General features: G+C 43.9%; 7 protein-coding genes, 1 long non-coding RNA gene and 1 other non-coding gene across 18 annotated transcripts; 2 read left to right on the top strand and 7 right to left on the bottom strand.

The window, feature by feature from the left end:
• Positions 1 to 34125: 34125 nt before the first annotated feature.
• On the bottom strand, positions 34126 to 71584 carry LOC139573909 (forkhead box protein O6-like). Its single transcript, XM_071397878.1, has 2 exons — positions 69967 to 71584; positions 34126 to 37288 (listed from the first exon to the last, which is right to left on the bottom strand). Exons 1-2 carry the CDS (start codon positions 70465 to 70467, stop codon positions 35621 to 35623), a joined length of 2169 nt encoding a protein of 722 aa, XP_071253979.1. The 5' UTR covers positions 70468 to 71584; the 3' UTR covers positions 34126 to 35620.
• Positions 71585 to 78892: 7308 nt separating this feature from the next.
• On the bottom strand, positions 78893 to 85355 carry LOC139573906 (mediator of RNA polymerase II transcription subunit 18-like). 5 transcript variants are annotated; one of them, XM_071397874.1, is made up of 4 exons: positions 84952 to 85235; positions 84553 to 84659; positions 82179 to 82724; positions 78893 to 80484 (listed from the first exon to the last, which is right to left on the bottom strand). In XM_071397874.1, the coding sequence occupies exons 2-4, from the start codon at positions 84627 to 84629 to the stop codon at positions 80457 to 80459; spliced, it is 651 nt and encodes a 216-aa protein (XP_071253975.1). In that variant the 5' UTR covers positions 84630 to 84659; positions 84952 to 85235; the 3' UTR covers positions 78893 to 80456. The 5 variants fall into 5 exon arrangements, with proteins under 5 accessions (XP_071253975.1, XP_071253973.1, XP_071253974.1 ...); XM_071397872.1 differs by lacking the exon at positions 78893 to 80484 and adding an exon at positions 80498 to 81724 and having other exon boundaries at positions 84952 to 85236; XM_071397873.1 differs by lacking the exon at positions 78893 to 80484 and adding an exon at positions 80498 to 81706 and having other exon boundaries at positions 84952 to 85236.
• Positions 85356 to 85377: 22 nt separating this feature from the next.
• Positions 85378 to 87655, bottom strand: LOC139573908 (uncharacterized). Of its 2 annotated transcripts, XR_011674672.1 has the most exons (6): positions 87411 to 87655; positions 86597 to 86914; positions 86370 to 86498; positions 86089 to 86229; positions 85907 to 85950; positions 85378 to 85786 (listed from the first exon to the last, which is right to left on the bottom strand). It is a non-coding gene; the product is annotated as an uncharacterized lncRNA (long non-coding RNA). The 2 variants fall into 2 exon arrangements; XR_011674673.1 differs by lacking the exon at positions 86370 to 86498 and having other exon boundaries at positions 85379 to 85786.
• A 734-nt stretch (positions 87656 to 88389) lies between these two features.
• Positions 88390 to 96315, top strand: LOC139573904 (cytochrome P450 4B1-like). The gene is made up of 12 exons (XM_071397870.1): positions 88390 to 88680; positions 88822 to 88966; positions 89088 to 89132; positions 90395 to 90522; positions 90904 to 91040; positions 91343 to 91497; positions 91937 to 92043; positions 92495 to 92685; positions 93562 to 93695; positions 94545 to 94609; positions 95078 to 95160; positions 95716 to 96315. Exons 1-12 carry the CDS (start codon positions 88489 to 88491, stop codon positions 95891 to 95893), a joined length of 1560 nt encoding a protein of 519 aa, XP_071253971.1. The 5' UTR covers positions 88390 to 88488; the 3' UTR covers positions 95894 to 96315.
• Positions 96316 to 98958: 2643 nt separating this feature from the next.
• Positions 98959 to 107677, bottom strand: LOC139573905 (nuclear inhibitor of protein phosphatase 1-like). The gene is made up of 7 exons (XM_071397871.1): positions 107512 to 107677; positions 107249 to 107309; positions 106322 to 106475; positions 105888 to 106114; positions 105499 to 105643; positions 101616 to 101680; positions 98959 to 101421 (listed from the first exon to the last, which is right to left on the bottom strand). The coding sequence occupies exons 1-7, from the start codon at positions 107562 to 107564 to the stop codon at positions 101068 to 101070; spliced, it is 1059 nt and encodes a 352-aa protein (XP_071253972.1). The 5' UTR covers positions 107565 to 107677; the 3' UTR covers positions 98959 to 101067.
• LOC139574896 (small Cajal body-specific RNA 1) lies at positions 106726 to 106879 on the bottom strand. Its single transcript, XR_011674853.1, has one exon. It is a non-coding gene; the product is annotated as a small Cajal body-specific RNA 1 (non-coding RNA).
• Positions 107678 to 108469: 792 nt separating the features above from the next.
• On the top strand, positions 108470 to 118726 carry LOC139573902 (protein THEMIS2-like). Of its 2 annotated transcripts, none has more exons than XM_071397867.1 (6): positions 108470 to 108625; positions 113820 to 113960; positions 114199 to 114627; positions 114917 to 116145; positions 117989 to 118106; positions 118337 to 118726. In XM_071397867.1, the coding sequence occupies exons 1-6, from the start codon at positions 108520 to 108522 to the stop codon at positions 118435 to 118437; spliced, it is 2124 nt and encodes a 707-aa protein (XP_071253968.1). In that variant the 5' UTR covers positions 108470 to 108519; the 3' UTR covers positions 118438 to 118726. The 2 variants fall into 2 exon arrangements, with proteins under 2 accessions (XP_071253968.1, XP_071253967.1); XM_071397866.1 differs by having other exon boundaries at positions 118334 to 118726.
• LOC139573903 (replication protein A 32 kDa subunit-like) lies at positions 118402 to 127241 on the bottom strand. Of its 2 annotated transcripts, none has more exons than XM_071397869.1 (9): positions 126746 to 127241; positions 126133 to 126230; positions 125842 to 125943; positions 125549 to 125662; positions 125284 to 125358; positions 121658 to 121777; positions 120399 to 120530; positions 119941 to 120035; positions 118402 to 119615 (listed from the first exon to the last, which is right to left on the bottom strand). In XM_071397869.1, exons 1-9 carry the CDS (start codon positions 126756 to 126758, stop codon positions 119528 to 119530), a joined length of 837 nt encoding a protein of 278 aa, XP_071253970.1. In that variant the 5' UTR covers positions 126759 to 127241; the 3' UTR covers positions 118402 to 119527. The 2 variants fall into 2 exon arrangements, with proteins under 2 accessions (XP_071253970.1, XP_071253969.1); XM_071397868.1 differs by having other exon boundaries at positions 119024 to 119615; positions 127007 to 127125.
• A 7662-nt stretch (positions 127242 to 134903) lies between these two features.
• On the bottom strand, positions 134904 to 142348 carry mecr (mitochondrial trans-2-enoyl-CoA reductase). 3 transcript variants are annotated; one of them, XM_071397862.1, is made up of 10 exons: positions 142047 to 142348; positions 141799 to 141896; positions 141510 to 141641; positions 138940 to 139083; positions 138510 to 138612; positions 137886 to 137988; positions 137725 to 137798; positions 137548 to 137608; positions 137292 to 137364; positions 134904 to 137002 (listed from the first exon to the last, which is right to left on the bottom strand). In XM_071397862.1, the coding sequence occupies exons 1-10, from the start codon at positions 142295 to 142297 to the stop codon at positions 136839 to 136841; spliced, it is 1203 nt and encodes a 400-aa protein (XP_071253963.1). In that variant the 5' UTR covers positions 142298 to 142348; the 3' UTR covers positions 134904 to 136838. The 3 variants fall into 3 exon arrangements, with proteins under 3 accessions (XP_071253963.1, XP_071253965.1, XP_071253964.1); XM_071397864.1 differs by having other exon boundaries at positions 142214 to 142302; XM_071397863.1 differs by having other exon boundaries at positions 142129 to 142264.
• Between the last annotated feature and the right edge of the window lie 1831 nt (positions 142349 to 144179).

Genomic DNA, 144179 nt, shown 5'->3' with positions numbered 1-144179 from the left:
TAATGTAAAATAAATGTATAGATAGAGATGCTACTCATGCATCCTATATATTTCAGTGATTTGTTTCTGTTTCTGCCTAGTGTTCTCTCCCCATCACACTCCCTCTCTTCCTCTGCTTTCCTCTCTCTATCTCCCGCCCATCCTTTACTTCTCTCTCTCTATGTCCCTTTTTCTCCCTCCCATCCCCTTGTGTTTCCCAATTAAATGTACTCAGTTAATTGCAGTAGCGCACTACTCTGCAGATTGCAGAAATTTGACGAGCAGACTTGTTGGAAAGGTGACATCCTATGATGGTGCCACGTTGAAAGTAACTGAGCTCTTCAGTAATGCCATTCTACTGGAAATGTTTGTCTATGGAGATTGCATGGCTGTGTGCTCGATATTTTTTTTTACACCTGTCAGCAATGTGTGTGGCTGGAATAGCCGAATTGCCTAATTTGAAGGGGTGTCCACATACTTTTGTATATATAGTGTATCTTGATCAGCATGGGGGGACCCTATTTATTATAACACCACACACACTTAGTAAGTCTCTGTTATGCAGCCTATATCCCATTCAAATTACATATCATGCAGCAGACAATGTGGGTGGTACTCTGACTTGACATCTGCTTGTTAAGTCTCGCATTGATGCCAATTAATGATTTACACGAAAGTCTGAGTTGTGTTTATTTCAACTCTGAATCATGGCCATTATGTTATTACTGTCACTGTGCTAAAGCTCAGTCTGAAAATGTCCGTCCATGCTTAGCCTACTGTATAGTATGTCCAGTTTATGTCTCATTATGGCATTAATGGCTCAAGCAGTGGAGTCTAATCCAAAATTAAGTAATTACGTTCTTAGCTAACCATCCATTTACAGCAATACTAGTCAAGAAAAAAAGTGTACAGCACCGTATATGAATGTTTACACTGTAACCACTGCCAAGGGTCTCTTCTAGTGCAGCTATGAATGCTTTATGTGGTACTCCACTGTGGTGATACTTGGTAGTGATTTTGTGAATCAAATCGGAGAGGGATAAAGAGGGGGAAATGAGGAGGTGGGTTGAATGGGGGGATGGAGAGAGCAATGAAGTAGAGGGGGATGAGGAGGGAAATGAAGTAGAGAGGTGGATGAGGTCTTCAGTAGTCCTAAGGGGTTTACCGGGCTGGCTAAGGGGTTTACCGGAAGCTCTCTGATAGTCCGATAGGTAGCTTCAGTTGTCTTTGATTGGATCATACTGATGCTTCCAGTGGAGACTGGTGGAGGGAGAAATCAGAAGATGAGCTCAATGGGAATAAATGGAAAGGTACCAACCATTAATTCCATTCCAACCATTACAATGAGCCTGTCCTCTGATTTCAAGTGACACCAGCCTACACTGGACGACTTACTCAGCCACCTGCCACCGCCATCACACATTACCCAGCATGTCCCTCTCCCAGGGCTCTAAAGTGTCGACCATTTTGGTGGCATATGCTCCCTAATATTTTGCTGTGCGAACTGGATTTTGGGAGCACCCAGATAATCATTTTTGTAATGATAAGGCTTCGCTTTGCCTCAGCCTCCAAGTGCCATAGAGTCCTCTTTCTCCATCCGCGGCTGCTTGCTTACAGTTCCCGGGCCACACACACCAAGACCTGCCCTCTGTCACTCAAGCAGGCAGCACACAGTTCCTCCATGCTGTTTATTCTCTCAGCATGCTGCCAATTCATGCACTCAACACAGATTCTTACAAAACAAGAACAATTCTGCTTTCCACGTCGCTTCTAAATATGAATCCAGAGGTTTTCTCTACTATACTATCAGTTTCTGTATCTCGCTCTCTCTGCAAAACCCAAGTTAGTTAGGAAGCTTAATGCACTAGCTATGACAAAGCAAACGTTAGCTCTAATATATACAGTTGAAGTCGGAAGTTTTTTTAAAATTTATTTTATTTCACCAGGTAAGCTAGTTGAGAACAAGTTCTAATTTACAACTGCGACCTGGCTAAAATAAAGCAAAGCAGTGCGACACAAACAACAACACAGAGTTACACATGGAATAAACAAGCGTACAGTCAATAACACAATATAAAAAAGGAAAGTCTATTTTCAGTCTGTGCAAATGGCGTGAGGAGGTAGGCAATAAATAGGCCATATTAGCAAAGTAATTACAATTTAGCAGATTAACACTGGAGTGATAAATGAGCAGATGATGATGTGCAAGTAGAGATACTGGTGTGAAAAATTGCAGAAAAGTAAATAAAAACAAAATGCGGATGAGGTAGGTAGATTGGGTGGGCTATTTACAGACGGACTATGTACAAGCTGCAGCGATCGGTTAGCTGCTCAGACAGCTGATGTTTAAAGTTAGTGAGGAAAATTTAAGTCTCCAGCTTCAGCAATTTTTGCAATTCGTTCCCGTCATTGGCAGCAGAGAAAAGGAAAGGGAAAGGCGGCCAAAAGAGGTGTTGGCTTTGGGGATGACCAGTGAGATATACCTGCTGGAGCGCGTGCTACGGGTGGGTGTTGTTATCGTGACCAGTGAGCTGAGATAAGGCAGAGCTTTACCTAGCATAGACTTATAGATGACCTGGAGCCAGTGTGTCTGGCAACGAATATGTAGCGAGGGCCAGCCGACTAGAGCATACAGGTTGCAGTGGTGGGTGGTATAAGGGGCTTTGGTAACAAAACGGATGGCACTGTGATAGACTGCATCCAGTTTGCTGAGTAGAGTATTGGAAGCTATTTTGTAGATGACATTGCCGAAGTCGAGGATCGGTAGGATAGTCAGTTTTACTAGGGTAAGTTTGGCGGCGTGAGTGAAGGAGGCTTTGTTGCGAAATAGAAAGCCGATTCTAGATTTAATTTTAGATTGGAGATGTTAAATATGAGTCTGGAAGGAGAGTTTACAGTCTAGCCAGACATCTAGGTATTTGTAGTTGTCCATATATTCTAGGTCAGAACCGTCCAGGGTAGTGATGCTAGTCGGGCGGGCGGGTGCGGGCAGCGAACGGTTGAAAAGCATGCATTTAGTTTTACTAGCATTTAAGAGTAGTTGGAGACCACGGAAGGAGTGTTGTATGGCATTGAAGCTCATTTGGAGGTTAGTTAACACAGTGTCCAAAGAAGGGCCAGATGTATACAGAATGGTGTCGTCTGCGTAGAGGTGGATCAGAGAATCACCCGCAGAAAGAGCAACATCATTGATATACGTATACAGAGAAAAGAGTTGGCCCGAGAATTTAACCCTGTGGTACCCCCATAGAGACTGCCAGAGGTCCAGACAACAGGCCCTCCGATTTTACACACTGAACTCTGTCTGCGAAGTAGTTGGTGAACCAGGCGAGGCAGTCATTTGAGAAACCAAGGCTATTGAGTCTGCCGATAAGAACACGGTGATTGACAGAGTCGAAAGCCTTGGCCAGGTCGATGAAGACTGCTGCACAGTACTGTCTTTTATTGATGGCGTTTATGATATCGTTTTGTACCTTGAGTGTGGCTGAGGTGCACCCGTGACCAGCTCGGAAACCGGATTGCACAGCGGAGAAGGTACGGTGGGATTCGAAATGGTCGGTGATCTGTTTATTAACTTGGATATAGGTCTATAACAGTTTGGGTCTAGAGCGTCACACCCTTTGAAGAGGGGGATGACCACGGCAGCTTTCCAATCTTTAGGGATCTCGGACGATACGAAAGAGAGGTTGAACAGACTGGTAATAGGGTTGCAACAATGGAGGCGGAAAGTTTTAGAAAGAGAGGGTCCAGATTGTCTAGCCCAGCTGATTTGTATGGGTCCAGGTTTTGCAGCTCTTTCATAACATCTGCTATCTGGATTTGGGTGAAGGAGAAGCTGGGGTTGGAGTCATTAAAACTTGTTTTTCAACCACTCCACACATTTCTTGTTCACAAAACTATAGTTTTGGCAAGTCGGTTAGGACATCTACTTTGTGCATGACACAAGTAATTTTTCCAACAATTGTTTACAGACAGATTATTTAGATTATAATTCACTATATTACAATTCCAGTGGGTCAGAAGTTTACATACGCTAAGTTGACTGTGCCTTTAAACAGCTTGGAAAATTGCAGAAAATTATGTCATGGCTTTAGAAGCTTCTGAAGGTACCAAGTTCATCTGTACAAACAATAGTACGCAAGTATAAACACCATGGGACCACGCAGCCGTCATATCGCTCAGGAAGGAAACGCGTTCTGTCTCCTAGAGATTAACGTACTTTGGTGCGAAAAGTGCAAATCAATCTCATAACAACAGCAAAGGACCTTGTGAAGATGCTGGAGGAGACAGGTACAAAAGTATCTTTATCCACAGTAAAACGAGTTCTATATCGACATAACCTGAAAGGCCACTCAGCAAGGAAGAAGCCACCGCTCCAAAACCGCCATAAAAAGCCAGACTACGGTTTGCAACTGCACATGGGAACAAAGATTGTACTTTTTGGAGAAATGTCCTCTGGTCTGATGAAACAAATCTAGAACTGTTTGGCCATAATGACCATTGTTATTTTTGGAGGAAAAAGGGGGAACACCATCCCAACCGTGAAGCACGGGGGGGGCATCATCATGTTGTGGGGGTGCTTTGCTGCGGGAGGGACTGGTGCACTTCACAAAATAGATGGCATCATGAGGTAGGAAAACTATGTGTATATATTGAAGCAACATCTCAAGACATCAGTCAGGAAGTTAAAGCTTGGTCGCAAATGGGTCTTCCAAATGGACAATGACCCCAAGCATACTTCCAAAGTTGTGGCAAAATGGCTTAAGGACAACACAGTCAAGGTATTGGAGTGGCCATCACAAAGCCCTGACCTCAATCCTATAGACATTTGTGGGCAGAACTGAAATAGTGTGTTCGAGCAAGGAGGCCTACAAACCTGACTCAGTTACACAAGCTCTGTCGGGAGGCATGGGCCAAAATTCACCCAATTTATTGTGGGAAGCTTGTGGAAGGCTACCCGAAATATTTGACCCAAGTTAAACAATTTAAAGGCAATGCTACCAAATACTAATTGAGTGTATGTAAACTTCTGACCCACTGGGAATGTGATGAACGAAATAAAAGCTGAAATAAATCATTCTCTTTACTATTATTCTGACATTTAACATTCTTAAAATAAAGTGGTGATCCTAACTGACCTAAGACGGGGAATTTTTTACTAGGATTAAATGTCAGGAACTGTGAAAAACTGAGTTTAAATGTATTGGGCTGAGGTCTATGTAAACTTCCGACTTCAACTGTATACATGTATGCTACCAGTGATGGTATAGATCAGCATGTTGTTTGTGCAACTGCATGTTCTGAATCACATAGCCTACTCCAAAACTTTGTTTCAAGCCCTCCTACCTGGCTTTTTTATTTGTTGTCATACCAAACAACACCAACCATAAAATGAGAGTAATTATTATATTTATATGACTACAACAGTTCACCCAAGTGTTTTGATCTTTATCTATAAGTAAAATCTCAATATTTGGTTGAAAAATCACAATTACCAATGAAAACAGTTAATTTAGAGCCCTGCCCATCTCATGAGTCACTCTGATCTGTCAGATCAGACGTCATGTTGTATGTCATAACGATTTTAATATCCTTGCTTTATGGTGATACTTTTATTGCCTTTTACAGTCGACTCCCCATGCTTTTTGACTAAATACACTACTATAAAATGATGCAAGTTGAAGAATTTAATGTAAAAGCAATGCATTTTACAATTTCCCATTCTCTATTTGAGTGTTTTCTCTCTCTCCTTCATTTTGTGTATACCAGTACTGTACCTCTCTCCTGCGTTCTGTCAATATCTTTCATTCTCTCATACCAATTATATGCATGTGTGTGTGTCACATTGGTTCCATCTGTACTCTCCCGTGTGTGTGTGTGTGTGTTATATATGCCTCATTTTCTGCCTCTCTGTTTCCCCTCCGGATCTCATGTATAATTAATGTTGTCTCTCATGAATATGCTAATTTGGCAATGTGCAGGGAGAGGTGAGAGGGCTTCCCCTGTTCTATTCTTACCTCCGTCTGATGAGAGAGAATGAGAGGAAGGAAACGAGATGGAGGGAAACTGGAGAGTGAGAGAAAGAAGAGAAGGCAGAGAGGGAAATGGTGGATGGAGTGTGGAGATGTGTTTGTGAAATTCCCTAGCATTCAACAAATGAGCATTGTGTAAGTGTGACACACAGACACAGAACAGATAAGTATAAGATGGAGGTGGAGAACATGGTTGCCATTGTTATAGAATCTAGAGACGAACTGAGTCACCCATGCTGTGGGACAGAGAGAGGTGAGATTGAAACAGGTGAGTGAGAAAGACAGAGAGAAGGAGGAGGATAATTATTGTTTTGCTCTTTCACACAAGATTCAAGAATAGGCAGGCATATTCATTGTTGAATACTCGTTTCTGATTGGCTAGAAGGGCATGATAGACTGGACATTAAAACCAGATAACGGGACAGTTGGAAAAGATATCGGGACACCTTGCAATCAGTCATTTTACCTCTACCTACATGTACATATTACCTCAATTACCTCGACTAACCAGTGCCCCCGCACATTGACTCTGTACCAGTACCCCCTGTATATAGCCTCGCTACTGTTATTTTACTGTTATTCTCCTTAATTATTTTTTATTATATTTTGGATATTTTTTACTGCAGTTTATTTTATTAAATACTTTCTTAACACTTTTATTTCTTAAAACTGCATTGTTGGTTAAGGGCTTGTAAGTAAGCATTTCACTGTAAGGTCTACTACACCTGTTGTATTCGGCGCATGTGACAAATACAATTTGATTTGATTTGCTACTAAGTTACTGAAAGCTAAACCAACAACCACACAAACCTAAATCGTAAACACAGGCCCAATGAAGAAAAACTTAGCTAGCCAGCATTGATTTGTTTTTGCAGAGACATCTTTTTTTGGAGCAGCTGATGACCTAACGTGATGAGTGATGAACATGAATTTCTCTGGTCCCTACTGTTGCAGTGCAGTCATGACTCAGGTGGCGCTATGCTGTCAAATCCTCCAATGTTTCTAGATTGACCAGTTGTTTTCAGCAATTGATGTTTTTGAATTCAGTTGTCATATTGGCACGTTTGCTAGCAACAAACTATTTCGCTCGCTTTTAGCCTAGTGTTTGATATGCAATGTGATCAGAATAAACTTTGCTGTTATTCTGGCTGCAGAGTTCGTGGCTGTGTAGCTGTCGCTAGTTGGCTAGGTAGCAGCAAGCAAGGGATAAGAACGTTGCCACTGAGCATGGCAAAGGAACATGAAGAAAGAATGACTGCGTCGCTTCCATAAATATCGAACTAATTGAACAAATGACTGGGCCGTGCCTCTAGCAACCAAAAGATGAGAAAGTATGAGTTTGCTGATAAAAATGTAAAGTATTTATACTGGTAAATGTCTGCCTTCGTATTGTTTTCTTTGGCAAATCAAATCATATTGGTCGCATACACATATTTAGCAGATGTTATTGCGGGTGTAGCGAAATGCTTGTGTTCCTAGCTCCAACAGTGCAGTAGTATTCACAACATCACGCACAAATCTAAAAGTAAAATAATGGAATTAAGAAATATGTAAATATTAGATAGAGCAATGGTGGAGTGACATTGACTAATAAAAGGCATGAGCCGGTGCACACCCAGAGACAATTATTTAGTGTAGAGGTGCTGACTAATGGAGAATAAACTGTAAGCTATAAAAACAAAGAGAGTCGCACACTCCATATGCATAACCTTCTTGAATTTATTGTGTTAAAAGCCACCAACGTTTCGGCATCACTAGTGATGGCTATTTAACAGTCTGATGGCCTTGAGATGGAAGCTGTTTTTCAGTCTCTCGGTCCCAGCAGCTTTGATGCACCTGTACTGTCCTTGCCTTCTGGATGATAACGGCGTGAACAGGCTGTGGCTCGGGTGGTTGATGACCTTGATGATCTTTTTGGCATTCCTGTGACATCGGGTGCTCTAGGTGTCCTGGAGAGCAGGTAGTTTGCCCCCGGTGATGCGTTGGGCAGACTGCACCACTCTCTGGAGAGCTCTGCAGTTGCTGGCGGTGCAGTTGCTGTACCAGGCGGTGATACAGCCTGACAGGATGCTCTTAATTGTGCATCTGTAAAAGTTTGTGAGGGTTTTAGGGGCCAAGCCAAATTTCTTCAGTCTCCTGAGGTTGAAGAGGCGCAGTTGCGCCTTCTTCAACACACTGTCTGCGTGGGTGGACCATTTAAAATCGTCAGTGATGTGTATGCTGAGGAACTTGAAGCTTTCCACCTCCTCACTGTGGTCCCGTCGATGTAGATAGGGGCATGCTCCCTCTGCTGTTTCCTGAAGTCCACGATCAGCTCCTTTGTTTTGTTGACGTTGAATGAGAGGTTATTTTCCTGGCACCACTCTCCCAGGGCCCTCACCTCCTCCCTGTAGGCTGTCTCGTCATTTTTGGTAATCAGTCGTCTGCAAACTTGATGATTGCGTTGGAGTCGTGTGTGGCCACACAGTCATGGGTAAACAGGGAGTACAGGAGGGGGCTGAGCACGTACCCTTGTGGGGCCCCTGTGTTGAGGATCAGTGAAGTGGAGGTGTTGTTTCCTACCTTCACCACCTGGGGGCGGCTCGTCAGGAAGTCCAGGACCCAGTTGCACAGGGCGGGGTTCTGACCCAGGGCCCCGAGCCTAATGATGAGCTTGGATGGTACTATGGTGTTGAATGCTGAGCTATAGTCAATGAACAGCATTCTTACATAGGTATTCCTCTTGTCCAGATGGGATAGGGCAGTGTGCAGTGCGATGGCGATTGCATCGTCTGTGGATCTATTGGGGCGGTAAGCAAATTGAAGTGGGTCTAGGGTGTAAGGTAAGGTAAGGTAGAGGTGATATGATCCATAACTAGCCTCTCAAAGCACTTCATGATGACAGAAGTGAGTGCCACTGGGCGATATTTAGTTCAGTTACCTTTGCTTTCTTGGTTACAGGAACAATGGTGGACATCTTGAAACAAGAGGGGACAGCAGACTGTGATAGGGAGAGACTGAATATGTCCGTAAACACTCCAGCCAGCTGGCCTGCGCATGCTCTGAGGATGCGCCTAGGCCGTCTGGGTCTGCAGCCTTGCAACGGTTAACACGCTTAAATGTCTTACTCACGTCGGCCACGGAGAAGGAGAGCCCACAGTCCTTGGTAGCGGGCCGTGTCAGTGGCACTGTGTTATCCTCAAAGCTGGCGAAGAAAGTGTTTAGCTTGTCCGGAAGCAAGACGTCGGTGTCCGCGACGTGGATGGTTTTCCCTTTGTAGTCCGTGATTGTCTGTAAACCCTGCCACATACGTCTCGTGTCTGAGCCATTGAATTGTGACTCCACTTTGTCTCTATACTGACTTTTTGCCGGGTTTGATTGCCTTACGGAGGGAATAACTACACTGTTCGGCCATATTCCCAGTCACCTTGCCATGGTTAAATGCGGTGGTTCGCACTTTCAGTTTTGCACGAATGCTGCCATCTATCCACGGTTTCTGGTTTGGGTAGGTTATAATAGTCACTGTGGGTACAACATCTCCTATACACTTCCTGATGAACTCAGTCACCGTATCCGTGTATTCGTCAATGTTATTCTCAGAGGCTACCCGGAACATATCCCAGTCCGCGTGATCAAAACAATCTCGAAGCATGGATTACGATTTGTCAGACCAGCGTTGAATAGACCTTAGCACGGGTACTCCCTGTTTGAGTTTCTGCCTATAGGAGAGGGAGGAGCAAAATGGAGTCGTGATCAGATTGGGGGTAGGTGGCTAGCTATCCACAGTAGGTGTCTAGCTAAAGCCAACGTCATATCATTGCTTGGTGGCTAGTATTACAGACAAACAACAAAAACATTATTGTTTTATTTATTCATCAAGAAGGAATCAATAGGCTACATAGCATGATAACATCTATTTACAAACATACCTCCTGCAAATCAAATCAAACCCTTGTGGGCACTATGGGCATGACACCTCTGTTAGTTGTTATAATTATTTCCGTAACAGTTAACATTATTATTAGGGGTTACCATTATTTTAGTATTAATTGTCACCATTATTTTGGTCTTGTTACCATTACTTCAGAATGAGTTGTTACTCCTCTAAGAGATGATAGGTGCCAGGCCTTCAAGTTGACCATAAAACCTTTTGAATACCATTTTAGACAAAAGTATGAGCAGCGTGATTCAAACACAAACCTCCAAGTAGATCAAACGAGAAGGGAAAAGGCGAGAGCAAATTAATTCAACTGACGCTAACGAACTAGCTAACACACTTCAAAAGCAATTCATCTTCATAGTTGAGGAACATGAAAACCCCTTTTTTCACCACATCAAAACCCACCAGACAGCTGAGCGATCTGTCTCTCCCCCTCTCCCTCCCTTTCTCTCGCTTTTCATGGAAACACATTAAATAGGCTTCATCCATCTCCCTTCTCACTACAGTTCCATCGTGGAGCATGTGTGTGTGTGTCTGGGCTAACGTGAATTAGTTCATGGTGTGTGTTTGTGTGTTAGTGTGTGTGCGGGTGTGCATGCATGCGTGTGTGTTTGTGTAGGGGGGTAGAGGCAGGCAGTCTCCTCCTGGCACCCTCTGGGCAGAGAGAATGCCAAGGGGCAGCTGATGATTCAGCATCTGTCTGTGGTTATGTAACACTGAAGAACAGGCTGGCTGGGGCTGGGATAAAGGGAGGAGAGAGCGAAAGAGGGAGGAGAGGAGAGAGAAGAAGCGAGAGAGGGAGAGAGAGGAGCTGGGCATAGTTCATTACTGCATACTCACCGAGGGAGAGAAGAGAGAGAGGAGACCAACAGAGGCACTCAGACATGAAGAAAATTGTACAGATTGACACAGACAGACAGACAGACAGACAGACGCACACACACATACTGTACCCCTGCTGGCCTCCTCCACACAGCCTGTGCTACAGCACAGGGAGCTTGTCCACTATTGTTTCTCCAGATGAAGGTTGTCAGTGGCCTGGGGCAGTGGTCACTGAGACACTCGGGCACTGGGGACAATGAGAGAGAGAGGTAGAGGTAGAGAGATGGGTAGAGAGAGAGAAGGCACATGCACAGATAGGGTTCTATCTGTGCAGAGCAAAAGCCCCTTTGCCCTTTAAGTCTCCAAAGTGCCCTATTGGGTGGTGGTATAATTTCCCCCTCAAATATATTTTTTGTATACATTTTTTGTCATTGTTGTTGGGAACCCACTGCAAGTCATTGCCATCTGTTGGTTACGCCTGTTGATCTTCCCTGTATCGAGTGTGTGCTCCCGGTATTCAAACATGCATGACTGGAGAGATGGGGTCACCGGCCGAGTGTGTGTAGCTACCTAGTTGAAATATCAGCAGTACTTCCACAGCAGCATAATATTCGATAAACACTTGATTTAACTGTATCTATACATCATTAATATTCGGTCTGGTTGGCTGATATGCGCAGCAGATAGTAAACAGCTAACTAGCAGATTTAAATCAACCATCAACGATCACCTGATAACCCACCCTCTTTTCCCAATGTCAATCATGTCTTTAGGAGGCACCGTAACTCGTTTGCTTACAATTTGTGATGATAAGTGAGTGTGTCGTTGCAGAAATAAATAGGCTTATGCTCTGCTCGCTACAGAGGCATTTGGCATTTTATGAATTTCGAGATATGAATTATGAAAGTTTGTAAAAAAGCAGGGGGAGGGGTGGCCTTTTTTTTCTCATTTTGAGCACATGCCCCCTGAAAGGTCTGTTCACGGCCCTGAGAGAAAGAGAGAGACCAGGAAGATGGCAGAATGACCTTCAGCAGTGGGCAGCTGAAGGGAGTATCAACCTCGAGGAGACATGTGAGTCTTGGCAAAGTCACTCTCAGACAGCATGAGCACACACACAAACACTGACGCACCGTTGTGGACACATACACATGCCCTCTACACTACACATTTCAAATCAAACCACATCAGAACTGAGGGCTGTACAGTATGTCGCCAGCAGGAGTGACATCACACCCTGTGTGATGTGTCTAAGGTCAAATGTCACCTCCATATATCTACTGTATCTATACAGCAGCTACAGTATCAGCATGATAGGGTCTCAGCTCCAATTCACACAAGTCTTAATTTAGTGGTTAGGGCAACGAGGGGGGAGGAGGGCATTAATGGAGGAGTGTGAAGGGGAGACGGCGAGAGAGAAATGTGTCTCTTCGTCTTGCTGATCCCCATGCTAAGAGGGATTTGCATACGTGTTTAATCAAAGCAAATTAGATTATAGCCAAATGAAATCCCACTTCCTGCACTCCCTTCCTGCTCCATCCACCCACCTATTCCTCGCCGTTAAATCAAAGACTCTAATAGATCATAAGCACGCAGAAAAAGATGACATTGACGTGTGTGAAGATATGTTTTTATAGTCTGAGAACAATGTCGTTGTGACATCTCAAGGAAATGCTGGATGGGTTTGAGACAAATTGAAAAGTGAAAAGGCATTTACTTTATGATGTAGATTGACAGCCACCTTGACATATATTGCAAACATGTACAAGTATGGGGATGCGCCATCATTATTTATAGACAGACGGACGGACGGACGGACAGACAGACTCCACCATACACCTTATATTGCTTTACATATTGATATCAACCTTATAGCTTGCGTTCCCCATGACTACTCACTCTTAGGCCTACAGGCATATCATACCAGTCCCACACATAGTCCCCTTCCTCACCTGTATATTCTCAACCCTTCACACCCCCACACATGCACAACCCCACATCTTCCAACAAATACACACCATGACATCCCCATGCCACACACACACACACACACACACACACACACACACACACACACACACACACACACACACACACACACACACACACACACACACACACACACACACACACACACACACACACACACACACACACACACACACACACACACACAGAGAGAGACACAAAGTCGCCTGTAGGCTTATTTGAGATGCAGACTCCTGTGTCACAGTAAATGATATTAAAAGTCATCTCATGAATAAATCAACAGACGGGGTCCTGATGTCTCCTTCATGACACATCCACACATAGCAGCGGGGGAATCAACAGAGAGACAGGGACACAGAAAGAGAGAGAGAGACAGAGAGAGGGGGGAGGAGAGAGAGAGAGAAAGACAGAGAGGGGGGGGAGGAGAGAGAGAGGGGGGGGAGTGGGAGAGAGAGAAAGACAGAGAGAGGAGGGGGGAGATGGGAGAAAGAGAAAGACAGAGAGAGATAGAGAGAGAGAGAGGGGAGAGCTTTAGACCTTCAGCATGGATGTTTGTTGCACACACGTAGAAATGGACGGACTGAGACCAAAAATCGGCCCTGGCATTTCAAACACACAGGCCCATTTTTTTCCTTCAGGCCACCACACCGGCCCATTTTATATTTTTTTCATTTTTTTAATCATTTTTTTTTCCATTTTTTTTGTCATTTGAGGCCCCCATTTTTAGCCAGTTAATTAAAATCTTCCTAGAAGCGGAAGGTCTATATTAAAGAGATACTTATGGATTTTGGCAATGAGGCCCTTAATTTTCTTCCCCAGAGTCAGATGAATTTGTGGATACCATTTTATGTCTCTGTGTCCATCATAAATCACCTCATTGCCTAAATCCTGAAGTATCCCTTTAACTTCTTATGGCTACAGGGGCAGTATTGAGTAGCTTGGATGAAAGGTGCACAGAGGTGCCCATAGTAAACTGCCTGCTCCTCAGTCCCAGTTGCTAATATATGCATATTATTATTCGTATTGGATAGAAAACACCCAGATCACACCCTGACCAAACCAAAATAGAGACATAAAAAGCTCTCTATGGTCAGGGTGTGACAACTATTGGGTGGTGGTATAATTTCCCCCAAAATATATTTTTTGTCACACCCTGATCTGTTTCACCTGTCCTTGTGCTTGTCTCCACCTCCTCCAGTTATCCCCTGTGTATTTATACCTGTGTTCTCTGTCTGTTTGTTGCCAGTTCGTCTTGTTCGTTCACGCTTACCAGCGGTTTTCCTGTCAGCGCCTATCGGTTCCCATCCTCGCTTTCCTCGGCCTCCTGGTTTTTGACCTTTGCCTGTCCGGACCCTGTACCCGCCCGCCTGACCTCTCTGCCTGAGCCTGCCTGCCGTCCTGTACCTTTGCTCCACCTCTGAATTACTGAACACTGCCTGCCCCTGACCTTGAGTCCGCCTGCCGTCCTGTACCGTTGCCTTACCCTGGATTTTCGACCCCTGCCTGCCTTGACCTGTCTTTGCCTGACCTTGTTGCCACAATAAACATTGTTACTTCGACAGTCTGCATCTGGGTCTTACCTTGATCCCTGATATTTTTATACATGTTTTGTTCGGAACCCACTGCCTGCAGGTCATTGCCATCTGTTGATTACGCCTGTTGATCTTCCCTGTATCGAGTGTGTGCTCCCGGTATTCAAACATGCATGACTGGAGAGATGGGGTCACCGGCCGAGTGTGTGTAGCTACCTAGTTTAAATATCAACAGTACTGCCACAGCAGCATAAATACTTAATTCAAAACTTTCTCCAAGTTTCACCATAATTGTAAAGCCCTAGATATTTTGTTGCAATGTTGTGTAATAATCCTCAGTTATTTCTGAGGATTATTTTTTCATGTGATAAGTGATTCATTTACGTCTGTCCCTCGTTTTAAGGTCAACCCTGTTACATGAACTGAACTCTAGTTTTAAAATGGTGAAACTGCTCTTTTTTGAATATTCTTTTCAAAAGAAACATTGAACATCTAATAGTCAAATCATAGAGTTAAACCAGGTGAGCTGGTTCTACTCTTTTGGACACTTTTCTGGTGTTTTGTGGTGGAAAACTAAGAAGGTTGAGCATAACATGTTAACCCTGTTACCCAAAGATAGACATGCTAGAAATGTTTTAGCAATTATCATTATTTTAGCTTGCATTCAATTGCCACTCCCTGTTGAACACAACACGATTCCATTCCCCCTGTCACAAGGGGATTTATGTCTGATTTAAGATGAAATTGTCAACCCTGCAGCATTTTCACATTTGGATGAAAAGCATGCCCAGAGTAAACTGCCTGCTACTCTGTCCCAGTTGCTAATATATGCATATGATTAGTAGATTTTGATAGAAAACACTCTGAAGTTTCTAAAACTGTTTGAATGATGTCTGTGAGTATAACAGAACTCATATGGCAAGCAAAAACCTGAGAAAAACCAGGAAGTGGGAAATCTGAGGTTGGTCGTTTTTCAACTCATTCCCTATTGAAGATACAGTGGGATATGGGTCATGTTGCACTTCCTAAGGTGTTGCACTTCCAACAGTCTTTAGAACCTTGTCTGATGCTTCTACTGTGAAGTGGGGCCGAATGAGAGGGGAACGAGTCAGAGGTCTGGCAGAATGCTTTGAGCTCGTGACGCACGTTCACGTGAGAACGGGCTCTGTTCCATTTGCTTTTCTGAAGACAAAAGAATTCTCTGGTTGGAACATTATTGAAGATTTATGTTAAAAACATCCTAAAGATTGATTCTATACTTCGTTTGACATGTTTCTACGACCTGTAATATAACTTTTTGGACTTTTCGTCCGTACTTTCCGCTGGACTCGCACGCACGTGAGTTTGGATTTGTTTACCAAACGCGCTAACAAAAGGAGGTATTTGGACATAAATTCTGAACTTTATGGAACAAATCAAATATTTATTGTGGAACTGGGATTCCTGGGAGTGCATTCTGACGAAGATCATCATGCTATTTCTGACTTATGTTGACTCCAACATAGCGGATATCTTCTTGGGTTGTGTTAGTCTCTGAGCGCCATACTCAGATTATTGCATAGTTTGCTTTTTCCGTTAAGTTTTTTTGAAATCTGACACAGCGGTTGCATTAAGGAGAAGCATATCTTTAAATCTGTGAATAACACTTGTATCTTTTATCAATGTTTATTATGAGTATTTCTGTGATTTGATGTGGCTCTGTGCAAATTCACGGGATGTTTTGGAGGCAAAGCCAAATGTAAACTGAGGTTTTTGGATATAAATATGAACTTGATCGAACAAAACATACATGTATTGTGTAACATGTTGTCCCGGGATTGTCATCTGATGAAGAATATCAAAGGTTAGTGATTCATTTGATCAATATTTCAGCTTTTTGTGACTCCTCTCTTTGGTTGGAAAATCGCTGTATGCTTTCTGTGACTAGTTGCTGACCTAACATAATGATATGTTCTGCTTTCGCCGAAAAGTTTTTTTTGAAATCGGACACTGTGGTTGGATTAACGAGAATTTTATCGTTAAAATGGTGTCTAATACTTGTATGTTTGAGAAAATTTAATTATGAGATTTCTGTTGATTGAATTTGGCGCCCTGCAATTTCATTGGCTGTTGGCGAGGGGTTCCGCTAGCGGAACGGGGTTAATAGGCACTATAGTCTTTCTCTTGAGATGGGAAGTTGAACATGTGCACTTTATGACAATGTTAAAATTAGGTGAAATCAGAAGTTTTTTTTGACCAAGTTAGACTTCTCAAAAGGCACGGAATTGGTGGAACGACCCAAAGTATTCCTTGTGCCTTATGGTAATGGGATTCCTTGTTTATGGTCTGTTGCATTCCTTGAGTATTGCACTACTGTTCCTATTGCGCTAAAGAGCTATGGCCAATTGACGGTCATCAAGGTAATTCTGGTTGTCTCTTGCATATGTTTTACTGTATGCTGTTGCAGTATCTCGGTGACTTTACTGTACAGAGAGTCTTCCATTGGACAGACAGAGTGCTGTTTGGCAAAATAGAGAGAGAGTGAGGGAGGGAGAGAGAGAGAAAGAAAGAGAAAGGGAGAGACTGTGTGTGTGTGCGTGCGTGCGTGTGTGTGTGTGTGAGAGAGAGAGAGAGCTGGCTGATGGGCAAAGGCATGCTCAGCCTGCAGGTTAAATCTGCCCGTGAGCCACGCATCAAACTTTCACAACCCTGCCTTCAATTATTCACTGGGCTATGCTGTCAGGAGTTAGCACGACACAGTGGCAGACGACAACCAGGAGGGAGGGAGGGTGAGAGGGGGGAGTGTGTGTGTGCGACAGAGAGCGAAAAAGACAGAGAGACAGGGGAGAGGGAGGAGAAGGAGGTGAGGGGGGTAGGGGAGCAATAACAGATAACGGCTACTCAGACTGTACATTCACAGTACATGCAGGTCAGTGGCGGTCGGTGCCGTTATAGATTAGGGAGGACGATATTTTTTATGAGCATGGCGTTAATGAGCATGACTTATTTCTACTACACCATATTGGATGACTGTCATTCATTTTCCATTCACTCAATGTAACATAATTTGTAAATCGGGAGGTGCCGGAACAAAAAGTGAGTGCGAGAGGAGGGTGACCTGGGGAGCTCTGAGGTACCAGAAGGCATGAGGGGAAAAAGTCACTGTTAAAATAAAGCATTGCATATCACTGCGTTTGCCTGGTGGCACAGAGCAGTAGAGCAGAGACACTTACAGAAGTTGCACACATGGAGAAAATTTTTAGTAGCCTTAGGGTCTGGGGAAAATGTGGCCTTTTATAAACGCATTTCATGCAACTCTACGTCAGGAGAATTCACAAAAAAGCAACTTGAATGAACTTTGATCTCTTTTATTCAAATGTACGTGTAGAATCAATATATTAGCTGCATTAACTAAGTAAGTGAAAGGTAAACAAACAAAAAGGAGGACAGATTTAAAAAAAAAAAAAAATGTTTCACAATTGTTATTTTTATGAAATTCACTGAGTAGGATGGTCCTCCCCTTCCTCGGAGGAGGAGCCTCCACTGATGTAGCTCTACACAATGCATACAGGCATACAAAAATACTATTTTCTATGACTAGTAAGGGGGAGAGACAGAGAGAGTGCGAGAGAGAAGGACATGTGAGTGTAACACCAGCCACTTAGACTTGTACGTTCACACTACATGCACATATACACAAATGCATGGGCGCACAAATAACTCATTTTCTCCTCTGACTCCCTTATCTTTCTCTCTTTCTCTGTATAGCCTCACTAGTCATCTCAAGAAAAGTACAAAAGAGTTGAGTGGAGAAGTACACTCCTGGATTTTTGTCCATGTGACATTTGCGAGACAGTGTATTAATAGACAGTTGCTACAGCTACTACGATTCAAAATGTCTATATAAAAAATACAATGGACTAACAGTAATAGGCTCTAGCTTTTTGGGGGGGTCACTCTTTTATAAACTATTAATTTATCCTCTTGAAAAGGACGAAGAATCAATGGATGACCTTTCAAAGTACAGGAAATAAAAACACCAACCGTCTGGGCCTCAATTTGAGCCGTGCAAAACTCTCAATTCTACTGTAGACACACAAGTACACCCTCACACACACTTGTGATTTCCCACTTGAGTGCGATCCAATGGAGAAAACAAGGAAACAAGTGACAGCCAAGCCAAATTGCTGAAGGTAAAGACATCTAGAAAGACATGAAGGAGAGAGGGAGGGAGAGAGATAGAGGGGGGTGAGAGAGGGTGAAGGGTGATGGAGATGGAGACAGAGAGAGAGAGAAATATTCCCCAGAGACATAGTGATGGTAATATGCCTCTGAAGACACATGCCCCTAGCTATGCCACGAGGCTGCTTTGCTAGCACTGACTGGATTATGTTCTGGGACACCGCCAATAGCATCGACGAGCTAACCACCTTTTATGCACGCTTCGACAAAAACAACACAGAGCCGTGCACGAGGACCCTCGTTGACCAAGGGGACTGGGGGATCTCGCTCTCCGAGGCTGGCGCGAGGAAGGTTTATAATCAGGTCAACACTCGTAAGGCCGCGGAGCCTGGCAGTATTCCAGGGCGCATTCTCAGAGCATGCACAGAAAAGCTGGCTGGCATATTCACAGTCATTTTCAACCTTTCAGTATGTAATCCCCACATTTCTCAAGCTGACCACCATCATTCCTGTTCCCAAGAACTCCAAGGCTACCTGCCACAATGACTACCGCCTTGTAGCACTCACATCTCAAACCATGAAGTCTGCTTATGGCACACATCAACTCTATCAGCCCAGACACCCTAGACCCACTCCAATTTGCATACCACCCAAACAGATCCATAGATGACGCAATCTCAATTGCACTCCAAACTGCCTTCAACCACCAAAGAGGAATAGCTATGTGAGAATGCTGTTCATTGACTCCCCCCCCCCCCCCCCCCAAGCTCGTCACCAAGCTTGGTACCCTGGGACTGAACACCTCCCTCTGCAACTGGATCCTGGACTTCCTGACGGCTGACCCCAGGTGGTGAGGGTAGGCAGCATGACCTCCTCCACGCTGACCCTCGACATGGGGTCCTCTCCTGTACTCCCTGTTCACCAACGACTGCATGACTAAAACACCTTCATCATGTTTTCTGACGACATGATGGTAGTAGGCCTAATCACCAGCAATGATGAGCCTACAGGGAGGAAGTCAGTGACCTGGCAGTTGTGCCGGGACAACAACCTCTCCCCCAACGTCAGTAAGACCAAGGAGTTGATTGTGGACTACAGGAAATGGGGGGGGGGGGGTGAACGAGCCCCCATCCACATCGACGGGGCTGCAGGGAAGCGGGTCGAAAGCGTCATGTTCCTCGTGTCCAAATCACTAAAGACTTAAAACGGTCCACGCATACGCAAACAGTTGTGAAGGCGGCGCGACAGAACAGATTTGGCATGGGCACTCAAATACTCAAAAGGTTCTACAGCTGCACCATTGAGAGCATTTTGACTTGCTGCATCACTGCTTGGTATGGCAACTGCACCACCCCTGATCACATGACGCTACAGAGGGTGGTGCGTCACTGGGGCCAAGCTCCCTAACACCCAGTACCTCTCTCTATATCAGGTGGTGTGAAAGGAACCACCACCCAAGCCATAGACTGTTCTTTCTGCTTCCACACGGCAAGCGCTACTGGAGCATCAAGTCTGACACCAACAGACTCATGAACAGCTTCCATCCTCAAGCCATAAGACTGATAAATAGCTGACAAAATGGCCACATGGGCTATCTGCATTGACCCTTCAATTTTATTTTTGCACCGTCTCTATGCACACTCACACAATCACTCCATGCACATTCTACACACTCACTCACACACACTCAAACTGACACTCCAACACACACACACACACACACACACACACACACACACACACACACACACACACACACACACACACACACACACACACACACACACACACACACACACACACACACACACACACACACACACACACACACACACACACACACATACAATCATCATACACGCTACTGCTACTCTGTTTATCGTGTGCCTAGTCACCTTACCCCTATACATATCTAACCCTACCACTCCAGTATCCCTGCACATTGTAAATTTGGTATTGGCACTGACCCTAGAACTGATCCTGTATATAGCTTACTTACTTTCTCTGGTTCTCATTTCTATTTCGGCTGTACTTTTGTTTTACTTGACATTTTAAGTAATGTTTTATAGTACTACTGCATTGTTGGGAAAGAGCAAGCAACTTGAAACCCTTACTTTGTACTCTCTCCTTGACTCTCTCTCTCCCTTGCTCTCTCTCTCTCTCTCTCTCTCTCCAGCTACACCCCCCCCCCACCCCCCCCCCCCCACCCCCCCACCCCCCACCCCCGGCCCTCAAACATCTCTGCCTGACCCTCTCTGATACCCATAACCCCCAACTGGAGGTCCATAGTGCACTGGAGCATACATGTGCATGCCAACGCTGTGTCTGCCGTCTGATCGAGTCAATGAAGCAGGCAGAGTAAGGGAGGGAGCAAGAGAGGGATGTAATAGTGTAAGAAGGAGAGCGAGGGAGAGGGAGAGATAGAGAGAGCACTGCATGGGCCACCACAGAATTCATCTATAATTCATGGCACCTCAATTAGTGTCAGTGTTCGCAAGGGGCTGAGGGGAAGGCTGGCTGGCTGGCTTGGACTGGCTGTCTCCTCCTGGGCTGGGCTCAACCCACACAACCCCCCTTGGTCCTCACAGGCTCACACTGGGTCCCTCCTGGTCCCACAAGAACCAGGGACCCAAGCCTGGATGGCCTCCAAAAGCCACCCACCTCAACCACCGACAACTTTAACCCTGTTACCAGATCAGTTGGTGCTGTGTAGCCAACTCCAATGGTAGTTGTCATGCTTGGCATGACAATGAACCAGGAGGAACAAGGAGATGGCGAGACAGCATAAACAGATCTGGGATCAGGCTTCCTCGTGGTAGATGTTGTCATTAACCACTTATCTAGGGTAAGATTACCTCTAGCCTTAACCAATACGTGGTCGGTGGATGAACAAATATCTTACCCTGTATCAGTCAGTGGTTAGGGGCCGTCTTCTACTTACTCCATACTTTCCACCCCTGCCTTGACTACAGATCTAGGAATCAGATTTCCTCTAATCTTAACCATTAGGTGGTCTGTGGATGTAGACATATCTGACCCTGTATCAGTAGTTAGGGTGCTGGTACACTACTGTACATCCCCAGGAGGTGCGCTGTCTCCAGTTCCAACTGGACAGATGGTGGTTAGGCACCTAAGGAGAGAGCCTCCCAGCTGGGAAACACAGTTACTCAGGTATGGGCCTGCCTCTCCCTGGAGGCTCGTTTGGGAAGGAGAAGAGAGACTCCTCTGTACTGTATGAGAGAGAGAGAGAGAAAGAGAGAGAGAGAAAGAGAGAGAGAGAAAGGGAGGGAAGGAGAGAGCGAATGAGGGATGGAGGGAGAAGGGGGGGGGGTGTATGGAGAAGAGACGAGCTGTGGGCTACAGCACTAATGAGTGAGAAATTGATTAAGAGTGAAACAGTGGAGAGAGAGAGAAACAGTCGCTCAATCATTACCGGTAGTCCCAACAAGGAGATGCATTGTATTCACACCCCTTGACTTTTTCCACATTTTGTTGAGTTACAACCTGAATTTAAAATGGATTCAATTGAGATTTGTCTCTGGCCTACACACAATACCCCCTAATGTCAAAGTGGAACTATGTTATTATTTTATTTATTTTTTACATACAGTTGAAGTCGGAAGTTTACATACACTTAGGTTGGAGTCATTAAAACTTGTTTTTCAACCACTCCACACATTTCTTGTTCACAAAACTATAGTTTTGGCAAGTCGGTTAGGACATCTACTTTGTGCATGACACAAAGTAGTAATTTTTCCAACAATTGTTTACAGACAGATTATTTCACTTATAATTCACTGTATCACAATTCCAGTGGGTCAGAAGTTTACATACACTAAGTTGACTGTGCCATTAAACAGCTTGGGAAATTCCAGCTTCTGATAGGCTAATTGACATAATTTGAGTCAATTGGAGGTGTACCTGTGAAAATATTTCAAGGCCTACCTTCAAACTCAGTGCCTCTTTGCATGACATCATGGGAAAATCAAAAGAAATCAGCCAAGACCTCAGAAAAAAATTGTAGACCTCCACAAGTCTGGTTCATCCTTGGGAGCAATTTCCAAATCTCTGAAGGTACCAAGTTCATCTGTACAAACAATAGTATGCAAGTATAAACACCATGGGACCACGCAGCCGTCATACCGCTCAGGAAGGAGACGCGTTCTGTCTCCTAGAGATGAACGTACTTTGGTGCGAAAAGTGCAAATCAATCCCAGAACAACAGCAAAGGACCCTGTGAAGATGCTGGAGGAAACAGGTACAAAAGTATCTATATCCACAGTAAAACGAGTCCTATTTAGACATAACCTGAAAGGCCGCTCAGCAAGGAAGAAGCCACTGCTCCAAAACCGGCATAAAAAAGCCAGACTACGGTTTGCAACTGCACATGGGAACAAAGATTGTACTTTTTGGATTGTACATTTTTTACAAATGTCCTCTGGTCTGATGAAACAAAAATAGAACTGTTTGGCCATAATGACCATCATTATGTTTGGAGGAAAAAGGGGGAGGCTTGCAAGCCGAAGAACACCATCCCAACCGTGAAGCACGGGGGTGGCAGCATCATGTTGTGGGGGTGCTTTGCTGCAGGAGGGACTGGTGCACTTCACAAAATAGATGGCAGCACGAGGGTCGAAAATTATGTGGATATATTGAAGCAACATCTCAAGACATCAGTCAGGAAGTTAAAGCTTGGTCGTAAATGGGTCTTCCAAATGGACAATGACCCCATGCATGCTTCCAAAGTTGTGGCAAAATGGCTTAAGGATAACACAGTCAAGGTATTGGAGTGGCCATCACAAAGCCCTGACCTCAATCCTATAGAAAATTTGTGGGCAGAACTGAAAAAGCGTGTTCGAGCAAGGAGGCCTACAAACCTGACTCAGTTATACCAGCTCTGTCAGGAGGAATGGAACAAAATTGACCCAACTTATTGTGGGAAGCTTGTGGAAGGCTACCCAAAATGTTTGACCCAAGTTAAGCAATTTAAAGGCAATGGTACAGAATACTAATTGAGTGTATGTAAACTTCTGACCCACTTGGAATGTGATGAACGAAATAAAAGCTTGTCACGCCCTGACCAAAAGAGAGCCTTTCTATTCTCTATCTTGGTTAGGAACACCTCCCTAGTCACACCCCGACCTATCTAAGTGTTTTTGTTTTCTATGTTGGCCTGGTATGGTTCCCAATCAGAGGCAGCTGTTTATCGTTGTCTCTGATTGGGGATCATATTTAGGCAGCCTTTTCCCACTGGGTTTTTGTGGGATCTTGTTTTTGTGTAGTACCTGTGAGAGCACTGCATTTGCTTCACGTTTCGTTACTCTTTATTGTTTTTTTGTGAGTTTCATCTAATAAACATGTGGAACTCTACGCACGCTGCGCCTTGGTCCATTTATTCCAACGATCGTGACAAAGCTGAAAAAAATACGTCTCTACTATTATTCTGACATTTCACATTCTTAAAATAAAGTGGTGATCCTAACTGACCTAAGACATGGAATTTTTACTAGGATTAAATGTCAGGAATTGTGAAAAACTGTATTAACCCCCTAGAGTCAATTGACTCACCGCTGCGTCAATCTAAGCAACATCAAAATCCGTCAGTTTAAGCTAGAGATATCTATTTTTGCATGGGCTGGGTCTCAATCCACCGCATCAACCTATGTCGCCCATCCACATCTGCGGTGGAAAGTGGCAGAGCTACAGTGCTGTTTGACAGAATTGGAGACATCCCGAAAATCTGTCTGCTCGCGAAAACATCTGTAGCAGATGACCACTCTGTAGAAGGGAGAGACTCTCACAAACATGATGGTGTATTCCATTTTGCTCTACGACCCCCACAGGTGTGGGACTCGTCCAAATGTAACCCATACAAATTGATGGAAGATTGGAGTTAGTTCTGTGCCAACAAAAATAAGGTGTTACATATGTGTTAAAAAAAATATATATACACAACCGATCAAAAGTTTGGACACACCTACCCATTCAAGGGTTTTTCTTTATTTTACTATTTTCTACGTTGTAGAATAATAGTGAAGACATCAAAACTATGAAATAACACATATGGAATCATGTAGTAGCCAAAAAACTCTTAAACAAATCAAAATGTCTTTTATATTTGAGATTCTTCAAATAGCCACCCTTTGCCTTGGTGACAGCTTTGCACACTCTTGGCATTCTCTCAACCAGCTTCATGAGGTCGTCACCTGAAATGCATTTCAATTAACAGGTGTGCCTTCTTAAAAGTACATTTGTGGAATTTCTTTCATTCTTAATGCGTTTGAGCCAATCAGTTGCGTTGTGACGAGGGGGGGGTATACAGCAGATAGCCCTATTTGGTAAAAGAACAAGTCCATATTATGGCAAGAATAACTCAAATAAGCCAAGAGAAACGACAGTTCATCATTACTTTAAAACATGAAGGTCAGTCAATACAGAACATTTCAAGAACTTTGAAAGTTTCTTGTAGTGCAGTCGGAAAAACCAAGTGCTATGATGAATGGATCTGGATCTCATGAGGACCGCAAATTAACTCTGCTGCAGAGGACAAGTTCATTAGAGTTACCAGCCTCAGAAATTGAAGCTCAAATAAATGTTTTACAGAGTTCAAGTAACAGACACATCTCAACATCAACAAGTTCAGAGGAGACTGTGTGAATAAGGCCTTCATGGTCAAATTGCTGAAACCACTACTCAAAGACATCAATAAGAAGAAGAGACTTGCTTGGACCAAGAAACACGAGCAATGGACATTAGACCGGTGGAAATGTGTCCTTTGGTCTGGAGTCCAAATTTCAGATTTTTGGTTCCAACCACCGTGTCTTTGTGAGATGCGTTTTTCCTAGCCGCCGTGCTTCTACACCTGCATTGCTTGCTGTTTGGGGCACTTCGAGATATTAGCTGATGTACGAAGGGCTATATAAAATAAACTTGATTTGATGCGGTGTGGGCGAACGGATGATCTCCGCATGTGAATTTCCCACAGTAAAGCATGGAGGAGGAGAAGTGATGGTGTGGGGGTGCTTTGCTGGTGACAGTGTCTGTGATTTATTTAGAATTCAAGGCACACTTAACCAGCATGGCTACCACAGCATACTGCAGCGATATGCCATCCCATCTGGTTTGGGCTTAGTGGGACTATCATTTGTTTTTCAACAGGACAATGACCCAACACACCTCCAGGCTGTGTAAGGGCTATTTTACCAAGACGGAGAGTGATGGAGTGCTGCATCAGATGACCAGGCCTCCACAATCCCCCGACCTCAACCAAATTGAGATGGTTTGGGATGAGTCGGACCGCAGAGTGAAGAAAAAGCAGCCAACAAGTGCTCAGCATATGTGGGAACTCCTTCAAGACCGTTGGAAAAGCATTCCAGGTGAAGCATTCCAGGTGAGAGAATGCAAAGAGTGTGCAAAGCTGTCATCAAGGCAAAGGGTGGCTATTTGAAGAATCTCAAATATAAAATATATTTTGATTTGTTTAACACTTTTTTGGTTACTACATGATTCCAAATCTGTTAATTCATAGTTTTAAAGCCTTCACTATTATTCTACATTTTTTAAATGATTTTGGGGATACCTAAAGGGGTACAATGATCAACAATCAATTTGACAGAGCTTGAAGAATTTTGAAAATAATAATGGGCAAATGTTGCACAATTCAGGTGTGGAAAGGTTTTAATGACTTACCCAGAAAGACTCACAGCTGTAATCACTGCCAAAGGGAAAGGGAAAGGGGGATACCTAGTCAGTTGTACAACTGAATGCATTCAACTGAAATGTGTCTTCCACATTTAACCCAACCCCTCTGAATCTTAGAGCGGCTGCCATAATCGACATCCACGTCTTCGGCGCCCGGGGAACAGTGGGTTAACTGCCTTGCTCAGTGGCAGAACAACAGATTTTTAGCTTGTCAGCTCGGGGATTCGATCCAGCAACCTTTCAGTTACTGGCTCAACGCTCTAACCACTAGAGGTGCTTCTACAAAGTATTAACTCAGGAGTGTGAATAGTTATGTAAATGTTAACTTATGTAAATTATTACATTTTCAATACATTTGCAAACCGTTTTAAAAACATATTTTCACTTTTTCATTATAGGGTATTGTATGTAGATGAGTGAGAATTTATTTTTATTTAATCCGTGTTGAATTCAGGCTGTAACACAACAAAATGTTGAATAAGTCAAGGTGTATGATTACTTGTCACTGAGAATGGATGGGATAGGGAGAGAGCTGCGACAGGCTAACCAATAACCATTCAGTACAGTATGTGGCGTTAGAGGTCAGGCCCAGAGGGAACCCGTGATTGGTTCTCCAGAGAGCGGGTCACGCTACAACATCTGGCAGTGAGTCCATCTCCCCTCCCCTAGACACTCATCTCGTCTCCCCTCAGACACTCATCTTCTCTACACACACACACACACACACACACACACACACACACACACACACACACACACACACACACACACACACACACACACACACACACACACACACACACACACACACACACACACACACACACACACACACGGCGAGACGACCTTGAGAGTGGCTGCCGGATTTTCTCTTTTCTCTCACTGAGCAATTACCACTAAAGGGAGAGAGCGAGAGTGCTCTGGGGAGGTTCTCGGTGAGAGAGAGAGGGAGGGAGGGAGAGAGAGGTAGAGAGAGTGAGAGTCCTAAGTCAGAGAGAGAGATAGCGTGGGTAGGGTGGTTGGCTCTAAACCTACGGGGTCAAGGCCTCACACAGACAGCAGTACTCCTTACGCACTGGAATATCTTTAGCAGAGTGCTCGGGAGCTGGCCTGGGGCTAGGATTACTAACTCACGGCTGGGGCTTGGGGAGAGAGAGAGGGGTCAGAGGGGTAAGTGGGAGGGAGGGACTGTGTGCGCGCGGGTGCTGATATAAGCAAAGTGTAAATGGCGTTGGCTGGGAAAAGAGAGGGAGAAGGGAATCTGATCTGAGGACAGGGGTGGCACATGAACACACTTAGAAAAATGGTTCTCAAATGGTACTTTGTGGAGATTTAGGGTTCTACATGGGACCTTTTTTCATCTGATGAACCCTTTCTGGTTCTATGTCGCACCTTTTTTTTTATAAGGGCTCTATTTTAACAAAACTAACGCAATGGTCATTCTTAGCGCTAGTGGTACCATGATAGGTTGAGGTGTGTGTCAGAAATATTTCTCCTGTTTTCACATTTATTTGATGAATTAACAAGTTGTGGGTGTCGAGGCTTGGCGCATCACTGGCCAATCACAATGTGCTCCATGGCTAAATATGTAGTTTCTTCAAGTTGTGTATTTATGGTCTTTTATGTATTGCATTGTCATCAACTCCAATTCGAATGTTGGTCCGTTATAGCCTAGTTCCTTAAATAGCCTGCCCAATATTTGCCAAATATTTTGAACATGTTTGCAGTCCAAATTGTTCTAATTGCGTTGCTTTAATATGGAAAATGCCCGTGCGCCAGTTTTGACATGACAAAATTGCAAACTAACATGCATTTGACTCCTTAGAGCCAGACGAAATTAGAGCCCTAAGAGTGCAGAGATTGAATGCCTAAAAGCCTGGCTGTGAGAGGTATACGAACAGATCCAAGAACGGTCTGATAATTGACCAAGATTAAATGACCTGGCTATGAAAGGTATAAAAACAGATCTGAGTACAGTCTGATACAGGAACAGATTAAAAGGTATATGGCAAGAGATCTGAGAACAGTTGATACAGGCACGTATTAAATACCCTGGCAGTGAGAGACACGATAAACAGATCTGAGGCCAGTGTCAGAAGGAGGTGGAGAGAAGAAGAGACGGGCTGTGGGCTGCAGCACTAACGAGTTCGAAATTCATTAAGAGTGAAACAGTGGTGTGAGAGAGAGAGAGAGAGAGAGAGAGAGCGAGCGAGAGAGGGAGAGAGGGAGAGAGAGAGAGATATACTGTTTGCCTGTGGGAGAGCCTCCTGAAGGATCAAAACTATTATTGCCATTATCATTGTCTCATTTTCTCTCTCCCTCTCGCTCTCTCTCTTTCTTGCATGTACGCACACACGCACGCACACACAACACACACAAACACACACACTCTCCTGGCGGTAAGAGGGAAGACAGGCCGCTAGCCGGTGGATCTGTAGGAGATTCTAATGAGATGTCTATCGCCTCAGTCCAGACTCTCTCTCCTCTCAGCGAAGACGAACCGACGCCACAGCCGCCTGCGAGGGGGAATTGCAAGAGCCTGCGTGAGACGAGAAATAGCAGTGCGTGTGTGTGTGTGTGTGTGTGTGTGTGTGTGCGCGCGTCGGTGAGTTTGAGTGTGTCCGATGCTGCCTCATTGCCTCATTGCCTCTCAATATTGTGATGGATGGCCTCACCAACACAACTCCCTCCTCTACCCACCACCGACACACACACACACACACACACACACACACACACACACACACACACACACACACACACACACACACACACACACACACACACACACACACACACACACACACACACACACACACACACACACACACACACACACACACACACACTGCTCCCCACCCTACACACACACACCACTGTAACTGCCTGTTAAGGTATCCCTAAAAGGCTGACGTAAAAATCTGCCCTCCAAATTCCACCACCCTTTCTCCCTCTCCCTCTACCCCCACCAAAAACCCTATACCCTCCCCTCCACCCTTCATTTCCGCCCCTGCCAGCCTGGCCCTCAGTCGGGCACTACCACCAAAGAAACCTCACCAGTGGCAAAGTCATGACGACAGCTTTAGCTGCATCGGTTCCCGTGCTCACCCCTCTCTGCTCTGACCTGATTCAGTATGAACCCTGCTTCATGTCAACGCTCATTCATACAGAGAACCAAGGCCACACGAAGCACCGTTGTCTTCCGCAGTTATCGTCCAAGCCCTGGTCAAAAGTAGCACACCATTTGGGACCCATCCCAAGAATATTTCCACACGCATTGCTATCTTTCATTTTGAGTTCAACAATGGCACACTTCTATTTTGTTATTTTTTAACAATCAGTTGCTTACTGTTACAGTGGTCCATGACTCCACATTGTCTGTGAGAGCAGACTTGGTATCGTTTGTCGACTGGTTGTTGACGGCTCGTCCCCAGCTGGTCCTTGATAAGCTGCAGCTTCTCTCTCCAGAGGGAGGGATGTTGACTTCTCTCTCTCTCTCTCTCTTCCTCTCTCCTGGGTTTTAATCAGTCACTTTCTTGCAAAGCGTCTTCTCTGGTAATCTGGACGCTGCTGTGTACACAAACTCTGTGGTGATTAAGGTAGCGGGAGAGGCTGAGAGAAAGAGAGAGATGCTGAGAAAGAGAGAGAGAGAGAGAGAGAGAGAGAGAGAGAGAGAGAGAGAGAGAGAGAGAGAGAGAGAGAGAGAGAGAGAGAGAGAGAGAGAGAGAGAGAGAGAGAGAGAGAGAGAGAGAGAGAGAGAGAGAGAGAGAGAGAGAGAGAGAGAGAGAGAGAGAGAGAGAGAGAGAGCTTGTTAGCAGCTAGGTTGAAGTGCTGCTCTAGTTACTCGGCGTGAGAGGCGCTGCTTTTTTCACTTTCACTCTGTCTCTCACTCTCTCTTTCGTGTCTATCTCTCTGAGGTCCTTTGGTACCAGGTGATGCTTACTGAGGGTCATGGTAGACTGAACACTGGATAACGCAACACACACAGAGGGCTCTCCACTGCAGGCCTATTAACTACACTACGGCTGCCCTCGATTCAGAGCCTCTCTGTCTAACACACAGTCTCTCTCTATTCCTCTCACTTCCTCAATTCAGTTCATTCAATTCAATTATCTCTCTGTTAGTCGATCACTCACTCACTCACTCACTCACTCACTCACTCACTCACTCACTCACTCACTCACACACACACACACACACACACACACACACACACACACACACACACACACACACACACACACACACACACACACACACACACACACACACACACACACACACACACACACACACCAATGATACATGAACTACCAACCACCGCCACAGCCTGCAGTTGACCCCTCTCTGAGCTCCGCAGTCCCCAAATCCAATCCTCCCCTACAGCAACCACATAACCCAGTATTTAAGCACCAGAGCCGTCTCTGATCCAGTACCCATGTGCCTGCTCTTGCCCACGGGAGGCTAGTTGAAGCGTCGCTATCTCCTAGCGATCAACCCTAACATTCCGAAGCCGCGGCCATAAGCAACACTCGCTAATTACTGTCTCAGTATCAGCCCGTAATTCTAGACGCCAGTCGGCCCAGTTCCCCATAAGCTAATGCTACGCCAGTGCTGCGCTAGCTGAATCAGGCTACCGCGCTTAATGCTTCGCCCCCCCGTGTGGGATTAGGCCATGTGTGATAGAGAAGGGGGGTGGGTGAGGGGGGATGCAGATTTGAGAAGGGGGCTCAGGGGTATTCATTTGACATTAATTGTGTCATCACCTCTGTAGCACCCCCCCCCATCCCTCCCCCAGCCCCCACCTCCTCTGGATGTCTGACTTGGGATCTGCAGTAGTATTAGTAGGCTACAGGGAATATCTGACTTCATCTATATTAACCCTTTAAACCGGGTGAACTAAGGACAGCAGGACAGCATGGACCTAAGTCGATAGGGCAATTTATGACAGACCAGGACCGTGATTCCATCTGAACAGCTGCATAATGTATCCCGATGACAGTTATATTAGCATCTACAATGAGAATGAAATAAAGCTATATTCTATTCTAAGTAGAAACACATGTGGTCAGCATTAAATCAAATGTATCTGTCTTCGGTATTATATTCCAGTATTATATTAACCTATAGGTGCTGGTAAGCAGTGCCCTCCCCTGACAGACTTTCGCCCTGTGAATTTCTTTCGATTCTAAACCATCACCAGGCTCAGTGAAGCAGACGTGCGTTGAGCTGTTTGAGTGGGAGAATAATGGCACGGGAATGTTTAGCCTCTCTCCCTCTCTCCGATAATGAGGCAACAGAAGACTGGTCCATCCCTGAGGCACAGCACCTGGGTCTGCTTTCTCTTCTCTTCTCTCCTCCTTCTCTCCTGTCTTTCTTTCGGTCTCTCTTCACTTTCTCTCTACAGTCTCTCTCGCTCTACAGTCTCTCTCTCTCTAGCTCTCTCTCTCTCTCTCTCTCTCTCCCTCTCTGTCTAGAGGCGGGGATGGCAGAATGGAGGGATGTGGATATCAGCCAGACTTTTAGAGCAATGCCTTCTTCCATTCCCGTTTCTGCTTAATCACACTGACTTGTTGTGTTAACGTACGATCCAGAGGAATGGAACTACACAGACATCATGTGGAGTATATGTATAATGGCTTGTTTGAATTATTCAGTGCAGCGATAACTGTTATGTATTGAGAATTGGGTCTTTTTCAATTGTATTTCTCTCCCTGGTTCTCTCCTCTCTGGCTTTTCCCTCCGTATGGTCCACCACCTCCCTATTTTTCTCGCTCTCCCTCCCTCCCGAGAGGAGTCAATTAAAAGCGCACATTTCAGTGAGAGGTGTGTGTGTGTGTGTGTGTGTGTGTGTGTGTGTGTGTGTGTGTGTGTGTGTGTGTGTGTGTGTGTGTGTGTGTGTGTGTGTGTGTGTGTGTGTGTGTGTGTGTGGAGGAGGCTCCCATGGGGCCTGGCAGTATTGCGCTGCAGCACTCTCCTCCTGTGACAACGCCTCCGACGGGACTGGGACAGCTGTGACCAACCTACAGCTTCAGCGGGGATGACAAGCCTTATTAGACACTCACCCCCTCATCACACCCCCCGCCCCCATATCTCTCTCACACACACAGGCACACACGTTTTTTGCTTTCGCACATACAGAAGGAGACACACTAACATGCAAATACAAGCATTCACACCGAAGGGCACACATGCACAAACACACACAGACGCACACGCACCATTTCCCTTATGCACGTACAAACTGACACCCATCAACATAGGCATAGACTCTTTCGAACAAAAAAAACCTAGTCGTTCACAAACACACACTCTGGAAGCAACGTGAGTCTGTGTGTGCCGTATGTGCAAAAAGAGAACCTTGTTGGACAGATTATCCTTGGATAATATCAAACGAAAGAACAAATTCATATGCAACACAACACACGCATTCGCTCACACAGGTATACGAAAGAACAAGGACTCGAGGACACACCAGCACAAGACAATGGGAATGTCATCCCACAATTGTGACAAATCCTCGCACGGAGCCACACAAGCGTAGAACGAGCATGAAACAGATACTTTCTTTTCATTTAATTTATTTAACAGTCACCAGATAAGATACATTCTCTTAAAAAAAGAAATAGACAACAAAATTAATATTTTCTTTTTGAGTTTAAAAACTATTATACAATATCCTCAATATATAGATTTTTGTACAAAATAAAATCCTTCCCGACTGTAAAGGAAGTGTGACGCGGAAAAACAAAGACCCCAAAAAATGCAAAAGAAATTGGAGTTGGCTCACAAACTACCACACTCAGGGGTGACAAAGACCCACCTCTTTCATAAATAAATATGTGTATGATAACATTTGACATTATATATAGCTCTATTTTCCAATATCGGGGCATCACTAAACCTTTTTAGCGCAGGCTATGACAGAGCCCTACCAAGGGGTCCTTTCGCCAAGACCTTCCACACATACTTCACAGACTGAGATTGAACAAGAGACGACATCCTAGAATAAGGATGTTGATCTCGAAGGATAGGGCCTGCTAGTCTGTGCCATACTTGACCTTTGGCTGTAATGATATGCCCCTTGTACGGTGTACATGTTAGGAAATCCCCGGTACGGTGTACATTTTAGGACATTCCTGTTAGAAGCATTCAGTACAGTCCACAGCAGTGTGTCTACTGAGGGAGACAGGAGAGCCGGTTCATGTTCTTTAGGCATCAAACGAACAAAAACTAACTGAATCAGAGTGGGACAACCTGGACTTTGTCCAATAAGAAACACACATTTTCGGTTTCCGTTGCAAAGCGCTTTAAGGCGGTTCGCAATGGTGTGCGGCGTGTGACCTAATGAACATGACCCATGGCTCTCTCCTGTCCCGAGGCTTTGTATGGTGGCTAGAGCTACAGTAAAGAGACTCCCCACATATACACAGACACCGTGGTCCAATTCATGGGGGCTGGTGTAGCCTAGCGTATAGGGTGTGGATCCCGATGTCCGCCTTCACACATCACCATGCCATATACACCCTGTCCCTGTATGTCCCTTCAGAACGTCAACATTACAACGACAACAAGAGAGAACGACGACAAAGGAAACGCGCTGAGCGTGGACATGTGTGGAAGGAAGGTAGGAAGGAACAACAACCCTGTCTGACAGAGATGAATGCCAATCTGATTGGCTGATTGTTTCCGTCGGTCTTTCCTACCCCTCTCCGCCTATATGTACAGTACCTTCTATCAGAGAACCAGTCTCAGCTCAAACTCCCAAAAGGCCCAAAACACAGCCAAGACGACCTCATAACATGTGCAAGGGAACACGAGACACAGATGATGACAACGATTGCTGATGACTTACGACACAAAACACACTACCCGTTTAGGACACACGCGCCCAGAAGGGACGGGGAAAGGGACATGATCATGTGATTATCTTGCTGTCGACCTACTATCAACCTGCGTTTACTTATTTTGTGTGTTTTTGTTTTTGTCCCCCCCCCCCCCCCCCCCCCATCGGTGTCCTTTGCAAACAGACAAACACGGACGGTGTTGTCTCCCTCCGGGCCACGATGACTGGGTGTTCATCACGGTGATCAGAACAGCACATTTACGTTAGCGACAACTGCAGTGGTGAGAGAGAGAAAGAGGGAGGGATGGGAGGGGAGGCGTTTAGATCCCCGATAGTGATGCATGGCTGCAGCATCACTTTGGAGATTAAAAGCAAGGCGCTGAATTTCAATCAAGCACAGTTTAATGGGTCGGTCTGAGGGATGATCACTTTGTCTCTGTTGGTGGTGGTGGGGGCTGGGGGGGGGGGCAGAGACAGAGAAAGCAAAGGTAAAGAGAAAAGCTGGCGCCACAAAGTAAAAAATAAACCCTGGTTGAGGCAAGGTGATACGCCATTTTCAATTTTGCCTTCTGAATATTCCAAAGATTAATTCAATGAACATAATGCGACCAACTAATATAACATACACTTTCACTTGCACAGTAAAGTAAAGCACCAGATTATAGTTTTCAATTAGGTCAGTGAGGAGGCACAGATCATTGTAAGTCTGTCCCAAAATGTATCATTTGATTTTACCTAATACGAGCCAACGACAAAGAGGCCAAATAACCAATCAATCAGAAATCTTTGATGACATTTTCCCTGCTTCCCACTGACAGTAAACATTGCAGCATAGCAACCCCCATTATAAACATTGCAGCATAGCAACCCCCATTATAAATCTATGCCACAAATGTATCTACAGATCCGGATTCTTGCACTTTCTTGATTTGTTCAGCAAAATGATATGTCAAATACCGTACCCACCTCGCAAACAGCCAAACTCTGCATGAATTTGTCTGCTACAGTACGTGGCAAGACCTGGGTCCAAATACCATTTGAGATATTTCAAATACGTTTAGCGTTTGCTGTAGTCTGCCATGGAGTGCAAGATAGGCGGGGTTTGCACTTTCGCGACAATTCTATTGGTTCCATTGCGCCAGGCAAACTCAATCAAGCCCAGATAAAGTGTCGGAAAGTATTTTGAATAGTATTTGAACCCAGGTCTGTATGTGAGTGAGCTGTGGAGTCTGACCCACTTGTTTTAAAGTGCTTGGTGAGTTCAGGTCTCATGATAGTAGATGAGAAAGGGACAGGGTTGGGCAACAACACAGTTGAGATTGTCATCACAGTATACAGCTGATGTGAGAAAAACCAATGTGACATCAGCTACAATCTCCAGAGAGAGTCCGGGCAGGGAGGGATAGGACCGGGGCATTTTATAACACAACATAGAAAGGTATGGGGGAGTGAGTGACTGAGTGTTTGTCCCATCTCCTCTGTTTTCAGTCCAGGAATGACACAGTTAAGCACAGTGCTCCCCAACATGTTAGTGGGGAGGGGGTGGAGCCTATCTATCTGAGGGGCAGTGAGGGCTGGCCTGCAGCACTCTCTGTAGTGGAGTCTTTTCCGAGACCTGCCCTGAAGCACTCTGGGAAATGTCTCAGCCGGGCACCCAGCTCTGGTTGTTGTGGGCTTGCTGAGGGCCTGCCAGTCCACTCATGCCCATCCCCATCCCCATGCCCACCCCCATGCCCAACCCCTGCGCCAGGGAGCTGTCAAAGTTGAAGTCCATTTCCTCTCCGGAGTCCATGATATCGTGGAGGAGGATGGACTCCACGTCGCAGTCCAAGCTCCCGTGGAAGATATCCAGGTCCAGATCAGCTGGTAGTCTCTCGTGGGGGTGAGGCTGGTGGTAGGAGCTACCATGGTAGCTGACTCCTGTGCAGCCTCCCACCATGCCCCGTTGGTGGTGGTACAGTCCACTGCCCATTCCCTGGTGTTGGGGGCTGGGGTAAGTGTTGTGGCAGGGGTGCGAGGGGTGGGGGGCGGTGGCCAGGTGGCAGGAGTCCTGGGGCATCCCCAGCATGCCGGCCGGGTTGGGTGGCAGGGTGGTGGAAGCGGGGAGGTGGGCGTGGGACGGGGGGCTGTAAAGATAGGGGGCTTTGTGGCTGTAAGGCTGGAGGTGGCCACTGCTGATGCGTGGTGCCAGGGCTGGGGCTCGAGTCGGTGTGTGCGTTGTGTGGCTGCTGTGGTTCTGACTGAGGTTGTGGCCAAGATGAGGAGAGCTGTGGTTGTGGTTGGTCACAGGGTTGAGGTTATGACTCTGAGTTCCGTTGTGGCTGTTGTGGCTGTGAGCTGCATGTCCGTTGTGTCCGGGGTGGTGGCTGTGACGGGTGGAGCTCACTCCGTTCGTGGAGGGCCCCATCATTGGGTGGGCATCTCTCTCCTGACCCAGTATTATGTCCTTGGCACAGTACTGCTGTGGCCCTCCAGGGCCCCCTGTCAGCAGGCTCTGCAGGGCGTTGGTCCCTGAGTAGGCCCGCAAGGTGCCGCAGAAGCTAGCCGGCTTATTCTCCTGGATGGTCTGCATGGGCGAGTGGTGGCGCAGCATGCCCATCCCAGCCTGGCTGTAGACCGCGCCGCAGTACGACCCCTGACCTTTAACCCCAGGGTTGTAATGATAGACCGGGGGGAGTTTGTGGCCCGCTGCCAGGTGAGGATGATGATGGTGGTAGCTTTCCTCCAGGAGCCTCTCCTCCAGGCTGATCGCCCCGGTGAGATTAGCCAGCTGGGGCAGCTGCTCCACGGGTGGACAGTGGCCTCCCGCGGCCCCCATGGCAGGGGAGCGGGCACTGGAGGAGGGGGAGGGGTAGAGGTGGGGCGAGGCCGAGCAGGACAGCCCGCCTTCCTCTGACTCCTCCAGCTCGCCCTCGGCCAGGATGGGCGACAATCGCCCGCTCAGGGTCGAAGTGGACGAATTAGCCCGGGAGTGGAGCTCCGTCCAGGCGTCAAACTCTCCTTCCACAACCCCAGCTCCCCCTACGTTGCCTGGGAGAACCTTCCCCGGTGGGCTACCCTGCTCAGGGGAAGCCTGGAGCCCCACTTGAGACCCAGAACCAATCCCTGGCCTGCCCACCCTCTTGCGGCTGACCCGGCCCTTGCTCTTCAGGTACTTGGTGCTGTTGTCCATGGAGACTGTTCGCCGGCGAGGGGCCTTGCCCATCTTGCCCCCCTCAGGGTTGAGCATCCACCAGGAGGACTTGCCCGTGCCTTCGTTCTGCACCCGGATGAAGCGCGTGTGGAGGGACAGGTTGTGTCGAATGGAGTTCTGCAGACATAGATAGATAGATAGATAGATAGATAGATAGATAGAGAGAGGGGTGGGCGAGAGAGAGAGAGAGAGAGAGAGATTGATTTAGAGTGCACGTTACATTGTTCATCAAATTATGCACATTAGCATTTTCACTGTTTAACACACTGGATCCCACCGCTGCCACCAAATGTCACACTTTAGCTCTGGGTGAGGATAGTGCGTGACTTTCAGGCAATGAGTACTGGTCGCCTTTGTGCGTGTCCCAGTGCGTCAGAACTCCTCATCTGTAGACATTAGCTAAGTCAAGTATGCATAATACCCTTTTTCATATGAAACAACTGTCTATTGGAGAGGAAACTAGAGTTTCAGCGACTTTGACGACGTGCAACCTGTCAATCTGATCCCAAGCCCGCTGCTCCGTATTGATGACTGTTTAAAGGTTTATCTCACACACATCGATGCCACTGGGGAGTGTGTGGATTCCCCTTCCAAGAAGAGCTTCGCTGATCAATACGTACCAGACAGTTTGTGTTCATGCTTATAGAGCTGCTATCAACTCACCATCATGGGTCTACAAAATACTTACTGGTGCCTTTTCTGCCTAACTAAACTGTAGACACCAGGGCCCAGTTGTTCTGAAGTTATCTATCCGAATTTCAACTATCGGATGTGATTGAACGCGTAGAAACAGAATGAATAGAATGGGTGTCTCACCAACCACCTCCTGCCCACACAGACTCTCTCCATCACCGAATTCTCTTTCTGTCTCTCTATAACCCTCTCTCTTTCGCTCCATCACCTTCTCACCCTCTCTCTCCTTTTATCTCTGTCTCTTTTTTATCACCATTCTCTCTCTTTGTAGCCTTCTCTACTCTAAGCTTTCTGCAACTTGTTGCTTCTCTCCTTTCTTTTCATCCTCTTTCCTCCCTCTCTCCTTCCTCCCGCTCTCCATGTCTCTTGTGTTTGTTAATATGCTGGAATCATTATTTACCGCTGAGAGAATAGATTTTTTAATTTTTTTTGTCAATTTCTTTCCCACATTTTTTTTTGTGGAACACTTCAAATTCAATGATGAACTCTCAATAGATGACTCTGTTCATTCCCTTTCTCATTCCAAAAACAATTTGTAGGTGTATTAGACTTTTTCTTCAAGGCCAAGTGAAGGCCAAGTGAACAGTAAGACATATTGATTGATTGACAATAGTTGTTCTGTTCTGCTTTTGCTGTAGGCGTTATTCTGAAACTTGAACGGCAAAATGAAACCAAAGCACCTAGTGTGGCTAAGCCTTACATTGGTACTATAGTACTACATTCCATTGTTTCAGATTGAGGTACATGTGGTGTAATTTAAGCATTCATACTTTCAACGGCACCATTGTGTCGTACATCATTTGTATTCCCGGCGAAGCGGCACAGGCTGAGTACACACAAATCAAATTGTGGCGCACCAACTGAAAAGCGGCGACTGACTGAATCCAGGTGATCTGTGAATGCCTCCCTTCGGTTGTCTCGCCGTGACACCCCGAGCATCGGGTAACCATGGCAACTGTTGGTAAACGTGCAGGAGAGGGAGTATATGATATTGTGGTGGGTAGAGCGGGGAGGCAGAGTAAGGGTAGTGGGGGGATGGGGGGAGATGTTGGTTGTTTGATGCTGCAGCTCTCTCTCTAACTCTAAACAGCCTTTCTTTCATCTGGGCCATGCCAGTCCGTCGGGGATGCCCGGTCGGCGGTAGGGGCGGGCAACTACGTGCCTGCGCCGACTACTACCCTTTTCACACTATCGTGCCAACTGAAACTGTACTGTGTTGGCTCACATATTGTCTTTTCACATTGATCTTTTCGACACAGTTCAAGCAACTATGGTGGATACCCAGCCAGCTCAAACAGCTTGGTTCAGCAAGGTTTGGTCCGGTTATACCTGTCTCTCCCACACCAGAACATTACCTTATCAGATCATAACAAATGTTGCCCATCGGGTTAGATGACAGAATGATTGAAGGCCGAATGAAAATGAACCTCCTTCAATGGGACCAGACCGGTTGAAGTCGCTACTGCATAGGATCTCTGATCTGTTCCGAATGTAGCATGTATGATCAAAAAAGTCCCCCGCTATAGACTTGGGAGAGGGATTTGAACATCATCCCCAAGCCCTCTTTATCTGATGAATCCTGAATCCACCTGCTTAAGAGAGATTTAAGAGATTGCCTGCGTCCCAAATGGCTCCCTATGCTCTATATAATGCACTACTTTTGACCAGGGGCCATAGGGCTCTGGTCAAAAGTGGAGCACTATATAGGGAATATGGTGCCATTTGGGACACAGCCATTGCGTGGGTAAGTCGACCATGATGGCGTAGTCAGCTAGCTGTTTGCTTCCTGTTTGCTGGCCTTTCTGTTTTGTTTTCAAACCCGTGGTTTCTCAGTAGTAGTCATCCTGTTTGGGCGTGGGTTTAGGGACTAAGAATAGCCCTGCCAGGTTACAGATGTCCCTCCCTGTGTAGGTGTAGCCTAGCCCTGGCTTCTCGCCCAATCTTGGACTGAGTCAGGAGAAATATGGCCCGGCCCATACCCCTCTCACTCACGCCCCCAAAACAGGCAGTCGCAGGCAGCCGGTGCTAATCCCGCTCCATTCCGAGTAATCCCAGACAATTCCGGGCTAATCCTGGAGTTGATTCGGGGGCACTCCCAGCTGGGCGTCTCACACAGTCCATTGCCAGGTCATGGTGTGCACAGCGAGCAGTCTGGATACGGTATGATCCAATGGGAGGAGGAAGATGAGGGGGCAGACTAAGGAGATTCCTTTGTTAAGCAACCTGTCCATGTAAGACAATGAGACGAAAGGCCATGATCTACAAGGCCATGTAATACAACCACCCTTTCAATTTCCTATCTGACAGAGCTAAGCGGAATGCCTCACTCTGAGTTTGTACTTGAGGGTGGCTTTGTCCATATTTCTCCCCGCGGGTTTACAACAGAATAGAATTTAAAACGTTATTGTCTATTAAATATTCATAAAATGTTTCTGGCTTTCAGGAACGGACAAACGAAGGGTAGCACACAAAAACATACAATGACACGGAACACACATTCCAACCCTTGGTCCGGCAGCTATCTCCTATTGAAATCGGGCCAATTTATACAATACATATTGTGGAAGGCAGAAATAACGAGGTGAAATAGAGAGCTAACACACAAAATGTATTGCCTGATCCCACCCGACTTAAGTAAACAGTAAAAAGTTGTCAAATCAAACTTCTATGAATATGTAACTATCACAGAGTGGGTATTTAAACAACAACAACCAGCGTGCAGTAGCCTTGCACTGTTATTTGTGAAAAGGGCATCTGTCCGATTATAGAACAACTGTAGCCAGTGGAAGACTGTGTAGCACATAGAAATATGATTACTAGAATGGTAAAGCCACTCAGACCACATCAAGGTCACAGAACACTCATGGGTACATTCAATATGGCAGCCGGTTCACCCATCACATACGTAACATTGACTTGAATGGGAATGTCCTTTCTAGTAATTCTATTTCTGTGGTGTGGCACCCCGGTGGCCCCAGACAGACAAATCGGCTTGAGCTCAACTCTCATTAGAGCCCACGATCCTGATACCTGACTGACATCTTCTTGATTCGCTCCCCACCAAGCCACTCCACCACAGCACTCTTTGCCCACAGATTAAGCTTAAAACCCATTAGCACCCTCAAATCTGACACGTTCACACTCTTTCCAACACAGGTGGCCTCAGAGCAGCAGAAAGGGATTTTTTTCCTTTTCCGAGACCGGGTACTACAAGACTTCCTGTTTTGGATCGACCGAGCTCTGTTCATGTTCCGAGAATGAACAAGAACAAAACGGGCCCTGGTCATGGTCAATAATTCCCCTCTCTTTCAAACCCTTTAATTTGCCCCTCAGCGTTCTGGCCATTCACATTGATTCCTGCTCAGTCCTCCCTCCACAGTTTGATTTTGGATCTGGAGTAGGCAGTTCAACTTGGAGAATCGATTCAACTTAATAGCCTTCAATGGTAAGGTTTGGCTTTAGGCACATCAAGGTCTGACTGTCTGTAGGAAGATATTCTATTGGACTAGCTTTGTGAAGGCGACACGGCTCCCTTTCCAATGCCCTTGCCCGAGGGTACCCCCGGCATTGAGTGAGTAGGGTGACAGTGCCCAGTTGCCCAGCCTGGCACAATGCCAATGTGTCCCCTCTGCCGCCACTCCCAGGGTAGCAATCTGCCGTTGAGAATGTGGTGAGCGGGGTGGCGGGGCGGGGGGGGGCAATAGACCGTCTGCGTTGGCTTGACTGGCTGGCTGGCAAGGCGGGCAGCTGGGATAGAGGGGGTAAGGGGGGTAGTGGGGTGGGAGTGTGGAGCCCAGTGTGTGAGAACCCTCCGAGCCACACAATGGGCTGCCCTCAAAATGGGGCCCCTCTACCCCCCACATACTCACAAGAGGGGATAGACGAAACAGGTCAAACTGTTTAGGGCCCATCTTGTGGAGAGAGGGTGTGCTCATTCAAACAGCTCATTCAAAAGTGATGAGCCCAAAGACAAGAGGGCTCACGTGGGAACGCCAAAAGAAACTACTCACCCGGTTCAAATAACTTAAAGCGTTGGATGACTGGCATGTTCGTTCTGCAAAGACGAGAATCTGTCTGGAAGCTACTTACCGCCATTCGCCATGTACTCAATCGGTGTTTGTCAATCCCATTTCATACAGAAAGAAGCCATTATGCTCCTCTGCTGTCTATGGGTATCTCTTCATGGCACGCCATTCATTAGATAAGCACAAATCAAGGGGAACCAGGAGAGGCTCTGGCTGTGTTTATTGTGATGCCTGTTTGTGCATCTACAGAGGAGGGGGAGGTGGAGGCTCAAACACAAGCAGTTTTGTTCAGGCAAAGGAATGAGTTTTGTCAGCTAAGCCTGTCTCCAGGCTATTGATGGAAATTAGCACCGGCTAAATATTCGCTTCCCGTGATTGATGTCACGGCTCGGCTTGTCCCCCTTTGAAGGGAAATGAAGAATGTAGAGGCGCATAGATTAATGGGAATAGGGGGGTTGGTGCATTCAGCATTCTCTGTCTGCAGGGGTGGGGTGGAGTGGAGGGATGGGAGGGCTTCAAGGGGACTGAAGGGCCTAATGGTACATAAAATATGGCTCTATACGGAACAAAGCGGATACGGCACGCTATCCCAAGTGGCACCGGTACAGACAGGGAACACAGATCTTGTTGCCTGCGAAGGAAGCCCAAAGTCAGACGATAATTAAAATCCCTTTAGAGGAGGAGAGCCTACTTGAAGGAGAGACAGATGGACGAGCCTGTTTTCTGGACTGCGGGCAAATTGAAAAGATGAACAAAAAAATAGACCTCTTATTAGGAGGTGAGCTGGTAGCCTTACGGTTAAGAGCGTTGGGCCAGTAACAGAAGGGTTGCTGGTTCGAATCCCCGAGCAGACTAGGTGAAACCTCTGGTGGTGTGCCCTTGAGCAAGGCACTTAACCCTAACTGCTCCTCCTGTAAGTCGCTCTGTAGAAGATCATCTGCTGAATGACAACAACAAAAAGTAATCAAGCAATGCCATCATCATTGCCATGGTCCAATATATGTCCGTAGTCACGGAACGATCAAGTAGGTCTAGTTGTGTAGTCACGGCAAGCCCTGTCAGAAACCTAGGCTAGGAACCAGGTTGAGCTACAGTGCAGACCATTGGCTACTGTCTGTACCTAAGACATAGTCTAGAGAACCTTAGCCATTAGAGCCTTACTTAGGCATGTTCCCCCTCTTACAACAATACGATTCACTTTCAGAATTTCTATATCATCCCATACACCACTCAGTGCCATTCCAAAGGGAAAAGAGGGAAAGTCAACTGAGAGTTTGAGCTGCCATGGTGCCCACAGTCAGGGAGAGGGTGTAATGGAATTGGTAGGGGATTCCTGCTTGGCTGTGTTCTAATTGCAGCCAGTTCCTGGCAAATCACTGCCTGTATACTTCTACAAGCACCAAGGGGGATGGTTAGCGGTTAGGGTGTGGAACTGTGGATCAAGAGCTGCACGAGCTTTGGCGGCTAAAAATAGCCGCTAACAGATTAGCAGACCATCTGAGACCAGGATAGGGGATCGGAAAATCCACCAAGGAATGCCAGGACGGTCTTGGCGGTTTTCCAGTTGGCCGGCGTGAGGGGGACACGACATCTATGACACCCCCGCGACGAAAGCCCCCGCCTGAGCTCGTAATCACATCTGACGCCCACGCCAAACGTGGGTAAGACCTGTGCCGGGGAGGGCACAAGGCGGGCACGTGCAAGAGGGTATGGTTTTCCACAGGGGCTATGGGAGGTAGGCTTCGCTTTCCCCTGTGAGGGTTCACAAAACAGGTGTACGGGTTGGTCCACCTGTGGGGCATGCCACCTGCTCACAGCTCACACTTCGACCAAAGTCTGGGGATCCATCAGACTCACATTTTCCACTGGGCCTGCCATCATGCTATCATAAAGTCATGCACGTTTCTGGAGAGAGGCTTTTACAGCTTTTTTTATTTGATTTTTTTTGCAAGGAAGAGTAGGTGTGTGTGTGTGTGTGTGTGTGTGTGTGTGTGTGTGTGTGTGTGTGTGTGTGTGCACGTGCTTGTCTATTTATGCGTGTGCTTGAGTCAGGTCTTTTAACGGCCCACAGGCGGGCGGAGTGTGGATTTGATTATATAGAAACCACCCTCTGCCACATACAAAGAAACAGACGATGCAACAATGGACTCAATGCCGCCGCGGTTATCTCCTCCTCTCACTCTCCACCATAATCTCCTTCATAATAATAACAATCTCATTTCCCGCATTCTAAAGGTCAGTACACACCTCTGATCAGACTTTAATAAACAGCATTCTCAGGGTTTCATATCGACAGAGCAGGAAACTCATTCGGCAGCGGTTGCCTTATGGCACGCAAAATTCATTGAACAGTCCCTTTAATTGCTTGCAATTTCGTAGCGCGGAGACTAATGATATCATCGCAATCAGATGGAGGCGTCCAAAGATCCAGAAAGACACACGCGCATACATGCACGAATGCATCTTAAGCAGGCAGGCATAGTAGGGTAGCCATCATTACTTGTGAGGTACAGATGATCTGAAGACCAAAACTCAGGCATGTCTATACGTATATCACATGTATCAGTCACGCAATAACACACAGCTTCTCCCTCACACGTTCATCTTCTCACATAAACTGGCAAACAAAATATTCACATATGCCTCACACACACTCTCTCTCACTCACTCACACACACACACACACACGCACTCTCACAAAGAGCCTGGCACAGTGGGCACGCTCATTACCACAATGCCAAGCTACTAGTTGCTAAGGAGACCTGTGGGAGAGGGAGGCTCCTTGTTTCCATAGCAGCCAGCCTGCTCCCTGCCAACTATCCCCCGAGGGAAAGGCAGCTAGGGAGAGAGGTGGGGGGGGGAGTAGAGAGAGTAGGGAGATGTAGAGGGCACCCGTCTAATAGGGGAGAGGTGTTGGGGAACTTCATTAAACGCCCTGTGTACCACACCAACCACCGCTCCTCAACAATATACACCACATGCTATACACTTACACGCAGGTCTACTTATTCAGAGATGCAGAGAGCTACACCCACCTATGGTGTATGCCTACATATGACATTGAAAAAGGTAAGTGTATATGCGGAATCATAGGTCAAGAGGCAGCTATAGAAGGAAGGAGAGAAAATAGAGAAAGAGAACAAAGGAGGGGCTTGCATTTTGGTGAATGGAGAACGTTGGGGATCTTAACTTTGGAGGCGTCTGTTAACCATGGAGCCATCTTGAGACATTCCTTTATGTAAACGCATTGTTACGACCGTCTCTTTGAGCCTATACGGCCGTCCAGCGTTCTAAGTGACCTTTCGTAGGATAGGCGTCGGGTGATTGGTTGAGCCTCCTGTGTGACATCACTCCGAGCCCATACCGAAACACAAAACAATGACGGCCAATTTCTCTCCCCTCGAATCTAAAACCAGTAGAAACCACCAACTTCACTGACCGTTATATCTAATATTCTAATATATCTAACATTGCCGCCGAGGAGGGCTTGTTAGCTAGTCACCTCAGCCGTTTTCTTCTAAAACAGCTCAGCTATCAATGCTAGCTAACATTAGCTAGACTGCGTCTAGACTCGGGAGTTCAAGGGCACATAGACAGGTCACATAGGCTTCAGGAGACAGCTGGATAGATATGATTCCACCATGGCGCAACAACAACTGGCTACTAGTTCGTTTTCACCTAAATATGTTCAACTCATAGTTTGTTTATTCACTGACCACTGCATTCAGCAGGATAGCTAAATTACTGAAATGTAGCTAGCTAGCTCACCAACAAATCGTAGATTTGGGTCAACTTGCTCATATCAAGCAACAGACTTTTTGTTTGTTTAGCGGTAAAAATAACATTTAGTGGACTTGTTTTATGAATGACCGGACAGTGAAACTAAAATAGATCGCAGCTAGCTGGTGAGACTTCAATTAATTAAGCTGAAGCTGGGTTTCCCCAAGTCATTCAGTGCTTACTGCTCATCCCGGTGAGCAAGCTAAACAGACAGCTCTGCAGCGCATCTGTGTGACATCTCACACCCAAGAAGGCTCAACCAATCACCCAACGTAACGCATGAATATGAAGGACTTTGCCTGCGGCTATCCTACGAAAAGAAATTTCGCATCCAGTGAGCCCATTCCATCCACTTCCTGGAAATACAGTCTATGAGAATGAACAAACAATAAATGATTTCAACTTCACATACTGTACAGCAATGCTGTATATCCAACCATACAGTACAACGGCCCAATGGGGACCTACTACACAACATACTCGAGCAAACATACTATAGCAGCATTTCTGCACAAAACAAAAGCCCATACTGAAGAGTAAGAGTGAGAGTAAGAGTGCTCATTCAGGACTTACTCATCCCTCAAGAGGGGCCTCCGAGATTGCTGAAACGTAGTACAGATTGTGATATAGCCAAGCGATAATGCTGAATTCATAGGTACCTTGCCTTTTACACTAAAGTGCATTCACATACAGTAAGAGTGCTTTATATAGTGGACAATGTATGAACCATGTTGCTTCCATGGAAATTAAATGGATTCTATTTCTATGGTTGCTTGACCCACAAGATTGGAAGTGCCAACCTACTGTATGAATGAGGGGCTTTATCGCCTAGTTTGATTCTCAACGGGGGGGGGGGGGTGATGGTGAAGGACACAGAACACCCTGTCTGCTGGGGTAACTTCTCTCACTGTCTAGACTAATGAGAGAAGGAGCGATACCACTCTACTGTGAGTCAGGAGGAAGAGAGGAATGGGGGATTTCACCCGTCCCCCTCTGTCTTCCCCATCCATTTCCCGAAACAAAAAGAGCCCAATTAGGTCAGTTTGAGTTGGTTTGAGTCTGGTGGTGTGTGTCTGTACATTTGTCTGTGCGTGTATGGGAGGGAAACAAGGGTGGGGGGGGGTTAGTGTGTGGCATGTGGTAGAGAAAGTGTCGGGGGGGGGGGGGTCGTTCTCTCTATCGCTCACTCGTGTGGGAGAGAGAAGGGGAGAGCAGCCGGCCACAGAGAGAGCGAGAGAGAGAGAGTGAAACACACAACTCTACAGCCTAAGCGGGGCAAAACTTGCTCTCAGCTCGACGGGAGACGCTGAAATATTAATCAGTATGCTCCGGTCACAGACTCTTCTCCTCTGAATGCAATCGCTTCAAACCCCTTCCCTCCCTAATGAGTGGCTACGAGTGGGTTCATGAATGGCTAATGGACACAGATGGGGGGCTGATGGCGGGATAGATAGCAATGGGGGGGTAAGTGAGGTATTGGGGAGGGGGATGTAGAGACATGCCGTGACCTTTTAAGAGGCTCCTGAAAACTTCATTAAGGCTATCCCCACTATTCCCCTTCTCGTTCCCTTTTCCTTCCTCCCTCTCCATCTCTCATTCTCTGTCTCTCCCTCTGTTACCTTCCTCTCATTCCTTCCTCTCTCTGTCTCTCCATCTCCCTTGCGCTCTCCTGTTGGTGCGTGCTGACTGATAACCCTCGTACCTTCTCACCCACACAACCCCTCAGAGCTATAGTGTACACTGAAGTTTCTGTTCTAGGGCTATTTAAGGGCACTACACCAAACGACACACTTATGCTTTAATGAGCGCACACAGCGTTCAGGTCAAAATGTGCATACTGTACATACAGGCAACGTATAAATAACCTGCCAACATTAAAACTGCAATAGTCTGAACGTTGTCTCCAAAACCCGTACATAGAAATGCCTCATATAGAATGTAAACATAGAAATGTCTCATATAGAATGTGGTCAGCTGTCGGGCTGTAGAGAAAACCACAGGCCAGACAGTAGTAGCCCGAGAGTATCTGACAGGGATGCAGTTTTACTTCAAGAGAGATAATCTCTCAGTAGAAAACCAATGCACTATTCCGGCCTTGTTGATTGGATGCGTAAAAACAAATGGGTAATAGATTTGGGATAAACCCCCACATTGAAGAAACCGTTATGCTGAGAAGTTTATGCACAATCCCCGATTCATTTAAAAAGAGACAAAATAAAGGGGAAAAGTCAAGCAAAAGGGAAAACATTTCAATTCAGTTCATTTTCGGGACTACTTATTGACTGTGAACCGTGCAGTAACGTTTTGAAAGTAGGACCACTTCAACCACCCTAACTCCCCCTGGCATTCCCCTCAACTCAAAGTGTACGAGACACAATCAGCAGCACCTGAAGGTATCACGTTCTTTGTTTTTGTGAAGTCAGGAGTGGATTAGTGAGCAGAAGCACGAGAAATGTGGGCTACTTCGTCTTCCCAGGACCCTCCCCGTTACCAAAACTTTCAAAACGTCCCTTTTGCTTGACAGTTCGTTGGCTGGATTAGGAGCGGCTGGAGCGGCCAGCGTGCTGACGCACATGCACACACGCCCCCGCGTAATCCACTCGCTAATTGGAGGAGTGGGCTCCTATTAGGCGTATGACCTAATTCTTGACCTAACCTCTCCCTCTCAGCTGCAGTCATGGCTGAGTGGGCCACCGGATTACAGTTCGCGCGGGGAAATGAGACCTGGTTCATAGGGGACGTATAGGCCTATGTAAGATTGCATGGGGCTGTATGAGACTGTACGGATGAATGGGGTCATGCTGCATGGGGACGTATGGTCTATCTATGGGTCTGGGTAGGGACGTATGGGATTGTACGAGGCAGGCCGGATTAGGGCAGCAAAACGAGACCTGGCTCACGGGGGGTGTACAGGGCTGTATGGGCTCATGCTGCCCTGAGACATATGTATGGAGCTGTGTAGGGTTGTAAGGGGATGTAGTAGGATGTATGGCGTCGTACTGCACGAGGGCATATGGGGCTGTGTAGGGGAGTGTGGCGGGGTGGCCGCCTAGGCCAATGGGGATTATAGAGTCATACTACAGTCATACACGGGTGGCTATAAGGAAAGGCATACAGGATATATATATATATATATATATTGTATATATTGTATTGCCTCTATAGAGTGATGAAAGCACTCATATGACTATCAGTACTGTTGAATGTGCTTCTATATATTTGGGTTTGCTGTATGGTGCATGTGTGTGTGTGATGGTTCAAATATGCTCTCACGTGTTTATCAGCATCTTTGCGTGACATTGAATGTATGGGGCTTTCCATCTAGTGTGTGTGTGTGTGTGTGTGTGTGTGTGTGTGTGTGTGTGTGTGTGTGTGTGTGTGTGTGTGTGTGTGTGTGTGTGTGTGTGTGTGTGTTGACTCTTCTCCTAGAAGGGGGCTGCAGAGTTTCCGCCTGAGTGGTACTGTCAGTGGGTATCACTCAGCCCGGCTGTGTGGCAAGACGCATGGATCATTAGCAGAGATGGAGAGAGAGAGAAGGAGCAGAACGGAGGAGAGAATGAAGGGAGAGAGAGACTGAGTCGGGCAGCACGTCTTAATATCCGTCTTGAGAGCATTATACACGGCACTGCACTCTCCTCTCAGTCACGCAATCACCCCGCCGTAAAAGCAGAGACTCAGCCCCCCTTTTCTCCTCTGTCACTCTCTCTCCCTCCACCCCCCCCCCCTCGTCCTGTCTCTTATTCACTCTCTCCAAATCTCTTCCCACATCATTCACTCCGTTCATTCACCTTATCTTCATTATCTCTTTTTTTTGTCTCTCTCTTTCTCCAAATCTATCGCTCCCACTTCTCTAGATTGCTGGCATGTCATTTTCTTCTTCACTTGTTCCATGTTCTCCAACTCTGGAGCCTCCACATTAATTTCCTCTCTTTCCCTCTCTCCATCAGTGTCACTTGCCTGCACTTTCGTCCATGGCGCTATGTAGCTACTGGCCTATGTCTTCAGATGTAGACACAGACTGACACAAAGACACACGCACACACACACACAGACGTCTCTGCTACAGACTTTCACTCCTCATCCGTTTCCCCAATCTTTCTCTGATCTCCTTCACTGGGCATAGCAGAGATGCCCTATGCTAAATATTGAAAACAACATGGGTGACATTTACTAGGATAATGGTAAACATTTGCCTGTATCCTTCTACAGAGCTGGGTCGTGTTCATTAGGTACCAAATGGAAGAAAGTAGACTGAAACAGGGAAGGACTACATGGAGTTATCCAACAAGAAACACTCATTTACGTTTTCTGTTGCAAAATGTTTGAAAGCATTTTCTGCAGCGTGTCATAATGGACACTACCCAGGACTCATACAAGCACGGCACCATTTGTCCCTCGTGCAATGGCGACTTGCTTGCTTGCTTAGCGGGTTAGGCGGTTGAATAATTTCTTGGCGTACATCTGTTGCTGGTGGCGTTAGCATTTAAACACACAGACAGATGATGGGATGCTGCATTTGTCCCTATGAAAAATGTGTGAGACCAGCACAGAGCTGCCTAGCGTAGCTCAGCGTTACCCTCGCTAACACGGGAGCATAGCGAGACTAAGCGATGCAAACTGGCCCGATGCCAACAGTGCTCTGAAACAGACTGAAGCCTCAGATGACATGCAGACAGAAATGAGACGTGTGTACGGCCCACTCACCGCTCGGGGACCACGTGACCGCACAGGTGCAAATGGGGCTGGGTGGATGGAGGACAGAGAGTTTCTTGCAGTAGGCTACAAGACTGTTGGAACAGTGTATTTGAGGGACGACTGAGGAAAAGATGGAATGATAGAGTGGCTAGCGACGGAGTGTGAAAAGGTGGGTCGATGAAAATCTGAAGCAGACTAGACGCCTCATGTACAAAAGACAGGCAATCACATCGGGATTGCACACACTCACCTCCAAACACACACACACACACACACACACACACACACACACACACACACACACACACACACACACACACACACACACACACACACACACACACACACACACACACACACACACACACACACACACACACACACACACACCTCTGTCAACCCTGCATGCTCTCAACCATGTTTCAGCTGTCAATCCCCCCCCCACTCCCCCTCTTGCCTGAGAGTGCAGGCATCTGATCACCCCCCCTTCCCTATTCTCTTGTCAGCATGTCACCAAGGCCTTCTATCAACGCGCACGCACGCACGCACACACACACACACACACGAGTAACACAACCCAACAACCCTCTCCCTTATGACAGAAATACCTTAATCACACACACATGCACAGTACATAACGCAACAACCAAACAATCTCTCCCTTATGACAAACATACATTCATAACATTCAGACACACACACAACTTCAGCTACACACACACACACACCTTGACCTCAGCAATGTGGTGGTGCGCGCATGCACGCACGCACCCTCGCACACACACACACCAACCCCCCCTCTCTTCTACACCACTGATTTATTTGCCTCCCCTGTTGGTCCGTCTGCATGGATCACTTGTAAGTATTTGAGAAAATAATTTTGCTAAGCTGATTGCTACGGGGGGTGGGGGGGGGGGACAAATTAACGTTGCACAACTGCATAAAACCTTCTTGGGTCATGCTCTCCCTTATGTAATAGTGTGTGTCTGAGTTCCCGAAATACCACTCCCCCACCCGACACACACACAGCCCCCGCCTCACCCCATTTACCCATTCTGTTCTAATTGAGGGATCTTTTTTCGGAAGCTGTTATTGCTCTCATTTAATTATTTATTTTGTCGGGAAGCACTGAGCAATCTGGTGGGAGAAGAGAGGTTGTGTGTGTGGGTGTGTTTTGACAGTAACTGTAACATACAGTGTGTGTGTGAGTGAGTCTAGACCAGAGTAGAACTTGAGTGAAATGAGGTATATGTGAAGGGAAGGAGGGTCTGTGTGTGCCTGTGGTTTTGTTTATTTGCACGAAAGTAGGCTATATACTGTGTGTGAATTTTACAGTGTATATGTGATTTTGCGGGTGTATGTGTCTATGCATGTGTGCGTGTTTGTTTAACTACCCTTGTGGGGACCAGAAGTCCTCATAAGGGTAGTAAAACTAGGAAAATTCTGACAAGTGGGGACATTGTGTCGGTTAGGATTAGGGTTAGAATTTGGGTTAGGGGTTACGGTTAGGTTTAGGGTTAGGGTTACAATTAGGGTTAGGGGTTACGGTTAGGTTTAGAGGTTAAGGTTAGGTTAGGGGTTACGGTTATGTTTAGGGGTTACGGTTAGGGGTTATGGTTAGGCATAGGGTTTAGGTTAGGGTTATGGTTAGGTTAAGGTTTAAGGTTAGATTTAGGGTTAGGGAAAATAGGATTTTCGATGGGAAGCAATTCTTTGGTCCCCACAAGGATAGCAATACAAAACTGTGTGTGTGTGTGTGTGTGTGTGTGTGTGTGTGTGTGTGTGTGTGTGTGTGTGTGTGTGTGTGTGTGTGTGTGTGTGTGTGTGTGTGTGTGTGTGTGTGTGTGTGTGTGTGACTGTATGACTGTATGACTGTATGAGTTTCTGAGTGCAGTGGGAGTGCACTAATGGACGCACACTTGAGCTGAAGTGCGCAGAGTAGCTGAAGTGCAGCCAAGTCTGGCTTCCAGTCCTGCTTGGGAGCTCTAATCCACTCTTCCTCATCTCCTTCTCCTTCTCTGTCTCTCCGTCTGCTCTCTCTCTCACACACACACACGTCTGCTCTCTCTCTCTCTCTCTCCTGAATCCTCTCCCAAACGACAAAAGATAATGGATCCATACGCCCACCCTGACCTATCCCCTCTTTCCTGTCCTCTGCAAGGCGATGGAGAGAACAGGGGAAAAGAGGACAACACGGAACAACAAGCGGTGGCCTTCACCATGCTCTCACTGCCTCAGGACACAGCTGAGGAGAGGTTAGGTTCGCAACACGACTGAGTGTCTTACCTCTACGCACAGGGTGCATCTCAATAGACTCCAGTAGCATTGTCTGACATATTGGGATTATCTCAATAGTCTGAAGTAGCATCATCTCCTAGCCTTCTCTCCTTTGTATGTACTGATTAAAAAACAAAGGATAGGAGGGATCAAACAGTTTAAACCTGCTTTAATGTGTCCACCCGAATGAAGGGGATGAGAGAAGGAGACTTAAACTATTGAGATGCACCCCATTGTCAAACAACTTTATGGTAGGTGTAGCTGTCAAGTCCTGCCAAGACCACAGTCTGGATTAATCCTTGAAGCTCTCTGGTACACTCTTACTAAAAAGTTAGAACCATAAAAGGATATTCAGCTGTCCCTGTAGGAGAATCCTTTTTGGGTCCACGTAGAATCCTTTTTACCAAAGGTTCTTCTTTAGTAGAACCACAAAGGTTCTCTTCCAGGGACAGCTAAAGAGCCATTTATGGTTCTTTTCTGGGTACATCAGACTGGATACAGAGCTGAACCTACCGCCAACTGTAACCCTAGCCTGGCTGTCCATCAATGATGGATACACCTGTGGTCACAGGCAACTATAGCAACTATAGGCCCCAAACTCCCTGTGGAAATGTCAGTCGGATACAGCCAGAGACCAGAGACAACTCTAAGACCGACATTAAGAGAGAAGAAAAGAGAGGCGTTTATCACGCTAGTTTTAGTAATAAAAGAATGACTGAAGGAGAGAAAGAAGGAGAGACGAAACAGGACATCAAAAGAGGATGAAAGGAGAGGGAATAAATGAGCGAGGGATGGGGAAATGAGTGGTAAAAGGGGTACTTTTGCGAGGAGGAATGAAAGTGACTGAAAGTGTGAAATAGAGCAAGAGAGGAGAGGAGTGAAGGGATTGAGTGACAGGAACTGGGTGTGTGAGAGAAGAAAAGCCCAATATACGAGAGAAAGGGAGTCAAAAGGAGAGAGCGGGAGAAAAAAGCTAGAGAGAGAAACACAGGGAGATGGAGACTGAGAGAAAAAAGCCCAAGACACAAAGAGAGAACAAAAGAGAGAAGGAGAGACTGCACGGCCAAGCACGACTCCAACACCGTCATTAAGATAGCCGATGACACAGCCTGATCACCGACAACGACGAGACCGCCTATAGGGAGGAGGTCAGAGACCTGGCCGTGTGGTGCAAGGACAACAACCTCTCCCTCAACGTGATCAAGACAAAGGAGATGATTGTGGACTACAGGAAAAGGAGGACCGAGCACGCCGCCATTCTCATCGACGGGGCTGTAGTAGAGCAGGTTGATAGCTTCAAGTTCCTTGGTGTCCACATCACCAACAAACTAACATGGTCCAAGCACACCAAGACAGTCATGAAGAGGGTACGGCAAAACGTATTCCCCCTCAGAAGACTGAAAATATTTGGCATGGGTCCTCAGATCCTCAAAAGGTTCTACAGCTGCACCATCGAGAGCATCCTGACTGGTTGCATCACTTCCTGGTATGGCAACTGCTCGGCCTCCAACCACAAGGCACTGCAGAGGGTAGTGCGAACGGCCCAGTACATCACTGGGGCCAAGCTTCCTACCATCCATGACCTCTATACCAGGTGGTGTCATAGGAAGGCCCTAAAAATTGTCAAAGAGTCCAGCCACCCTAGTCATAGACTGTTCTCTCTGCTACCGCACGGCAAGCAGTACTGGAGCGCCAAGTCTTAGTCCAAGAGGTTTCTAAACAGCTTCTACCCCCAAGCCATAAGACTCCTGGACATCTAATCAAATGGCTACCCAGACTATTTTCATTGCCCCCCCCCCCAGCCCCTCTTTTACGCCGCTGCTACTCTCTGTTATTATCTATGCATTGTCACATTAATAACTCTACCTACATGTACATATTACTTCAATTACTTTGACTAACCGGTGCCCAAGCACATTGACTCTGTACCGGTACCCCCTGTATATAGTCCCACTATTGTTATTTTATTGCTGCTCTTTAATTACGTGTTCCTTTTATTTCTTATTCTTATTCATATTTGCAACTGCATTGTTGGTTAGGGGCTTGAAAGTAAGCATTTCACTGTAAAGTCTACAGCTGTTGTATTCGGCGCATGTGACTAATACAATTTGATTTGATTTGAGCGAGCGAGCCAGACACAGAGAGAGACGCATGCAGAGAGACTGAAACTGAGGGAGACAGACGTGCTGGGTTCATTCCGGTCTATCTGCCGGCTCTTCAGCCCTCCTCACACGGTCAGAATTCTAAACACTGGGCCCCGCGTCCTGACCTACAATCCTCCCCACTGACACACAAACCCTGCTGGCCACCGCTAACCTCCCTCACCACCCCTGCTGCTACAGTCCCTACTAGGGTTGGAAAATTCCCCAAAATGTCTCGTTTTTTTCTCTCAAAAGAATTCCAGGTTGGAGAATTCCATCAAGAGTTAATTCTCTGCCGATTCCAGAAATCCTTCAAAGAGGAAAAATCTGTGAACTTTGGAAACATTTTTTGATTTTTATTTTTTTTGCAACTATACCCCTACCCCCAGTGAACAGCCCCCCAATGTAGTACCATAGGCTGAAGTTGGGGTTAGATACCGATCCAAGATCCTATTTGTGCACTTCTCCCCAGGTGCATAAAACTGTTTCTGAGGGCAACTTGTACCTGGAGTGACCCAGCTGACCACCAACAGCCAAATTCATCAACTGCATGGGCGGAAGTGGGCTACATACAGGTGTACATGAATAGCCAGTAACCATTAGCATAACAAGCAGACTGTAACGGTTCTCAGCCTTGGTCTCCTCCTCACTCTCATATCCGCCTGACAACGATACGTCAAGGTTCTGTCAGCGGTAACTACATTTCCCTTTGTGATACAGCCCTCTTCATCCCCCTTTAGAGCGGTTACCTGTCGAGCCACGTGGCTGCGGGAACTTTAGATAAGCTGATAGACGGCTCACACACACACTGATAGAAGGCCCAGACACACGCACACATACAGACACACACACACACACACACACACACACTGATAGATGGCCCAGATATATACACACACACACACACACACACACACACACACACACACACACACACACACACACACACACACACACACACACACACACACACACACACACACACACACACACACACACACACACACACACACACACACACACTGATAGCTGGCACAGATATATATACACACACACACACACACACACACACACACACACACACACACACACACACACACACACACACACACACACACACACACACACACACACACACACACACACACACACACACACACACTGACAGACAGCCTGACAGGCAGGTTGAGAGGGGTGGGACAGACGGGGACACGCCACCTCAAACTGGCCAAAGATGGGAGTGTCACCCACCCAGCCTCTACTCTCTCCCTCTCTCCCCTCCTTGCTCTTCCACTTTCATCACTCTCTCTCCCTCCCTCTTTCCCCATTCTCTCCCTCATCAATCGCTGCATACAGGGAATGCAAAATATTTGAGTATTGAAACATGACCACCGAGAATTTCTGCGCTTTTTTTTGTGGCTCTGAAAGAAATATAAAACATTGAAAAAATGTATAAAGTAACACCATCGTCATGTCAGCAAATGGTTGATCATTCAAATGCAAATATGACGTGTTCACGGCCATTATTCTGTGTTCTCAATGGGGATTCCGCGCCACACAGTCATAAAGAAGGACAAAAGACTGAACGGAAAACCATCAGTGAGTACATCAGTGAGTACATCAGTGAGTACAGAAAACCTCATTTCATCACACGGTAACAATGAATATCAAGATAGTTTTATCATAACAACAATAAAGACTGGAAAAAGCCTAAATGGAACTCGCAGGGTCGAGTCGCCTTACATAAGACAGTGTCGGCATTCTAAACATCAACACACTGTAGGCATTTATCACTAAATCAATCATGACAATGCACGACATTCCACAAACGTTGCTAGAGAAATACAGAAATGCTCAGCTGATCTGTAAGTAAGTGTAAATAGTAGGTTTGTGACATTCCGTGCACAGTAAGGGGAGGTGTACAGTGCAATCCAGAAGGCAACATTGCTGTGGACGTATGAAGGCAGGAGGAGAACAGGAGAGAGCTGGGGTGAATACTGGAGGCAGAGAGTTAAACCTGGGTTCAAAATCATATCAAATACTTTAGCTGGGCTTGATTGAGCTTGCCTTGACACAATGGCACCAATGGAATAGTAGCAAAATGGCAAAACCCCAAACATCGCCCATCTGGCACTCCAGACAGACTAGCTCAAACGCTATACGTATTTGAACGATTTCAAAGTATTTAAACCCAGGTTTACTGAAGGCAGAGTGAATATGAGGGCTGTGCTAGGAGTCTGCACACAGTGGGCCTGCTGCCTTGCCTGAGTGGAGCAGGCTGCCTGCAATTAAGGTGAAATCAGGGAGAAATCTGCACTGCCTTGATAATGAGCCTCGTCTGAATTATTAATGAGAAGCCGTTCCCCCGGGAACTAAACTCCCACTGAGTTCATCAGCCGCGCAGACGCACTCTCTCACACACACACACACACACACACACACACACACACACACACACACACACACACACACACACACACACACACACACACACACACACACACACACACACACACACACACACACACACACAGACACACACGAGTGAGCACAGACACATGCATGTAAGCGCACACACACAGAGGTATACAGTATGTGCACACATAATACCACAGGAGGTTGGTTGCACCTTAATTGGGGAGGACGGGCTCGTGGTAATGGCTGGAGCGGAACGAGTGGAAAGATATCAAACACATGGTTTCTATGTGTTTGCTGCCATTCCATTTGTGCAGTTCCAGCAATTATTAAGAGCCATCCTCCCTTCACCAGCCACCCACTGCATAAAACACATTGACATTCACCCAAACAGACACGCATGTACAGAGCCACACATGTATCCACAGACTCAAGCTCCCCGACTCAATCATAGACAGACCAAGTTACTCCCAAGCACCGACAACCTTTCATGGAACACAATAGCAATATGTTATCAGCTGCTGCATGAACCTTTGTGATTTATCCATGTAATGACACGGGCTCTACAAATAAAATGTATTGTTTTTCATGTTCAAGAAAGAACGGGAACGGATATGTACCTATCCAAATGAATAGCTCCCAAACCAACCCACGCGCAAGTAAAAGGGCTCGTACGTAAGCATTTCACGGTAAAGTCTACACCAGTTGTATTCTGCGCACGTGACAAATACAATTTGAATTGAATTCAGCAGAAGAGAGCTTGATGTGGAGCTTGAAATCGACTTGAAGGACATCGTTGCTAATATTTGAGTCACTCCCACGGAGACTCATCTCCTACAGACAAACAAGACAACTCCCAATGTACATACATTTTCTGAACCACATACAATGGAACTATAACCACAAATAAACTGCAAAAAAGTCAATTAGACAGGACTCTGTATATCAGTGCAACAAGTTGTCTTACCACCTTCATATTCGCGTACACACACACACACACACACACACACACACACACACACACACACACACACACACACACACACACACACACATCTACATTCACCAAATCCTCCAAAACAAAGCCTTTTGGTGAGTGAACACAAGCCAAGTGGAAGGATAAATATTTGGTTTTGGATGAAAATAGAGCCTTAACCACGGGGACTGACCACATCCACATCCAGCTTTTATTGGGCACAATACAATACCACCGAAAGGACTAGCGCTCTCAGTGTCTCCTTTTTACTTGTTGTTTTCGTTGGAATATAGGCCTAGTTGCGGATGCCTGCCTATAACTCATTGTGCACCCAGTCAGTTAGCTGGATGGTTGGATCATGATGTATAGAGAGAGCAACACAAAAGCAGGCCTCCCCCTCTTCCCTCTTTACTTCCCCATCCGCTCCCCCTCCTTCTCCCTTTGGCACCCCCCCCATCCAAACCTGGCAGGGTAGAGAGAGAAATGTAGAAAAAGATGTGCTTCTCAGAGGATCCAACATTGGCCCAATGCTGAGAACAGAAACCCCCCCCCCATCCTCCCTCCCTTCCCTTGACTGTGGACGTTCCAAACTCGTAAAGTGCCTCGGCACACCAAGTCCCAAGCTGTAAAAGGCATCACCAAAAGCATTTGACTCTTACCAAACAATGACACACCTCCCCAAAGAGCCAATCCGCCGCAAGTCCAGCAAGTTTCAAAACAAAAAAAAACTACCACATCTACAATACTTTTCCCTCTCATCATACCCCCACCCCACCCCACGGGCCTCAGCACCAAGAACACAGTGTTCTTCCATGGGTGGTGCTCCAAGGCACAGGGATAGCGTGTGTGTTTGCGCACATGTACGCATGCATGATAGGAGCCAGCCCAGTCAGAGGGTGATGATGCGATGCTGCAGGAATGACGATCCACTTCGCCATATTTTGTATTTATTTTCAAATGAGCAGAGTCCACGTCCTAAAGACCTAGCCTCACTCACAACACTGCCTTTACAAACCTCTGCCTGAGAAAACTAGAGAAAAGGGGGTTTAGTGTGGTAAGTCTCAACATGGAAACCCTCCAAGTGAGTAACTAGGGTTGTGTCCCAAATGGCATCATATGCCCTACATAGTGTACTACTTTTGATCAGAGCTCTATGGGACCTGGTCAAAAGTAGTGCACTAGAAAGGGAATAGAGTGCCATTTCCAACATATTTCGAATGATACAGCTGGAGAGCGGATGGCTGTAAGGAAACGCATGCTGCTTATAGCACTCTGGGTAACTGGCAGAGGCAGGAGACTCCTAACGAGTAAGATATTTAACCTGAATTGGACCGTGCTAGGATAAACTTGAGGGGAGACATAGAGAAGGAACAAGAGAACATATTGAAATTGGTCAATAAAGACAGACAGTGTGGTATTATAAGTGTGGTTATCTGCGAGATAGAGACAGATAGAGACATTGGGAATATAATTGTGTAATTTCAAAGGGAGAACACTATTGTTTTTCACATTAATGCCTGTTTGGCATTTTGTGAATTTGAATCCTTTGGTAATTTGCATGTACATTCCATCACTTCACTTAGAACTGTGTGTGTGTTTGTGACACAGTTTGTCTTCAATATTCAACGTTTGTCCGGGGGGGATAAACGTCAAATTTCAATGGTTCATTTTAGGCATTAAGGGGCCTCCCACGTGGCGCAGCGGTCTAAGGCACTGCATCGCAGTGCTAGCTACGTCACTACAGATCCTGGTTCGATACTGGGCTCTGTCGCAGCCGCCTGCGACCGGGAGACCCATGATGCGGGGCACAATTGGCCGAGTGTCGTTCGGGTTAGAGGAGGGTTTGGCGCATGTACGCTGACACAGTGGCCAGGTGTATGGTGTTTCCTCCGACACATTGGTGCGGTTGGCTTCCGGGTTAAGCGAGCATTGTGTCAAGAAGCAGTGCGGTTTGGCATGGTAGTGTTTTTGAGGACGCACGGCTCTCGACCCTCGCCTTTCCTGAGTCCGTACGACAGTTGCAGAGATGGGATAAGACCGTAACTACTAAGAAGATATCACAAATTAGGGAGAATTTGGGGGGGGGCATTAATTCGGAATAGTTAAGGTTTGGGATAGAATTAAAAATTAGTGCCTAGTAGGGTTGCAAAGGGTCGGAAACTTTCTGGGAAATTTCCAGATTTTTTTTAAATTCATAACAAAGGTTAGCTTATAACAGTTAACCTTTTTTTGGTGGGATACACATAAAGCAATTCTAGGTCTTGTGGCATATTTTGGATAAACTATCCCCAATTCAAAGGAATTGCAACCCTCTGCATGCACAGTGCATTCTTCCATCACATGTGCAGTGCACTCTCCATCACATGTACAGCTGATTCTCAAGATCTTGCACACTAATGAGATGCTATTGAGCCCACACTACTATACTGTCTGAGCCAAGGACTACATGCTTTCTGGTAAGTTTTGATTACAATACTGGGTGGGGTGAATATATTTTATTTGACATACATTATGTTTTGTTAACTAGTAAATAGTAGCCTACAGCAAAGTGTGTTTAAATAATTTCTAACTTTTTTCTACAATTTCTAATAGTTAGTGTTTGCTACCATGTGGGTTTTAGCTTGCTTGATCCTGCTAACTGAGGAGTGTTAATCCACCTGTTTCCATACATGTTTCATTTTAAAACATGTATCTTACAAAGGAGTTGTTTAATCTAACTGCTTAACTATTTATCTGTACATGGAATAGTATATATTTTTTTTTACTCATTTAAAAAAAATATTTACAGGAAAATGCCACGTGCACTATCTGATGTGTGGAGACATTTCACTGCAGCTAATGTAGAAGGAAAAGCTGTGTACATTTGCATATACTGTGGCAAATCATATGTGAAGAATGCAACAAAGATGCAGAATCGTCTGGCCAAGTGCATAAAGTTCCCTCAGCGCTCACAACAAGCAACCTCTGACAAAAGTCCCTCTACTTCTATTCGAGGTGAAAATTATGAATCAGACACCTTATTAATAGCAACAGCTCATGGTCCTCCTGGAAACAGAAGTTTTGTTGACTCAATGGAGGAACGTAGTCAGAGAAATGCTGATGACTGTCTTGCTCGAACTGTGTGTGCAACTGGTTCACCTCTGATGCTCACAGGCAATGTGTATTGGAAGAGATTTCTAAATGTTCTTTGCCCAGCATACACCCCTCCAACCAGACATGCTTTATCTACTCATTTGCTGGATGCAGAGTTCAACAGAGTTCAAGTGAAGGTCAAGCAAATCATAGAGAAAACAGACTGTATTGCAATCATCTCTGATGGGTGGTCGAATGTTTGTGGGCAAGGAATAATTAACTACATCATCTCCACCCCTCAACCACTATTCTACAAGAGCACAGACACATGGGTCAACAGACACACCGGTCTCTACATTGCAGATGAGCTGAAGGCAGTCATCAATGACCTTGGACCACAGAATATATTTGCACTGATGACAGACAATGCTGCGAACATGAAGGCTGCTTGGTCCTACCCTCACATCACACCCATTGGCTGTGTTGCTCATGCATTGAATCTGCTCCTCAAGGACATCATGGCACTGAAAACAATGGATACACTCTACAAGAGAGTCAAGGAAATGGTTAGGTATGTGGAGGGTCATCAAGTTATAGCAGCAATCTACCTCACCAAGCAAAATTAGAAGAATAAGAGCACCACATTGAAGCTGCCCAGCAACACCCATTGGGGTGGTGTTGTCATCATGTTTGACAGTCTCCTGGAGAGGAAGGAGACTCTCCAAGAAATGACCATATCAGTCTGCCGATATGGACAGCCCCATCAAGAGGATCCTCCTGGATGAAGTATTTTGGGAGAGAGTGGTAAGCAGCCTGAAACTCCTGAAACCTATAACAGTAGCCATTGCACGGATTGAAGGAGGCAATTCCATCCTGTCTGATGTTCAGACTCTGCTTGCAGATGTAAGAGAAGAAATCCGTACTGCCCTGCCCACTTCGCTGTTGCTCCAAGCAGAGGAAACGGCAGTTCTGAAATACATCAAAAAGCGTGACGACTGAATCCCATACACGCCGCAGCGTACATGTTGGACACCACGTATGCTGGCAAGAGCATCCTGTCTGGTACAGAGGTCAACAAGGCCTATGGTGTCATCACTACCGTGTCTCGCCACCTTGGCCTGGATGAGGGCAAGGTTCTTGGCAGTCTGGTGAAGTACACTTCCATGCAAGGGCTTTGGGATGGAGATGCAATATGGCAGTTGTGCCAATATCTCATCAGCCACCTGGTGGAAGGGACTTTATGGATCTGAGGCTCTTTCCCCTGTTGCCTCCATCATCCTCCAAATCCCACCAACATCAGCCGCCTCAGAGCGCAACTGGTCCTTGTTTGTGAACACACACACCAAAGCACACAACAGGCTGACCAATACAAGGGTTGAAAAATTGGTGCCCATCAGGGAAAATTTGAGGCTTTTTAAGCCTGACAAAGAGCCATCCTCAACAAGGTTGGAAAGTAACAGTGAAGATGAGGCCTCAGAGTCTGATGTTCAAGAGGTGGACATTGAGAAGGTCCAGGGAGAAGACATGGAAGCCTGAGAAGAAGACAACCAAAGCTTTAGTTTCTAGACTATCATTTTACAGATATATGTTGAAAACGTTTTTGGGAGATGCGATGGGTCATTGGGGATCATTCAATATTCCCTTTTGTTGTTCAGTGAAATCATCCCATGTGAAGAATCAACTCATTTAATTAAAGTTCAATTCGTAATTAAAAAATTGTTTTTATTTCTATTGGAAGGATTTCATCATTTACAATTATGTCTACTTATGATAAGGTAAAATGTTTATGTTTCTGTCTCCATATGATATGGTAAATATATCCAATGCAAAAAACATCTACATTTAAATGGTATTAATATTAATTTGCATATATTTCTGTTAATTCCCATATATTCCCGTTAATTCCCATATATTCCCGTTAATTCCCATGGAAAGTTTCCACCTCTGAATATTCCCCAAAATATTCCCCAACCCTAGTGCCTAGTACTGTGATTAAACACGCGACCCTCGGTGCTCGCTAGCAAGTCGCAAGCCTACTTGATGGTAATAGCGCTCACCATTGCCCCTAGTGGATGGTTTTGAAAGCATCTCCCGACGTCATGGGGACCTGGACGAATGTCAAATATCGTCTTGGATCTGGAGTGACCTGGCTGGTGTGTGCATGCATGTACATAACAGAGAGTGTGTGCCAAGAGAGAGATACTGTATAAGGTGTTCATAATCAGACATCATAAATCTATCCAGCTTGTATCATCTGTGCTCTCATTGTGTGCGTCACTCTCTGTGTCTCTCTCAAATTACCCGAATCCCCTGAGCCAAAAGAGAGGATAAAATATGAATCAACTGAAGTCTAGGATGGTTTCCAGTCTTGCACCCTCAGACTACCCACCCGCAACACGGACGCACACACACAAACACACACACTCACGCGCACACACACTCACGCACAAACTCACACACACGATCAAGAGTTATCAGTCTCCTTTCCGTGCTAAACCTTTACACACAAAGTCATAGACATACCCTCTCACACACAGAGACAGCCATATCCCTCTTATTTCCCTGTGGCCTGTGTGTACTGACAGCACTATGAGTGTCTGTACATCTCTCCACAGACGTTGGCACACATGTCAGTGTCACGTTTGTAGAAATCAATAACTCAACAGATATTATCCAATTGACTTTAGCCCCTATAAGAGTGATGACTGCATCGTAACACTGTAATGTGATTGTGTGATCGTCAGCGGACATCAGGGTCGTGTTCATTAGGGCAGGCAACGGAAAATGTTCTACGTTTTGCAACAGAAACCTAAAATGAGTCCCTCCCTGTTTCAGTCATTTTCGTTAATTTGATGCCTAATGAATACAACCCTGTCATTCCAAAATGTCAAACAAACAGCCCAAACTCAATCAGATGTCTTCACTCTCCCTCTTCTCCTCCCCCTCTCCCTCTCCCTCTCCTCCTGTCTCTTTCTATTTCCCCCTTTTCTTCTCTCCACTCTCTCTGATTTGGCTGATTTCTGTCAAGCAGCTAGCTAGCGGTTGACCCTATGCCCTCTTGGTCCGCCCGTTACCTAAAGACACATTATAAATAACAGTCTGGTCACTTCAGATTAGAGCGTCTGACTGACGCACCCGCTCCGACCTGCCTCGCAATCCCTTGGCATCTGACTGCCTGCAGCTTACACACACACACACACACACACACACACACACACACACACACACACACACACACACACACACACACACACACACACACACACACACACACACACACACTAAGTAGCACATAGAACAACACCCATTCAGAGACCCCCCCCCCCCCCCCACACACACACACACACACACACACACACACACACACACACACACACACACACACTCCCTTGAACCTCCTTGAACTAAATGAAGTTAGTAGCCCCTGCAGGCATTACACAAACAAGCACCGTTAAAACACACCGTTATAGACATCAGGAAGTCAGCGGCAAGGCTGCGCACCATTCTCTGCAGTGACACGCTGTCACACAAATCAGAGGGGCCAAACACACACGTCTATAGAATGAGACAACCCCTCCCCCTGCAGTATCCCCCACAAAGACACACCACCACCACTCACTGTTGACCCTTTGTTGTGTGTTCTCAGCATCATGTGTGCGTATGTCCTGCGTGTGCTTGCCCTCATACGTGCCCGCGCGTGTGTTCGTTTCTATGCCTGTGTGTGTTTGCGTACACGTGTGTGCGTGGCCAACACCACAAAGCACCACAAAGCCCATGCACTACAGTAGCCTCCTCGAAGGAGATGATTAGGTTCAGGCCAGGGCCTCAGATTCCAGCCTTCCTAGAAGTCAGAGGAGCAGGTATTTATAGTCAACAGTTGGTTGTTGGCAGTACTGTCTAGGACCAAGAGGGAATCCAGTGTCCATTCCAGACCAAGAGAGAGAGAGGAACTGGAAGCTTAAAAGACTACCTGCTTTTGGACCAGATTAGAACTACTACCTACAGACAGACCTCTCTTAATAGCCGCCTGCCTGTGCCTCTCCGTTTAGCCGACCCCTCCCCCTCTCATCCTCCTCCGCAAACCATACTATTTCATTTCATTTCATCAGCGGCTTACCAATATTTTTGTCTTTTATCTTTTTCTCCTTCTCCCGCAAAAACAAAACAAATAACAAACTTGCTCCACACATCAAATGCTTTCGCCTATTGATTGAAATGGGAATGCAGCGTATGATGCAAGCAATCTTATCCAACTCTCACACACACTCGCACGCACATTACGAATAATTAGGGAGCCTGATATGATTGTGTAAGTATGCGAATGTGTACGGGGAGGGGTGATAGCGTCTACAAACAACTGACTCATAATTTGGACTGTGCTGCGAGTCTGCGACAGTATTTGCATCAAAGCAGTTGGCCAACAACTGGACGTTAAACCCCTGCACAGTCCATCATTTAAAGTGATTATTGACTATACCATACGTTTTTATTGCATACAAACGGCTGCTGTGCGGACGATGGGGTTGTGTCGCATTAACCACTGTCTCAGGCCTGAGTATGCGAGTGCTTCCTCTAAGTGTATGTTTTCATTACCTACCACGTCTCTCAATGAAACCAGGCCAGGGCTATTACTGCAATTACGCCTTGCTTTAAAACAACTTTCCTAAACACCTTCATTACCTGGGATGGACCGCGCCTCTCGCCGTTCATAATAAACCTGGGTTCATAACAACCCTGGTTGTCAGACTTCCTCAATCTTCCAGGGAGTCAAACCCCCTAATTTGCCCGTTTCGTAACTGTCGGTCTCGCTGACTGGGTGACACTAGTGCTAAAGATAAAGCTTGGCTGTCGCTTAGCGGTTAGAGTCTGTTAGCTATGTCAATATGTTACTATTCCCTCTGCTAAAATGTACTGGAATGCAGCCCTAGGACAAGTGAGCTGGAACAAAGTTTCGTTGTTATCTGGTAAATATTGTATATCTAATAAGGTGAAAGAAGTATCATACAATCTCATTCATAGAAGCTACCCTGTAAAGACCTTTATTATACGCAGGTTTAAAATAGCTATTGATAACAAATGCGTATTTTGTTGTTGTGACCCAGAGACTCTTGACCATTTATTTTGGTACTGTTCTTATGTTAGAAGATTTTATTTGAAAATAAACAACTATTAATGTTAATTTGAAAGATTCTGATATTATTTTTTATTTTGATCCAAATGATATGGACCCTGATTTAACTGTCATTGTTCATTTGTTTATATTTCATGGAAGATTCTTTGTCCATAAAATGAAGTGGGCAGAGAACAAACCCCTCTTCACATTATTTAAGATAGAATTGAAATATTATTTTGAAATGATCAGTAAATGTAAAAACAAAAAAGCAATACGCACCATAAAAGTATTCAACAAATTGAAAATGAATCTTGATATCTAATAACCCTGTCTGTTAGGTTTATGTACTCTTGTTTGTATATTTCCGTTTTTTTTGTATTTGTTGTGTTCATAATAAAAAATAAAAAATAAAGAGTCTGTTAGCATGGTTAGCGTCTGTTAGCGGTGCCACTGCCGTCGAGGTACAGGGCAGGGATAACACGGGCTAAGCCACCTGCAGACACACCTTACCAGTGCTCACTTAAATGGCCTGGATTTAAGAGTTAAGAGTCAGCCAGGCGCTCGGCGATTAAGGCTAAGCAGACTAAAGGACTGCACTCAACACACTCCTCAACTCGTGACTGCCTAAGTGCACCCTACTCCCTATATAGTGCACTACTTTTGACCAGGGCCCTTATGGGATTGGGCGCCATTTGGGACACACCCACGGTCTCTTTTAGAACCAGCCTACAACAGGTGTTTATGTGAAGACGACCGAACTCCACATAGAGAGACATACAGGTCATAAAGACAAAAGTCGCGTTTAAATGGAAAAGAAACACTTAAAACCCCAGGCCTCCAAGCATTTCTCACATGTACACCAATAAAGTGTTGGTTCATTACTATGAGCCTGGTTGTGAAAGACTAAACTGACACTTGCCAAGTATGAAATACCAGGTAGGTGATGAACTGACGTGTGATTTTCACTCTTTTATGGGGTGGTATTAGTGTAGTTCTGAATCCTCCGTCTACGTGTTCTGGTGTTGATTACTGGCTGTGGTCCTTTCGAAGCTGCTTTTCGGGGTCGTGTTCAAGGCTAGCTTTGTTGAACATTGCAATGTCATGAATAGAGCCCACATTATTGCTGAGTCTACATGTCAGAGAGGCATGTTTGTTCTACGTAAGATCTGAACGCTCCACGACGTTGTGCCCTGCTTAACATGCCCCTTGTGATACCCTGACCTAACCATGTCTATTCACAATAAGTAGTGAGCAATCAAACTGGCCCGGATGATTTTCTCATATGTTTTGAAGGATCTCACCGTTAAATTGTGAGGGTAAAACCACCACAACATAGCCTACATGTACAGTGGATGTGTTTTTATGTATATACTGTATACACATGTTCTATTCATATACTGTCCATAATGGGGCGGCAGGTAGTCTAGTGGTTAGAGCGTTTGACTAGTCATTGAAAGTAAGAATTTGTTCTTAACCGATCTGCCTAGTTAAATAAAGGTTAAAAAATTGAATAATAATACGTCTATACACGCCATCATATACATATACACTGAGTGTACAAAACGTTAGGAACACCTTCTCAATATTGATTGCACCCTTTTTTTTGCCCTCAGAACAGCCTCAATTCGTCAGGGCACGGACTCTACAAGGTGTCGAAAGTGTTCCACAGGGATGCTGGCCCATGTTGACTCCAATGCTTCCCACAGTTGTATGAAGTTGGCTGGATGTTATTTGGGTGGTGGATCATTCTTGATACACACAGGAAACTGTTGAGTGTGAAAAACCCAGCAGCATTGCAGTTCTTGACACACTCGGTGGAACCATAACTACTACCATACCCCGTTCAAATGCACTTAAATATTTTGTCTTGCCCATTCACCCTCTGAATGGCACACATACACAATCCATGTCTCAATTGTCTCAAGGCTTAAAAATCCTTCTTTAACCTGTCTTCTCCCCTTAATCTACAGGTGACATCAATAAGGGATCATAGCTTTCACCTGTATTCACCTGGTCTGTCTATGTCATGGAAAGAGCAGGTGTTCTTAATGTTTTGTAAACTCAGTGTATATTCCGGACTCTGACATTGCTCGTCCTGATATTTCTTCTTTTGTTGGATTTGTATGTATTTTTGGGGGATTGTTAGGTATTACTTCACTGTTGGAGTTGGAAACACAAGCATTTGGCTGCACCTGCAAAATATGTGTGCACGACCAATCAAATTTGATTTGATACGATCACACAGACAGAAAAAGAGACGATGACAGTAGCTTTCAAAACAGCCTCTTAGGAGGGAACCAACAGGAATGACTGACAGCGGAGAGGGGAGGGGATACTACAGTCAATTCCACTGCATGCGCGACAACGGTTCAAACTGCTGTGAATTTCACAAAGGTTCTAAAAGGGTTCTTCTGATCTGCAGGGACGAGGGTTCTACATGGAACATTTTGGAACCTTTTTCATACAAAAATGTTTCTTTGGAACCTTGTGTCTATGAAAGAAAGGATTCCAAAAGTGTTCTTCGTTGGGTGAAAACGTTCTATCTGGAACCATAAAGGGTTCTTCTACCTGGACAAGTCATGTGGTGTGGGTTTATAAACGCTCCCACCTGTGACCTCATCATGTCTGGCCCTCAAGGTCTCCTCTCTGAGAGGCTCAATATCAACAGCCACACTTGTGCCTCTAACTTTCCTTGTTACTTTGGGATTTTATGTTCTTAACATTAGCTTGTGTTAATGAACAACAGCGATAGGAGTGAGACGGTATAATAATGAGGCTGATACAGTAAAATGGGCAGACATCCAGGAGAGGCTGCTCTAGGCTGCTGGCGAGACAGGTGGTAGTCTGTGTGTGCGAGTGCGTGTCTGCGGATAAGCCCCTTTTGAATAGCCTACCCCCTGAGCACAGACGTCAATTCAACATCTATGCCATGTTGGTTCTATGTAATTTAATTGAAATGACGTGGAAACAACATTGATTCAACCAAGTGCCCAGTGGGTATTTACACTATTGACAGCTGACCAGCTACAACTACAAGTGTCTCTCAAGTGACACCTTAATAAAAAGAGAGTGTACAGTAGGTGTGTATTTTTATTGGCTATATGCCTCTGTCTGGGGCCTATTTCTCTGTCTCACACACATGGAGATAGTGTGAGAGAGAAAAAAAAGGAGAGAGAGAGAGAGAGGAGAGAAACCAAAGGAACCAATATAAAAATGCATGCCATGTGTGCATTTTCATGATCATAGGCTGTGGAATGGGGGCGGTTACTAATTTACTGTATACATGTAGCCAAACCAAAGATGGAATTATGAAGGTATGCACACTGCTTTTACAACCTCTACCCAGCTCCATTCCATGTTGCTGTCAATGGTAGGCTACAGTAATTTACTGATCAGTGGCATTGACGAGAGGGATAATTACATGGCACCATTCATGCGTAACGACCCTAAAGTGTGACATGTGGCAATGTAATATACACTATGTGTGCAATAATGTAGCCTCTAGCCCAGGAATAGCCTACCCAATGTTGTCTTGACTGAGACTTCTGGTGTGTTTAATATCGACATAAAGTATTTTATATTAGGAAAAGTGTAAGATATGCGCTTACCTTCCATCCAGCTGAACTATTACTGTCGCCCTTATCCTTGAAATAGGGAACATAGCGGACCATCCAATCATAGACCTGTGAAAGCGTGAGTCTTTTTTCAGGGGTGCTTTCAATGGCTCGTGTGATAAGGTCCGCGTACGACTGGTTACCCCATGCGTTCCGCCGCGAGGATTTGGCTTTGCGCGATTGTCCAGTCACATCAAGAGCCGCGCTGGCCAAGCATGGGTGCGTCGCCCGGATGGGAGCCGGGGCGACTGCTGGATGCTTCAGCTCCGTCGGAGTGCCACCCATTCTCCCCGCTCTGCAAGCTGAAACGGCTAGATTGTCATCTGGTTCCACCTTGATGGTGGTCAGTGGAAGACCCCCATTGACCTCCTGTACTTCGGGGAAATCCTCCGGACAAGGCAGTGGCCAAGTGCACGAGCGAGGCCGGCTTTGCGGCTCGAAATCCGAATCGATATCAACCTGATGAGCCAATTCGTCGTCCTCCATCATCAACATTTATCCTCAGTTGTGAAGGAATAACCGGGTTAGAAAGAAATACAATACCTCCACAATTCCCGTATTGTCTCCAATACTAGGCCTACTTCAAGCCGAAATCCGTCTCGTGACGTTGATATTACAGTCTGATTCAATAAAGTAACGATAAAATCTCAGAGAAGCCGGCTGCTGTGGAGATGGATGATTTTGAATGGCTCGTCTGCAGTAGGCTATCACCGACCCGCATGTAACGATAAGAGTAGCAATAATAGTAACAATAATCGTTCTCCCATTTTACCTGAAATAAAACATGTTCAATTGGGGGAATTATGAATTGCCTACATCTCCAGCAGCTAGAGTCAATCCAAATGCATGACAATGTCAGTTAATCCGGCTGCAGCAACAGATGATACCTCATATAACGAGAATGGAGATGAAGAGAGCCGTCGAAAGAATCCGACAAAACATAGACAAGAATAATTTTAAATCAACAGGATTGTGCAGACAGCACAGACAAGCGACGATGTGTGATTATCGTAAATTATTAAATATTCCAGTCTTCACGGAATAGGCTGGCAAATGCAAGTCCATTCACAGTCACACACAAACGATTCCGAATTCAATTGCAATGATACTTTTTTTAAATCGGGTCGCATGTGTCTTTTTAAAAAAGCGACACACTTCCAGACATTGCACAGTCCAGCATAAGTCTGTTCTTGTCCACTTGATAAATCATTTTATCACACGTCTAGCTCGCCTCTAGTATTTCTCACATGTAGTCTATCTCCAATCTCCTTTTCTTACTCTCAGATCCCCTCACATGTCCTCATTTAATAAAACTCGTTTCGTAAATGTGAACTGATGACGCGCTGACGCTGTCGTGTGGAATAGATGCTGCCATTGGATGGCGCGCACATTACTCCCAGAACATGCTTTAGAACACCCCGGCCCGAACTCTCTCACATCATATCAACCCCATCATAAAGCGGTATGTTGTTGCAACGTGAAAATGTTGCAACATGAAAAATATGCATAATGTTCTTATTCTCTGGAAAATCGGCTGCTGCGCGTTTTAATGCGACATTTGGTCTCCAGATTCCAATTAGCCTAACTTTCACTCTTAAGAGAATTTGGTGCAGATGTAACAGTATAACTTTAAACCGTCCCCTCGCCCCGACACGGGCGCGAACCAGGGACCCTCTGCACACATCAACAACGGTTGCCCACGAAGCACGGTCGTTACCCATCGCTCCACAAAAGCCGCGGCCCTTGCAGAGCAAGGGGAAACCCTACTTAAGTCTCAGAGCAAGTGACGTAACTGATTGAAATGCTAGTAGCGCGTACCCGCTAACTAGCTAGCCATTTCACATCCGTTACACTCACCCCCCTTTCAACCTCCTCCTTTTCCGCAGCAACCAGTGATCCGGGTCAACAGCATCAATGTAACAGTAAAACTTTACGGCGTCCCCTCGCCCCGACACGGGCGCGAACCAGGGACCCTCTGCACACATCAACAACGGTCGCCCACGAAGCATCGTTACCCATCGCTCCACAAAGGCCACGGCCCTTGCAGAGCAAGGGGCAACACTACATATTGGTTTCAGAGCAAGTGACGTAACTGATTGAAATGCTACTAGCGCGTACCCGCTAACTAGCTAGCCATTTCACATCCGTTACACTCACCCCCCTTTCAACCTCCTCCTTTTCCGCAGCAACCAGTGATCCGGGTCACGGCACCAATGTAACAGTATAACTTTAAACCGTCCCCTCGCCCCGACACGGGCGCGAACCAGGGACCCTCTGCACACATCAACAACGGTTGCCCACGAAGCACGGTCGTTACCCATCGCTCCACAAAAGCCGCGGCCCTTGCAGAGCAAGGGGAAACCCTACTTAAGTCTCAGAGCAAGTGACGTAACTGATTGAAATGCTAGTAGCGCGTACCCGCTAACTAGCTAGCCATTTCACATCCGTTACACAGATATACTCTCTTAATGTCCTTATGATCAGTCTAGGAGAATCAGTTGATAATCTCCTTTTGGCGGCACGGTGTCCAAAAAGACCCACTGATGCGCAAAGGTCTCTGGCGGTGCACCAGAACAGCGGGAGTGTAGTTTTCTACCACAATTAGATAGATTTAGTTCAGATTAACAGAGATTAGGTAACCCCAGATTCTAATCCGATATGAGTGAGGAAAAAATAAAATAGCTACATGCTGTTCAATTATCTCTGCTCTATTCCCTCCATCACCGGAAAAAAATGTAGGCGTAGCACATAATTTTCTAAAATCGCTTTTGCCAAGCTTCGATGCGTTACAGCTTTCTACACTGAAGAAATGACTGTTGAGGATGTCGACTCCCAGTGGCAGCCCCTGTTTGACCCGTGTGTGTAACTACCAGATTGCTACATTGACGGAGGGGATGCCGCCCACTGTATGGCGCCGCCTCCTCATGTGTCAAAATTGACAGCTGGGCGGGCGCATTGCTCAGGTGCTTAGACGCGATTGGCTACCGCAGTTCAGACCACGTTGTCCGTTGGCTGATTATATGGCAGAAAGGGTTAATTCAGATGAATAATGTAATCAATCTAGTGTCCTTTATTTTGACTGAGAATGTATAATTTTATTGGTGGTAAGTCTGCATCACATATTTGTCATTGACAGGGTGAACAAAGTAAAGTAAAGGGTGAACAAAAGCACAGAGTCATCACAGACGGGTTATTTAGACACCGTGTAATTCACTCCCATTGTCTAACTCAAAACATATGGGTCAGTGGTTTTTGAAAAACAGACACTAGCCCTATAAACTACATAAAACTAGAAAAGCAAAAATAGACATAGGGGGCTGCCTAACCCATAGCGCATTTTTTAACCACACAGGAATGGAAAACATATACCCAAAAGCTTTGCAACATATCTGACCCATACTGTACTTTTCACCAAATAAATAAAACTTGCTTTACAATCCTATTACACAGTTATTACACACATGGACACATCTAATTTACTGTACATGGGTTGCTCATTAATACAGTGTTCAAAAGAATACCGGAAAGATTCAGGATTAGGGCAGTGACTTTTAAATATTTGTTTTTAAATGTTTTTCATTCGTGAGGAATAAAATGTAATTTTCCATCTTGAAATTGTTTGGGGTGGACCTTTAGACTGCATGTTGGCTTGCTGCCCATTGTCTAGTGAAGTAACCAACCCAGGATCAGGTGAGTAGTTGGGCAATGTCGTGGCCATTACGGAATGTCTGCACGCACCAGTTATGAGATAGGTAGGCCTACACTACCAACCCACAGTCATTGCCCCACACACACACACACACACACACACCCACCTGTGAATTACTTCACATTGCATTATTTGTTCTGCAAAAGGGGTTGTTAATGTTCTACATGATTTTACCCATGATTGAAGTTTTTGGCAGAAGCTTTTGTTCTGAGGACAATACTAGATGGTGGATCGAATAGCATTGTTTACTTGAGGGACTGACAGCACACACAAAAAACAATGCGCACTCACATATTCCTTGAGTGATATAAGTGGCCACAAAATATCCCAAACCTCAAAAACATCTATTTAAAGAACAAGCTGAGATTGTCTACCAAGTCCCCACCCATTACACCTACTACAGTAAGTACATTTAAAGTTGCACAATATGACTACAAAATGCAGTAAAGTCACAGTTGTGAAATTGTACATGTCAAATTGTCACGCCCTGACCTTAGAGATCCTTTTTATGTCTCTATTTTGGTTTGGTCAGGGCGTGAGTTGGGGTGGGCATTCTATGTTTTGTGTTCTACGTTTTTCTATTTCTGTGTGTTTGGCCGAGTGTGGTTCTCAATCAGAGGCAGCTGTCTATCGTTGTCTCTGATTGAGAACCATACTTAGGTAGCCTTTTCCCACCTGTGTTTTGTGGGTAGTTGTTTTCTGTTTTGTGTTGCTGCACCTGACAGGACTGTTTCGTTTTCGTTCATTCTCTTTGTTGTTTTGTTTAGTGTTCTGTTTAAATAAAAATAACATGAACACTTACCACGCTGCGCTTTGGTCCACACCTAATTCAACAGACGATCGTTACACAAATTTAGCACATGCGTGAGTTGGAAGAATGTGTCATAGTGTCATGGTATTACCGATAAATATATTGTTTGAGAAACCCTTCACAGAACAATGCAAACTGGCTCTAACCAGAATAGAAAGATGAGTGGGAGGCCCCGGTGCACAACTGAGCAAGAGGACAAGTACATTAGAGTGTCTAGTTTGAGAAACAGATGCCTCACAAGTCCTCAACTGGCAGCTTCATTAAATAGTACCCGCAAAACACCAGTCTCAACGTCAACATTGAAGAGGCGACTCCGGGATGCCTCTTGAAGGGAGTAGTACACAGCGTTGTACGAGATCTTCAGTTTCTTGGCAATTTCTCGCATGGAATAGCCTTCATTTCTCATAACAAGAATAGACTGACGAGTTTCAGAAGAAAGTTATTTGTTTCTCATCATTTTGAGCCTGTAATCAAACCCACAAATGCTGATGCTCCAGAGATACTCAACTAGTCTAAAGAAGGCCAGTTTTATTGCTTCTTTAATCAGGACAACAGTTTTCAGCTGTGCTAACATAATTGCAAAAGGGTTTTGTAATGATCAATTAGCCTTTTAAAATGCCAAACTTGGATTAGCTAACACAACGTGCCATTGAAACACAGGAGTGATGGTTTCTGATAATGGGCCTCTGTACTCCTATGTATTCCATAAACAATCAGCCGTTTCCAGCTACAATAGTCATTTACAACATTAACAATGTCTACACTGTAATTCTGATCAATTTCATGTCATTTTCATGGACAAAATAATTTGCTTTTCTTTCAAAAACAAAGACATTTCTAAGCGACCCCAAACTTTTGAACGGTTGTATACTTCCATAAATATTTTGAACTAGTACTGGTCTACCTTCAGACGAGTCTTGTGGGCGTCCAAGAGAAAATCAACCAACGTGTTTGTGAGAGTCTCACCTTTCCATAGAGGGGTCATATTAGTGTTTAGGCCAAACCGTTCGGACGCTACAGATGTTTTTGTGAGAAGACCGATTTTCAGGATGTCTCCTGGTCTGACAAATACCACACTAGCTCTGCCACCTTTCACAGCAGATGATGAAGGCCGACATCAACGGATGTGGTTGATTGAGATGCAGCCCATGAAAAAAAAAGATACTGTATCTCTAGCTTAACAGACAGATTTTTATTACTATGCTAGTTAGATTTTAGTGTGGCGCTCTTCACATGGCAGGGCGCTTTTCACACTCTTCACAGAAACTGAAAAGTTACAATTTCCAATCTATGGAGTTTCGGCCAGCATTGCATAACATGTCTCACAACAAGAACTTCTACTGAAACAGAGAACATGTAAAAAATAAAAAATAATTATAAGAGGTGAAGAGACCCAATCCAGAGGCTTGGAAGAGGACCACACCTCAGGAGGGAGAAGAGGGGAGGCGAGGAAGAGGTGGAGAGACAGAGGGAGGTCCTGTCACTGTCAGGAGAGAGTGTGTGTACGGCCCATCCAGGCAGGCAGGCTGATTTACACTGGTCCCCATACCAGACATTCCGAGGCAGGAGGGCTGGCTTCAGGCGCTCTCTGTGGCTGATCTTAGAAAAGCCCTTCACCACAGCGAACCACTTCAGCCACAAGCGGGGCAGCCGCAGGCTGGGCTGAGAGCTGCTCCACAACAGCACAAGGCAAGCGTTGTGCCTGTAAATTGGCATACCGAAAAAGCACTCAGTGGAATTTCATTCACCTACAAAAAATAAAAATAAAGGGTTCCCTCCCACTTCCCCACAGCCAAGACCCACCCATCATTCCCCTCCCACCTCCAGTAACCTCACAACTGTACTTAAGTAGGCCATGTACCCGTGTCGCTCTGGTGGTACTGGGATGAGTGGAAGACTGGAAGTTGGAGGAGCCACAAGGAGGCCCTGGGGAAACCAATGTCTGTCCTGGGAAAACGCCTCCCTCCTCTTCAGTCACAGTTCGCCTCCCTCACCAAGCATATGGGCACCCAATGACACAGGAAGGAGAGTCTCCTTTCCAATTATCAAGAATGTTCCTGAGTAGGCAAGTCTGGATTTCACCCCCTCCGTGGCACCGGCCCAACTTAAATACTTCCTGCCCTGGGCAAAGAGTCAGGCTTATCGTGGTACAGATCTTGGCACGGGCCCTACCTGGTATGAACACAATGTTCAGAGGCACAAAGATGAGTGGATCCAAGAGGCTATAATTACGACGGAATGCAGCGGAATGGAAAGGAGAGGGGGAAAAAGTGGTGCGCAGGTAACAGTTTCTTTCCTCTGTTGTTTCGAGGGCTCTGACAGTGAGAGGTTTAACTAATACGATACTGGCCCGCTTAATCCTATTTACAAGTTAAACAATGTCTGGATGATGAAAATCTCCTTGACGATTCTCCTGTACTAGGCTGTTTCTTTGGGTGGCAGAAGATGGTAAGGTGGCATAGATGTGTGTTCTGGTTGTCAAATACATGAACATGGCATTGGGGAATACACATTGATTTCACACTTTTTAGAGCCATGGAGGGTGAGATGAGGAATGGGAAGGTCAGGGTAATGTCCATGCCCCTCTACAATGGGCATATTAGTACATTATCTGCAAGTACATTATCCTGACAGTCCTCGATTAATACGATTCATATTTCTTAAAAGGGGTAGTCCATAAAAGGGGTAGTCCAACCTTCTGCTGAGCCATAGATCGCTATACACTTTACTACTGACTGCACATGATGAACATTACTATTGACTGTGTGCAACCCAAGAGGTCATGTTACTGCATTTATCTCATTGTTGAATCTGTTTTTTAGGAGGAACTCTGATCTCTATTTTCTAAGAAACTGAGTCACCATCGCTTGGCCTCTGCCTCCGGCAGTGAGTTAAATCACTCACTCGCACAAGAAGAAACCATTGGTTGGCTGGATCCACAATGGCTGAGAGGGACCGATGCCAAGCAGCTGATTAGCCTGGCTGGGTTCCCCAGGCAGCGTGGAGGAGAGGTACCCAGGGTGTGGGGGGGGGGGGGCTCATGACCAGAGATCAGGCTACTAAACACAAGTTTAAGTGGAATAAAGGCAGCAGAATGTTGTGTATGATGGGCTGGACATAAACAGCCCTGGGCAAGAGGCATCTGCTTCTTTAATATATAATTAACTTTACAGGCAGCAAGACACATCAGACTCAGTCCTTGTCCTTAGGGCCATGAGTCTGGTTTTGGTTGTTGGTCAAAACGGTGAGGAGGGCTATGTCTCTATCTTGTACTTCCATTGATAAATCAGCCACTATGGAATTCTGTGCACAGAAAAGGGCTGTATTTGAATAATTACAAGCAGACTTAATGGAAATGGGACAGACATGTCCCATTTGAGGGCAGGTGAGCCCATGTTGAAATAAAATAGTCCTCTCTTTACCAATGAGCAAGGCCTCGCCAACCAAAGCTTTGCAGAGTGGTCACTAGCTGGCACAACCTTAACCACACTGCTAGTAACCCTAATGCCTGACCTTAAATTCATTTTTACGAGACAATTTAGACTTTGCAGCTAGCCCATCTAGCCGAAATCGCTCAGTTCTGATTTATGACAATAAACGTCAAACTGTTCACCAACCCTGACATGCTAATAAGTCAAGGAGAGATAGCCACCTGCTTCCCAGCCCCTCCTTTCAGACACAGTCGCCTCTTAACACACCAGGGTCACTTGACATTGAACTGCCTGCTCAGTCGAAGCAGGGATACTGCGAGATTTCACAATTTAGGTCATTATTCTACTTTCCTACTTTTCCATTATCTGTCTCAATGGCACTGCCCGTGTGCTCACAGACACCCTAGTGGGACAGATACAACTTTGCAATCTCTATACGACAACGGAGAATGAATAAGGAAGTGGATAGAATCTTATTTCTTATGTTCAGTAAAAGTAACACATTTATAAAATATCGATGACGACAGTATGTTTAGCTTTGTAAGATTATACATGACCAACCACCCAGCTTTGGAGTAGTTAGAATGTCTATTTCCCTAAAGCTGGCTACTGTACCGGGAGACTTACAGCAATTGTCCTAAGCTAATGATGTGCAAACTGCACGCAGAGATTAAAAATGGTAACCATTAGTTCGTTTGACTATGGGTAAGTATGAAAACAAAATCTCACAGTATCCCTTTGAGCATTGGGCATGATGTGCACTTGCAGCTACAGTGCATTCGGAAAGTATTTTGACCCCTTGACTTTTTGTACAATTTGTTATATTATAGCCTCATTTTAAAATGGATTAAATTGCCCCCCCCCCCCCCCCCATCAACGTACACACACAATACCCCATAATGACAAAGCAAAAAAGAAATCTGAATGAAATATCACATACAGTACCAGTCAAAAGCTTGGACACACCTACTCATTCAAGGGTTTTTCTTTATTTATACTATTTTCTACAACACTGTGAAATAACACTTATGGAATCATGTAGTAAGCAAAAAAGTGTTAAACAAATCCAAATATATTTTAGATTTGATATTCTTCAAAGTAGCCACCCTTTGCCTTGACAGCTTTGCACATCCTTGGCATTCTCTCAATCAGCTTCATTAGGTAGTCACCTGGAATGCATTTCAATTAACAGGTGTGCCTTGTTTAAAAGTTCATTTGTGGAATTTCTTTCCTTCTTAATGCATTTGAGCCAATCAGTTGTGTTGTGGATGGTATACATTAGAAAGCCCTATTTGGTAAAATACCAAGTCCATATTATGGCAAGAACAGCTCAAATAAGCAAAGAGAAACGACAGTCCATCATTACTTTAAGACATTTCAAGAACTTTGATCGTTTCTTCAAGTGCAGTCACAAAAAACATCAAGCCCCATGAAGAAACTGGCTTTCATGAGGACCGCCACAGGAAAGGAAGACCGCAAGTTACCTCTGCTGCAGAGGATAAGTTTATTAGAGTTACCAGCTTCAGAAATTGCAGCCCAAATAAATGCTTCACAGAGTTCAAGTAACAGACACATCTCAACATCAACTGTTCAGAGGAGACTGCATGAATCAGGCCTTCATGGTTGAATTTATGCAAAGAAACCATTACTAAAGGACACCAACAAGAAGAAGAGACTTGCTTGGGCCAAGAAACATGAGCAATGGACATTGGACCGGTGGAAATCCTTCCTTTGGTCTGATGAGTCCAAATTTGAGATTTTTGGTTCCAACTGCCATGTCTTTGTGAGACCCAGCGTATGTGAACGGATGATCTCTGCATGTGTAGTTCCAACCGTGAAGCATGGAGGTGGTGGTGTAATGGTGCTTTGCTGGTGACACTGTGTACAAACTTTTGACTGGTACTGTAAGTATTCCTTTACTCTGTACTTTGTTTAAGCACCTTTGGGAGCGATTACAGCCTCGAGCTACAAGCTTGGCACACCGGGGAGTTTCTCCCATTCTCTGTAGATCCTCTCAAGCTCTGTCAGGTTGGATAGGGAGTGTCGCTGCACAGCTATTTTCAGGTCTCTCCAGAGATGTTCGATCGGGTTCAAGTCCGGGCTCTGGCTGGGCCACTCAAGGACATTAGGGAGACTTGTCCCGAAGCCACTCCTGCATTGTCTTGGCTGTATGCTTAGGGTCGTTGTCCTGTTGGAAGGTGAACCTTTGCCCCAGTCCTAGGTCCTGAGTGCTCTGTAGTAGGTTTTCATCAAGGATCTCTCTGTACTTTGCTCCGTTCATCTTTCCCTCGATCCTGACTAGTCTCCCAGTACCTGTCACAGCAAGATGCTGCCACCATGCTTCACCGAAGCGATGGTGCCAGGTTTCCTCCAGACGTGACGCTTGGCATTCAGGCCAAAGAGTTCAATCTTGGCTTCATCAGACAAGATAATCTGTTTTTTCATGGTCTGAGAGTCCTTTTGATGCCTTTTGGCAAACTCCAAGTGGTCAGTCATGTGCCTTTTACTGAGGAGTGGCTTCCATCTGACCACTCTACCATAAAGACCTGATTGGTGGAGTGCTGCAGAGATGGGAGTACCTTCCAGAAGGACAACCATCTCCACAGAGAAGCTCAGATTTTTTTTTCTCTGACATGCACTGTCAACTGTGGGACCTTATATAGACAGGTGTGTGCCTTTCCAAATCATGTCCAATCAATTGAATTTACTACAGGTGCTCTAATCATGTTGTAGAAACGTCTCAAGGATGATCAATGGAAACAGGATGCACCTGAGCTCAATTTCAAGTCTCATAGCAAAGGGTCTGAAAACCTATGTAAACAATGTTTTTTATTTTTAATAAATGTGAAACATTTCGAAAAACCTGTTTTCGCTTTGTCATTCTGGGGTATTGTGTGTAGATTGAGGAAAAAATGCATTTAATCAATTTTAGAATAAGGCTGTAACATAACAAAATGTGGAAATAGTGACGGGTCTGAATACTTTCCGAATGCACTGTATATGGGAGGGCATCAGAGGAAAACTGATCTCTAGCCAAGAACGGACGTGATGACACAATGGAGACCATTTTGAAATTATGACTGTAGATTAAACAACCTGAGGCCTCAGGTCTTGTACTTATAAGAGCCTCCCTCCGCGTAGGTTGCCATTGATGTACTAATGGGTTAAGAGAAGTGAGAGGGGAAGGGAAATCAATGCTTTTGTGAGAGGAAGAAAGGAAAAGCTTTCACAGGTATATATATCATTAAGCAATTGAAAAAGCTAATTAGAGTTGTGGGATGAGAGGTGCAGATCTCGTGGCTAATTATTACCATGGCAACCACGGCTCATGTGTAGATGATCCGAGGTGCAGATATAACTGGCTCTAACCAGAAAGGCTGTTTTTACAAATAGAGTAGGAGAGCTCCCTAGTGGTAAACATTGGAAATGGCACCTGTCAACAGGGTCACATTTAGAAGACAAACATTGGGGAATGTTGCAGATAGAAATGTTATTAATAGAGCTGGAATGATGGGGCGGCAGGTATGGGCGTTGGGCCAGTAACCGAAAGTTTGCTGGTTTGATTCCCCGAGCCAGTGGAAAATCTGTCGACGTGTCCTTCAGCAAGGCAAGCCCAATTGCACCTGTAAGTCGCTCTGGATAAGAGCGTCTGCTAAACGGCTTAAATGTAATGATACATTATTCTACATGTCAGAATATGTTTTGAATATGTAGATTAGAACAAACTGGCCTGTCTGAACATTCCACGATGTTGTGTCCTGCTGCACACGCACCTGTTGAATGCTGCAAACCAAGAGGACACTGTTGAGTTGAGAAAAATTATTTTAAATAAACACTATAGCTCTGTGCATTTCTTAAAACATCTCCAAGACAGAACAAAGCACTATCAGCACCACACAAAACGTATGTTCTAAGAGTCCGGCACTGTGAATAGAAACATTGTTATTTATTGACTCATTCAAAGCCTCATTTGTCACATCGTCCATGTTAGCTATGTCATAAACCTCCTGTGAAGTCCTTGTCAAACACCACTAACATCCAAATGACAGATGGTCCTTCTCCAAATGTACGAGACACGCATCAAGATTGTGAGATCTAGAGTTCATTCACAGAGACAAAGGACTGTGGGAAAGCGCTTTCTCATAGGAATCATACAAAAATAAGTCCCATGAAAAAAAAATATATATGTTTTAATAAAAACTACACTTTGTCAATGACAGCCAATAGAGGCTCATCATAAAACACTCCTTCTTACATGTGTCTCTTGGGGTCAATCTTCTCCAGGTGAACCAGGGGCTTGAGCTGCTCAGCGAAGCTGCGCATGTCCTCTGACATGGTATCCTGGCCCGCGGGGACCAATACACTGAGCTCCACCAGGTAGGAGAGTGACAGCGGCTCAGTGTTCTCTGTATTCTCGGGGACCAGGATGCGAGACAGTTTACTCACCACCACTTTGAGCACGCCTTTGCGGAAAATGTGGCCCTTGGCTACGAACTCGTGGTCCATGCGGAAGCCCATTTCATTGAGGAAGTCGGGCAGGCTGTGCGAGGCGGCCACATCCACACAGTTGCGAACTAGCGCGTGGCGGGACTTGTCACCCACCTCCGGCTGGCCCAGGTAGCGCAGGTGCCAGGGCACTGTGGGGTGGGAGAGGGAGCGGCGGGCTCGCAACAGGAACGGGTTGCCCTGCTGGCCCTTCAGGAGGTAGACCAGCTCATGGTCAGCAAACGTCTCGGGTTCCATGTTGTCACAAAGGCCCCGGAGGCGGTGCAATAGGCTTTCGAGGGCCTGGTCCAAGACGCTGCCTGAGTGTGGTGACATGACAGAACAGTGTAAGCAATGTTATATTAACAAGTGTAGCTTGAATCAGTGCAACTTGCCATTTGAACTTTTTAAGAGTGAATTGAAATGCTAATTCAAAAATGTAAAAGGCCTCAATGAAAATAGACAGCAATTTCCAATTATTGAATTGCAACTAACTGATACGTAGTTGACCAAGCCACAGCACAGGGGCTGGTATGGGTTCTTCAGCTGAACATGCAGTGCATTCGGAAAGTATTCAGACCCCTTGACCTTTTCCACATTTTGTTACGTTACAGCCTTATTCTAAAATTAATACAATACATTTTCTTTCCTCAATCTACACACAATACCCTATAATGACAAAGCAAAAACTGGTTTACACAAATAAAAAACAGAAATACCTTATTTACATAAGTATTCAGACCCTTTGCTATGAGACTACAAATTGAGCTCAGGTGCATCCTGTTTCCATTGATCATATTTGAGATATTTCTACAACTTGATTGGAGTCCACCTGTGGTAAATTCAAATGATTGGACATGATTTGGAAAGGCACACACCTGTCTATATAAGGTCCCACAGTTGCCAGTGCATGGCAGAACAAAAACCAAGCCATGAGGTCGAAGGAATTGTCCGTAGAGCTCCGAGACAGGATTGTGTCGAGGCACAGATCTGGGGAAGGGTACAAAAAAAATCTGCACCATTGAAGGTCCCCAAGAACACAATAGCCTCCATCATTCTTAAAAATGGAAGAAGTTTGGAACCACCAAGACTTCCTAGAGCCGGGCAATCGGGGGAGAAGGGCCTTGGTCAGAGACGTGACCAAGAACCAGATGGTCACTCTGACAGAGCTCCAGAGTTCCTCTGTGGAGATGGGAGAACCCGCTTGGCATTTGCCAAAAGGCACCTAAAGGACTCAGACCATGAGAAACAAGATTCTCTGGTCTGATGAAACCAAGATTGAACTCTTTTGCCTGAATGCCAAAGAGTCACGTCTGGAAGAAACCTGGCACCATCCCTACAGGAAAGCATGCTGGTGGCAGCATCATGCTGTGGGGATGTTTTTCAGCAGCAGAAGCTGGGAGACTTGTCAGGGTCGAGGGAAAGATGAACGGAGCAAAGTACAGAGAGATCCTTGATGAAAACCTGCTCCAGAGCACTCAGAACATCAGATTGGGGCAAAGGTTCACCTTTCAACAGGACAACGACCCTAAGCACACAGCCAAGACAACGCAGGAGTGGATTGGGGACAAGTCTCTGAATGTCCTTGAGTGGCCTAGCCAGAGCCCGGACTTGAACCCAATCGAACATCTCTGGAGACCGGAAAATAGCTGTGCAGCGATGCTTCTCATCCAACCTGACAGAGCTTTATAGGATTTGCAGAGAAGAATGGGAGAACCTCCCCAAATACCAGTGTGGCAAAATTGTAAAGTCATACCCAGGAAGACAAGGGGCTTGAGCTGTAATCACAGCCAAAGGTGCTTCAACAAAGTACTGAGTAAAGGGTCTGAATGCTTATGTAAATGTGATATTTTATTTATCTTTACATTCGCAAAACCAATTTTTTTGGTCATTATGTGGTATTGTGTGTAGATTGATGAGGGGGAAAAACTATTTAATACATTTTATAATAAGGCTATAACGTAACAAAATGTGGAAAACGTGAAGGGGTCTGAATACTTTCCGAATGCACTGTATTTACATTGAATATGATCTGGATATATTTTTGTAGACCCCTACAAGATACCCAACCACACTTCAGACACAGAATACCAAATAGGTACGCCTGCCCTACTGGAGACGTTTGAATCTCGACCGAGGTAAACTCGCCTTGCAGCAGGTACTCCATCATGTTAATTGTGCCCCCCGTGATGGGCAGCACTGAGACTGGTGGGGCCTCCATCACTCGTCAGTGTCAGACAGGTCACTAGAGCTAGAGCAATTGGAAAAATTAAAACACCTCAATCAATTCGTATTACATAGACTAACGTTATGACTATAAACATAATTTCTTAATGATTGCATCTCTAACCTAGCCATCTTTCCCGACTGGCTAAGCTATCAGGCTAGTTAGAGCTAGTTTAGACAGACAGTATCTTATTTCATTCAAACAAATAGTTAGTTAGCCAGTTAGCTAGCTAGCCAAATAAGCTACAGAAAAAAATGAAACAAGTCACCGATAAGAAAAAGTCACTGAGAAATTAGGCAAAATGCACTTAACTTACCTTGTGTTGGCGGCTTGGACTGCCGAGTACCTGCTTCTTCCTTCCCAAACTGCCACTGCAGCAATTCAAGCTAACTTGCGACCTAGCTAACGTTAGCTCATAGTTACATTGAAACTAGCTAGCTACGTTGCTGGGCAGGTACAAATAAACGTTTTCACGTTCACAGTGACAGATTGGCTAGAGTTGAGCCCGTGTGATGGGGGAGGAATAGCTAGCTAGCTAGCTATCATACTTCTCACCCAGATCCGCGTATGCGCATTGTGCAACGGTATGCAGCAAGGGGCATTCAAGAACAGAAACGTTGTAGAGTTCTGAAAGCAACTCAGCGGATCGATGATTTCAAAATGTCACATTTCAGCAGCTTGTTTACAAGTATGTCACAAATAAAATGTATAGACATCTAAATGGCTTTATGCTACACAGGCTTTATGCTTTTTAAGATATAAAGCAGGCTTTCTTCCTTTAATTTTTTTTTATAGTGGTTTAAAGGTTAAAAGTACAGAAGTGCTTGACACAGTGTAATACCAATTTAATACAAACAAAAGGTCATGCCATAATGTGATTATATTACTTTTTGACATAGAATATAAAACAAACCAATTCAAAGCATACAAATCATTCCCAACAACAGTGTGCCTTTTGGCATTTTGTGTGCCTGAGCACAATGGAAAAACTTGATTTAAACTATTTATCACGCCTCTCATCAAAGTAGTGTCATTCTTAGTTCCTAGACCCTGATATGACTGTACACACACTCGTTGTCATTTCTGATGTCATCTCTCTGTTGGAGTCTCCTGATAACCAAGGATGAATAAACAAGTGTAGTTTCTTCCTCCTGTTGAAAGGAGATGCATAGATGTATGTGCATAATACTATACTGATGTGCAACTAAACATCATCATCATCGTTTTATCAAGAATAATAGTAGTAATGTCAGCTAGATAAGAGAACTTACAAAGCTGGTCCCCTGGCCACCACAGAGAAGTTGATTGGCAGAAGCTTCAACATTTGAACAAACAGACAAACATTTCCATTAAAACAGATAGGGCCTCAAACTGCATTACCATCTCCAAACAATTGTATTAATCTTGTGATCTCCCCATCTTCAAAGATAACAATACGGAATATTTATCCTACCTGCGTGTATTCTCCATTTGAAATGGCATAATTTAAACAGTGCCAGTGCAACAAGGAAAAGGCACACAGCTACAGAGACTCCAGCTACTGTTGATGCCAGCCATTGAGGTTCTCGGTTATCTGGAGGAGTAGGCCCATTGTCTGTAAAAGAGGCAACAGTGTTGCGTAGTGTTACTACCAAAAATGCTGTTAGTAAAGTATCTGACCATCCTGTTGATGTTAGAGAACATGTGGAAAGTCAGTGAGATTGGGGTTTAAGAACTACTCCTTTTGGGTCTCACCTATGCTTTTGTTGGTGGTGTTGTTCAGAGTGGAGTCAAGTGCGTAATATGTGCTGGTAATCACATTCTTAGTTACTTCATGCATAAAACCACTGCTTGACACAGTGGTTATTACTGGCATGTGAGATTCTAAATAGAGATAGATGGTTAGGGTGAGCTGTAAACTAATTTAGTGTAGACGATCAATCCGCTTGCAAATGATCTCCAATTATAATAGGCTGACTTACCTTTTTCAAGAACAACTGAAGTGGACAATCCATATGTGATCTTGTCATTTTTATACACTTCACATGAGTATATTCCTTGATCCTCCTCTGTAAAAGGGCTGATTACAAGTGAGCGGTTCCTTAAAACACTCTTTCTATGCCATAAATCTTTGGAAAGGAGATGTAGGCCACTTTTATCCTCGTGAAAAATCTGGGTGCGGCGCTGACCAACATTGTTTGTAGTGTAAAACCAGCTAAAAGATTCTGGATGATTTTCATTACTTATGCAGGGTATCAACAATATTCTCCCAAGCGGTATGCGAAGAGGACTTGAAGATTCTACAACAGATTGATAAAAACAATAAGTACAATAGCATTACATGAAAGTACTTTTCATAAAGTGTTTATAAAAGGTTTATATGTAAGGAATGGATGAATAAATGATGGATTGATGATTGAAATAGTTATCAATTTCTCTTATGCCTATAGAAAACAATAACAACATAATGTTAATTCAGCTTTGTCAATAGCCTAAACAAATCACTCAACGCATGTCCTATTTGATTAAACTGATTAGCAGGTTTTCAACGTCCAGAGAGACATTTGAATATTGACATTTCAATGAGTATTCAAAAACATATATTTTTATGTTTCTGTGGTACATCTGTATACTAATTGTTTGGCTGTATAACAGTGTACAATAAGATTAAACACTGTATAGCCTTTTGAATTTTCAATAAAGGCCAATACATATGTGAGAATTCTAACCCCCAGGTAGTTTCACTCAGCTAAGTATTGAGTGATATTACTGTTTTTGTAAATTTCAGACACTTACCTGATGTTGGAAATGAAGCCCAAAACATATATACAATAATTATGGCAGAGGTAGCAATCATGATTACAATAAACACTGTTGAGGCAGAGATTAGTCCCTACTTAAGCATTGTATTTAAAACAGCCACAAGTAATCTGCTCTAAAATGTGCAGGCTACAGGCCTACCCCTAAACTGCCACTTAACGATTGTAATTTAAAGCTATAGGAAATTAAGCAGAAGTTACAAATCACAAATCGAACAGTTGACTCAGTAGGAAACAGAAATAATACTTTACATAAACATTTATCAACACCTCCCACACAGATGTTTCCTCTGAACCAATGGCATAGGCTGTGGTGTAGGTGTCAGTGACACAACATGGGGTCCTTGACTAATGTGGTCTGGAGCTCCATTTTCCATCAGCGGGTTTGCACGCAGCTTCTTGCAAGGCGTTAACACCAAATGTGAAATCTGATGTGTTAATTGAGAGCATGTCATTAGTCACTAGGCTTATAAGCCTTCATCGGAAAGGTTGGTTCCCTTGCGTTGCAATTGCTGTTAGATACAGTATGTTTCGACCTAGATCGTGGCCTTTATGTTGTTATTCAGAGAGGGATAGCCAATCAAAGGGTTAACAGGAAGTCAACATATGCTACCTGACTACAGTATATAATCTACTATATATTATAGTAGAGGTTGATGGCCAATGTCCAACATTTGTTTGTATTTTGTCCAGCAGTGTCCTCCTCTTGGGGTTCCCCAAGGTTGTGTGTTCTCCTGATAATATAGAGCTCTAATCAGTCATGATGACTGTCAGGTGGGAAAACATGATTCTGATATTTGCAGAGCTGAATATTTGAAGATATCAAGGATTTAAGAATAAACAAGAATTAGATAGATCAAGGCAAATAATTGGTATGCAGTGCCTTGTCTGCTCTGGCAGGCTGGACTCCGCCCCTCAACATTTGTCTGGGGGACAAACCTCAAACCACCCTCCCTACTCTCTTCTGCTTTGCGCAGTTATGTCATTAACTAGACCGTGATCTTTTGTTGTAAAAGTTGTCAATGGTAGCCTTCGGCAGTTAGACGTCCATTGCAATGGAGTTATTTGAAACGTTGAAAAAAGTGACGCTAGATTCCTATCGCATTCATCACTTGGTTGCAATATTTAGCTTGGTCTATATCATTCTTAAAATCTCTAAACTTATTGTCAAAAGGAATGAATTGATTCGGGCGCTCGAGACATTCCCAGGACCACCAAAACACTGGCTTTTCGGGCATGTACGAGAGGTAGGTTAAAATAAGAATTTCTTGAACGTGCACATTGAGTGACTTCAACATTGTAGCATCAGCTTGGGGCAAGTTTCGGTGTCACGCTCTTGCGTTTGCTGCTTTAAAATATAAGTGCATGTTTTCTCTGTTGTCTTGCAGTTTAAACAAGATGGGAACGATATGTATAAGGTTGTCAAATGGGGAGAATCGTACCCCCTTGCATTTCAAATGTGGTTTGGTCCATTTGTTTCCATCCTCAATATTCACCACCCAGATTATGTCAAAACCATCCTGGCATCAACAGGTTGGTCTCTTTTGAACGACAATACTCACATCATTATTTAAACTAGTTGCATCTATGTATGTCTATCTATGGAATCTCAGTACATGTGATAGAATACCGGTTTCACTCTCTTTCTTAATAGAGCCCAAAGATGACCTTTCATATAGATTTCTTATTCCATGGATAGGTAAGGTTGCATTGTCTTTGCCATAATCACATATGTTACAAATATTGAACCAACAACATTAGATTCTATATATTTAACTGCAGATATTTTAAGAATCGGCATTTTCTAATATTCATCCTTTTGGGTGCAGTTCTGGTTTTCAATAACGTTATGACACATGCCACTTAGGCAATTATACAGTTATGGTTATAATGTACACTACCGTTCAAAAGTTTGGGGTAAACTTAGACATTTCCTTGTTTTTTAATGAAAAGCACATTTTTGCCCTTAAAATAACATCAAATTGATCAGAAATACAGTGTAGACATTGTTAATGTTGTAAATGACTATTGTAGCTGGAAACTGCAGATTTTTTATGGAATATCTACATAGGCGTACAGAGACCCATTATCAGCAACCATCACTCCTGTGTTCCAATGGCACATTGTGTTAGCTAATCCAGGTTTATCATTTTAAAAGGCTAATTGATCATTAGAAAACCCTTTTGCAATTATGTTAGCACAGCTGAAAACTGTTGTCCTGCTTAAAGAAGCAATAAAACTGTAACGAACGTCTACTTCGTCCTACTCCTCAGACGAGGAGAGGAGAGAAGGATCAGATGACCAAAATGCAGCGTGGTAATTAGACATGATATTTATTTCAAAAAAACAGACGAAGACGAAAAACTCTTAAACAAACTACAAAACAACAAACGATGTAGACAGACCTGGACTTAGAACTTACATACAACGAAGAACGCACAAACAGGTACAGACTACAAACAAACGAACGAACGATACAGTCCCGTGTGGTAACAAACATACAAACACCGGAAACAACCACCCACAACCAACAATGTGAAACAACCTACCTTAATATGGTTCTCAATCAGAGGAAACGTAAACCACCTGCCTCTAATTGAGAACCATATCAGGTAAACCATTAACCAACATAGATACACATAACACATACAAAAACAACAGAAAACAGGTCAGGAACGTGACAAAAACTGGCCTTCTTTGGACTAGTTGAGTATCTGGAGCATCAGCATTTGTGGGTTTGATTACAGGCTCAAAATGATGAGAAACAAATAACTTTCTTCTGAAACTCGTCAGTCTATTCTTGTTATGAGAAGTGAAGGCTATTCCATGCAAGAAATTGACCCCAAACTTTTGAACGGTAGTGTATATTCTTTACTTCTATTCTTTTGCATGAACGTACAACATATGTGTTTCTCAGGATGTGCTCTCTGTCTCTCTCTCTCTCTCTCTCTCTCTCTCTAGGGGATGGTTTACTGGTGTCTGAAGGTCAGAAATGGTTCCGCCACAGAAGACTCCTGACCCCTGGCTTCCATTACGATGTTTTAAAGCCCTATGTCAAAATGATGGCTGATTCTGCCAAAACTATGCTGGTGCGTTTTGTTATCTCTACCCTAATTACTGTACAGGTTGACCTTCCATTACGATGTTTTAAAGCCCTATGTCAAAATGATGGCTGATTCTGCCAAAACTATGCTGGTGCGTTTTGTTATCTCTACCCTAATTACTGTACAGGTTGACAACCATAGCCTATTTGGGGGGAATTTCTGGATCCAAAAAAGCTAATTGCATAAGAGTTAACGTTACATATTCTCCCAACTGTATTAGAATGCTGTATAGTTTGACAACTGAATATGGAGGGCAATTCTGCATGAACAAGCTAAAGGGGTCATTTAATAAGGGAGTGATGTACTATGAGTATGTAACTATCCATCTTGTGCAAGTTGACTATGTCTGTCCTCTTTCTGTTCCAGGACAAATGGGAGACTCACTCAAAATCCGACGAGTCATTTGAGTTATTTGAGCATGTGAGCCTCATGACACTGGACAGCATTATGAAGTGTGCCTTCAGCTCCAACACTAACTGCCAGACAGTGCGAGGGGGAGAGAGGTCAGTCAGTTAAATGTTTTTAACCACTGCATTATCTGCCATTTACATCTGCCCATCTTGAAAATCTTGTCTTGTCAGTGTTAATGTTATAAAAATTGACTTTTAGATCATAATTCATATGATTATATAGACAGAGGGGACCTGATCCTAGATCAGCACTCGTACTCAGAGACTCTTTGTGAGTACGGGCCCAGAGATTTTCGGGCCAGATCACATGATCAGGAAAAACTCAGGGCCCTGCCTATAAGCAATGATTGAGAGGAAGTAACTTATACTTTTCTGTTGCTTTACTCTCATTTCAGTGGAACCAACTCGTACATCAAGGCTGTGTACGAGCTTAGTGATCTGGTGAATGTCCGCTTCCGGACCTTTCCCTACCACAGCGAGTGGATCTTCCAACTTAGCCCACATGGGTACAAATACAGGAAAGCATGCAATGTTGCACACAGTCATACAGGTGCGTTCTGTGAATGAAGGTTGAAATTATTAGCTTAATCCCCTGCACCAGCAGGTCTTAGCCCTGAAAACATTTATATGTATGAATTTGACAAAGCAAATGTACGCTGAAAAAGCAGCATATATGCATTCGCCTTGTGGAGTATGCATGTATGTATTTCCTATTGATTATACATCTTGTATTCATGTACAGCTATGGGCTTAACCATGTTATAACCATGTCATAAGAATGAGCTATGCTACTGCTGCTATGTCTGATGCTCTCCCATGATGTGTTCCTAGGGAGTTTTTCCCTAGCCTCCGTGCTTCTACATCTGCATTGCTTGCTGTTTGGGGTTCTAGGCTAGGTTTCTGTATAGAACTTTGTGACATCTATGATGTAAATAGGGCTTTATAAATACATTTTGATCGAACATTTTATTGATGCCCTCTGCTTGTAGAGGAAATCATACGAAAGCGAAAAGAGGCCTTAAAGGACGAAAAGGAACTGGGCAGGATACAGGCTAAGAGAAACCTGGACTTTCTGGATATCCTGCTCTGCGCGCGAGTACGTCACACCTCTATTACACTACTACACTATTATCCACCATTGTGCCATTTATGCGATCATCTAACCAGCTCATTAGTTAAAACGGCTACATCGGCGATGGCATAGTATGTCATTGAATGAAGTCAATTCGAATAGAAACTCATCGTAGCCTCAAGATCGCCAGTGTGCCAGAGTTTCTTCTCTATTCATTATATTCTCTCTCCATGCAACTGGTAACACGATAGCCCGAGTGCCAGTTTGTTTTTGCTATCGAACTCCTTGTCAGTCATTGTCATGCCAAACACATGGCGTGGCTTGACAATGAGCAATGGAGTTGGCAAGAGAACAAACCGATCTGAGACCAGGCTAGCAACATTATAGGTGTGCGAGTTATACCTTTTCCATAAAATGAAGCCAAACAAGGAAGAACATGCAAGGATCTGACTGTTCCTGATGGTTTTCAATCCAGGACGAGGACCAGCAGGGCCTGTCAGATGAGGCTATCCGAGCGGAGGTGGACACCTTCATGTTTGAGGGGCACGACACCACAGCCAGTGGGATCTCCTGGACCCTGTACAGCCTGGCCTGCAACCCGGAGCACCAGCAGATCTGCAGGGACGAGGTCATCAGCGTCCTGGAGGGGAGGGACACCATGGAATGGTAGGTTCCACTGTCCAGGGCCCGTATTCATAAAGCGCCTCAGAGTAGGAATGCTGATCATGATGATTTAAAAGACAAAACTGATCCTAGATCAGCACTCCTACTCTGAGATGCTTTACGGGCCCTGATTTACTGTCCTGATCATGTTGCATGTTAGATATGCATTCATTTGGCTGGAGGAGAGTGACATGAAGTGGAAGGCTGTACTGTCCAGATGTATTTTTCAGAGATCATGCTGTGGGGTGTATATCAGTTTCAAGGTTTTATTTGGTTATTTTACAGTCCGCAGCTACAGTATATATAAATGACTCTTTTGTTACTTTGGGGATCATTTAACCTTTTACTGCAGTGGGCTAAATCAGGGTCACTCAGAGTGATTCTTGGTAGTCTTAAACAAATCTACTTTGAAACAAAAGTCTAGACCTCACACACATGGTTATGGGCTGTACCATGTCACCTGTACCATTTCAGATATAGACTTGAAATGTATTACATTTTGAGCTTGCATCCCAATATTACACTTTATATACATCACAGAAGACTGAAATATAACAAAATGGTTTGAGATAGAAACACCGGATTTTCTTCCTAAATATTTTAAATATTTATTCATTATGAAATGATGCAAAATATTAATAACATTCCACCCATGAGGCCAAAGAGGGCGCTTTTGGTCATTGATTGCAGCTAAGGGCTACACAATCGCCAATAGGTTCCATGTTTGGAACTAGTTATCAAAGCCGTTCCTTTATTTTAGATATAGATAGAGTAAAGGGAGATCAGCCTGTGTTTGCTCTTAGATTGGAGCCACACAATAAATGGCAACGTGTTTACTAAAAGAGAATTGATATAAAGATAATGATCTGCATTCTTCAGGGAAGATCTCAGTAAAATACCGTACACAACCATGTGTATAAAGGAATCCCTCCGCCTCTACCCTCCTGTACCTGGGATGTCCAGGAAGATAACCAAACCTATGACGTTCTTCGATGGGAGGACTGTGCCTAAAGGTAAATGTGTACTTTTTTTTTTTTTTAAATGCGTTGTGATGTACCGAAGGGGACTATTTTGTACATTTTACTGGACTGAGGCGAGACAGTGGTAGGAGAGTGGGTCACACAGGCAGTGGGTCGGAATCAAATCCACGCCGACACTGGTAGGTATATTTGCTGTAGGCAGTGGAACTAACCACTACACCGACCACTCCAGGCCATGCAGGGGACTTTTTAAAATTATAGTTTTAAAGGCACAATGGCTCTGTAGCTTAACATGAGGCCATAAGGGGTTGCAATGGAGTCCTCCCTAACCTTTGCCTCGGTCATCGACTATAACAAATTAAATATTAACTTGTGTTTGTTTGTCTCCAGGGCTAGTTCTCCTTATTGCATTGCGATTGTCACCAACTAGTTCGTATGTAGAGATGAACTGTGTCTCTACAATCAGTGTGTTTATTCATCTTTTTCATAAACTGATATATTTTCTAGTGCCAGTTTCTTGGACACACATTAAGCCTAGTCCTGGACTAAGTAAAATATTAATTGGAGGTCCTCCATTTTAAAGTGCTTTAAGTCCAGGACTAGGCTTAATCTGTGACCTGGAAACTGGCCCCTAGTATTTTTTTTTATATCAAATGAATTGGTGCTGTTGGAGCATTCTCACCATGTTCTTCTCATCGTGTTTATTACTGCCAATGACCGACAAGAATCTGTCCAGATAGTCTCTCTTTCTGCCTCAGCAGATGGATCCTTTTGCAGCATGGACAATATTATCGCTGTGTCCATAGGAAACAAAACAGATGTCAAGCGCTAACACTGTGCAACACTGTGGAAGTATAATTCATCTCTCTTTTCGCCCTCTAGGTTGTCTTGTTGGAACCAGCATTTTTGGCATTCATAGGAACGCAACCGTTTGGGAGAACCCTAACGTAAGCACACCATCTTGATGAACACAATTTTCTCATGAACATTGCACAGGGTTAATATCAATTGTGATTAGTAGTAGAAGAAATGCTAGCTTGAACAGCTGAACATGCGTCATCAAATCATGTGTTTCTGGTCTAGAGTATTGACAGAGGAAGGGGCTGTTGCTGAGTTAGTTTGTAATGAAATCATTATGACCTAGCAGTAAAACCATTGGTCTGATTTTGACTAATCTATCGCTATAAGATTCAGGGTTTACACAATAGGGAACTAAAACCTGTTTACACAAGCCTGGTGGCAGTTTGTCTCACCAGCCTGGTTTGTTTGTGCTGTCTTGCCAACTCATATGGTCATGTTTGCAGTGACAATGAACAAGACAACACAAACATATTTGGGACCAGCTGTCTACATATATAGTCTTTTCCACTGTTTCTATTTACTATTTGTCTCTCTTCTATTTTGTATTCTCGTAGGCATTCGACCCACTCCGATTTCTGCCCAAGAACTCTGCAAAAAGATCACCCCATGCCTTTGTCCCCTTCTCTGCCGGCCCGAGGTTCGTTACCACACCAGTGCCATGTGACTCAGCCACTATTTAAGAGAGCAGCATTGGCAGCAGGGTTTGGTTCTCACATTAGTAGTCTGGGACTAGGATGGAACCATAGACCTACTCATTTACCTGACTGGATTTTGGAGCCCTTCGGTCCCTTGATGCCTGTGATCTAGATCCAACCTAACTATAATAACACCCATTGTTGTGTCAAAGGGGGATGGGACCTAGCATGGTCCCAGATCTGTTTTGTACTGTCTTGTTTGGCATGACAATGAAAGTAGGATTTGGCAAAACAGCACAAATGGATGTGGGATCAGGCTAGATCCCATCCCCCTCTGACACAACAGTAGTTATTATAGGTCTGTAGAGTAGGCACAGGCTGAACTCACTACAAAGAGCTGTAGGTTCTGTCTGATGATGTTTTATTATATGATGTTTTATTATATAAAAGAGCTATAAACCTTTGATAATCTTACCGCATAACTTCTTTATTACACAGGGTGAATGTACAGTAGTTCTACAACACAATTCTTTCCATGTCTTTTTCTCCCTCTGTAGAAACTGCATTGGGCAGAATTTTGCCATGAATGAGATGAAGGTGGTGGTGGCACAGACACTCAAGCGATATCAGCTGACCGAGGACCCAATGAAGAAACCAAAAATGATTCCAAGACTGGTGCTCCGCTCACTCAACGGGATCCATGTGAAAATCAAACCTGTCGATCTTGAACCATAAGGAATGTTATAGTTGCACTTTTATTATCAGGCATAGGCTACTGTTTGTGGAATGTTCATATGAATTTGTTTTTAACATGCTAATTCACCAGGAAATGGGAAATAAAACTTTGATTTAAGGAATATTTTTCAAATATTAACTTCTCAAAGCTATATTCAGAATTTTTATTGAAATATCCATGTAAAGGGAATTTTATATAATGTCTTATATACAAAGATGAATTTAACACTAATTTATGTTACTAATATTTTGCCAGTAACTAACTGCCTAAATGTTGTTTGTTTTTCCTTTTGACATATAGCCTATGGTAAGTCAATGTCCCTTGTCAGTGATGTGACAGTTTGAAAAGGAATAGACATAGGATTGAGTTCATGTTATTCTCACTATTTCAAATAAAAGTGTGGTGCAAACCACTCAGGAAATTGCTGGTGTAATCCATTCATTTGCGTTCTCTCAAATCAATGTATTTTCAAGACAGTTCCGTTGAGAGTATACCTCTGTCCCTTTAAGAACAATAAGAGGTTCTTATGACATGCTTTCTCTTCGTTGTTATCCATAACATATCCAAGCCTATACGGTTTACCAGGCAAGTTTGTGTTTTGCATGATGTTTCCAGCACGCTACCTCACGTAACTTAACACTTATTCCCTCACTGCCACTTGAATGTACATAGCACTTCAAATGATTTGTATTTTATTTATTTGACCTTTATTTAAATACATAAAACCATCAATTTAAGTACTATTGGATAGTTCACCCAGATTACAAAGGTAATATTGGTTTCCTTACCCTGTAAGCAGTCTGTGGACAAGGTGCGACAGCAATCCATGCTCTGGTTTAGTTTCCCTGGCACTGTTTCCACACGCTATCCCATTCAAGTCATGGGACCGGTATTAGCATTTTTCACACATCATGTTCAAATAATCTATAAGTGAACTTGAGCTTCACAATAAATTTGAGATACTGTTGGATGACATGGACATGATGCACGAAAAATTCTAATATCAGTCCCATGACTTGAATGGGATTTGTGCCACAAATGCTAAAACGGTGCAAGGGAAATTCAACCAAAACATGAATTGCTGTCATACCTTGTCCATAGACTGCTTACAGGGTAAGAAAACCAATGTGTCATTTGTTTAATTGAGTAAACTCTCTCTTTTACAATCCTACCATGTGGTGATGTGAATGTGTTCCTTCCTTGTTGTGGTGATTTGGGGAACAAAACGGAAAAATAGATGGTCAGAAACCCACTGAGAAAGCAGTGGAAATGCAAAATGATTCAATGTCCACACCCATCCACAAAACCAGTGCTTTAATACTAGTGAGTTTTCTATGTGTTGGACAGGTCACTGACCTTAACTATATTGTTGTTAAATGATTCTAAACTTGACTTGTTGGACTGGTATTCATAATGACTAGAGAAAGCAGCCATCCTGAACATGAGCAATGCATGGTGCCACATCAGGGGCCTGTAACGTTGCCGAACGTTCAGATAGACAATTTCTGTTCTACACAACACGTTTGTCTGATAGGAAATCGTGTCAGCTGTATTCAGTCTATTTCTATCTGCAATAATAAAGTGCTTTCCAATCCCTAAATACACCCAAGATGCTATGGGTTGGGGTCAATTCCAGTCAATTCAGGATATACACGGAAATACCAATTCTCTTCAATGAGGAATTTGGTTTACTTTCTGAATTGACTGGATTTGAAATGGAATTGACCCCAACCCTGCTATGGTGTCACATGAGTATGTAAAGTCTGAACCACCACCCAACAGTTAGCATCCATGCCACTGAGTAAAGGGTCACACTAGATGGGCATCTCCCAGCTGATGGATTGAGAAACATTAAGTGCTGTTTGGGCTGGCCTTCACCACATAACTGACAGACTGGCATGCTCTGACCAACACTGATGGCTGTGTTCAAAGTCCTCACAAATGAGTCTGCCTGGTCAATGTTTGTCTATGAAATATTCTGTACCAGGCCAAACACTTCATGCAATGTGCTGGTAGATACTGAGATAGCTACTATCCTTGGAATGCAAAAAATAACTGACCAAAACCCAATTTAATCATGGTGTTTGAAGATATAGGCCTACTACCACGTAAAAATGACACTACTCTGTAAACCGCACATAAAGACATGTTTGTGACAAAATTCTTTTTTTATTTACAGTGTATTATGTGAATAAAAAAGCCATCATCTTCCGAAAGAGGAACAAAAGGTCTGGGCACACATGTCTGTCCATCTGTACAAAGTTGATACAAATAGCATGGCTTGTGCAAGATTGCTCAAATATAACAAATGTTTAATTAACCAATAAAAGGGGGCAACCTAAGAATTTATTTGGCTGGTGTGAAAACAAACGCAGTTCTTTGAACATCAAGAAGCTCAATTTTAAGAGCCCTTTTATGGATGTGATGCAAGACCATGTGTACCATATTTAAAAATGAATCATTTCAAAGGCCTGCAAAACAATAATCAACAGTAAATTGCATCAACTGAGAACCTTACCACCTTTAATTTCATGTGACCAATCCATTTTAAAATCGGTGGCTCAGATCAGGCAAATTTACATTGTACATATCGCCATCTAGAGGACTACAGGACTCACTAACATTCAGGCAGAGTTGCAACTCACAGGTCATACCGATATCTTTATGATAATGGGCTGAACGCATTTAAAAATACTCTGTGCAGTCTATTAATGTTTCTTTATTACCGAGATTGATTGTGAATGTAAACTGATTACACATAACATTCTCTCCTCGCGGCACTCATCTTGATAGAAGTGTAAAAATATAAACCTACAGTCCTATTCCGTCTTGAGAAAAGGACATTTTTCAGAAACTCTGAACTGCTTATGTCAATTCCTATAATAATCCATCATGTATAAAACAGTTCTCAAATAGATATTAAAAAAAGAAATGTACAGTGCATTTGGAAAGTATTCAGACTCCTTGACTTTTTCCAGTGTTATGTTAAAGCAATATTCTAGAATGGATTAAATGTAAAACATTCCTTAAATCAACACACAATAGCCCATAATGACAAGGCGAAAACAGTTAGAAAATGTTGCCAATTTATTAAAGAAATAAATACCTTATTTACATGAGTATTCAGACCCTTTGCTATGAGACTCTAAATTGAGCTCAGGTGCATCCTGTTTCCATTTATAATCCTTGAGATGTTTTTACAACTAAATTGGAGTCCACCTGTGGTAAATTCAATTGATTGGACATGATTTGGAAAGGCACACACACACCTGTCTATATAAAAGGCCCCACAGTTGACACTGCATTTCAGAGTAAAAACCAAGCCATGAGGTCGAAGAAATTGTCCGTAGAGTACCGAGACAGGATTGTGTCGAGGAACACCAAAAAATTTCTGCAGGACTGAAGGTCCCCAAGAACAGTGAAGTTAGGAACCGCCAAGACCTTTCCTAGAGCTGGCCAAGATCCCAATGGGAGTTCCTCTTTAGAGATGGGAGAATCTCCCAGAAGGAAAACCATCTCAGCAGACGGAAGCCACTCCTCAGTAAAAGGCACATGACTCTCAGACCATGAGAAACAAGATTCTCTGGTCTGATGAAGCCAAGGTTGAACTCTTTGGCCTGAATGCCAAGCGTCACATCTGGAGGAAACCTGGCACCATCCCTACGGCGAAGAATGGTTGTGGCAGCATCATGCTGTGGGAATGTTATTCAGCAGCAGGGACTGGTAGACTAGTCAGGATTGAGGGAAAGATGAATGGAGCAAAGTACAGAGAGATCCTTGATGAAAACCTGCTCCAAAGCACTCAGGACATCTAACTAGGGCGAAGGTTCAACTTCCAACAGGACAATGACCCTAAGCACACAGCCAAGACAACACAGGAGAGGCTTCGGGACAAGTCTCTGAATGTCCTTGAGTGGCCCAGCAAGAGCCCGGACTTGAACCCGATCTAACGTCTCTGGAGACCTGAAAATAGCTGTGCGTTGACGCTCCCCATCCAACCTGACAGACCTTGAGAGGATCTGCCGAGAAGAGTGGGAGAAACTCTCCAAATACAGTTCTGCCAAGCTTGTAGCGTCATACCCAAGAAGCCGAGGCTGTAATCGCTGCCAAATGTGCTTCAAAGGGTCTGAATACTTATGTAAATGTGATTTCACCTTTTTATCTTTGCTAAAATCTCTAAAAACCCGTTTTTGCTTTGTCATGATGGGTTTTAAGGTTTAGATTGATAAGAAGAAAAAAAATCACCCATTTTAGAATAAGACTAACGTATCAAAATGTGGAAAGTCAAGGGGTCTGAATACTTTCCGAATGCTCTGTATACGCATGTTTACAGTGAGCAAAAATACTACGTCCAACGATCGACTTCAAACCAATACTGAGACCGTATAGAAGGAAGTGGAGATAGTAATATGGAACTCACAGTGACCAACCATATAACGATTAGGCTGTGATGATACCAGTATCGCAATGTTTTTTTCCATGGCAAAAATGATAACACGGAGCAGGTCCTTTAAAAACCTCCTGTAATATTGTGCGCTGTAGCTTGGAAAATAAATACATGTGAATCTGGATGAGAACATAATGTTTGTTTCCAACATAAGGGCTAAGTTAAGTTACATCCACTTCGTGTTTGTTTCCCTGCACGATGCCCGACTATCATTTAGAGATAATATATCACGGCCATGGGACACCGATTTATGCCACAAGTTACTCTTACCTGACCAACTGACTTGGTCTGCCAAGAACTGCCTTTTTTTTTTATATGACTTAATTTGTAAAACGCATCAAACATTCAGCTCCCGAAGTAGTGGTGTTTCTGTCTTCATGGAATGTACTACTCAAGTCTTTGGGAGAACGAGGAAGTAACGTAGAAAACATTGACAAAACTATAAAATCCCCAAAACAGTCTTATAAGTAAAATCAATCCGCCTCCAACGGGTCATGGTCCCTGATGTCTCCGCCCATACCCTGAGAGTCAGCCCTGCCTCCACCACATAGGCTCTTTCCCAATTCGGCTTTCCTGGATTCCTCGTGTCCTCTCCTCGCCTCAGACTCAAAATATATTGGAGAAAGTCCAAGAGGAAACAGCCTTGGATCTTCTCCAATGCATGAGAGAGGACGCAAGGAATAGAGGAAAGACAAATTGAGAAAGAGCCGTAGTGTAGGGAGAGGGTTAGATTAGTAAGGAGGGAGTGGGCTTCTTGCCTGGCCATGCCTCTTTGGCATACTTTTTCTTGCGGGGCTCGTTGAGGACCTCGGAGGGATAGGGGCCTGTGACTGGGACAGGGTTGAGGGTGACAGGTGGCTGGGGGGCGTCCGGGGCCAGGTTCACCTCTGGGGCTGGGTTTGGGAAGGGCAGAGGGAGACCGCCCAGGATAGTGGCGCCGCTCGGGGCCCCGGTGGGGTGGCCCTCGTGGCTGGTGGGTGGCAGGTCCCCGTAAAGGCCGCCGCCGAAGGTGTAGTTGTGGATGCGCCTCGTGACAACGTCGTCCATACTAAGTGAGCCGTGCCTCTCCATTTTCTGTTTCTAGAGTGGAAATGACAAAAGATTGAGTAGCAACTCATCTGCAGGCTATGTATAGTGTATGTTTCTGGGATATCATTGCAATTTTCTTAAATCATAGGCTTCCTTAAATCGCAATGAGATTGTACAAAAGGATCTTGACACCTCAGGCAATAGATGCACTTTAGTGGCTTACTATGGATATAACCCAGGCTTACCTTTATAGGGACGACAGCAGTCTGCACCATGTTCCTGAAGCGCCCCACTGAAGGGTCAATGTCCTCTGTAATGTTTCAAGAAGCACCGAGTTACCGCATGCATTACGGGTGAAGCAACAGGTTTAGACTGGCACACACACGTCATTATTTTCACCCAACCAAATCAAATCAACTTCTATTGGTCACATACACATGGTTAGCAGATGTTAATGCTAGTGTAGTGAAATGCTTGTGCTTCTAGTTCCGACAGTGCAGTAATATCTAACAAGTACACAACTACCTTATACACACACAATGTAAGGGGATGGAGTAAGAATATATACAGTTGAAGTCGGAAGTTTACTTACACTTAGGTTGGAGTCATTAAAACTCGTTTTTCAACCACCACAAATTTCTTGTTAACAAACTATAGTCTTGGCAAGTCGGTTAGAACATCTATTTTGTGCATGACACAAGTAATTTTTCCAACAATTGTTTACAGACAGATTATTTCACTTATAATTCAATGTATCACAATTCCAGTGGGTCAGAAGTTTACATACACTAAGTTGACTGTGCCATTAAACAGCTTGGAAAATTTCAGAAAATGTCATGGCTTTAGAAGCTTCTGATAGGCTAATTGACATCATTTGAGTCAATTGGAGGTGTACCAGTGAATGTATTTCAAGGCCTACCTTCAAACTCAGTGGCTCTTTGCTTGACATCATGGGAAAATCAAATTAAATCATCCAAGACCTCAGAAAACAAATTGTAGACTTCCTTCAAGTCTGGTTCATCCTTGGGAGCAATTTCCAAATGCCTGAAGGTACCACGTTCATCTGTACAAACAATAGTACGCAAGTATAAACATCATGGGACCACGCAGCCGTCATACCGCTCCGGAAGGAGACGCGTTCTGTCTCCTAGAGATGAACGTACTTTGGTGCAAAAAGAGCAAATCAATCCCAGAACAACAGCAAAGGACCCTGTGAAGATGCTGGAGTAAACAGGTACAAAAGTATCTATATCCACCGTAAAACGAGTCCTAAATCGACATAACCTGAAAGGCCGCTCAGCAAGGAAGAAGCCACTGCTCCAAAACCGCCATAAAAAAGCCAGACTACAGTTTGCAACTGCACATGGGGACAAAGATCATACTCTTTGGAGAAATATCCTCTGGTCTGATGAAACCAAAATAGAACTGTTTGGCTATAATGACCATCATTATGTTTGGAGGAAAAAGGGGGATGCTTGCAAGCCGAAGAACACCATCCCAACCGTGCAGCACGGGGGTGGCAGCATCATGTTGTGGGGGTGCTTTGCTGCAGGAGGGACTGATGCACTTCACAAAATAGATGGCATCATGAGGTGGGAAAATGATGTGGATATATTGAAGCAACATCTCAAGACATTAGTCAGGAAGTTAAAGCTTGGTCGCAAATGGGTCTTCCAAATGGACAATGACCCCAAGCATACTTCCAAAGTTGTGGCAAAATGGCTTAATTAAGGACAACAAAGTCAATGTATTGGAGTGGCCATCACAAAGCCCTGACCTCAATCATATAGAATATTTGTGGGCAGAACTGAAAAAGCATATGCAAGCAAGGAGGCCTGCAAACCTGACTCAGTTACACCAGCTCTGTCAGGAGGAATGGGCCAAAATTCACCCAACTTATTGTGGGAATCTTGTGGAAGGCTACCCGAAAGTTTTTTTTTTTTTTACCGTTATTTTACCAGGTAAGTTGACTGAGAACACGTTCTCATTTGCAGCAACGACCTGGGGAATAGTTACAGGGGAGAGGAGGGGGATGAATGAGCCAATTGTAAACTGGGGATTATTTGACCCAAGTTAAGCAATTTAAAGGCAATGCTACAGAACACGAATTGAGTGTATGTAAACTTCTGACCCACTGGGAACGTGATGAAAGAAATAAAAGCTGAAATAAATCATTATTATTCTGACATTTCACATTCTTAAAATAAAGTGGTGATCTTAACTGACCTAAAACAGGGAATTTTTACTAGGATTAAAAGTCAGGAATTGTGAAAAACTGAGTTTAAATTTATTTGGCTAAGGTGTATGTAAACGTCCGACTTCAACTGTACATATAAATACATGGATGCGCGATGGCCGTGCAGCATAGGCAAGATGCAATAGATGGTTTAAAATACAGTATATACACATATGAGATGAGTAATGTAGGATATGTAAACGTTATTAAAGTGGCATTATTTAAAGTAACACCTTTATTAAATCCATTTATTTAAGTGGCCAGTGATTTGAGTCTGTATGTTGGCAGCAGCCTCTCTATGTTAGTGATGGCTGTTTAACAGTCTGATGGCCTCAGTTTATGTAAATACTTACAGTACCAGTCAAAAGTTGACACACCTACTCATTCCAGGGTTTTTCTTTATTTTTTACTATATTGTAGAATAATAGTGTATAAATCAAAACTATGAAATAACAAATGGAATTATGTAGTAAAAAAAAAAAAGTGTTAAACAAATCAAAATACATTTTATATTTGAGATTCTTCAAAGTTGCCACCCTTTGCTTTGATGACAGCTTTGCACACTCCTGGCATTCTCTCAACCAGCTTCATGAGGTAGTCATCTTGAATGCATTTCAATTAACAGGTGTGACTTGTTAAAATTTAATTTGTGGAATTTCTTTAATTCTTAATGCATTTGAGCCAATCAGTTGTGTTATGGCAAGGTAGGGGTGGTATACAGAAGATATGGCTATTTGGTAAAAGACCAAGTCCATATTATGGCAAGAACAACTCAAATACGCAAAGAGAAACGACAGGCCATTACTAAGACATGAGGGTCAGTCAATTCAGAAAATGTCAAGAACTTTGAAAGTGTCTTCAGATGCAGTCACAAAAATCATCAAGCGCTATGATGAAACTGGCTCTCATGAGGACCGCCACAGGAAAGGAAGACCCAGAGTTACCTCTTCTGCAGATGATAAGTTCTTTAGAGTTACCAGCCTCAGAAATTGCAGCCCAAATAAATGCTTCACAGATTTCAAGTAACCGACACATCTCAACATCAACTGTTCAGAGGAGACTGCATGAATCAGGCCTTCATGGTCCAATTGCTGCTAAGAACGCACTACTAAAGGACACCAACAATAATAATAATAATAAGAGACTTGCTAGTGCCAAGAAACACGAGCAATGGACAATCAGACCGGTGGAAATCTGTCCTTTTGTCTGTAGTCCAAATTGGAGATGTTTGGTTCCAACCGCTGTCTTTGTGAGATGCAGAGTAGGTGAACGGACGATCTCCACATGTGTGGGGGTGCTCTCCTGGTGACACTGTCAGTGATTTATTTAGCATTTGGCAGGGATACACCCTCTCATCTGGTTTGCGCTTAGTGGGACTATCATTTGTTATTCAACGGGACAATGACCCAATACACCTCCAGGCTGTGTAAGGGATATTTGACGAAGGAGGAGAGTGATAGAGTGCTGCATCAGATGACCTGGCCTCCACAATCACCCAACCTCAACCCAATTGAGATGGATTGGGATGAGTTGAACCGCAGAGTGAAGGAAAAGCAGCCAACAAGTTTTCAGCATATGTGGGAACTACTTCAAGACTGTTGGAAAAGCATTCCAGGTGAAGCTGGTTGAGAGAATGCCCTTGAATGAGTAGGTGTCCAAACTTTTGACTGGTACTGTAAATCAGGGCCCATGTTCACAAAGACTCTCAGAGTAAGAGTTAATCTAGGATCAGTATTTCCTTTTAAATCATAACATTTTAAAAAGTCTCTTAGACACTGTGAAATTTGAAGACAGGCACAGAAACACTTTTCCTCAACTACAGATAAAGAACCAATACTTCAACAGCACTGGGGTACTGGTGCTAGGCCAATGGAGTTGAAGAGAGAGCTTACCCGGGTTGATGACCTCATCGTCCTCGTTGAAGGTGACTCTTGAGTTCCGCCTCTTCCTCTTAGGTCTCTGGATATCTAGGTTGCCCTCCTCGATGGTCAGGGTGGAAATGCGCTTGTTGTGCGCCGTGTTGAACTCCGTCAGGTTCTGTCACAGCCCAGACAGGGAATGGATGAATGTTTGGGAAAGGAGAAGTGAAACAAAGTCAACACTAAACACACGGAATTGGGAACAGCGAGAGCTAAAAAACACTAAAGACACTGACAGAACAAAAGATAACTCAGGATGTCCCGCTTTACATAGAGCTACTGTGGTAATAGTACACACCCTCCTTACCAGCATGTCCAGACAAATGCCCAAGTAGACAACTACAGAAGACACACAGACACACCTCTAGCTCGGTCTCCTCCTCTGGTAACCCTAAGAGACCCTTAGACCCCTCCTCGTCCTCTCCTGCCTTGCTGTCCCCCGTGGCGGCGTTGGTTCCTTGCTGGCTCTGAGGTTTCTCCCGGATGGTGTAGGCTCGCGTGGACGCCCCAAACGACATGGTGGAGTCTATGGGGACCTGCTGAGGCTTATTGGGCTCCAGGCGGATGTGTCCCAGGAAGGTACCATGCGCTGAGAACGTAATTTACAAACTTCAAGTCCACATATCATGTACGGATGTAATTTAGAAAAAGTAAGTGAAGTAAAGAGTAACAGTTGCACAGCCTTGATTCTACAGTGCACTCCTCTAAGGCAATGCAACTGTTACATTTTGAGTACTTTTTACTAGCTGAGGTAAGAAACTATTTTACAGACTGATGAACACGACAGTTCACTTACTGCTGTTGTTATCGATAAGGAACACCCTCTTCAGGTGCTTGTGGTAGACCAGGGCAGCATGCACGCGTGAACATGACTGGTGGTCGATGGTGAAATCACACATGTCCGGGTTCCTCCCGAATAAGTAGTACTTCTTCTCGTCAATGATCAGTTTCTTCAAGGATTCACCATCATAACAACAGATTGGGCAATACATGTATTTTCTTATGTCACAACATCCTAGCCTGGTGGTCCCAGATATAATTCTGCTTTCTTGCCAACTCCTCGTCACTCATTCTCACGCCAAGCTGTTTTTGCATGACAATTCCATAAGGAGTTGGCAAAAGATCCTAAACAGACACCCAGGCTAACAACACTGATAACATTGAATGAAATCCTTGCCAGATGTAAGAAACAGTTTAAAGCCCTGTGCCTCTGAGCCATAACTCAAGAGTGCACTCCTGAGCTTAAATATCAGGGCTGATGTTTCTGTGGCACCTTTCTTAAAACCCAACAGTCACGGAACTCAGGCACCAGGATGCACTGGGCTGAGAACAGTCGTGTCCGTATCTGGTGCATGCATGTATGATCAATTAGTTTATTTAGTTAAGTACACCATGACACCTAGCTACCTATATTGAAGTATACAGACTGAAGTAGACTATATTGTATATTGAAGTAGACAGTCTATACTATAGACATTTATAGGTAAACTACATCACGTGGGACTACATCCTATGGTTCTCTATCACAGCTTTTGATAGAGCTGGTACAGTTGGTTAGTACAGAAAGTAAGTAAGTAAACCCATCAGCTCCGTAATGACTGATGTATTATGCAAGATATTAGCCATATTCTAAGGAACCATACAGAATATCTAGCCTTGTTAAGAGTACAGATAATAGAGATAGGCAGTTCAAATTTTCGCCACAGAAGCCCTAAGCTCTTACCTCGACCATTTTGTCCCCTTTCATCACGTCCAAATGGAGTCCTGGAGGGGGCTTGCCTGCCCTGGAAACAACAAGGACCAAAAGCTAAGCACACCATTCAGTGAAATGAATCAGCTAGCTAGCATATGTTAGCTAATAAGACGTGGCTAAAAGGAATACATACGTTTCTAGCTACAAAATAAAAAAGTAATGCTGTTTTGTGATTTTGCATGCACTTGATGTCTTTGTACAACGTAAATATACCGGTAAATGCATTTTCTCACCATGTTGGACAATCAAAAGATGGTAAGTTTATAGCAGTTGCATTAGTCGCCATCTTGCAGGATTCTCCATTCACAAACCCGCTGGGTAAAATGTTCCCTTGCACTGGGAATTGTAGTTTTGTGGGGTTAAACCCTTGACAGCCAAATCTTTCTGTCTCTGCCCAAATGGATGAAAAGAAAGTAAATCATTCCATTATCTACAATGATTTGATTCGACTCTAGAAAAAAAGGTTGCCTACTGAAATGTAATGGCAGTGGTTCATAACTATGAACTGTGAACACACACGCACTAACGCATACAGTTATTATGTTCATTATCGCTCATTCACTTGAATCAGATTGAATAGCTTCAAGAATAGTCAATAGTATAGACTGTTTTTTTATTGAAAAGCCACTGGGCAGAATAACATAGACTACTAGAGCACCATACTCCTTGTTTCATATTACATTTATAGACTGCAAATTGTAGGAAGTTGCGGTGTCACATTTCATTTTGGTGCATGTTGATGTAGCTTCCCATTTATCACAGACCATACACTTTTGCAGAATGTATTTTAATTATACCTTTTAACTGCTATGGAGTAGAGTATAGAATGTTTATTATTCCTGAGGGGCTGCTTTACAGCTGATAGTGAGACATCTATAAAATATATATTCACATACAGCAAACATGAATAGAATTGAAAAAAATCCACAATGCAATACTGTACTGCTAGGATCCATAATTTTTCAATAGTTAACATGGTGAGTTGTAAGCTTCCTTTTTTGAATGTAGGCCAATAATAAAATGTTAATGGCTGCATAAAATAAGCAAACAATAAATAAGTAAAAGCCCAGTTCACATATCTTTATTGGCAACACAAGCTAGTGTCACAGGGTAGGGGTTAACTTTACTTGAAAATATCTGGTTGCCTACTTCCTCATACAATTGTGGTTTTTGACTGTTAGGTCAGTGGCACCTCTCTTGGAACCACAGTTGAGCCTTGACAGCACAACATCGGGGCAGTGATGGCAGGCACTGAAACAGTTATGTCCCTGCAAGAATTAATTGCATCCGTGGATCAAACTTGTCTGCCACGGATTCTGCAGGTTTGCTCTGGGGTATACTTTCAAGGTAAGACTTTTTCATACTTTCTTTCATAAACTCCATGTGTGGGCAAACCAGTTTTTACATTGCCAGAAATGAGACAGACAAGCAGAGTAGACCTTACTGATTAACAGTCAGTGGCAGTTTTTTAAATAATCAATTCTGACATACACAGAAGTAGAACAAAAGCCTCATAACTAGGCAACAGTACAGAATATCTTATTTACAACTGAGGGTACTTTCATATACATATCTGTTTTACCGTTTAGAAATGACAGTATCTAGTCCCCACATTTGAAGGTGTCATTTATTTGGACAAATGTAATTATGCGTGTATTAAAGTAGTCAAAGTGTAGTGTTCGGTCACATAGTCCAAGCACGCCATGACTCTACAAACTTGGATGCATTTGCAGTTCGCGTTTCAGATTGTTGCGCCCAATAGAAATGAATGGTAAATCATTTATTGTGTCATTTTGGAGTCACTTTTATTGTAAATAAGAGTACCATATGTTTCTGAACACTTCTATATTCATGTGGATGCTACCATGATTATGGATAATCATGAATGAATCGTTAATAATGATGAGTGAGAAAGTTACAGAGGCATAAATACCATTAAAAATGCTATGTTTATTTAAGTTAAAATATAACATTTTGGCCTACAATGGCCTTCTAACAAACATCTTCCAACTTTGCTAAAATAAAACATTGAGTTAACAGTTATTTTCAACCGCTTTGTTGCTATTTTCCTCTTGGGAAATGTGGTGAATTTTCAAAACTCCTAGTACAAAACTCCAAACTGTTAACACTTGTAACGCAGCCAGTCTTACATTCAAAACCTTTCATTGTGCATTCATTTTGTTTGGAAACATCTTTCACCACACAACCATTCATCTAAAATATAAGTTGACTGTGAAATATCATGAAAACATTGGTTTAATCACCAAAATACAACATAATGATATATTCTCAATTTAGTTGTTTTAACCAGTTGATCCAATATCAAAAAATGCAAGATACACTATATATACAAAAGTATGTGGACACCCCTTCAAATGAGTGGATTCAGCTATTTCAGCCACACCCGTTGCTAACAGGTGTATAAAATTGAGCACACAGCCATGTAAATCGCCATAGACAAACATTGGCAGTAGAATGGCTTTACTGAAGAGCTCCGTGAAATTCAATGTGGCACCATCATAGGATGCCACCTTTCCAACCAGTATGTTCCTCAAATTTCTGCTCTGCTAGAGCTACCCTGGTCAATTGTAAGTGCTGTCATTGTGAAGTGGTGTAACGTTCGTTCTCCTCCTCGTCTGAGGAGGAGCAAGGATCGGACCAATATGCAGCTTGAGTTGAATACATCTTCTTTTATTTATAAAAGAAGACGAAGAACACTTGAAAACTACAAAACAATAAACGACGTGAACAAACCTGAACTAGAGAACATATAACATGAACGTACGAACAGGAAGGAACACACGAAAATGAATGAAACGAAACAGTACCGTGTGGTGCGACAGACACAGCTACAATCACCCACAAACAGTGAGAACAGCCTACCTTAATATGGTTCTCAATCAGAGGAAACGTAAAACACCTGCCCCTAATTGAGAACCATATCAGGCTAATACATTTAACCCAACATAGAAACACATAACATAGAATGCCCACCCCAACTCACGCCCTGACCATACTAAACAAATACAAAAACAAGGGTAAACAGGTCAGGAACGTGACAAGTGGAAACGTGTAGGAGAAACTTTGCCTCAGCTGCGAAGTGGTAGGCCATACAAGCTCACAGAACGGGACCGCCCAGTGTTGAAGGGCGTAGTGTCTGTCCTCGGACTATTCTTGATACACATGGGAAACTGTTGAGTGTGAAAAACCCAGCAGCGTTGCCGTTCTTGACACAAACCAGTGTGCCTGGCACCTACTACCATACCCCGTTTAAAGACATTTAAATATTTTGTCTTGCCCATTAACCCTCTGAATGGCACACATACACAATCCATGTCTCAATTGTCTCAAGGCTTAAAAATCCTTCTTTAACCTGTCTCCTCCCCTACACCGATTGAAGTGGATTTAACAAGTGACATCAATAAGGGATCATAGCTTTCACTTGGATTCACCAGATCAGTCTATATCATGGAAAGAGTAGGTGTCCTTAATGTTTTGTACACTCAGTGTATATCATACTTTATATGTATATATTTTACAAACATAGTGTAATTATGTAGTTCTCCAACTCTGTATATAGTAGACAAACCAGTTTAAAATCTATAGGTTTACCAAAAGGTTAAGTGATTATCGAATAAGAGCAGTTTGATTAAGTAAAAGGTATTTTAACAAATAAGAAGACTATCATATTAAAAGTAATGTGAGCATTGTATTGTGAAAGCCAAGTACTTAATGTAAACATGTATTGCAATGTGGAACATGTATTTCTAGATGAAAAACAGATTTAATTTTTGTGAAAAAGTGACTATGATTTTGTGTGTTGTACTCAGTCATTTGGAAATGTGCTTTGAGTTTTGGAACAACTGCCTTTTTGATAATCTGTTTTGAGTTTTGTACTAAGCGTTGTGAAAATGTGCCACATACTTGTGAAAAATTCACCACAGCATTTGAAAAAACGAACAACCTGCTCACCCCATTGTGAATCCGTCTGTACCATTAACCCTAGAATCTTCACATTATTAGACACCTTGAGCTGCTCTTACGCAGCCCTGCCCCTCGATCTGGAGAGGGCATGAGACAGGTGGGTTTCTAGTGAGGGTCACTGATAGGACCTTGCACTTGGCAGGGTTCAGTGACATTTTGCTTGCCTGAACCCATGAGTCAAAGTGGTCCAGGCCCTGCTGTGGTGTGCAGATTTTTCCCCTTGTGCTTGTGTGGGCCAGACTGAAATCATCAATGTACTTCCACCTACCGTCAACACCCCGGGCTGCACCGTCAATGACTGCAAGGAAGATGAGGACCCAGAGGAGTTCCTTGAGCCACACCTCCCTTCAGCTCCTGCCAGTCTGAGTGTTGTTTACTTCCGGTCACAAAACTGCAGAGCCATGCTGTGAGGGCAGGTCTGACATCCAGTTGGATCAGGCGTTCAATGGCGATGGTGTGGCCGATTTTGTCAAAGGCCTTGGAGAAGTGGTGATGAGGGTGGTTATGGTGGATGGGATGTGTGACTGTTTGTATAGTCCAAAAGGCTAACGAGAGCGTAAGTCGATGATCTTTCGGGTCTGCTTCCAAACTGTCTGGGGTCTATGTTGGGTTTTATGTCTTCCTTCATCCAGTTGGCAGTGAAGCTCACAGAAACTTTTGATAGTTGTGGTGTCAAGGATATAGGCCATAGCTGGTTGGCTGTCGGGGGGAGGGTCTTAGGGTTGAGCACGACTGTGGCTTCTTTCCACTGGGAGGGGAATTCACCTCGCTGGAATGATGTGTTGAGGATGTCACTGATGGGTTGACTCAACTCGCAGGCAAATTCTCATAGGATCTGCTGTGGCACACCGTAGGGGCCAGGTTGTTTTTGATCACACGCAGCTTGTCATACACCTCCCAGGGTTGGATTTCAGGGAGAGGCTGCAGGGAACATAAGGCTGGGATGGCTGTTGTGTCCAGGGAAGTTAGTGATTGGCTGACCTGAGAGAACCAGTTGTTAATTTAATTTGTTATTCCTACTTTGTTGTTTTGATCATGGCCAGGAATATACATTTTCAGAGGGGCCTTGATTTCAGCCAGAGGAGGCTGGTGGGAGGAACTATAGGAGGACGGGCTCATTGTAATGGTTTGGAATAAACGGAATGGAGTCAAAAATACTTTTGGATTATGTGCGTATTGTTATTGTATTGCTGCACTGTTGGAGCTAGAAACAATGTCACGTTGTATAATGATAGGAGACAGGCGGAGGAATCCAAAATAGTTTTTAAAATATATTTCTCTACCCAAAAATACATACCTCATGAACATGACGGGGTCGAAGCCCAAAACAAACACACACACACAACACAGGGCTATAACACAAACAAAGAGCGAGGTGTAAACCTCTAATAAATACACGGGACGAGACCGGTATTAACAAATGCATACTAACACCGTAACGCGCAAGCCGATACAACGGAGCACATGTACTCACAAGACCAACGGACATGGAACAATAATCAACAAGGACAATGAGGAACAGAGGGCACATATATACACATACTAATCGGGGGGAATGGGAACCAGGTGTGCATAATGAGACAAGACAGTCCGGGGTTGGTGGTAATGATCCAGTTCAGTGAGCCGGAGCTGGTGAACAGAATGAGCAGCAGTACCGGGGGAATCCGTGACACATAAGCATTTCACTGCACTTGCAAAAACATCTGCAACTGTGTAGGCGACCAATAAACTTTGATTTGATTTCTATTGGGCACAACATAATCTGAAACACAACCAAAACAAACGTAAATGCATCCAACAAGTTTGTAGAGTTACTTGATGTAGTCGCTTGATGTAGTCATTGCATGCTAGGAATATGGGAGCAAAATACACATTTTTGACTACTTTAATACTCACATAAGTGAATTTGTCCAAATACTGATGACACCTTCAAATGGGAGTAGATATATAAAGTGCTTTCATTTCTAAACAGTAAACAGATATGTATATATCCCCTCAAATTATAGGTGACATACTGTACTGTCGCCTCATGAAACATTTGATCTCAAATCCAAAATGCTGGAGTATAGAGCTAAATTAAATGTTTTTGCTTCACTTTCTAAATAAATACGTAGAGGACTATATGTAATATCATATGTTCAAAGGTTTATAGATAATAATATGCTTGGTTATATGGATGGATGGTCAGTCCATCCATCCATCCATCCAGTCCATCAGTTGATGCATACTGCTGACTACAACCAGGTTGATATTGAGACAATGTATCAAATAAATGACATGCAACCCACAAGAAAAAGCTATTTAATTCCAAATAAGGAAATGGTGGAAAAATGAAAGTAGAAAGTCTCATGAGTGATGTTCCTGGAACAGATAAGTTAGTACTGTGTAATGTATATCTATTTCTATCAGTTGAGGCATGCTTTGTAACGGTACAGTATTATTGAGTAAACACCTCCAATAAAAAATGTAATAAAATAAACAAGTACAGTATGTGCATGTTGCTGCAAATATTGCACTGTCATCAGAGCTGAAATTGTGGTGTGTTGATGCTTTATAGGGTCTGTTTATGAGCTGTCGGGAAGCGAGGTGTGCCTGTCCACGGGGGACCTGGTGAAGGTCATCGACATCGAGCTCCTGTCTGTCAGCTGTGAGGACACCAGCAACAATGATACGTTTGAGCTGCCCATCAACCATGCAGGTGAGGCTTACGGTTTTCAACAAATGCGCTTAGCCAGGCCTAGAAATAGAAAAAGAAATGCCTCCGGTCCCACTAGCACAAATGATTGACTTGACCAAGAATGGCAGTTCTAGTAATTCCATGTATGTGAGGCCCCCTTATTCTTTATTAACCATGGTAATATGTTTAATTAATTTGAATAAAATCACTTGATCAATGCTGTGTTATTCATGGCCTCATTGCGGACTCTCCTGCTCAGATCTGTTCAAGCTGGTTCCAGAGGAGATGCCATACAGCACAGTGGAGGAGATGGTGAGTCTGAGGCCTGTAGGCCTGGACACCTGCCTTCCCTTCACCTTCACCAGCCGATGTGAGCTGACCTTACAGAATTTCACCCTCGGCGCCGGGGTGGCCGTGACCATGCTACACATCGAACAGCAGGATGGGGGTGAGGAGAGCTGCGTCCGCTGTCAACTCAGAGGCCAGCAGGGGGCGTCGGCTGAAGTGCTAGTCCCCTTCTCCTGCTGTGGGGAGTTCTATGAGTGTGAGAGTGACCAGACCTACACCCTCAAGGAGATCATGTCCTCGCCCCACCTCTGCAGCCGGCACTTTTGCTTCAGCAAGAAGACCAAGCACGGGGCATCGCTAGTCTTCAGCCCCATATACCAGGTCCAGGCCATCATGCACTGTGAGTAGAACCTGGTTCTGAGTCAACCAACGGCATACTTCCTTAGCCAATGAAAAAACATTGAGATATCATGTTAGAATCTAGAACTGAGAGAAGTGTTGCCTGAGGAGCACGTCATCAAAGCTATTGGCAAACTGTAGCCTGCATTTATTTTTCACAAATCATTACACTACAGGATTGTGCAATTTGAACATACAGCTTAGTTTTCTTATTCTGCTCAGCATCAAGTTTAGTACTTTACTGTATGGGTCTTCACCCTTTCAACAAAATTTCTCTAATTTTCTCACAGTGAGGAAGAACATAGTCAAGTTCCCCTCCAGCTTGGAGGTGGATGTGGTCGACGTGACGACGCAATCCCAAGACTTGACATTTGTGACCCCGCTCACTCTTCTCGAGGTCTTTGCACAGCCAGACGAGGCCTTCCCCACAATGGCTGAAATACTGGAGCACCATGAGGGCCAGCCTCTGTTCCGTTGTACCTGGCTGGCTGAACTACACAAGGGCGATCCTCTAGTCCTTCACAAGCGTGGTTCCTCAGCCATGGTTCTGGCTTCGGGTCTCAAGGGGCGCAAGGCCCGCCAGTACTTCCTAATGTCGCAGAGCTACGGGGGACGGCTGCGACGGAGGCCGCGGGAGTTCGAGTCGGTGTACGAGCTGTACGCCGCCTCGACCCAAGCGCCGTTTCTCACGGTCAGGGTGACGCAGCACAGTGAGGAGCTGGAGGAGGAGGGGCTTCTGGCACTCAGTGTGGGCGAGCAGCTGGAGGTGCTGCGCTGCGAGAAGGTGAAGCTGCCCGGAGGAAGAACCAGCCAGGAGGAGAAGAATAACCAGACCGTGGAGGTCCTTGTATGTAGACGTCTACAAGAAGTGGACGATGACGAGGAGGAGGATGAAGAGGAGAAGGAGGAGAGCGAGGTGGTCCACTTGCCCCTGTACATGCAGAGCCACTTTGTGGAGAAGCTCACGGACAATAAGAAGTACAGCCTGAAGGACTTGTGCAAGGCCTTCGCTCTGCCATTGGACGTTAAGGTGGTGAGCGGTGACACAGAGCTGGAGAAAGATCCTCTGGTGGGGTTCTCATCCCTGAGGCTGCAGGAGGCTACTATACAGCCCATGGTCCAGGCCAGCCTTCCAGGAAAGCCAGAGAGGTGCTTTGAGATACCCACCGACTGGCTTAACATGTCTTTGTCTTTTACTAACGACCCCTTGCCTTTGACCCAAGAATATCACCTGGAGACAGTTACAGAGGTGACGGACTCATTCTATTACGAATTTCGAAAGCTCACCGCATCAGATGAGCCCCCACCACCACGTCCACCAAAGCCGAAGCCATCATCAAGATCAAATCCGCCGTCAGGCTCAAAGCCATTGTCAGGCTCAAAGTCTTCCAAGGCAACCCCTTCACCCTCACACCCAGATGCCCCCTGTCTTCCACCCAAAAGCGGCACCCTTTCCCTGTTGAGTGGTCTAAGTCTTGATAGCAAAAAGACTCAAAGGCCCCCTGCTCCTCTGCCTCCGGTAAGCTCCTCCTTTCAGACCTTATGTACTTTCTAGGCAGGATATAGCACTGCTCATCTCCTGTTGTCACTCCTGTCTTGCTGGACTTGTTTACTGTCCTACTGTCTTGCATCCCATGTATTGCCCTTGTACTCTGTCTTGCAGCCCCCACATCCCTTGTCTTAGCTGTGAAATTGTCTAAAAAAAATGTGCCACTGTACTGTCTCTATGTCTGATGTTTCTCTGTTTTAACTTTAAAATGTTCTCTGTAAAGTATGTTGAGATATTGTGAAATACACTTTAAATAAGTTTAATAAGTTGTGACTTGATTTGACTAGGACTAAAATGCTGCCTCATATAATAGGGTCTTGGGTTGCTCAATCAATGTCTTATATTATGGTAGACCATTCCATTCTTGTGGGGCGGCTAAGGAGTATTGGTGTCTCTGAGGGGTCTTTGGCCTGGTTTGCTAACTACCAAGTCAGACAATCTGCTGTCTCAGCCACTGCCTGTCACCAAGGGAGTACCCCAAGGCTCAATCCTAGGCCCCACACTCTTCTCAATTTACATCAACAACATAGCTCAGGCAGTAGGAAGCTCTCTCATCCATTTAAATGCAGATGATAGTCTTATACTCAGCTGGCACCTCCCCGGATTTTGTGTTAAATGCTCTACAACAAAGCTTTCTTATTGTCCAACAAGCTTTCTCTACCCTTAACCTTGTTCTGAACACCTCCAAAACAAAGGTCATGTGGTTTGGTAAGAAGAATGTCCCTCTCCCCACAGGTGTGATTACTACCTCTGAGGGTTTAGAGCTTGAGGTAGTCACCTCATACAAGTACTTGCGAGTATGGCTAGACGGTGCACTGTCCTTCTAGCAGCGCATATCCAAGATGCAGGCTAAAGTTAAATCTAGACTTGGTTTCCTCTATCGTAAACGCTCCTCTTTCACCCCAGCTGCCAAACTAACCCTGATTCAGATGACCATCCTACCCATGCTAGATTACGGAGACATCATTTATAGATCGGCAGGTAAGGGTGCACTCGAGTGGCTAGATGTTCTTTACCATTCGGCCATCAGATTTGCCACCAATGCTCCTTATAGGACACATCACTGCACTCTATACTCCTCTGTAAACTGGTCATCTCTGTATACCCGTCGCAAGACCCACTGGTTGATGCTTATTTATAAAACCTTCTTAGGCCTTACTCCCCCCTATCTGAGATATCTACTGCAGCCCTCATCCTCCACATACAACACCCGTTCTGTCAGTCACATTCTGTTAAAGGTCCCCAAAGCACACAAATTCCTGGATCGCTCCTCTTTTCAGTTTGCTGCAGCTAGCGACTGGAATATCTTCATTCAAAGACTCAATCATGGACACTTTTACTGACAGTTGTGGCTGCTTTGTGTGATGTTTTGTTGTCTCTACCTTCACTTTGTTGCTGTTGACTGTGCACAATAAGGTTTGTACCATGTTGTTATGTTGCTACCATGCTGTGTTGTTGCCTTGCTATGTTGTCTTAGATCTCTCTTTATGTAGTCTCTCTTGTTGTGATGTGCGTTTTGTCCTATATTTATATTTAATCCCAGGCCCCCATCCCCGCAAGAGGCCTTTGCCTTTTGGCAGGCCGTCATTGTAAATAAGAATTTGTTAACTGACTTGCCTAGTTAAATAACAAATATTAGAACATTCACACACAACACACCCCACCCGCATGGTACTGTAGTCTCATCAGTTGTGAAAATGTTGTTTGCTGATGCAGACTCCTCACCCCATGCAAATATGTGGTTCCTGTTATTTCAACATAGCATGTACACTTCCTAGAATAACGGTAGCTTCATTTTCCTGTTGTCGTGAAGGCTTTCAAGGATGATGCCCCTCCGCTGAATCCAAGAAAGCCTATGACCGATGTCAAGTCAGGCAAGGCTCAGCCAAACACTTACAGCAAGTCTATAAGTCACAAGCCCAACAATAAAGGTACAGTATGTCTTACATTGGAAATTACTTGTGAGCTATGACATGAGGGAAGTAAAAGTCTACGCCCAAAAATATCCCATTCATTGTTTCTGAATTTGGTGCATATTTTTATAAAACATTTTACTGTTATCTGTAGTTTCCTGTTTAGGTAAATGTTTTTGCACTGGTTGACCACTTCACACAAAACCTCAATTGTTCAGTAAGCCTAAAATTAACTTGTTTTTCAGCAGCAGCGAAATATGAAGTTCAAGCAGATGTGGACAGTGACCATGATTATGAGCAAGTGGACGACAAGTTGAAAAGAGCACAGGACAATTTTTTATTTTACTGAACCAGCCAGAGGAATAACTATTAAAAGGCTAACTAAAGTCTCATTGCATAAAATAGAATAACTATTGGGTGCAAGACAATGTCAGAACTATGCAGACTGATAGCCAGCCACTGTAACCGTGAATATTTTGAGATGGGACTGTGCAAAAACAGGATACATGTCTTATTGTACCCATATTTTGTTACTTGGTTTTCATTTTCTACATTGCTAAAGTCACAAGCAACACTTGCCAACCGATTATCCCAAATGCTTATCATAATAAAAGCCTATTGGTTGTTACATTTCATAATTTAGCCATGTATTTTGTAACTTAAAATGTTCCCTTATTTTAAAACTCAATGATGCTAGTCTGGCAGCGTCAGTGTCCTTACTGTTAAGAGTGGAGGTCAATATAAGAAAGCCGGAGTGATAACAGTGGGGATCTTCTTGCGCAACACAAAGCTTTACTGGTGCATATGCATCATTCCTTTGGGTATCGATACTGTATGATCTTATACTTCTGCATTCTAAGGTTACATACATTGTAAGAGATACTTCCCAATTGACTATATAAAAGAATAGTAATATCTTGAGAACAAATGACACATTTTTCTGAAAATATACATTTACTAGAGACAAAAACAAAACATAGAGACATAAGACAATCTGATTAGGAATGGCAAAGTTTTGCATTCTGTCCACCATTTTTAAACGACAACTACCAAGACCAATGATTCAGGAACTGGTAGTCACACAGATTGCATTCACTGTGAGAAAAATCATTGGCCTGTGATGCACCCACTCTTACTGTAATATCATTAACGGAAGTTGAAACAGGATATGTGAACACTGGCCACCACGTCAGTCAAACCAAGGCCTAATTTCACAGAAACCCTCAGGATTATATAGACATCTCATGATGTTCCTCAGTATGAATCATGCTCCCATGAATGACTACAGGTTCTATTTTCAGTGTTGAGATCTTAAAATTCTAAGAGGGGTTTGGGTGTTATTCTTAAATACAATCGTCCGCTCATAGCGCACAGTGTGTTGAGAATGAACCCAAGACTATGATCATGTTCTTAGTGCTAACAGGGAATGGAGAGATGCTTTAGTCGTCATTGTCCGTAGACTTGAAGTGATCTTCGTCGATGGTGGAGAAGATGTGTCCTTCGTTGCTGAGGAACTCCACTGCATGCCTATGATTAGACAAAGGACAGTAAGACTGGTGCCAATGCAGCATGCTTAATTATGCAGTCTACTCTTATGCCTTGCACATGAGAGTGCACTGGGCCACGTTCAGTAGGGTAAATGTTGAACGTTGCAGATAGAAATGCAATGAATAGAGCCGATATTACTTATTCTACATCCCAGAAATACATGTTTGTTCTATTAAATATTTTTATCTGAACGCCGGCCAACGTTGTGCCCTGCAGAACACGACCACTATTGTGGTCCAACAGGACACATTCAAGCATATCAATCAGAATCAGATTTGAGGACGGAGGGAAGGGAATGTCTTACTTGATGACAGCCAAGCTCATGCCGCTGAGTCTCTGCTTCAAGTCCTGTGTGCTGATACCCTGTGCGTCTGGACAGCTCCTTATCAAGCTCAGCACCTTATGAGAGGACAAGAGCATAACATAAAAAACATTCATATAGAATATTGTGCCAATCACATGTAGAACAACTCTTGAAGACTTCCCAATTGTTATGCCAGTCCTACAGATGGTAGTATGGTAAGTTTGGTAAGGCATTTTTAACAAAAACTGATGAGGTCCAATTAATTTTGTAATCATTAGACCACCAATGTGCTGGATTTTTTAAATAAAGTACACTTTTTTCTCCTTTCACCTGGTAACAGGTAAGGTGTGCGGGTTTACTTCCCAATTAATATGGTCGGTGCGTTTAGGCTACCTATTGTTTATTCTACCAACTAATTAATGTTCCCATCGCTTTTCTTTAGTCCATTGCAGACTCACCTGGTTCTGGCTTGGGCTCAGGCCGTTAGCGGACATGTCGTTGGCACCCGAGTATCCACCTCCCATGTTGCCACCCATTCCCGGCCGCGACAAGGGCACCATGCTAGTGTTCATTCCCCCTCCTCCGCCCATCTAAAAAGGGAACCAGAACTGTGTGTGAGTGGTGCCAAGCAGGAAGAGATTCAAAACCAAACTTTATTAATAAAAAGCACAAGCAGCTGATTGTGGCATTACGGAGATGGAATGGCCTTATTCAAAGCTAAGTTTAATGATTCATGCATCTCTATTTAAATATGTGGCAGATGGGCCAAGGCCAACTCGTCAGCTCTGTGACTACTGTTATACAGGTGGAAAAGAGTAAAAAATGCAGGCATAGTGGTGCTCTTCAGGGCCTAAAATTTACGTTTTGGTCCACCAGCCACTGTGTCAGGTAGATTTAAAAATCTACCAGCCACTACATTTTTTACCAGACAAAATATTTCTTCACCCCTAAAATTACATCAACAAAACCAAAAAACAGATGAGCATGCTTTGTAATGTTTCTAAAACAATAATGTATTACTAGTAAGAAGTAATGTGGTATATTGTTTAATTTCATATAAATTTTTGTGACCAGTGTTAACCAAAATAATCACAGATGTTCACATGCCCCGTTAAGGGCAGGAGGTTACCGCGGTAACACGACTCAAGAGTCATGTGTCTGAGATTCAGAGTCTGACTAATAGCTGCATTGTCTTCTCTTCCCTAGCAGTTGAAACTCAAATATTGAAAAAAAAAAAAAAAACCTAGCTTGCGAACAAAATGTAAATTGGCAAGAAACACAAGGACAAAGTATCAGTAGACTTCCAATTCCAGTAAATTAGACTAACTTTATGCCTGTGCAGTGCTTCTAAAAAATTATCTTTCACGGAGCTCTTCATGGACGCACAGCCCCTAGACAGGCAGTGTGTCCGCTCGAGGTGGGATAGGCTATAGGATACGTAGTTTTGACTTTGTGCGATAAATTTACCAACAATGAAACAAAACGGTAGAAATACTATGAAAAACAGCTACTGCGGCATTTATTTTGCTATAAATGTGATTACTTGACTTCTTATTAACAAATGCGAGTGAAACGCTCGAAGTGTGAAGCCCTGACCACCCGCCAACATGGCTGGTGAAAAGGGCATCTTACCCACCAATGCCAAAATCTACCCGCAGGAGGCGGGTGTTAATTTTAGGCCCTGGTGCTCTTTGTCATGTGTGAAGGAGGTTCTCACCATAATAGTCTGTGGTTTGCTGAGCAGCACGTGTGCCTGCACCACCTCCAGCATGTGGGAGGTGATCTCGTTCATGTCCTCTAGGGCCCGGACGCTGAACGCTACCACTGACCTGTGGTTCTATTGAAGACAGGAAGTTACACAAACACCCACAGTCAGTGCATCAGACACAGAGAGACACACAGGACTGAATGTGCAACACACACTTTCAGTTAACATGAATGCATTTGCACAGGTCGGTGGAGGCTCCTCAGAGAAGGGAGGACCATCCCACTCAGTGAATTGCATTAAAAAAAATAAAGTGAAACATTTTAGATAAAACTATACTAAATATATTAATGTCAACAAATAACCGATAAAAAAACCCACACTGTTTTGCAATGAAGGGCTATAGTAGACTCAACAGCACCCTCTAGGGTAGCACCATGGTGTAGCCAGATGAAAGCTATTTTCCATCCTCTGGGTACATTGACATCAATACAAAACCTAGGAGGGTTATGGTTCTCACACCCTTCCATAGACTTAGAAAGTAATTATGAAGACTTCCGGAGGACATCCTCCAACCTATCAGAGCTATCAGCATAAACGAACATGCTGTCCAATCAAAGGAGCAGAGAATGAATCTAGTACTGAAACCATATGCTACAGCTAGCTAGCACTGCAGTGCATAAATTGTGGTGAATAGTTGACTCAAAGATCGAGAAAGAAAATAGTTGATCAGTTTGAACAAATTAAATTCTTAAATTAAGCAGCAGCAGAGAGAGAGCTAGCTATACATTGAGTGTACAAAACATTAAGAACACCTTCCTAATATTGAGTTGCACAACCACTTTTGCTTTCAGAACAGCCTCAATTCAGTTCTTGACACAAACCAGTGCTTCTGGCACCTACTACCATACACCGTTCAAAGGTACTTAAATATTTTGTCTTGCACATTCACCCTTTGAATGGCACACATACACAATCCATATGTCAACTGTCTCAAAAATACTTATTTAACCTATCGCCTACCCTTCATCTACACTGATCGAAGTGGATTTAACAAGTGACATCAATATGGGATCATAGCTTGTCAGTCTATGTCGTGGAAAGAGCAGGTGTTCATAATGTTTTGTACACTCAGTGTATTTTTTAATTATTGGTTTAGCTTTCACATACTTAGCTAATGCAGCTGATTTAGCCTACACAAAAACCTGACAGAGGAATGCAATTTATGTTGGCTAAGGCTATTCAACACTGCAACTCTTCCAAGTCAAGGGGAGCTTTCTGTTTTATAAATTTATTGCCACAGGGTGTAACTGCTGATTGTCTGCGTGATTGTCCACAGGGATTGATTGTGGGTTTACTAGTTCTACTTTGTTGACTATGACGTTAGCTAATATGGTGACAACGATGTAGGCATTGTAGCAGTTTTGGTTTGGGGAGATTTTTGCACATGGTCATCAAAGTGATGATGCTGTATGTGGCTGCTATGAAAGTGAACCGTGTGTGCTTGTGATAAACGGTGTATTCACTTCGCCAATTCTGTTGCAAAACGTTTCTAAAACGGAAGCAAACTGAACTAAACGGAAATGGACCTACCCAAATTTGTCCAATAGAAACGCTTGTTTAAGTTGCAAAACGGAACGTTTTTTAACTGTTTGGACAAATGATTACACACCAGATCAGCTAGATGCAGGCAAGAGTGTGCAAGGCAGTATTTAAAGTGTCACGGTCTCACCTTGATTACTCCAATTTGTCTCTCGACCTGTGTACCTAGGCTATAAACATTCAATTGTAGGCTAGGTTGTAGCAATCTCATGATAGGCATATGGCAAATTTGCGTATCATGTAATAGCCTAAACCTATCGATGATACATTGAGCTGGGTGAATAGAGTACGAATGACAGTCATCCAATATTCTGTAATAGAAATAAGGCCATGCTCATAAAAAAAATAATTGTTCTCCCTAATGTTAAATAGCACCGACCGCCACTGGCATGGTGTAGTTAACATTTGTGAATGAAAATGCCAGAGGCAACTCCCTGCCCTAGACGCATATACAGTTGAAGTCAGAAGTATACATATAGCTTAGCCAAACACATTTAAACTCAGTTTTTCACAATTCCTGACATTTAATCCTAGTAAAAATGAACCTTCCACAAGCTTAAGTTGGGTGAATTTTGGCCCATTCCTCCTGACACAGCTGGTGTAACTGAGTCAGGTTTGCAGGCCTCCTTGCTTGCAAACACTTTCAGTTCTACCCACAAATTTTCTATAGGATTGAGGTCAGGGCTTTGTGATGGCCACTCCAATACCTTGACTTTGTTGTCCTTAAGCCATTTTGCCACAACTTTGGAAGTTTGCTTGGGGCCATTGTCCATTTGGAAGATCCATTTGCGACCAAGCTTGAACTTCCTGACTGATGTCTTGAGATGTTGCTTCAATATATCCACATAATTTTCCTCCCTCATGATGCCATCTATTTTGTGAAGTGCACCAGTCCCTCCTGCAGCAAAGCACCGCCACAACATGATGCTGCCACCCCCGTGCTTTACGGTTGGGATGGTGTTCTTCGGCTTGCAAGCATCCCCCTTTTTCCTCCAAACATAACAATGGTCATTATGGCCAAACAGTTCTATTTTTGTTTCATCAGACCAGAGGACATTTCTCCAAAAAGTACGATCTTTCTCCCCATGTGCAGTTGCAAACCGTAATCTGGATTTTTTATGCCGGTTTTAGAGCAGTGGCTTCTTCCTTGCTGAGCGGCTTATCAGTTTATGTCGATATAGGACTTGTTTTACTGTGGATATAGATACTTCTGTACCCCTTTCCTCCAGAATCTTCATACGGTCCTTTGCTGTTGTTCTGAGATTGATATGCACTTTTAGCACCAAAGTACATTAATCTCTAGGAGACAGAACGCGTCTCCTTCCTGAGCGGTATGACGGCTGCGTGGTCCCATGGTGTTTATACTCACGTACTATTGTTTGAACAGATGAACGTGGTACCTTCAGGCGTTTGGAAATTGCTCCCAAGGATGAACCAAACTTGGAGGTCTACAATTTGTTTTCTGAGGTCTTGGCTGATTTATTTTGATTTTCCCATGATGTCAAGCAAAGACCATGATGTCAAGTACACCTCGTACCTGTGGATGTATTTCAAGGCCTACCTTCAAACTCTGTGCCTCTTTACTCAAATTATGTCAATTAGCCTATCAGAAGTTTCTGAAGTCATGACATCATTTTCTGGAATTTTCCAAGCTGTTTAAAGCACAGTCAACTTAGTGTATGTAAACTTCTGACCCACTGGAATTGTGATACAGTGAATTATAAGTGAAATAATCTGTCTAAACAGTTGTTGGAAAAATTACTTGTGTCATGCACAAAGTAGATGTCCTAACCGACTTGCCAAAACTATAGTTTGTTAAGAAGAAATTTGTGGAGTGTTTAAAAAACAAGTTTTAATGACTCCAACCTAAGTGTATGTAAACTTCCGACTTCAACTGCAAAATAAACATTTGCAGGTTACACATGGCTCTCCATTGTTTGAAAACATTTAAAAAACCATGTGTAGAATGATGTGGTCAGGGCTGTGATATGACCTACAGATAAAGGTATGTAGTTGTGTGGGGATGATGACCTCACCTGGAAGGAGCGCAAATTGCCAGAGACCTTGACGTAAGTGCCTGGGGGGATGACAGTGCTGTCCACACTGGAATCCTATGAGTGAGGAGAGACAGCAGGACAGAACCATAGGTGAGTAGAGTTAGCAGTTGAACTCTCATTTGAGTGTAGCCTGATGTCACAAAATATATGTTAATTGAACATTATTTGGAAATTATACCGCAAGTGTTGACTGTACTGTATATCCTTCCTGATCCTAGTACTTAGCAGCCATGATGAGACTCACCTCCGTATCTACCCACTGCTTCACGTCCATAGGGGCCCCTGTCATGTCATCGACTTTGTACTGGATGTTGGTCATGGATTTGTCAGTGGTTCTGATGATGCCCACAATGGTAACCTAGCACAAAAAAAGAGAATACTGTCATAGGATACCAAGGCACACCTCACACATTTCATTTGTACATGGAAGATTAAAATCCTAATCAGTCTATGAGTCACTGTATCGCATTCGCAACACACCACAAACCCCAACAAAATGGCCACCATCCATCATATTTAAGACATAATTTGGGTTACCTGGGCAACCTCTACCTCTCCCACTCTGAAGACATCCTCTGTTTGTGCAGCAGACATGAGCTGGGACACTGTGCAGGGGATAATATGTTGGGCACGTTGTCTCTGTAAACATACATACACAGTAAGCCTGAGTAATTCATATTGAGCCAACTTTAACCTACAATACAATTTTTTTTTAACAATGGCTGACACAATAGTGCGTTTTGCTACTAATATTACGATGACAGGCCTTTTCCACTAGCTGTTCGCTGACTTTGTAATATATGGAGTTGGTGAGTGACAAATACAGACCCCTTTCTTCTCTCCTCCCTGGGAGGCAGCAGGTGATGCGAATCCTCCCGGGGACTGAGTGTATCCACCACCCATGTTTGATTCACCGTATGATCCACCTACGTGAATTGACAGTCTTTAAAATATATATATACACTTAACTAGGCCAATCACCGACGGTTGTGACAATGAGACAACTGCAGCAATAATCCACTGTCTGACTAAAACCATGGAAACAAGCTGGCATTACTAACTAACGTTAGGTAGCTGATTGGTGGAGACACACTGATTGGTGGAGACGCTACACACTAGTGAGCCAAATATCTAGCTGTCAAAAGCACTATAGTAACAAGTTAACTACAGTAGCTAAGGTTAGTTAGAGTTACCTAACTAACGTTTGTTACTGTTGTTTCCTGTTACTGTACGACAAAAAGCTCGGTGCCTTTTAGTTTACAGAAGAAATACGGTCAAGTCAGCTACTAGCTATCTAGGCGCCCAAACTTTGCACAACAAAACAGGCCTCAAGAGCGCTGGTTACAATAGTAAGCTAACGTTATTTACAACAACTAGGCAACTTTTGAGTTATTCTTGACAGCCATATAACGTTAAACCATTGCTACAAAGACAAACTCACCTTGGTTCCACATGGTGTCGTTACCTTACGTTATATGATAAAATAATGTTTAAACAGGTGGCAAGACAATAAAACGTGTAAAAACTATTCACAACTATTCCTCCTCCTCTTCTTGTACAATTCCGCGCGCTGGAAAGTTGACAGTATAGAACGCATGCGCCCTACAGAAATGCCGCTAAATCCATTGTCCAATGAGATTCTCTGATTAGATTTGGTAGCTAAACCAATGAACATGCGAGATTGCTAGACGCACTAGCTTACCCAGAGATACACTACATGAGTATGTGGACACCTGCTCGCATGACATCTCATTCCAAAATCATGGGCATTAACAGTGGCGACCCGTCATTCTGGCTTTGTTGAGTAAGGCAGCTCCAAAATGCAGGTGTTTCAGCCTAGCTCAGTGCTTTCTGTGGTGGAGGAGCAGCCAGCGGAATATACAGAGCGTAGGCGTTTGTAGTTTTCTCTAGTTGCGCTGTGATTGGCTCAGTGTTCTGTCAGTTTCGAAAATCGTAAGAGCTTTCATTGTCTGTGTGTGTCGGGTGGGGGATTTCCACAAAATCAAACCTATTTTAAATGTGGTCACCCTAAGCAGGATAGGAGAACTTATGCAGCAGGTTAGGATACTGAGTTTTAGTTTAGGGTTAGGAAAAATTAGGGGGAAATATTTCCCTTTAATTGGTCAACTATCACATTTACAGCTACCCCAGTAACCACTCCTCTCAATGGCACCCTTTAATTGAGAGCAAAACAATTCACATTTCTTGCCCCCATTCGTTTAACACCGAGCGCCTTCTCCCTCTGACCAGCAGAAACACAAACAATTATCACAAGACCACTTCTGGTTACCCTCACCGATTCCACAGTACCCAATTCTGTTTTCACCCACCCTGAAACCACAAATGGATCAGCCAAAAGGCAAGGGTCCACTTTCTCCAAAAACTTCACTCCTACTGTCACAGACTCATCTTTATCCTCACCCTCAGTGCAAGCCTCAAGGGCACCGAGAACTTCACCACACCTACTACCTCCGATACTTCGCTCTCATTCACTTCCATTTCTCCTCCTGTCTTCAGCTCACTCTGCTTACATTTTCTACCATTCTTCTGTAGCAAACCATCTCTCTTTTTCCAGCCATTTTTCACTGACTCAAGCTCCCCATCTTCCTCCCTCTCTCTCTTAGACCTCATCTGCCTCTCTTTTTCCCTCCATTCCTCCTCTGTATTTCAAGTATTATCCTTATGATAATGCTGCAATTCTCCTGACATACAGTGGGGAGAACAAGTATTTGATACACTGCCGATTTTGCAGGTTTTCCTACTTACAAAGCATGTAGAGGTCTGTCATTTTTTTATCATAGCTACACTTCAACTGTGAGAGACGGAATCTAAAACAAAAATCCAGGAAATCACATTGCATGATTTTTAAGTAATTAATTTGCATTTTATTGTATGACATAAGTATTTGATCACCTAGCAACTAGTAAGAATTCCGGCTCTCACAGACCAGTTAGTTTTTCTTTAAGACGCCCTCCTGTTCTCCACTCATTACATGTATTAACTGCACCTGTTGGAACTCGTTACCTGTATAAAAGACACCTGTCCACACACTCAATCAAACAGACTCCAACCTCTCCACAATGGCCAAGACCAGAGAGCTGTGTAAGGACATCAGGGATAAAATTGTAGACCTGCACAAGGCTGGGATGGGCTACAGGACAATAGGCAAGCAGCTTGGTGAGAAGGCAACAACTGTTGGCGCAATTATTAGAAAATGAAAGAAGTTCAAGATGACGGTCAATCACCCTCGGTCTGGGGCTCCATGCAAGATCTCACCTCGTGGGGCATCAATGATCATGAGGAAGGTGATGGATCAGCCCAGAACTGCAAGGCAGGACCTGGTCAATGACCTGAAGAGAGCTGGGACCACAGTCTCAAAGAAAACCATTAGTAACACACTATGTCGTCATGGATTAAAATCCTGCAGCGCACGCAAGGTCCCCCTGCTCAAGCCAGCGCATGTCCAGGCCCGTCTGAAGTTTGCCAATGACCATCTGGATGATCCAGAGGAGGAATGGGAGAAGGTCATGTGGTCTGATGAGACAAAAATAGAGCTTTTTGGTCTAAACTCCACTCGCCGTGTTTGGAGGAAGAAGAAGGATGAGTACAACCCCAAGAACACCATTCCAACCGTGAAGCATGGAGGTGGAAACATCATTCTTTGGGGATGCTTTTCTGCAAAGGGGACAGGACGACTGCACCGTATTGAGGGGAGGATGGATGGGGCCATGTATCGCGAGATCTTGGCCAACAACCTCCTTCCCTCAGTAAGAGGATTGAAGATGGGTCGTGGCTGGGTCTTCCAGCATGACAACGACCCGAAACACACAGCCAGGGCAACTAAGGAGTGGCTCCGTAAGAAGCATCTCAAGGTCCTGGAGTGGCCTAGCCAGTCTCCAGACCTGAACCAATAGAAAATTGGTTCAGGTCTGGAACCTGAAACCTGAAGGATCTGGAGAAGGTCTGTATGGAGGAGTGGGCCAAAATCCCTGCTGCAGTGTGTGCAAACCTGGTCAAGAACTACAGGAAACATATGATCTCTGTAATTGCAAACAAAGGTTTCTGTACCAAATATTAAGTTCTGCTTTTCTGATGTATCAAATACTTATGTCATGCAATAAAATGCTAATTAATTACTTAAAAATCATACAATGTGATTTTCTGGATTTTTGTTTTAGATTCCGTCTCTCACAGTTGAAGTGTACCTATGATAAAAATGACAGACCTCTACATGCTTTGTAAGTAGGAAAACCTGCAAAATCGGCATTGTATCAAATACTTGTTCTCCCCACTGTATATCTTGTTCTTGCTTTCTCAAGGGACCCCATTTAACTGGCTGTCACAATCTCCGTACAATCAGCACGAACCCGTCGGGATGTAGCGCTTAACAGTACATCCCACTTATAACGCAGCTGCTTCGTCTTGATGTTAATATTTATCTAAAGCTACCGCAACACTTTTCAATTTCAAACAAGTGTGCTCTCCGCCTTCTTTCTCCCTTGCCTGTCACATGACATGTTCCGCTTCCTTGAAGCCAACAAGCATCTTCGGGTTATGCCGGATGCTGTCCTAACCTGCGACGAAAGTCACTTTTTATTGAATTGGCGTGAAAAGGGTGTGTCCCCTGTTGCAGAGGACATGCCTCTGGGAGATAACACTGACAGGAGATTTACGATGTCTTTGGGGATACCGCATTCCAGAGCATGAGTTAATGTTTCTGTACTGGGGTACCAGGCGGAGATGGCTGCAGTATAGAGGGGCCAGACACTGGTCTCTACACAATGAAAACTGTTTTTACAGCAGAAACTGTCTGCTGTGAATTCTAAGTATCTTTCATACAAATCTTAACCTTGTGACCCAGTCCATGCATCTGTTGTGTGTCATGTAGACTGTAGGAGGATAGACTTTGCTATAAAATGCTGTGGCTCAAACCAGCTCGTTGAGTTCTCAGTGATCACCTCCAGGGGTGATTACCGACCAGCTCCATTACTGCAGTAATTAAATAATAAAGTTTGATTGTTTTGAAGAAATCTAAAAGTCTCTCCTTTTGATTACAATAATTGTAGCACAATTTTGGCGACGAGGATGGGATGATAAACTTAATCTTTCTGATTGTTCCCAGTGAAACTCAGGTTAACCGTGCACAGGGAGTTGCATTAGATGCAACCAGGGGAAAGCCACTCTCCACTATTTGGAGCAGATCAGATCCCCACCTGGCTGGGAGCGTCAGCTGAATGAATACATCATTTTGAACAGAATTGGATTAAGGGTGAGACTGGTTTCTTTCAATAATTGAACTTGAAAGTGCACAGAATGAATAGTACATATTAGACATTAACTGAACATTTAAGTGATGAAAAGATAAGAAGAAATACAATATAAAAAATAACAAATGCGCCTGTTGAGGGTATACTCAGAGTTAGGTCTTCCTTAAGAGGGCCACAGCTGGGGTAACTAGCAGGACTGAGTTGAGTTGATAAGAGTGTTCTTAAAGAAGACGGCGGGATTGGCCCGTCCCATGATGCTGCGACTGGTCCGTCCGGCGCCGCCGCAACTTCAGCAGCTGCAACTGGGCCGTCCGACGTCGCCACAACTGGTCCGTCCGACGACGCAACTTCAGCAGCTGCAACTGGCCCGTCCGATGCCACCACAACCGTCGGGTCTTGATCGATTGCGCAGATGATTACGGGTCTCGTCCAGTGTGGTATCATTGTTCGCTTGTGTATTTATTCGAGGTACTCCTCGCTCTTTTTTTTGGGTCTCAACCCTGTGTTTTGTATACGTGTTTGTTTTGTCTTTGTCCACGTGCCTTTACATTGCACGCTGTAATTTGGGTCAATAAAAAAAAACTAAGCATTCCTGCGCCTGTCTCCCGATCCCATTATACCAACGTGACACAGATAACTAAATCTAATGAATTCTAATAATAGCGGTTAGGTAATTGCGATAATATTTGTGGGCACAGCTCTTTCTTCTTCCTATGGATTGACTGATTTTATAAATTTGGCACGTTGTTACTTTTAGTCTTGGACATTTCATAAGTAGTGAGCCGAAAGAGAAAAAATAATTGTCAAGTTTGTTTTTAACCTGCCGACAGAGGTAAGCGCAGAACGTTGATTGAGAATGGGTTATATATAGTTTTTCCTACTGGTAAAATTAGAAGTTAGTTAGTCGTGCTCGCTGGGCTATATCGGGCTGTAAGGGATTCAGTGGAACATTTGTAGTAGAGGTCTGAATAGTTGAATGGAAACGTTCTGTGATAATTTCTGATTACTGTTGCTGGGTTTTATAGTTTAGGTAATACCAGTGAATTTGAGCAGAAGCTTATGTATTCTAACATTATAATCTGTTTCCATTACGTGGAACAGTGTCCAGTCATTAAAATGGATTACAGGTTAGTTTTGACTATTACGCTGATGAGACAGCACCAACTTTTTAAAGGTTCTAGATTTGTTAAACAACAGGTTTATATGTTTACTACATTAATGCAACAGGTTGAAATTATTAGATTACTGGAAAGGGGTTATGGGTTTGTTTTATTTTAGGTGTCGATTTCACTTAATGAAACACTGTATTATCTGATGTGTTTTGAGTAGGATTCTTCCTTCTGTGACTGATGGAAGTCTCCTACGGTATGTATGTTAAGGGAAACGTAGGAGATCACGTCTCAAACAACTTTTTATTAAATGCCTGGGATCAAATATCATCGATTCCTTACTCTGAGAAATTGACTACATTTGTGACAGAAAAAAAAGTATTACATTTAGAGGGGTAACAGGAACATCTAAGGAGAAACCGCTATTACATATCTTGTTGGACATTGGTCTAGTAACGATACTAGGATAATTTTATATGGTTATGGAAAAGAGACCAGTCATATAATATGTGAGTGAATTGTTAGACTCAGTGACGAGATGCATGTTGCTGTGTCTAAGGGTAGCACATTCTAAATTAAGCATACATAAATGTTGGGGTAGATTAAAACAAACGATTAATGATTTGAGGGAGTACAGTGAACTTATCATTATTATCAGGTTTTGTTTGTAGTTAAAACTTTTGTGTTGCTAAATCAGTGTAGTATAGTGAATGCTAACTAAATGTTTTTTCCGGTAAAAAGGGATTTTTATTGTCTCTCTTTGAAATGTTTCCCGGGGCTGTGTTTTTGGGAAAAGCGAGAGTGAGATTAAGGCTCATCAGGGGCACGCAACTACCAAATTAAATAAGGCCTGGCCATTTTTGTTTGTTTTTACCTTAAGGTTTGCAAATACCCACACACAACACACTTGTTATGACTATTTGTTGGTGTTTTTAAAATACTATGATTTTATTGTTCTATTTCAGAATCTTCTGAAGTTTTTCTGCGTTATAATTAAACATGTGAATTCTTTTGATAAGAAATGTACTGGAAACTTCCTGGAATATGACATGTATGAAATGTTTGACTGTTTTTCATTAATTTGTCTAATATAATAAGAAACACTTCTTTGAAGGGTTTGTATGACCTCTGACCTCTGTCCTGACCTTCCAGTGTGGTTTGATCACCCTCACTGGAAATCCATTTGGATATTGATTTTAAGGTAATTTGTAATACTGATTTGAAGGTCATTTGTAATATTGACAATTATGACATTTATAGTTCTTAGCCATATTTGTGATTTGGACAAATGTGAAGGAAAGGGGATTGCCTTTTTCCTATGACCGTATGGGTACAATTAATTTTCTTTATGAAGTTCAGGGTAGTGATTCTAATTCGATTTTGTTATTTGAAATGATTTTATTTTGACCAGTAGTAGTGTTTTTTTTTTATTTTTTTTTTTTACACATTACTCACATGGGGAGTTACATGTCAAAATGGGGGAGGTAACAGTCCTCTGAGGTTTTGGATTGAAGTTGAGTGATATGTGAAGGAGTGTATTGTTGTGTTTGTTCTGATACAAATCTCACCCGATTAGGTCTGCTGGATTGTTAGGATTTTTCCCGATGGGTTATTGGTCTAACTTCCTGTTCCTGTGGCTCTGCGATGAAGTTGACAGTGTGATGGAGAGTATAAGCCAATTTGAAAAAAATTGTTAAAATAGAATGTGTTATTCTCTTTGACATATGTTTAGACATTGGTATTAAGAATAATTGGTAAAAGTAATAATTTATCATAGAGTTAATGCTTGTCAAAAATGAACTGAACTGTTGTTCTGATATGACACACACCTGTCTATATAAAGGTCCCACAGTTGACAGTGTATGTCAGAGCTAAAACCAAGCCATCAGGTCGAAGGAAATGTCCATAGCGCTCCGAGACAGGATTGTGTCGAGGCACAGATCTGGGGAAGGGTACCAAACAATGTCTGCAGCATTGAAAGTCCCCATGAACACAGCGGCCTCCATCATTCTTGAATGAAAGTTTGGAACCACCAAGACTCTTCCTAGAGCTGGCCGCCCAGGCCTAACTGAGCAATCGGGGGAGAAGGGCCTTGGTCAGGGAGGTGACCAAGAACCCGATGGTAACTCTGACAGTGCTCAAGAGTTCCTCTGTGGAGATGGGAGAACCTTCCAGAAGGACAACCATCTCTGCAGCGCTCCACCAACCAGACCTTTATGGTAGAGTGGCCAGACAGAAGCCACTCCTCAGTAAAAGGCACAACAGCCCGCTTGGAGTTTGCCAAAAGGCACCTAAAGGACTCTCAGACCATGAGAAACAAGATACTCTGGTCTGATGAAACCAAGATTGAACTCTTTGGCCTGAATGCCAAGCGTCACGTCTGGAGGAAACCTGGCACCATCCCTACGGTGTAGTATGGTGGTGACGGGTTTTAATGACTCCAACCTAAGTGTATGTAAATTTCCGACTTCAACTGTAAATGTCATATTTCAGTTTTTTCAAAAAAAAGTGTTTTTTTCTGTCATTATGGGGTAGTGTGTAGATTGATGAGGGAAAAAAGTCTGTAACGTAACAAAATGTGGATAAAGTCAAGGGTTCTGAATACTTCCCGAATGCACGGTCTCTACTATACCCCATACTACAAAAGTTGACCTATTCTATTGGTCAACATGTCTTTCTCTGCAATAAATAAATATTCCAAACATAGCCTACTCTGGGACAGTTGTGGGATGCAATATATCCCAAATTAATACAACCCCTCACATTAAAAAAAACTTTTAAAAGCAATGAGACTGATGCAACACATTAGAACGTGTAGCTTAAAATGTTGATAAACTATTAGGCTATTTCTTCACAATATAAGTGCAGCAATGCACACATGGCAGTAGGATGTAAGCACAAATGTTCCTAAATGCAATCAATCAGCGGGAAAACACTGTCCTCAAAAATGAAAGAAAATGCTATTGTGTGTAATGCTTAATTATATAGTTGCATTTTTTTATGGGGAAAATTATGTTCCCCAAACTTGAAACTCATGCACCACCTACTTACGTATGCCAGTTAGGCTCTACATCGGTTGTAAAGCGAATTAATGTGCTTAGTATTAAAGAAGTTATTTGGCCACTTTAGTTGTGATACAAATCTGATCAAAACACATCGGCCTATGGGCTAGGCTACATGAGGTGTGCGACTATGATTTGAAAAAGTCTCAAAAAAAGGCATGTGCTGTTTCTTGCTTTACTGCACATTCTGGGCATCATTCACAATTGATAATACATCATTCACAAGTGATAAGCTAATATTGTCACCCATCAGACTATTCTTAATGTTGTCTTTAAATATACTAAATAATGTGTTAAACTAGTTTTGATTTACACTGAACAAAAATATAAAACACAACATGCGAAGTGTTAGTCCCAAGTTTCATTGAGCTGAAATGAAAGCTCCCAGAAATGTTCCATACGCACAAAAAGCTTATTTCTCACAAATGTTACACAACACAATGCCAAAGATGTCTCAAGTTGAGGGAGCGTGCAATTGGCATGCTGACTGCAGGAATGTCCATCGGAGCCGTTGCCTGAAAATGTCATGTTAATTTCTCTACAATAAGCCACCTCCAATGTCATTTAAGAGAATTTGGCAGTATGTCCAACTGGCCTCACAACCGCAGACCACGTGTAACCACGCCAGCCTAGGAACTCCACTTCCGGCTTCTTCACCTGCGGGATCGTCTGAGACCAGCCATCTTGTCTGTAATAAAGCCCTTTTGTGGGGAAAAACTCATTCGGATTGGCTGGGCCTAACTCACCAGTGGGTGGGATTGGCTTCCAAGTGGGTGGGTCTATGCCCACCCATGGCTGCACTCCTGCCCAGTCATGTGAAATCCATAGATTGGGGCCTAATTTATTTAAATTGACTGACTTCCTTATATGAACTGTAACTCCGTAAATCATTGAAATTGTTGCATTTATAATTTTGTTCAGTATAGAATGGACCATTACCATACACCTGTCTCGCAACAGAGGCACGGGGGGAAAAGAATACACGGCATCTATGCACTTAAATAGCGAATGGAGGACGCTTTGCCTGTGGTTCATTTTCATGCCAACCAGGTAGGCTATACTCCTGTTGTAAAGCGAAGCAATGTGCTTAATATTAGGAAAGTTGATAAATATAGTAGGCCTAGCCTATAGAAAGCTGATGGGATCCTCTTTTTATTAGAGGCCATCAAAACTCTTTTCTCACACCATTTCATAGCCTATAGAAATGTTGCTCAAAATGAGCTCATGGGCTCTTATGAAGTGTTTGATTTGACACATTTTATCAATGTCAGAGTGATTAAAGGGACAATGGAATGCTAAGTACCAGGCAGTTAGCAAGTTTGGTAGACTACTAATGACCATCAGGAACATCAGACCTTAGAGAAGCCTAGTAGTTACCGCGACTTAATGTTCACATGGAATTTAACAAGGTCAGTGTAACAGCTCTAGTTGGACCCTGCACTATTGTTTTTAAAGCAATAAACCTGTCTAATACGCATCATGATGGTATTTGCTCGTGTCCATACAACGAGTAATTTGAACTCTTTAAAAATAACTTAATCTTTGCCAAATGTTTAGTGTTTTACCAGAAACACCATGTGTTGCATAACCACATTAGCCTGGTCCCAGATCTGTTTGTGCCGTCTTGCAGAGTAATAACCATAGGAGTTGCCAAGACAGCACAAACCAATCTGGGACCAGGATATAACAATGTTACCATTCAGGAGAAATAAACATGTAGACAATACATAAGTTGTCAAGGAATCAATGACCATTCTGAAATAATATCCATGAACTGTTGTCAGGAAAGATGACTTAAAGTGGTGCTGATAACATATATAGTGGACTTTGAGCCGCTACGGCAAACACACATTTATTGAACGTGTGCTTGAGTAACGCATTTCTGACAACGATGAAGCAGCAGCCTTGGGCATGCACCCGTTGAACGTGCCGGGACTTCGTTTTGTATGCAGAGTCGTATTCAATTGGACACCCAGTGCAAAACACTGTTTCTTATTGGACAAGTCCAGGTAGTCCCTTCCTGTTTGTCCATTTTCTTCCATTTGGTACCTAATGAACATGACCCTGAGAACGGCTGGGACTGGTCAAAGGAGGGGTCACACGACCAGGACCTGTTTGGCTGAGGTGAACGGCTGCATGGCAGTGTCCAGTGCTTTCCGGAAGTCTTGGAGGCCTACCTCGGAACAGGCAGGTGCGGTCAGCTTTCCCTGGCGGATCAGGGAGCAGAGCTCATCCAGCATTCCCCGTAAGGCCCCCTCATCTGGGGAGACAGAAATATACATAGACATAACATATTATAAGCCTTATTATAAAGACATTATAGAAGCTCGTACATGCAAACTCATCCATATAACAGGTTATAAAGCATCATACCGGCAGGCTCTTGAAAGTAACATTTAATACTTGACATTCAGAGGGACAAAATTAAAGGTACCATGTGTCTTACTCATAGCTTGGACCCACTATAATGGCATGTGAGAAATGCAGAGCAAATATCTGTCTCACCACCCTCCTACATATTTTGTGTGTGTGTATTGTATCTGGCTCACCCTGAGAGTGGGTTCTCTTCCACTGGGTGACCCAGAACCCTTTGACTTTCACATTTTTGAAGATCAGGGCACTCTGGGGAGAGGACAGACAATAATTTTTTGTAAGTATGTACAACACACAAGTGGTTTGCATAGGTATTAGCATTTAAAAGCTATCGCCATGTTTGTGAGAGGGAGAGAGAAAACAGTCTGTTGAACTAGTTCCTAGAGGAACATGGTAGAAAAAGGGTAGTATTACAGGAAGTAGCAGTCTTACCACAGGAACAGTGACTGGCTGCTTGGCCATCCCTCCATACGTCACCATCGACCCTCCAACTCTGAAAAAGTTTGTGGGGGTGGACTATTTACTTGATCAGATATCAAATCCACTTGAATCTCAAAACATCAAGCTATGGCAACAAAGAAGGTTCAATTCAGTCACCTGAATACTTACTGTAAGTGACGGAGGAGTTCTGTTGCACTCTTTCCCCCAACTCCGTTCAGTGCCAGCTTAGGCCTTGGACAGGTCTACAAGGAAGTTAAATAGTGAATTTACATCCAAGGAAAGATCATTATCAGAATTTGGCCCTCAGAGCAGTGTTGATATCCACAGACCTTGAAAAGTTCCTTCATTTCATGCCGCCTCAGGGTCTCCTCTTTGATCACATGACTGGCGCCCATAGCCTTCAGCCTGTCAATAAGCTGTGTGAGGTCTGGCCTGTGAAAAGGGACACACAAGTACATGCAGTTCTTCAACACGGGCCTTCTTGAATACGCAACCTTGCTTAATATAATCACTGCTCTCTACGGAATTTTCTATATCAGTCTCTCTCGCACATACACATCACTTTATTAGGGCAGTAGGCTATATTATGACAGTGAGTTACTTACAACAACCCTGGTCTAGTACAAGTACTCTTTTCATTATTTCCAGCTGATAACCCCGTGTTATCATTAGAGCTGGAAACCCCCGCCCCCCCCTCAAATGGTTTTACTTCAGCTGCCGAAAGGTCAAATTCTTAATCAGTCACTAATTCACAGATGTTCCCTTTTTGAAATGTAGCTTAGTGCAGTATGCATTGGCTCTATTCATTTGGCACCAAATCGAAGAAATCAGACTGAAACAGGGAGGGAGTCGAGCGACTACATGGACTTGACCCCATAAGAACACTCATTTTCTGTTGCAAAAGATTTTGAGTTGCGTGCCCTGATGAATACGAAATGGCCGTTTGGATTTACCTGTCTCTGACCACGTTGATGGTTTGGATCCCCCTTGCAGCAGCGATCTGTATGACAGCCTGGCCCACACCACTGTTGGCTGCATTCTGGATCACTGTGTCACCTGGAATGAACTCGCATGCAAAGGGCAGTGCAATAAACATATTATACAGTGTAGTGTGATGAAGGAAAGTTAGGTTCTGTATAAAAGACTGAAGCTCACTTGTATCCTTTTAACACTATTGGGCCAACCCGAACCTGACAATTTTGTTTCACGTTTCACATGTTCCTTTCCAGCAACTTAGGTGGATGATTAACAAGGCCAGAATCATATAGCACTGTTCGGCTTAGCGCAGTAGCGTGAAAAAGGTATTGGATAAGGGTATAAGGGGGGGGGGATGGGTAACAGCTAGCTTGGCATCAACTTGTTGAAATGGTGAACTTAGCACACCTGGTTTCAGCTCCTCAAAGTCAGAGAGCATCCTAAAGGCAGTGCAGGGGTTAACCCCCAGTGTGGCTGCAGAGAACAGGGGGATGTCATTGGGCAGAGAGATCACATCGTCTTCAGCTAAAACCGCTGCTGTCCTCCACGTCCCTGCTCAGAGAGAGAGAGAAAAGGACGGGGTCGTATTCATTAGGAACCAAATAGAAGAAAACGGACTGAAACAGGGAGGGACCACCTAAACTTGTCCAAGTACTTGTTTCCGTTTTCCTTTGGAAAACGTTTTAATAATGTGTGGCCCACCCTAATGAATAAGGCCCCGGGGGCTAATTTATAAACATTGCATGGGCACAAAATATGTCCCAAAACATAAGTGCGCCAGTTCACGCAAAAGTTGGCATTTATAAAAACTGAACTTCACATGAAAATGTACTTATCCTCCTGCAAACTTTAGACCATGCATATGCACAGTTTCTAGTGGTTAAAGTATTGCAAGAAGGCATGAGTAGCCTAGTAGTAGCCTTGTGCAAATGCGTAATATGATGACACTCTTATTCATCACAACAACAAACAAAAAAACAGGTGGGCCTAGCGAAATATAGTAACACGATGCAATCATTTGCAGTTAGTGAGAAGAGTGTAAACCAATTTATCTTTGCACGCTAAAATAATTACAAGTAGGCACACTGTATATTCTATAATTTTTTTCATTTCCATGATCAATACAGAATAAAGTCCTCACCTTCTCTGACTGACGGTTTCATAGACTATTCGCAAGATAGCCTATAGACCTACAACAAGTTAGGATAGACAACCATTTGTCCCATCATTTAATTGGACCTACTTCACAGTAGTAAATAGTGCGATACAATCTGAAACGCAGTTTAACGGTAGAACAGACGGTTCACATTTTCTATTGACGTTTGTAGGCTACGCCTGAGTACTGTAATGTGACATTTATTGCGTAGACAATTTCATATAAACATAAATCATACACTATATATATATATATATATACAAAAGTATGTGGACACCCCTTCAAATTAGTGGATTCAGCTATTTCAGCGACACCGGTTGCTGACAGGTGTATAAAATCTAGCACACAGCCATGCAATCTCCATATACAAATATTGGTAGTAGAATGGCCTTACTGAAGAGCTCAGTCACTTTCAAGGTGGCACCGTCATAGGATGTCACCTTTCCAACAAGTCAGTTTGTCAAATTTCTGCCCTGCTGGAGCTGCCCCGGTCAGCTGTAAGTGCTGTTATTGTGAAGTGGAAACGTCTAGGAGCAACAACAGCTCAGCTGCAAAGTGGTAGGCCACACAAACTCACAGAGCAGGAACGCTGAGTGCTGAAGCGCGTAAAAATGATCTGTTCTTGGTTGCAACACTCCCTACCGAGTTCCAAACTGCCTCGAAGCAATGGCAGCACAATAACTATTTGTCGGGAGCTTCATGAAACGGGTTTCCATGGCCAAGCAGCCGCACACCAGCCTAAGACCACCAATGCGCAATGACAAGCATCGGCTGAAGTGGTGTAAAGCTCGCTGCCATTGGACTCCGGAGCAGTGGAAACATGTTCTCTGGAATGATGAATCACACTTCACCATCTGGCAGTCCGACGGATGAATCTGGGTTTGGCGGATGCCAGGTGAACGCTACCTGCCTGAAAGCATAGTGCCAAATGTAAAGTTTGGTGGAGGATATATAATGGTCTGGGGCTGTTTTTTCATGGTTCGGGATAGGCCCCTTAGTTCCAGTGAAGGGACATCTGGAATGAAAGTTGTTAGATGGGGTTGATCCAGGTCTAAATCGCCCAACATCAGTGCCCAACCTCACTAACGCTCGTTAGTATAGGCCCAATTAAATGAGAGATGCGCATGATATTGTCTACTCAAGAAATGTGAAATTACAGTATTCAGACGTAAGCTACAGAAGTAATCTACAACTGTCTGTTCCACCATTAATAAACTGTGCTCCGGATCGGATGGCATACAGCAAAATATTTAAATTACCTTATCTGTTTTACTACTGTGAAGTGTGTCCAATTAAATGAAATGGGACGAATGGTATCCTTGTTGTAGGCCTATGCTACCTAGTAAGTATAAAACCATCACAGAAAAGGTGAAGAATGTATTATGCAATGATAATGGAAATTAAATAAATAATGGCCTAGGAAATGGATACCTATTTGTAATTATTTTAAAATGCAAAGAAACAAAATATTTTTCCTCTCTCCTTAACCTGTTTATTGCTATAAATAAGTCTGTCCCATTTGCACAAAATTCAAATCTACTTGCAAAACAATTCTTAAACCACTAGAAACTGCGCGTACGTACGGTCTAAAGTTTGCAGGAAGGTGAGCACATTTTCACATCTAGTTCAGGTTTAATAAATGGCAGCTTTAGCATGAAAGCTGGCGCATGCATGCTTTGTGGTCTATTTAGTAGATTCACATGGTTTATAAATGAGGCCCCTGGACTCTAAAGCATGAAGAGCCATTGAAAGGGCTTGAATGTAAACCTAGATAGATATTTCAGCTCAGTAGTATCTCATGAGCATTAAAGTATTAATTTACCTAATCCGGCATCTCTTGGGATCACCCAGTCCCCTGGTCTGAGTGATTTCACCTGGCTGCCCACTTCCAGGATCTGGGCCACCCCCTCGTTTCCTCCTACTGCTGGAAGGTCAGGTAGGATGGCATAGGAACCTGCAGGACCAAATATTGACATTGGCTTTAGATATAAAACAACTATAGTTAGGATCAATTTGATCTTGATCCAGTTAACTCATGATAGGAACTCAACAATAAATTGAATTGTGTGTGTGCATGTCACCAGTGTTGTTTTTTTCCCTTTCCTTTTTACCTTGGATCATGTTTATGTCAGAAGGGTTGATGGGGGCTGCCAACAATTTTACAAGGACACTCTTAGCACCAACAGAGGGAAGCTCCATGCTCTCCAACCTGTAAAAACACACAAGACACATTTGAAGCCTCTGGATTCTCTCTTCAGATACATCTGCTACTACGACAGCACGTCACGGCAGCATTGCACTTACACCCAGACTCAATGGTACACAGTACTCAATATTTTAACATAGCTAACATTCTTACTGAACAACTTGAGACGGGTCGCCGTGGTTTCTGTACAACAGGGCCGTACAACCATTGATTGAAGATTCAGTTGAATACCTACAAATACTACCCCTCGGGGTTGATAACTGTTGTTGTCGGGTGGTGGATCCACTGGTGAATGTTCTACATACTGTATGCCTCCTCACCTCGGTTCTTTTACATAATAACGATGCGATACGTGACACCTTCATTTTAAAACACAAAAAGCATGAACCCGTAAACCCGGCCATCTTGGATTAACCCTTGGCATGCCAGAGTCAAGCAGTGGTCCCACCACTTCCGAATTCGCCAGACAAAGTACCGCCCCCATTAATTTTCAACAGGAGCAAGAAGAGCATTGCGCAAGAGCCGCGCTCTGCTCTACGTTATGTAAATTTCACGTTGCTACCGCTGCGGTTAACCAAGCAGGTGAGTAGCAGAAGATTGCTCATGTAACACAGTTCCGCCTGTCGTTAGTTATGGGCAAGCGCAACTAGAAAAGATGGATCAAAGCAAATCATCGCTATGTCTGGTTTTCCAATTCTATATGATTTTGCTTTGCTAGAATACAGAGACAATATCACAAGGTCAATGGCATGGCGGAGATTGTTGGTGTTGATGCTGGGTGAAGAGAGATTTGCACAATGTTTGCTTGTGCTGCTAGCTCGCAATGAACATCAAGCAACCTAAACCTCAAAACTGTGATCAAAGCCACCGTTTATGAATGTGTTGAGTAAATTAAATTGTGAAATGTGCCCACCAATGGACAGAAATCAGAAAACACACATTATAACATTGTAAATGATACAGTAAGCATGCATTTCCCATGTATTATGCTATCAATTGGATTATGGTATCTTAACATTATGAATCTCATATATTATACTTTATTGCTCTTTCATTATACTTGTGTCATGACTGATGGTTATAGCTCACTTCCTGTAAAATACATAGGCCTACATCACATGCACATGAATGGTTACTCTGGGTAAATTGTGGCCATCAACACCAATATCTCTGCAATCCTCCTCTATGCCACTGACCTTCTGATTTGGTCTCTGTATTCTAAAATCATTCTCTGCAAAAAAACAAGGTAGAATTACAACACTCCCCACGCCACATTATTTCCCTTTTTGATATTTTTCCTTAAACTATAAATTGCCAGCTCCTTATTTTCAGGTACAGTACCATACCTAGAATATAAGGGTTGGATTTGCATAAACAATTTAATGTCAGAAAAATCATGGAGAAAATCTGGTTTATGGTTAGCCTCATATACATGATCTACTTCTATCACTTTAAATGGAGAACATATAGCTAGCTCATCAATATGCAAATGATGTGTGAGTTTAGCTATTCTCTGCTTCAGATGTACAATGACAAGGGGCACATTGATTGCACATGCCCATTAGGCCAGATATGCCATCATACTGTAGGCCTATGGCTGCATTGGTGATGCATATCAAATCAAACTTTATTTGTCACATGCGCCGAATACAACAAGTGTAGACCTTACAGTGAAATGCTTACTAACAAGCCCTTAACCAACAGTGCCGTTCAAGAAGCGTTAAACGAAAGTAAAAAATGTAAAGTAATAAAAAGCAACATAATAACATAACAATAACAAGGCTATATACAGGGGGTACCGGTACCGAGTCAGTGTGCGGGGGTACAGGTTAGTTGAGGTAATTTGTATATGTAGGTAGGGGTGAAGTGATTATGCATAGATAATAAACAACGAGAAACAGCAGTGTACAAAACAAATGGAGGGGGGGGGGTCAATGTAATAGTCCGGTGGCCATTTGATTAATTGTTCAGCAGTCTTATGGCTTGGGGGTAGAAGCTGTTAAGGAGCCTTTTGGTCCTAGACTTAGCGCTCCGGTAACACTTGCCATGCGGTAGCAGAGAAAACAGTCTATGACTTGGGTGACTGGAGTCTGACGATTTTATGTGCTTTCCTCTATCATTATGATAAGCTGCTAAATGGGTTCACATAACTGCCATGGCTGCTGTGTCTGTGTTGTCCTTGCCACACTCGAATGCTGAAGTCGAGAGAGTATTCAGCCAGATGAGTGTGGTAAAAAGCAAACTTAGAAATCGCATGTCCTTGCAGACCCTTAACTTCATCCTGTA

The sequence above is a fragment of the Salvelinus alpinus genome, chromosome 4 (assembly GCF_045679555.1).
Source record: "Salvelinus alpinus chromosome 4, SLU_Salpinus.1, whole genome shotgun sequence".
In the NCBI taxonomy this organism is placed as follows: Eukaryota; Metazoa; Chordata; class Actinopteri; order Salmoniformes; family Salmonidae; genus Salvelinus; species Salvelinus alpinus.
The sequence above is the reverse complement of the archived record's forward strand: the minus strand, read 5'-3'. Positions and strand labels throughout refer to the sequence as shown.

Bases quoted from the DNA above. Each gene is read 5' to 3' on its own strand.
- mecr (XM_071397862.1), bottom strand. From the start codon at position 142,297: ATGGCCGGGTTTACGGGTTCATGCTTTTTGTGTTTTAAAATGAAGGTG. The intron at 141,642-141,798 runs GTAAAAAGGAAA...TTGGTCCTGCAG, and splicing joins TGACATAAACATGATCCAAG to GTTCCTATGCCATCCTACCT. The intron at 137,365-137,547 runs GTAAGACTGCTA...TCCTCTCCCCAG, and splicing joins AGCCAGTCACTGTTCCTGTG to AGTGCCCTGATCTTCAAAAA.
- LOC139573909 (XM_071397878.1), bottom strand. From the start codon at position 70,467: ATGTTGATGATGGAGGACGACGAATTGGCTCATCAGGTTGATATCGAT. The intron at 37,289-69,966 runs GTAAGCGCATAT...CTATGTCTGCAG, and splicing joins ATAGTTCAGCTGGATGGAAG to AACTCCATTCGACACAACCT.
- LOC139573906 (XM_071397872.1), bottom strand. From the start codon at position 84,629: ATGGAGGCCCCACCAGTCTCAGTGCTGCCCATCACGGGGGGCACAATT. The intron at 82,725-84,552 runs GTTTACCTCGGT...ACACTCAGGCAG, and splicing joins GAGTACCTGCTGCAAGGCGA to CGTCTTGGACCAGGCCCTCG. The intron at 81,725-82,178 runs GTAAGAAGGAGT...TCAACTCAACAG, and splicing joins ATTGACCCCAAGAGACACAT to TGTCCTCTTGGTTTGCAGCA.
- LOC139573902 (XM_071397866.1), top strand. From the start codon at position 108,520: ATGGCAGGCACTGAAACAGTTATGTCCCTGCAAGAATTAATTGCATCC. The intron at 114,628-114,916 runs GTGAGTAGAACC...ATTTTCTCACAG, and splicing joins GGTCCAGGCCATCATGCACT to TGAGGAAGAACATAGTCAAG. The intron at 116,146-117,988 runs GTAAGCTCCTCC...GTTGTCGTGAAG, and splicing joins CCCCTGCTCCTCTGCCTCCG to GCTTTCAAGGATGATGCCCC.
- LOC139573905 (XM_071397871.1), bottom strand. From the start codon at position 107,564: ATGGCGACTAATGCAACTGCTATAAACTTACCATCTTTTGATTGTCCA. The intron at 101,681-105,498 runs GTAAGCTCTCTC...GAAACATTACAG, and splicing joins CGATGAGGTCATCAACCCGG to AGGACATTGACCCTTCAGTG. The intron at 101,422-101,615 runs GTAAGCCTGGGT...TTTCCACTCTAG, and splicing joins CTGCTGTCGTCCCTATAAAG to AAACAGAAAATGGAGAGGCA.
- LOC139573903 (XM_071397868.1), bottom strand. From the start codon at position 127,052: ATGTCATGCGAGCAGGTGTCCACATACTCATGTAGTGTATCTCTGG. The intron at 126,231-127,006 runs GTAAGCTAGTGC...CAATTCACGTAG, and splicing joins CTCATGTAGTGTATCTCTGG to GTGGATCATACGGTGAATCA. The intron at 125,359-125,548 runs GTGAGTCTCATC...CCTCACTCATAG, and splicing joins AGCAGTGGGTAGATACGGAG to GATTCCAGTGTGGACAGCAC.
- LOC139573904 (XM_071397870.1), top strand. From the start codon at position 88,489: ATGGAGTTATTTGAAACGTTGAAAAAAGTGACGCTAGATTCCTATCGC. The intron at 90,523-90,903 runs GTGCGTTTTGTT...TTTCTGTTCCAG, and splicing joins ATTCTGCCAAAACTATGCTG to GACAAATGGGAGACTCACTC. The intron at 93,696-94,544 runs GTAAATGTGTAC...TTCGCCCTCTAG, and splicing joins TGGGAGGACTGTGCCTAAAG to GTTGTCTTGTTGGAACCAGC.